This window comes from Mytilus trossulus, chromosome 4 (genome assembly GCF_036588685.1).
Source record: "Mytilus trossulus isolate FHL-02 chromosome 4, PNRI_Mtr1.1.1.hap1, whole genome shotgun sequence".
Lineage (NCBI taxonomy): Eukaryota > Metazoa > Mollusca > Bivalvia > Mytilida > Mytilidae > Mytilus > Mytilus trossulus.
The window spans coordinates 66,040,494-66,184,672 of record NC_086376.1 but is presented as its reverse complement, the minus strand read 5'-3'; the positions used below and the strand labels follow the sequence as shown (position 1 = coordinate 66,184,672).

General features: G+C 31.7%; 3 protein-coding genes across 7 annotated transcripts; 2 read left to right on the top strand and 1 right to left on the bottom strand.

The window, feature by feature from the left end:
* The first annotated feature begins 21,040 nt into the window (after positions 1–21,040).
* On the top strand, positions 21,041–28,993 carry LOC134714117 (carbohydrate sulfotransferase 15-like). Of its 2 annotated transcripts, none has more exons than XM_063575364.1 (7): positions 21,041–21,375; positions 21,804–22,044; positions 22,677–22,793; positions 23,736–23,892; positions 27,247–27,409; positions 27,841–27,988; positions 28,766–28,993. In XM_063575364.1, the coding sequence occupies exons 1-7, from the start codon at positions 21,091–21,093 to the stop codon at positions 28,951–28,953; spliced, it is 1,299 nt and encodes a 432-aa protein (XP_063431434.1). In that variant the 5' UTR covers positions 21,041–21,090; the 3' UTR covers positions 28,954–28,993. The 2 variants fall into 2 exon arrangements, with proteins under 2 accessions (XP_063431434.1, XP_063431433.1); XM_063575363.1 differs by having other exon boundaries at positions 21,804–22,083.
* Positions 28,994–69,508: 40,515 nt separating this feature from the next.
* On the top strand, positions 69,509–75,094 carry LOC134716750 (carbohydrate sulfotransferase 15-like). Its single transcript, XM_063579756.1, has 7 exons — positions 69,509–69,843; positions 70,299–70,539; positions 71,205–71,321; positions 72,242–72,398; positions 73,365–73,527; positions 73,957–74,104; positions 74,887–75,094. Exons 1-7 carry the CDS (start codon positions 69,559–69,561, stop codon positions 75,072–75,074), a joined length of 1,299 nt encoding a protein of 432 aa, XP_063435826.1. The 5' UTR covers positions 69,509–69,558; the 3' UTR covers positions 75,075–75,094.
* Positions 75,095–77,850: 2,756 nt separating this feature from the next.
* On the bottom strand, positions 77,851–136,736 carry LOC134715782 (centlein-like). Of its 4 annotated transcripts, none has more exons than XM_063578222.1 (39): positions 136,662–136,736; positions 134,831–134,931; positions 132,387–132,454; positions 131,802–131,890; positions 130,606–130,734; positions 129,146–129,227; positions 115,160–115,186; positions 110,611–110,692; positions 110,281–110,384; positions 109,279–109,335; positions 108,460–108,557; positions 107,375–107,484; positions 105,502–105,554; positions 104,781–104,864; positions 99,595–99,711; positions 98,757–98,854; positions 98,156–98,420; positions 97,377–97,501; positions 96,417–96,542; positions 96,046–96,146; positions 95,613–95,698; positions 95,141–95,229; positions 94,818–94,904; positions 93,429–93,597; positions 92,778–92,801; positions 90,685–90,782; positions 89,840–89,930; positions 88,381–88,507; positions 87,614–87,774; positions 86,589–86,720; positions 85,987–86,115; positions 84,712–84,809; positions 83,910–84,018; positions 83,124–83,183; positions 82,551–82,646; positions 82,071–82,256; positions 81,563–81,769; positions 80,678–80,749; positions 77,851–79,126 (listed from the first exon to the last, which is right to left on the bottom strand). In XM_063578222.1, exons 2-39 carry the CDS (start codon positions 134,850–134,852, stop codon positions 79,043–79,045), a joined length of 3,942 nt encoding a protein of 1,313 aa, XP_063434292.1. In that variant the 5' UTR covers positions 134,853–134,931; positions 136,662–136,736; the 3' UTR covers positions 77,851–79,042. The 4 variants fall into 4 exon arrangements, with proteins under 4 accessions (XP_063434292.1, XP_063434293.1, XP_063434296.1 ...); XM_063578223.1 differs by lacking the exon at positions 115,160–115,186 and adding an exon at positions 112,740–112,751; XM_063578226.1 differs by lacking the exon at positions 115,160–115,186.
* Positions 136,737–144,179: the final 7,443 nt, after the last annotated feature.

Genomic DNA, 144,179 nt, shown 5'->3' with positions numbered 1-144,179 from the left:
AAAAAAAAAATTAGTAATAAATTTTACGTTAGTGTTGTGTATTTACCACCTGAATTTTCTGCACGTTCAACAAATGCTTATGAATTTTTTGATACACTTATGTCTCAAATATACTCTATTCCGAATGGATGTCCGTTTTATATTTGTGGGGATTTTAATAGCAGGATTGGAGATATGGAGGATTATATTCCAGGGGTAGATAATTTGCCTGAACGTGAAGTAATTGATTTTAAGGCAAATAGCTATGGAGAAATTTTCTGTGAATTTTTATCAAATGTTAATTGTTGTGTTCTGAATGGTCGTAATCACATAAGTAACGATTACACATATGTATCTACAAGAGGATCTTCAGTAGTTGATTTTTGTATTACCCAATTTGAAAATATAAATAGTTTAAAAAAATTTGAAGTCATTCGTGCAAGTGACCTGGCAAATAAAAGTTTAACAACAGGATCAATAGAGCCAAAATATATCACGGATCATTCAGTTTTATGCTGGGAATTTGAAAGTGCAGTATGTGAAAATACCAATAAGCAAAGTGTAAATAGTCATGATAATAGAAGTAATCATATTGTTTATAATGTGAAAAATATTCCTGATACTTGGATGAATGATGAAAATAGTATTAATCTTATTAATTCATGTATTGCAAATATATAATGAATTTATTAATGTTATACATACTGAGATGAATGATAAATTAGACAAAAAGATAAAAAATTATGAACAGTGTAAATAACAAAAAGCGCTGCTTTAAAAAACGATGGTGGACCGATGAACTAACTGTAAAATGGAATCAGGTATGCCTAGCAGAAAAACAGTATTTACATTGTACCCAAGTTAACAGTAACACACATTTACGACAAATTTATGTTAGTAAGCGAAAAGAATTTGATAAACTAGTTCAACAAAGTAAACGACAATATTGGCACAGTTGTCAAGAGGAACTTGTAAATTTAAACAAAAGTGATCCAAGACAATTTTGGCGTAAACAAGGCAATATTGGTATTGGTAATGACAGACAATCGAAAAATCCAAATGAGGTGTTGCGAAGTGATGGATCCGTTACAAATAACATGGACGATGTTTTACAAAAATGGAAAGACAGTTTTCATGGTTTGTTGAATTCCGATCCAGATAACAACAATAATTTTGGTGTTGAAAATTTAATTGTAAAGAATGATATTGTTTGTAATGATTTAGATGATTATATATCTTTTGATGAAGTTTATAAGGTAGCAATGGCAGCCAAAAATGGGAAATGCCCAGGTGTAGATTGTATTCAGGCAGAATTATGCAAAATTATGCAGTTATAAACTAAATTGTTAATATTTGTTTTAAATTTGGTAAAGTTCCAAATATGTGGAACAAAGGTATTATTACTCCTATACCTACATGTTCAACTACAGATCCTAGAGATCCATTATCATATAGAGGTATTACCTTAGCACCTTGTGCATATAAGCTTTATTGTGGCGTTTTAAATAAAATGTTAACTGAGTGGTTAGACAATAGGGATATAATAAAGGATGAACAAAATGGGTTTATTAAAGGTAGAAGTACAATAGATCATATCAGTACATTAACATCTGTTATTGAAACTAGAAAAAATGTAAGCTGTCAACTTTTGTATCTTTCATTGATTTTAAGAAAGCTTATGATTCTATTGATAGAGTTTTGTTATTTAATAAATTAGGAAAACTGGGTGTAAGTACAAAATTTATGTATGCTTTAAAGGCTATTTATTCTAATATAGAATGCAGTGTCAGATTAAATGGTAACATGACTGAATGGTTCAATGTAAATACTGGTTTAAAACAAGGCTGTGTATTGTCAACAGTAATGTTTAATATATTTATTAATGATTTAATTGATGATATAAAGTTGTTAGACATTGGTATTGATATTGATGGTGAAAAATTATCTATCTTGCTGTATGCCGATGACATAGTTTTATTAGCAGAAAATGCTGAGGATTTACAAAAATTATTAGATGTTTTAAATGTATAGTGTAATCATAATAGTTTAAAAGTAAATTTGAGAAAATCAAATGTTATACATTTTAGAAATCCTTCTGTAGCCAGATCAGATTTTCATTTTAGTTTAAATGATGAAAATATTGAGTATACTTCAAATAACCAATACTTAGGTTTATTGTTAACAGAGTTTTTAGACTACCAATTGATGGCAAAAGCTGTAGCCAGGTCAGCAAGTAGAGCATTAGGTTTACTTATTGTTAAATGTAAAGCACATGGTGGTTTTCAGCACAATATCTACACAAAGCTATTTGATACGATGGTTTGGTAAGTCATAAATTATGGCTCGTCAATTTGGGGCACAAGAGATTTTTCATGCATCACTGCAGTACAGAATCGCGCCATGCGTTTCTACATGGGTGTGGGTAAATATATCCCAAACGATGCTGTGTCAGGTGACATTGGCTGGAAACCACCATGTGTTAAACAGTTGACAAATATTTTTAGACACTGGTCCAAATGTACAAAAATGGACAATAATAGAATTAATTATAAAGTTTTTAAATGGTCAGTGATGAAAGGTAGTTGTAAATTAAAGAATTGGTGCTACAAAGCTGTGGAGATGTTGAAATCCGTTGATTTTGAAAGATATTGTAAAATAAATGTAAATTTTCTTGATAGTTTTAGTATATCTCAGTAAGAAGAGAAAATGTTTGATAAATATAAAAAAAAATGGTGTACCAGAATTTTTTCATATAGTACCGGTTGTAAATTGAGAACATATGAACTTTTTAAACATACTTATAACACTGAGCAACATTTGCTACAAAAAATGCCACAGCGCCATCGTAGTGCCTTTTCAAAGTTTAGATGTGGTGTAGCACCATTAAAAATTGAAACTGGTCGATATGAAAGAAAAAATCTAGACGAAAGAGTCTGTTTTAACTGCAATATTTTAGAGGATGAAAAACATGTACTTTTGAATTGTCCCTTGTATGAAGATCTAAGACATGCTCTTTTTATTGATATATTGTGTCATAATGATATGTTTTTAAACTTGTCTGATGAAGAAAAATTTATATATATGTTTAAAATACCAATATTTGTAATATTGTTGCCAAAACCTGCAATAACATTTTAACAAGGAGAAACAGTATTTTATATCATTAACTACTGTATTTGTAGTATTTTATATCATTAACTACTGTATTTGTAGTATTTTAAAAAATGAATAAGTATTATTTGTATTTTAATAGTCTCTCATAATTCTTTTAAGAATGGCACATACATGTATTTAATTGTTTTAACTATGTTTACTGTATAATTAATTTTATAATTGTATCTTGTTTTAATCATGTTGTATGTGGTGAGACTTTAATAAACTATTGAATCTGAATCTGAATCTACAAACGTTGATAAAAACCACAAAGGACCTTTAATTGACCAAATGCGGATAAGAAATCACAGCTTGTAATGTATTACATATTTACTGAATTTAATAACAGTGCAAATTCATTATCAATTTATTTATTTCAATCTTTTTGATAACCGTGTGTCAAGTTAATTTTTTTATTCTAAATTATGCAATTGTCTAATTCATCTTATGAATAGCAAACGGTAAATCAATCCTTAGATTTGTTTTATTCCTTAAAAGAAATTCAATATAACGTAGGGTTCAAACAAACAATGCGTGATTGCTTTATACGAGATTTCCCGCCTGGAATTATTCCATCATCATCAACAAATTTATCCAAGACGTGTTCAATGACTGACTTGTTGTGTTGACGCATTCAGTCAAAAAATTAACATCAAAAGCTTCAATCAGGCTATCATTGGCAGTCGTCTGCGGAAGTTAAACCATCGTTAATCAATGAGCCATTAGTGGGCTCTCATTATCTAGCTTAACAATTAAAAGTCAATTTTGACGTTATCCTCTTGTCTTGACGTAAATCAAAACAAATGAAACGGTGACAAAGTCATCCATCCTCTCATGTCTAAGCATGCGCTGTGCTTTGCTACCTGTAAAATAATGTTTTATGAACTGTGTGCTTGCATAATACAACTTTATTTCTTAATGTTATTTAAAATATCTAAAAAGCGTTAAAGAATCCATACGTCTTACATCTTGCAGAAATCATACATTCATTTTCTTTTGTTCACATATTACTTTTTAATGTGTAAAACCAAAGACAGATAATATTGTAAAAAAATGTTGATGCACAGACGGATGCCTGTTTAACTTCAAGTGGCAAGTTAAATGCATATATTATTTAAAACGATTACAGGTACTGTATTAGTATGTAATGATGGCAGTATTATATTATAATACCTCCGTGATATAATTTATTGCAAATCTTTTATGGGTATTAATATAAAAAAATATAAGAACAGTTGACAAGTGTTGAAAAGGTTCCCACATATCAAAAGGAAATCTCCATCGAATATGATCTCCCTCCGTATCTTTAGTTCAGATTTTACTGTTTTGAACAGCAGAGAATTTGAAATGCCATTTTAATCGAAAGAAGCATTGACTATTCATGTATTAGCCATATGAGGATGAAAACAATCGGGATGTTTTTCGAAATTGTAATTTTTGAAAGTGTTTATGTAAATCATTTTTACTATGATTTTCCATATTTTTTCAAAGTTGCATAAACTAACCAAATTATTAGTTTTATCGAGCCAACTATAAACTTTGCAACATATTATGGGGTTTGAAAGGCCGCTTTTATAAGGTATACCGACTTTAAAGATATCTTATTTGCAAAGATAGATTAATTGGTTAAGAAGTTCTGTATCAGTTTTACATATACGTAAAAGACAAAAATATTATGTTGGAAACCCTTCAGCTTAAAAGCTTCTTTAATTATTATTACTACAAAATGAAAAAGAACTTAAAAAGTAGGGAATTTAATTGTTTGCTGTCAAACATCTTTAAAATTCAAGATATTGCTTGTCGCGCCTCGCCACTACTGATATTAAAAACAATTGTATACCGATGTTATTCGCATAGATATGTAACCCTTCCCAATATGAGTATTGAAATTTGATTTTTGTTTTGTTCTATGTCAATAAGATTTATTGTTTTGGAAATAAAGTATGCAATTTAATGATTTTGACTAAGAATGTTCTTTGAATTATATCCAGCCAATGACTTTTGAAATTGAAATCTCTCAGTAGAAAGACCCGAATATTGTCAAATAAATTTGGTGAAAGCAGGCTTTTAGTAGAATTCTAAATAATAGATGGACATTTTCAACCCAAATTCCTTAAAAGGATCAGTTTTTACATAAATGAATAATATGTTGGTAAAAATGTCGCCGCTAATAGACAAAAGGTTATTGTTTATATGTCACTGTATTGTGTATAAACAAAATCCAAAATGGAAGCAAACAATATATTATATTTTAAGTATGCATGCTAATTTGCATCATGTATTCTGAGCCATCCAACGTACTCGCATATCTCTTAGAATGACGGAAGTTTAAGGAACACTACAAAGTAAATGCTTGTGTACACTTTGATTTGTACATTGTGTCTTTTGTCGCTTTAATATTTGTTAAGTGCTTAGTGTCGATCGATTTGATGAGCAAAGCCTATTTCAAAACAATTTTTCGGTTTTTGCTTATGTAAATACACTTCGCGGCTGTCCTAGGAAATGGAAAATCTTGAGCACTCACAACTTGTCTTTATGTGCCCTAACTTGGCCAGGAACTGTAAATACGTTATTTATACTGATATAACACAATAACAATCAAAACCAAGGAGTAAACAAAGAATCACATAAGAGGGTCTAGATTGTGAGTCTTTTTTTGTTGGTATTCTATGTGTTTTCAGGGCAATTTTTATCTAGTTGTTATACTTTTTTACCATTATTCTCAATTCTTTATTTTTTAAAAGCTCGTTATTTTTTACTCTATTTATTGTAATCCATTATTCCCTATTCTGTAAAACCCATTCACATCCTCATATATATACGCTTCCATACAAAAGACGTTTGATATTCGTTTTACTAAAAGCATTTGACAAAACGATGTATTAAAAAATGATAGATTTCTACTTCAAACGTTTTTTATCAGAGTTTCCCGAAACATTACCATATTTTTTATCTGGTTGGTCGTATTCGAATGATTATTTGTGCATTTGTTTTACATCGAGAACCGAACTTTTTTCTGGAATAAGTGGTATTTATATTCAATGAAATCATTACAATAAAGTTATACATGATGAAACATTTGAAATCACAGGCTTGATTACTGCCTTACTACTGTTTTGATTAAGAGTGCAATTGGGGAATCTTGTATTATTCTTGTATATAGAAGAAATGCGAGTCTAATGTTAGGTATCTTTAATGAATTATCTCATCGGTTATCGACTTTATCCAATAATTCAAAGCTAATTTACGGGAGGGAGCATGTCGTCTAATAATCAATATGTTTTGCAAATGTTAAAAATATTTGTATTTGTTCTTGTTATATTGTTTTATTTTATTCATTTGAGTTGGTATTTAGTAGCAAAGCGATTATTTGGATTTTATACTAATGAAATATCATTTTTTTTATTTTCAATAAAACTATTACCTTATTATTTCGACTGTCAAACTTGTTATTATTTATATTCTCTGTCAGAATTCCTCCTTCTGAATATTTTGAATGATCTGGTGATAAAATAGTATGTTTCATGAAATTTTCAATAACACAGTTCTGAAAAGATTGAAATATAAAAAAAATTGATATGATTAACAGGCACTTGTAAGGAAAATTTATTATTCTATGATAAAATCATAGCACAAAAAAACCTTTCGCCAAGATGAAAGAAAATAGGGGTAGTATAGTGTTAAAAAACGAAAATATTCGTAAAACATTTTTGCAATGTACCAGTTGTATTCCATATTTTATTTCTTGAATTTACACAAACTAGATGAAAATGATCAGCAATTCCTGTATCTAAAAAGGTTAGCGTTGTATAACAGCCAAAATAATATATACGTTCATGCGATAAACTCCGAATGCTGTGAAAGTTTCGCTTAATAAAAAAAAACAATTGTTTTAATGGCTTCTACGTATAAAAATCCTACATATTTTCTATACTTTGTAAAATATTGATTTGATTTTCCGGATTTCTATATAGATTAACTTTCAATTAAAAATCTAATCCTGTATTAATACCGAATCAGAAGTCCATTTGATTCTATAACCAGGACTATCTTGTAAAATATACACAAATAATTGTGCCATATATATAGCACCCAAGAAGTTGTTCTTAAAATGTTATGTTGGCCAAAGAACATTCATCCATTTTAGTTTTGTGAAACAATGTTGAACGCATTACCGAACTTGCAAAATAAAATATGATAGAAAAAAAAGACAACATACATTTGAAATTATGATTATGATAATATTTACAACATATCTTGAATGAAAGATGACTTGACCAATTATTTTTATTTTTATTTTTAGGACCACGTTACAGTTTTGTTACATCGCATGGGTATATTCAAACCATGCCAACATTTTGAAATTTTGATATAACATTATATGAAAAAATGTTGGGATTTTTTTTTTAAAATGTGACAGTCACTACATTAACTAGTACTCGTCACTTTACAACTGCTAAGGGTTCTTGTATAAGACAAAGATTGGAACACTTCTCAAGTATCTCATAATTATTTTATACATCATTTTGAGAGCTGTTTTTTTTTATTCTGTTCAGTTAGTTCTTTTATGTTTGAAATGAAACATTTATACCATATAATTATTAACCATAAAACAGTTTATTAGATACCTTGAATTACTAATTCTAGCAAGAAAGGGTATACAAACTAATATTAAGCCGTGGGCAAATAAAACTAGGAAGCAGGGTGAATATGCATAAAACCAAGTAAGTTTTAAATCGTAATACTAGTTCATCGAAGGATAATTAGAAAAATCCTTCCGTTCGGAACAAGTCTTAACTATGAATACGGGCCCAGTACTTTAAACTGAAACATGAATCTGATGTTTAACATTTGTTAGAGCTTGGATACTCGGCAACATGTGAGTGATCAAAATTTCACAATTATTTTTTTTCATTTATGTTTGCTTATTTGTACATTTGTTTCTAATTTTATATATAGGGCAAAAACATTTAGCAAGTATTTTCCATATATAAATTGTCTACTGCAGAATTTCTTTCTTCGAAATTCATATTCTTACTACAAGTATATGTATGTTTTTTTATTATTTCTATTAGACACATGTCTATGTCTGATATAATTTTTGTTTTTGTCTTTAAAGCATTGAAGACAAAAGCTGGATACATAGTAAACCAGAATGAATTCCAAAAAACATAAACGTTGTTGCACATCGTTGACTTTAAATCTAATTTGGAAAGTATTTAAAATTTCTACCATATTATATGATAAGAATTTCTATGTTGTCGATAGTATATTTTTAATGTTTTAACTATGTACTACTTTCCAGTATGGTCTTTTTTACCGTGTCCTATTTGCCTGTGATACATCTTTCAAAGACTATTCAAATCACCTTACAAAACTTACACTCAACCCGGTGCTAGTGATGTATTTTACTTGCAGTGAGATGAGAGTTTGTTTACTCCGTGTTTAAGGCACCACTTTAATTTTGAGATGCATTGATTTAAGGTGCATTTTGCTGTGCATGTAACGCTTTTGGATGGATTTTGTGTAATGGATCTTATATCTTACGCAATTTTCTTAGAGTATGTATTACTTAAACGCATCTCCCTCGATCTGTGAAAGTACTGTTAACACAATGCTAGCATCTGCATTAAGTATGGCTGTGCCCTCCCTTTATGATAGTTTTATAATTGGGCTGATTTAATCTGTTTTTGAGTACTGAAATCATTTCCGCATGCTTTGGTCCATTCAAATTATCTGGATTGTTTTAGTAAATTAGTGTAAAAGTATTGCAATATCACCGAACTCCCATATAAAGATATTCTGCAATAAGAACTTAATTCCAGGCAATTGATTACCTATTTTAGCGTTTGAAGAGTTGGGCAACAGGATATGGCTTAAATTTTGTACTGTTCAGTCCCAATATCTTCGTTATTTACTTAGTGGCATAAAAGTTGACTTTCTTTTGAGAAAAAATGACATTATTTAGGACAAAGTACTAGTACTTTTATTCTTTGAAATACAAGTCTTCTAAAGAGTTACAAAAACACTGATGTCGTCTAGATAAACTAGGTAGAACTTCAGAGTTAGCTCCTATTCGTTTGGTAAAATTTGAACCTATTAGATCCTTTGCATTTCTTGAATTTCTTTTTTCGATTTCTGACTTCATAGAAAATGGTAACCGATTGATAGGTTTTGCATTATCAGTATATATTTGTTGTTTTTAAATGTTATTTTTCTTATGTTTGTAGATGTTTTTAAGTATATTTTGTATAATACAATAGTATTTTTATTTTATATTTATGCTTTTTAAAAAGAAGGAAAGTAGTTTTCTCAATTAACTTTGGTAACATAACCATATTTTTTTTATATTTATCATTGCACTTGATTTTTGTACAAAATGTGATTGGAAAATTCTTCTGTTTCACAAGTCGCAGCAAATGTTATGTTTGAGGGGTGAAAAAACTGTTTAAGCTCAATAACCAATTACCAAGCCCAAACTCATCATAATTTTTAACTTTGAAATAACGTTTTTGGTTTCGTTCAAGGAAATTGATTAACATTTATATTATAATACACACATAATCAGTGTTAACAAGTGATGCACCATGATAAAGCATGACTACGTTCGGTATGGTTACAACTAATATTTACAAACATTTGTTGACCCGAAGCTGATGACGGGTTTGTTATTTTGATGAACACTTGCTTGACTGTTTTTGAATTATTTTTGGTTTTTTTTGTTTGTTATTTTACTTTTAATATCAAGTTGGGATGAAGCTCATTCTAATATCGAATTCAAATCTGATGTGCATGGATTCCAAAATTTTAAAAATCTTCTCCACACTCTTTAATTGTTCTATTCTATTCAGTCCCTAGGCTTGATAAACATATTCACTGCATCGTCTTCTTCAATAGAGCTTTTTATAAAATAATACGAAACGTAGATATACATTCCTGTTTTGTGTTGAGACAAATCTTACTCCAACCACAAGTACACCGAACATGATAAACCAGTATTCAAAATCCTAAACCTTTTTTTAATTGACAACATAATTATGTGTAGAGTTTGGTGGATTGATATTTTCAGACAGTATTCCATCCAGAACCTTCTCAAATTAAACAGAAAAGCAACATGCAAACCTCCATCATTTCAATTACAGTTATATTGATAATTTCCTGTCAATCATAGAACCAATATTTTAATGAATTTGTTCATCTCATAAACCCATGTGAACTAGAGAAAGTTCATCCCAAAGAATGCAGCCTGCTTTAAATAATATTTTTCCCTCGATATTGACACAGAAAGACGGCTTCAATCTAGAATGTACGACAATTGTGATGATATCAACTTTCCAATTGTCACTTCCATTTCTTAGCCGCATTTAGACAATACATGTCTCTTCAGTGATGCTCGTGTCAAAAATATTTGAAATCCAAAGCTTATATAAAAGATGAAGAGCTATAATCCAAAAGGTCCAAAAAGTATAGCCAAATCCGTAAAAGAAATCAGAGCTTTGCATGAGGGAGATACATTCCTTAATTTATAATAACATTTTGTAACAGCAAATAACACAAAAAATCCGTATTTTCATGCCAGTACCGAAGCACTGGCTACCATATCGTCTTCTCAATTGTATGGTGTTCACACTTCTCAGTTAATGCATAAAGCTCGTGCAAATTACACAATAATGACTTCATAGACAGGGTTGTGGTTCAACAGTGAATTAGGGTACTAAAATCGGCAATATTAGACAATTACATTGTAACGAATTGGTTGACATAAAATTTCAAATAACTAAACTACTGATGGTTTCTATTGTAACAAAAGCGAAAAAGAAACCGCGATAGAAAATATTGATTTTGCGTTGTCTTTTTAGTTTCCGTGTTAAACTATCAATATTGCACCTTTTAAAACACAAAGTGAGAACAACAACTGGGCCTCATACCTCTTTCACAGTATTCTCATATAAACATCAACACGTACACATTGCGTTGGTTTTTATGTTTACATAATACAAACCCATGTTTATTCCTCTGCATTTATTTCTTAATCTTGTGTGCAAAACATTTAAATAGCTATCGCCGACTCATGCATCTGCACCGGTATTATGATCATATAATATCTCTGTTTAAATTTGAATTTCAAATACATTTAGAGGGAGTTCTTGTGTAAAAACTACACTATTACTAGATTATCGATATTAGAAAAAGAGCTAGGCGTTTTGTTTTTAATATCACATTTACTGTGAATATTGTTCTAGGCTGTTCTAATATAATAGATATAAAAGAAAAAATTGTAAATATAAGTACTTTTTTATTTCCTCGTCCAATCTTCAAACATTTTCCGTCAAGTTTCTAAACATATGTACTCAGCTATACAAGTCACTAGAAGGACCTAATACTCTTTTACTGTTTATCGCTTGTAAAAAGTCGATTAGGTCTTACGTTTAATTATGTGTGCACCTTATAGACAAACATATGAAGATGTGGTATGAGTGCCAATGAGACAACTCTCCATCCAAGTTTTATTACACAAATCTTTGATCCAAGTCACAATTTACAAAAGTAATTCATTATATTTCAAGGTACGGTCTGCACCACGTAGCCTTTGCTCCCATCGAACAGCAAGCTATAAAGTGCCCCAAACAATACTAGTGTAAAACCATTCAAACTGGAAAACCTATCTTTATAAAAAAAAAAATGGGAAACGAGAAACACTTATTAGCCACATCAACAAGTGACAACTACTGAACATCAGATTCCTGATATAGGACAATTGCAAATAATTGCAGCGGGATTAAAAATTTGAATGGTACAAAACCTTCTTCCTTATCTGAAACAATAGTTTAACATCACAACATAGAAAGACACACTATTAAATATCAATTGTGGAATGGCTTAACTCAACCAAAAACAAAAAAACTTAGTCACACAAATGAACATACACTGACAAATTAATTTGATCTATGATACAATGTAAATACAAAGTTAATAAAAATGAGGGATGAACAATTAAAGTTAAAGGAGTATACCGCGGTGAACTGCTAAAAAGTTTCAGAAAAACATCAACTTTGAAAATAAAATACGCCACGGTTAGGTACACAGGTAAATGAAAATAATTTTGTTTTTAAGTTTACTTCTTCTTTTTTCTGTCAACTTTTATAAATACCAAGAAATTTCTTGTATATCAATAAAACTATACTAAAACTTGGTACCTGTGGTGGTGAATATCAACAATACAACTATAAAATTGGGTCTTGATCAAACTTTGCGTTCTTCACGTACAGGTGCCGGAAGCGTGATGTATATACAGTATACAAGGAGAAAGGAAATACATTTGATGTTCATAGTACGAAGGAGTGAAAATGTACAGTAATTTCAAACAATTGAAGCTGGTATATAGACCAGATACAAGTTAACATTTCAAAGAAAGCATTACAAATAGTATCAACAGGTAAAATTAACAAGAAAGTACGATTCTAGAGTACTCGCAGTAAACGCACGTCTGACGTAAATATAAAATTGTAGTCCTGGCTATCGTTTCACAAAGATTCGCATGACTTACGTTTACGATTAAACTTACGTTAAGCGTAAGATTTTACCTGCGAGTGTTTCACAAAGGTGATCGCAAACGTAACGTAAACGTAACGTAGACTTACGATAATAATGAAAAAGGGGTGCTCTCTTTGACAGCCGCGTTCATGTCTATAAAAAGAATCGTTCTTTCAAAACCAGGAAGAACATTCATACCATCGTATTTTGAAATAATTATCAGTTTTTTTTGTTAGTATAGTAATGAGGTTTAGTGAGGTAAGCATGATAAGTGTCCAATCTAGTTTTGTGAATTTTTTTGCTTTGATTTTATTAGAAAATTGACTGGCGGAGGTTGTTTTTTTTCATGCACGGTCTGTTTTTGCTATTGTTGAAGAATGATGAAGTCATACACAAAAAAACCAGTTACATTCATTGGGACTTTTTTACTAGAAATTATAAGTATCTTTGAATGTTATTTATGAACAGGTATAAAATGTGTTAAGCATTGTGAAAGTTTCTTGTGCGTGTCTAGGTTGTTTTTTTGTCAAGGAGAAACCCACTGGCAAAACAACAATCAATTATGGAAATGTAAAAAGTATATGCATATTTTTATTTCATATTTTATAACGCTATGCGGTGCATTTGTTATTGTATCATCCAAAAAATAGTCATCAGGACATTAGGAAAGCATAAAATAGATAAAAGATATGGTGTGATTGCCAATGAGACAACTCTCCATAAGAGACCAAAAATAACAAAGAAATTAACAGTTATAGGTCACCGTACGTCCTTCAGCAATAAGCAAAGCCCATACCGCATAGTCATCTATAAAAGGCCCCAAAATGACAATGTAAAACATTTCAAACGAGAAAACTAACGACCTGATGTATGTAAAAATTGAACAAAAAACAAATATGCAACGACAACCCCTGAATTACAGGCCGACATGGGACAGGCACAAACATACATTTGGCAGGTTTAAGCATGAAAGCGGGATCCCCCCTTTTTAACCTGGGACAGTGTCAAACATAACAACATATGAACGAACTATAAAAATCAGTTGAAAAAGGCTTAACTCATCAGATGGACTAAAATTAATCAGATGGACTAAAATACAAGTGGACGTGGACGGGTACTTTTATTATATTTATTAGTATTATTTGAGCCTGGAAGCAATTTTTAAGCAAGAACAACTTAAGCTGAGATTGCTGTTCGGGGTGAGCCAAGGCTCCGTCTTGAAGGCCGTACTTTGACCTATAATTATTAACATTAAATACATTTAATAAAGTGACCGCTGATTTTTTTCTCAATAAAATCAGTGGCTAAAAATTACCCGTTTTCCTTCGATTTCCTTACTTAAAGAAATATCAGTATTGCTGGATCCTGGAAGCAATTTTTATGCAAACAATTATTTTCTGTATTTAAAATATTTTTTGTTAGAAATCAAACTGGTAAGTTAAAAAATACATATCGTAAAGCAAGATCATAGAACGCAAGATTTTTTTTTATCGAGGACCTTGAATTTCAATATTATTGAAAGCTGAACAAACATGTACATTTTGTATATAACTACAACCAGGGACTTTCTATAATAGTATATACTTAGTATAGAAAGTTCTTGCTACAACGAATGGGAGTGTTTATCTACTAACGTATTGAACATAATACTCTCGTAAGATCGGGAGACAATCACAAAAATGATCCAACAGCTGATTCAGCCGGTAACGAATTTCCGATATCATAAAAGATTCCCCAAAAAAAGGGAACTTCCTCTGCTTAATTGAGCCCCTAAATTTGAATATTGTTATATGTGTTCTCGTACAAAAACTGAATAACACTGAGACGGACGGCTACACGAAAAAAAATTAAAGAAAAATACTGACACGGTTCACTATCGATCAAAAATTCGGAAAATTACAGATATATCACGTATCATGATACAGCTGTTAAGGAAGCTGGCTTGTCAGGTTTTGGATTTTTGTCAGATTTTCAGAATCCTCTGGTTTTATCCATTTGAATGCCTTGAAAAAATTTGCCCGGTGACCCCCATTTTTCTTTTTGAAATTCTTTAACATGTATAATGATAAACCGATAATCTGTAAATTAAAGTCTTATAAAATTTTAATTACTTTTTAACAGTTTTTGAGAACTTTAACTTGTCAATGATAAAGCTATGAAAAGTCAAGAGAAAATATTTTCCCGCTAAAATTTCAATGGCTCATATCTCGAAAACAAGCACGATGACCTATATGTATATTTTTTGCTCTGTGGATTCATTTATTAAGGTCAAGTAACAGTAAATGAACGCCGTCTAGCGGATTCCGCGAAATATTGCGACGTTTTGTACGAATTACGTCCCTTTGACCAGATTTTGCAATGTTAAAATTTCAACCGGCGACTTTTCAATGGGACAACGGTAAATCTGACGGAAAGTATGTATCTTCTAGGAGAATGAACTTGTTTGCTAAAATTGAAGAAATGCTACAGGATTTTGAAAATGAATATGAAAACAGTCATGAAGACGACCTTCAAAACGAAAATCAGGTGTCTGAGTTTGGATATCTGCCGACCAGTTAAAACAAGTGTGAAAACTGTTGATCACTGTTGCTCACCACTATTTCTACATAATTGTGATGAGGAAAAACAGTGCGGTCTCGACAGTATATTGAACTCTGACACAAAATAGTACTTTTTATGTCATTGTTTACTTAAACTAACCAACAAATATGCAGAAATGAAACTTCTGGTGAAAGGGAAATATATTTAGACCATTTTGAGTCAAAATTCACTTGTCTATGAGTTTGCGTTAAAAATTCAGGATTAATGCGCTTCATAGTACACTAATTTAAGATTTCCAGAAAACAGGGAGTTATTTTGGTAGTACCTGTGTTTTCAAGATCAGAAATTTCATATAAGACTTTAAACATTGGTTGAAAATTGGCATGTAGAAAGGTGATACATGTACAATTCAGGATATACCTGGTTTCCTTGAAGTTAAACTTAAGGTAAAATATTTAGATAGCTGTGAAAATTGCAAGATTCGGTTGAACTGATAGGGATTTTTAATTGGTGGTTTGACACCTTTATTTTCGTTTTCCTCCCAAAATAACACAAACTGAATAATCATAAGAAAAGATGTCAAATGCGACTATACCTATATAGAACACAGGGGCATGATGATTAATTCATTGTAGAAGGAAGAGAAGCGACACACAAAATTAGGTCTTCTCGTTTATTAGTATAGATACTCTAACTTTTCTTTTACAGTACTTTGTATATCCCCATCCCTGTTTCACTTGAATTATTGTCAGCTTATTCGAATATGAGCATGTTTTCTGGAACGTTTGAAATAAATGCAATTCATCTAATGTTTGAATGTAAATTTACACAATCATGTAATTATAAACATTTAGCATGTTTTAAAAACAAGAAGAAAGGTTTATAAGTGCAACACACGGTATTTTTGGACAAGAAATCAAATTTTCTTACACTTTTAAAACAAGAAATCAATCTGGTTGACGCAACAATGACAATCTGTTACACAGAATAATAGTAACAAGAAATCAATCTGGTTGACGCAACAATGACAATCTGTTACACAGAATAATAGTGGTGCATTTCTTTCCAGTGGGTCTCAATCAACACTGATTTACAGAAATCTTGGTAAGAATTTAGTCTTAGATGCTTGATTTTTTTATTATATGTTATTGGCTTTGAACAAGCTGTCAGTAACTGCGTGTAGTGGCGGATACAGAGGGGGGCATGAGGGCGTACGCCCCCCTTTTTGCTTGGACTTAGACTATACTTCGTAAACTTTGCCATTTCCCGTGTATTTAATTTTTATGAGACATTTCTTTTCATATACAGATTTTTTTTTCGCCAGTATTTACTGATTATTTCAAAAGTAAAACTACAAAATACTGAACTCCGAGGAAAGTTCAAAACGGAAAGTCCCTAATCAAATGGCAAATTCAAATGATAAAACACATCAAACGAATGGACAACAACTGTCATATTCCTGACTTGGTACAGGCATTTTCAAATGTAGAAAATGATGGATTGAACCTGGTTTTATAGTGCTAAACCTCTAACTTATATGGCAGTCGCATCACAGTAGAGTGATTCGGTATGGTTGAGTTGACCAGTTCGTCGAAAAAACGTCACTCAGTCATTTTGAAATTCAAATTACAGGAACACATTTGCAATTCTGAGCATGAAAAATCATAACACCTTCAAAGCGACAAAGGAGTGAGCAAGAACTTATTGACTTCTATTTCACAATTCAACCAAAAAAAGTTATACTCTATTATAATCTCATGAAAAAAGTTCCACATTAATATTATTTACCTACGAAATTATGTTTAACCCCAAACGCCCGCGCCTATCTTAAAATAACATAGCTGAATAATTATCCCCAGTCAGTATAAGCTCTGGATAGATTTAAAGTGCAAGGTTCGAGCCATTGTTTGAGGAGGCAGTCTGAGATCTGAGAGTCTGGCCGTATTTAGATTGAAAACAATAATCTTGTGCACTTTTTGGCTAATAGAAACGAAAATTTCCAACAGAATAATATAGCATTAAATGAACATAATAAATAAAAAACGGGCGTACTTTTTTTCGGGACGGGGGTTTGCATGAACTGATATATCGAATACTTTTATCAAGATCAGACTGCAACCTGCTTGCTGGTGTGGCCTTTATGTCTCCATTTGTCGACCGTCATTCACAAATTCGTTGTCGTTTCAGACTCATTAATAGCCTTTGGTTCATTTTCAATTGTGTTGGGTAAAACATATCAACCAAACATTTGTATAAAAATTGCTTGTTTGTCTTTTTTAACTCGTGTCGCTCGTATTGTAAAATTCATCAAATAGCGCGGCGTGTATCTTGTTTACAACAAGAAATCTGTAAGTTTATGCTAACTTAACATACAACAAGCGAGAATTGTCCATGTCAATCAAGTTTTACTGACAAGTCCCACATCAAATATATCAGTTCATAGCTTTTGACCCATACTATAATTTTATGATAGACAATTTATGTATGGGGAGAATACAACATCAAAAATGTCCAACTCTTACACTTAACAGCAACTATTAAATATACATGCCCCACGTCAAGAACCGTTTAAAAAGTGCATTTTACACTTATTTTATGTTTTTTAGGCAAAAAAAGGTCCCAAAATTTGTTCGCCTTGTTCCGCTCGGCGAATTAAAAAAACTTCGCCCCACTTTGCAAAATCCTGGATCCGCCCCTGTATTCTAGATGTAGTATGTCAAAACTGTCCATACAAAAACCCTATATTCACTGGGAAAAGACATCGTGTAGCAGGAAATAAGCAGAATGGGGGGCACGTTTGGGACATTAATACTAAACTTAGTCTTGTACGGTCACTTTGTTTTCAACCTACGATTTTGAATGTTTCTCTGTTATCTTTCGCCCATCTTTTATTTTTTTTTAAGATTCTTAGAAATGTAAAAATCAATATGTTAAACAAAGATTAGTGAAAGGCTGTGGAGTGTAACATCTTTTGAAGACAAAGTTATAATTTATTTACACATGTTACTTTCGTATTATTAACAAAACAATATGTTACACATGTATATGTTTACAGTAAAGTGAATACAATTTTGTGTTCAGTTTTGAAAGAAAATAGTAGATATCACATGAATCGGCGTTATATGTAACGATCGATACCAAAACAAAAGGTTAGTCTTATTTTATTTTTTTAGAATATTTGAATGGTGCCTAGTTTCGGGGTCTTACTCCACTACAGTGATATTTTCTTAAATAAACAAATAAAAAGAAAACAATATTCACATGCATATTGTATTTATTTCAAGGTAAATCAATATGTGTTTTCCATCAAGCATTATATTAACGGTTGCCGTAATAATAGAGCTTTCTTACAAATTGACGAAAGGTACGTATGCTTGACGAATCATACGTGAGACTCGTTTTAAGGATCCTTTATTTTGACATTTTTAAACAATAGCCGTGGAATTTCGGACAATTATCCTACATGCAATGACACTTATTAAATTGGACTTTTCTTGAGATATTTAGAATTTCGGGACGTACGATAGGTTAAAATATGATACCACCAGGTCGGAGGAGATAGCACTACAAAATATCCTAAATACATCTAGTAGTCAGACGAATAACATGCCCCTAAAAGACTAAAGGCCGACTCCTCCCCTACTCTTCAATATTACAATGTTGCACGGTTTAAACCCAGAAAATGTCTTCGCAAATACATTGTCTTCTTCCCTTACAGAAAAATAAGAAAAAATTAAAACAAAAATATTTCCTTGATTCAAAATTTGCAACGCTCAATATAATAAAATGAAAATGAATAAAAAAGATGATCTTCATACTTTGCCATATCCTGTGCTGGTGCTCGTCTAATAACTTTTGAATTATCGCCTCTCCTCGATATTGCGATATTATTATTTTTGAAAAATAAACTTGATTTAGAAAAGAATGCTGTATTCTGGATAAAACAAGACTCTTTTAACTGTTATTGTGAAAATGAAATACGTGCTCCCTTTCCGTTCGTTCGTACCTTCCGTCAATTTGTAAGAAAGCTCAATATAATCAGCTAAAATACGGCAAGCTTTTTAGAAAAGCTATTACTTGTAATACTATTGGTATCGGTATCGGACTCGACCCGGAACTTCTTAATTATTGGCAATATTAACAAGTAATAGCTTTTCTAAACTTGATATAGAAAAGAATGCTGTATTCTGGATAAAACAAGACTCTTTTAACTGTTATTGTGAAAATGAAATACGTGCTCCCTTTCCGTTCGTTCGTACCTTCCGTCAATTTGTAAGAAAGCTCAATATAATCAGCTAAAATACGGCAAGCTTTTTAGAAAAGCTATTACTTGTAATACTATTGGTATCGGTATCGGACTCGACCCGGAACTTCTTAATTATTGGCAATATTAACAAGTAATAGCTTTTCTAAAAAGCTTGTCGTATTTTAGCTGATTATATTGAGATCAGTGGTTTGTGAGTAGTTTATTTTTATTGGATAAAATGTATTCTGTGTATATAATCAACTTGATAAAAATAGCATATAACGTAAACATACTTTTGAGGATTACTACTTGACAAAATGGACAACAGAAGGCAGTGGAGGATCCAGAGGGGGGTGTAGAGGGCGAACGCCCTATCCCCCCCTTTTTTTGCTTATTTTTAAAAAAAATGATTAATCATACTTGACTATGTTAACTTCGCCATTTCCTGTGTACTTTATTATTTAATTTTTATGCGACAATTCTTTGAATATGGTGCTTATATTCACGAGTACAGCAATGTTCGTACAGATAATTAAAGCCAAATGCTGGATCCTTAAATTTTGTGTTCGTAAAATTTAAAAATTAAATGTGATTTACATGCATGGCAGTATTTACAAAATCTATAAGTATTTTTTTCAGTATATGGGACTTCCAAACTGTTCCCATTGTTTTGAAGGTAGTGAAGTCAGCCACTGTAAATAACAAAAAAAATAATAGGTAATATGGCACCCACTATGATCCAGAGACCTTTTAATATTAGAGATGTTTTACATATGTCAACAGGACGGCAGCCGAACGATAAAAAAAAACTCTGAGGTATATTTTGTGTAAAATATATAAATACATGCTCCTATACAATAAATCTTTTTTTGATGGGATATATTTCTTGTCCTTTTATATATTTAATTGGGCCGGTTTTTGTTTTTTGTTTGGATTGTTTTACACAAGTCATTTTTGGGTAATTCATAGTTTACTTATTCAGCATTGCACCTATGCCTGCTTACTTTACCGTAAACTATGTCTTTGTTGGAAAGATGTCTTTTTTGGCACGCATACCTCATCTTCCTATTTATGTTTACAAAGCACGTTTTAGAATATTTTTTTTTAAAATGACCACATTATTGATATTCAAGTCAATACCGAAATGTTGACTTCTGGGCTGGTGATACAATCGGGGACGTTTTAATTTTGTGTCATGATCTACTACGGTATATTCTTTTTCTATCATATGAAAACGCAAATTAATATCTAAATTAAATTCACCTCTAGCTTTTCATTTGTTGTTTGACATTTGATAGCAAAATAATCACACTAGTTATGCCCCTTTATCAAACGTTGGTAAGTACAAAACTTAGCCAGTACCTTTATCAAACATTGTTAAATACATCTTTTATCGATGAACTCTGTCTTTTAAGATGTAAATTCAAGGTATGTTACACGTTTGATAAACTTTTTGTTTAGTCAATTTTGAAATGTGTGCATGTATGTGTATGACATAAAATATATGAATTCGATTATTTTGAAAAATATACGAAAAGTAAGTTCTTTTGATATGTATTGATATTATAAAGATATCATTTCAGAACAAGAAAGCACAGTGACTGCAATTGTTATAACAATAAAGATATGGAATTAGAATGAAAAGACGACAACGGAGGACTTTAATTTTCTGTTTATGTGGAATGTTTTACCTTTGTATGTTTCTGAACTTTAATATTGATTCCTTGAACAACAATAAACACACAAATGGTGCTTTTAAAAGAATACATCTACTACAAAGTGCTAAAACATCAAACATAAGTATCACAACTAACCGTATGTACAACCAAAATCCACTGTTCAGTAAACAGATATGTTCAGAGATAGGTCTTAGACCAGTTGGACAAACAAAGATCAATACACTTTTGGATTTTCGCAAAACGGTACGTACATAAAGTTTCATTTCCAAAACGGTACGTTAAACGGTATAATGTTTACAAATAGTGTAATTTCTCAAAACGATATACGTGTACAAATAGTATTAATTCGCATATGGTATGTACAAAAACCGTTTTCCAAAAGAGTATGTACAAATAGTATCATATCTCAAATCTGTACGTTAAAAAATATCATTTCTCAAACTGGTACATACAAATAGTATTAATTATCAAAACGGTATGTGCAAATAGTTTCATTTGTCAAACAGAGGACATGTTCAATAAACTCTCTTTTGGTACAGAGATTAAAATTAGAATACATGACCTGCTTTTTGTCTACCAAAAAAACATCATGAACGCTCGAATCAGAAAAAGTTGAAAACTCATTATAAAGTGCAAAGTTTGAATAGTGAGTATTATTTTATTTTTTTCAGGGTCCTTTTAGGTTTTTTAAGAATTACAAGAATCCTTGTTTTTATCGTAATGTGACATACTTGGGCGGTAAAGAATTGAAGACGCCAACGCTTGCTATACGCTGTCTCCCTTACTTCTTTATTGTTGGTATGCCGAAAAGTGGTACTACAGATGTCTGGCACGGGTTAGAGCAACACCCAGGAGTAGCCATCAGACATGGAAAAGAACCTATGTACTTTACCAGGAGGCGTTATCCAAGAGGTAGTGGACTTGGACATTTTTTCTTAATTCTCTTCAGAGGTGAGCTGAGCAAACCCATGCCCCCACACAATATGAATAGTCGGTCTACTTGGACAGATTTATTGTTTCTTTTATTGTGGAAAAGATGAATTTAACCTCAACCATATTTGTTAGAAAATAAATTAGTTGTCCGTTAAAAGGAGAACAACTGAAGTGAAATTCCATCATAATGTCAAACACTCAACTCATACAAGAAAAAAGTGAGACGAGATACAACACAAAAAAAGCAAACAATGAAGAACAAAAATGCATTACAAATTGTTATAACGGATCAAAGCTAAAAATAATAAATAATAATTAAAAAAAAATCATGCTCTGTACAGCCTTGTTTTAACGAGAAGATAAAATAAAATAAAAACTTGTGTTAAAGTAATTGTGTTAAAATTTCTTATTTTATACTTTCAGCTTATGTGTTGATAAGAACATATGTTGTACGTGTATATCATAATGACCATATGAAATGAATAACATTTATATAATGCCAATCAGATAAGATATGTGTTTTCAATTTTCCGATGTCAACTTTTCTCTTCTAATAAATAATTAATTAGTATTTGCGGTGATTATTGTTTCTATTTTTATTATTGTTACAGAAAATTGGAGTCTAGATCAGTATTTAGACCATTTCGACACTGCAACTAATATGATCAAATCAACACCATCACCAGACAAATGGACTGATGATGACTTATATTACTTTCTGATTACAGGTTCGTTCACAGGATTAGGATATTTTTAAGTGTGACAACTGTAAATGTTGTGGAATTTTTTCATTAAGGATATTTAGTATCCATGACATTTTGGACATTCGAAGCTTTCTATAGAAAACAAAAGTAAATTCTCAAAAATACTGAACTCCGAGGAAAAATTCACAACGGAAAGTTCCTAATCTCATGGCCAAATCAAAAGCTCAAACACATCAAACTAACGGATAACAACTGTAGATTCCTAACTTGGTACAGACATTTTCATACTTAGAAAATGGTGGATTGAACCTCGTTTTATAGCTAGCTAAACCTCTCACTTGTTTGACACTCGCATCAAATTCAATTATATTGAAAATAATAAAAATGTCAATAATACATTTAATTCTTGGTTGTTGCCTTTTAAAAACGGCTCGATCCTACCCTGAAGACTATCTGATAGGTCTAGATATCGCGTTGTATTGTGTGTGGCAATTGTTTGCTACCATTGCATATGACTCATATCTAATTGAATGCATATTTATGTGAATTGTACATTTCAGGGTCTCTTTGCCTTCCGAAGCATCTTGCATCCCTGTCTGATTGGAATGATCATCATCCTATTTTTAACATGTCATTTCAATTGTCGTTTAGACACATTTTATTTATTTATTTATATCCGTTTATGATAGCACACGCACAACTCCGTGTTGCCTTTAAAATATCGTAATATTGTGCTATATATTCTTTGATTCTTGAAAATTGAAATCCGTCTTTGTTATATGAAACCATAAAACCAGATTTTATTCACCCGGCATTTTCTACATAAGGAAATGCCTGTTCTCAGTCAGGAATATGACAGTTGTTTTCCATTAGTTTGTTGTGTTTGAGCTGTTTATTTTGCCAATATGAATTTTTTCTTAGTGTTTGGTATTTTTGTTATAATTATTTTGATGAAACTTATTACAGGAGAAGGAACCGTTGACGTGTCACATGATAATGACAGATGGCAGGAAATTCCTGGGAATGAAAATTGTAACGAACCTCGAATTTTAAATGCTCATTACCTTTATCATTTGAATCCGAACATGAGACTCATATTTATGATGAGGGATCCTATTAATAGGTATATATGACTAGACTGAATAGGCGGACTCAACGAACAAGATATAATTGTTAGAAACAAAAATCTACTTTATAGGTCAAGGAGATTTTATGTCCATGGATTATGAGTTTTAAACAGCGGTATACTACTGTTGCCTTTATTTATTTGACTGCCAGGACAAGAAAATAATCAGATATAGAGCGCATTTGAAATGCATACACAAAAAGGATAACAAGAAAATATTGCACTGTAAAAAAGACCTCTAAATAAAAGCAACAGAAGTATACCGCTGTTGAATAGTCACAGATCGATAAAGTGAAAACAAATCCGCGTTACAAACTAAAACCGAGGGAAACACATCGAGAGGAAATTAACGGAACAACAGCAACACTGAACAACAACAAAAAACAAAAAACAAAACCCACCAACATACACGGAAACGGACCTTTTGATGACAACTTCGTGAATTGGTACAGGACATTTAAAGAAAAAATGGTGGGTTGAACCTCCCGCTTACATTAACACCTGACACTTCTGAAGAATAAGAAAAAACTTTTACTCAACAAACATCACCCACAAAGAGACACATTATCGATATAGTGTGACTCAGTATTGGAGTTTAAACATGTTAGGATTACACCAGTTTCACTTGCATGCAAACTTTCTTTTGACTTTCTAAACTACATTTCGTAAATTTAAACACGCAATTATAACCTGCACAAGCAGAGGTGGATCCAACCATTTTAAAAGGGGGAGGGGTATAAATCGATTAAGCAGGGGGACACAATAAAATCATCACATAGTGATATATTTAATAGATACTGTTGTTCAAATCAATTTAATGGTGTTATGTTTTGAAAGCAAACCGAGAATAAAGGTGAATTTTAACGAATCAGTCTCTAATAAATGGTTTTATACTGCACTCGTTCGATTTGAGCAGTCAAAATGCGTTGACCGTATATTTCTATGTCACATACAGTCACTGACCTGATATCACTTTTCCTCATGAATATTTAAATAGAAATTGTCGAAATTATATTTTAATTCATACGACCTCTTCAACCTGTTCTTGTTTCCAATGTAAACAACGATGCGTTAAACGACTCAAACTTGTTTCTTTTACAATTTTTGGGAAAACATATTTCACTTTTTAATATTTTTTGTTTGCAACCTATAAATCATAAGGTTCTATGTTTATATTTGATATCTAAGTCTGTAAACAAACGAATTCGTTCACCATTGATTGTGGTTTTCAACAGGTAATGTAAATACAAAAATAAACAAACAAACAGACAAAAACATAAAAACAAACCAAACATATTTTCTCTATGATAAGAGATACATATTTTATATTTACATTGCGTGGAGGTGTTATTCATACAAAATTATTAATTCAAGCCATTAACAATTAGCTTTGATACTATAAAAGTTCTTAATAACATTATGTTTGCTTTAAATGAATGTTCAAATCATACATATCGCTTATTCCAGCTACACTTACAGTACTAATGTCTGTATCATTACTTTTCAAAATGAAACTAAACTTATCTTGTTCACACATATTAGCAAAAGATGGAACTATATCACTTAAATTACAAAAGAGTACATTTCTATTAATTTCTAGCGCTTTACATTGAATGAGGAAATGAGACTCATCTTCAATTCCATCCTTACAAATTGGACAAATTCTCTGTTCTAAAGGTGTTCTAGTATATCTACCAACTTCTATTGGTAATTTACTATTACTAATTCTGATTTTTACCATTTTAGAAATAACACTTTTGTTAAGGTCCAGTAGAAGATATTTTTCTAATTCAAAATTATTTTTAACTTTGCGATATGTTCTTAGTTTATTACCATGACTATTACCATTATTTGAGTCACAAAAAAGAGCTTGTTTCCAGTATTTTATGAATTCCTCTTCTAATTTCTTTTGAAATGAAAAAAGTAATTTTTTCTTTGACATAGTATTTTGATTTTCCCAGACATGTTGAAAGCCAAGTTTACTTTTAATTTACTACAAAAACCATGAGGAAAGTTTAAGTTTTCATTGTATGCTTTCTTTACCATACTCTCATTGTCCATATTAATGATATGAAGCCAGAAGTTAATTGTATTTTTAAGGGCTGACAATGAAAGCGGGAATAAACCTAATTCAGAAAGTACAGCATTATTAACAGCACCTTTATTTACACCTAATAAAAACTTAGCAAATTTGATTTGAATTTTATTTGGACTGAAGTTTGCATAGTTTGACCCGATGGTAGTATTTTGTTTCACTAAACTAATAGTAGCCCAAACTTCACTGCTATATAACAGAATAGGTTTAACGCAAGAGTCAAAAAGCTTTAAATGTGGTAATAAATTCATCTTTTCAGAAAATAATAGTTTTCTAATACAAAATATAGCTTTGCTAGCCTTTTTACATAACTGATCAATTGCTGTGGTAAAAGATCCAGATGGTTTAAAAATTATACCTAGGTACTTGTATTCATCGGTTAGCTCTAGTAATTTTCCATTATAATAGAATTTGTGCTTTTTAATAATTGTCCCTGCTTTATTGAATATTATCATTTTGGTTTTATTAAGATTAGCAGATAGATTCCGTTTTTCACAAAATATATTTAATTTATCTAAAGCATTTTGTAGGCCAGATGCAGATTCTGATATTACTACTAAATTGTGTGCATAAAGAAGACAAGACACTTGTTTATCATCAAGGCATGCCGGATCACATGTGTGGTCAAACATTTCAACCAGTTCATTTACATACAATGAAAATAATGTAGGGCTTAATATACAACCCTGTTTTAATCCTACACATGAGGGAAACGTTTGTGTTAGTCCCTCTTTTAATTTTACAGAGAAAGATACATCTTTGTACATATCTTTTAAAATATTGAAAAAAAACCCTTTTATATTATATTTTAGTAACTTATGAAAAAGCCCATCTCTATTGATTGTGTCAAACGCTTTTCTTAGATCTACAAAGCAAGTGTAGAGATGTTTAGTGTATATTTCTCCGCCTGTGTGATCACATGGTGATATGAGGCCTTTTTAAAGGAGAATTTTCCCCAATATTTAAATCAAATAAATAACATTAACACACTAAACAACAATTGAAAATGTTTTTTTAGATTGCAGTATAAAGACAATAATAGTGCATTGACTTGACATATCAACGATATAAGGATTCGGCCCGAAACGGGGAAAATGCTCGACACAGCCTCGCATTTCCCCGTTTCTAAGCCTCATCCTTATATCGTATATCGTTGATATGTCAAGTCAACGCACTATTATTGTCTATATATTTGCTTGAAATTGTGCTCATGTTGATTAGAAACATTATCCCCTTAAGTCCATATTCTTTTTCAGGGTATATTCTGACTATTTATATGAATCTCAGTTTTTCGGATATAATAAAACCGTAGCAGATTTTCATCTTGCAGTTCTTGAATCAATCACTCAACACATGGTATGCCGAAAACATTATTCAGAACGAGGCTGTGCTTACAATTCTTCATTGGAATCATTTAAGGTACCACACTTTAATGTTACATACATTATCTATATATCTTTCCTTGTACTAAAAGGGCCTTTAATTGGTTCATTGCAATTTACGATCCACGTCAACAATTTCATACATGTTCATGGAAAAAACAAATTACTAATGGTCTTGTAATAGGGGTCGACCAGGTTAAAAGGCGGAAAATCTGGAATGCCACCTGAAAATGAGGTAATATTAGATAGGGACAGGGGGAACTTTGACTTGCACTACGTACGGCCGACTTGTTATAAAAAAAAATGAAGTTTCTTAATATTGACGTCACATAGTTTTTGAATTTAAAATTCAAGAAATTCACAATAAAATAATAAAATGTGATACATTTTGGCCTTTAAAATATATTAGGCATGTTTTCTATATAGTAGATTACCAGTCAATTATCTTGTGCCAACTTTATCTTGCAGGCTCGTTTGCGGGTAGGAATGTACTATGTATTTTTAGAAGATTGGTATAGGGTATTTCCAAAAGACCAAGTGATGGTGATTAAATTTGAAGAATATATGCGAAATCGTATTGAGTACTTGAAAGAAGTGTTCAAGTTTTTGAAATTAAGTAAGTATCTATATCTATACATTGTAATAACCAATGACATCATCAATACATGTATATAAGGATGCTTGGATATGCTAAATCAGAGCTGTGAAACGATATCTGTTTGGTACAGGCATTGTCTCATGTAGAAAATGGTAGATTGAACCTGGTATTATAGGGCCAAACCTCTCACTTGTATGACAGTCGCATCAAATTCTGATATTTACAACGATGCGTGAACCAAACAGATATATTAGGTAAAATGGTCAAATTATGGTAACAGCAATTACCACTGTGTTACAATCTCAAAACAAACAAACATTTGCAAAAAAGCACAAAAAGCATCTATTAAATTCGAAAACACATTCATTGTTTCGCGTGTGTTGGCGTCGGAAAATGTAAACGTCACATAGGAAGAAATTGTCTTTCAATGTATATTCAAAACAAACATAATTATAATCTATTCCTGGGATAAGAAAATCCTTAGTTTTTCGACAAATTATTAACTTTATACATTAATGTATTTAAAATACCATTCAAAACTTTCGGCAACTGCGTTCGACTCCAATTTAAATTGACAAGATGTCCTGCCGAAGGTAAGTGGTTCTCCCCGGCTTCCCTCCGCAAATAAAAACTAACCGCAGCGAAATATAGTAGTGAAAGAGGTGTTAAACACCAATCAAACAGTTATTATTAACTTTCTTTTAAAACTTCGACTTAAAAGAATGTATATAAAAACATGTAAATAGTTTCAAGGTGTTCGTTGCAATAAAGTTATTATTTCCCCATCAATTTTAGGGCCATTATCAGTGTCTGAAGAACAGAAACAAAGGAAACGAAGCATATCAAATACAAGAAGTAAAGAAGACCGGCAGATTGGAGACATGTCGAAAAAAACTAGAATGTTATTGCAAGAATTTTATCATCCTTTTAATAAACGTTTGTCCATTTTACTAAACGATAATAAATACATGTGGGGAAGCTGACAGGAATGGTTATAATAAGGTTCAAGGGATAACGTTTTTTACTAAGACTGTATATTATTAAAGTCATGATTCATTTCATATTGAAAATTTTGATTGAATAATAAAGAATATTTATAACTTTGAACACTCATTAGTTTTAGACAATAAAATACACATCTGATGACAGTCTGTCCGAATTTCCCGAAGAAATTCGAGGTAAATGAAAGCCATTGTGTTTGGATTTTTGTGTCATTTTGCCCGTTTTATTTAACGAAATTTAAAAATTGTGCTTCTACAATGAATATCATTAAAAAACTTTGGTTTGGCTGATTGATACTTTTTAAAAAGTCAGAAAAACACGATTTATTAATTAACCATACTTTGCCGCGAGTTTAAAAACAGGCTTACAGTAACTGAGTATTTGATCTTCTTTTTTAATTGTATATTTTCATCTTCTGATGACTAATGCCGATTAAATCAACCAAGTCCTTCGCAAATAATTTTACAGTTTGTTCTTTGTCATATGGCAATAGAAGGGAGAAGATCTTGAAAACCTGCGTAACTCTAACTCAAGTCAGAAACCTGCCGTAAGTCTATCCCAGGCCAGAAACCTGTAATTTAGTTAACATTTATTCTTTGGTTGCTGTCTGTCATACTTGTTTTATATCTATTGTTTGATCGCAAATCAGGTCCTGGTTATCTAGTTTGAATGGTCCAACTTACATTTTGTAAAGTCAGGGCTTTTGATATATAAAAACTAGAAGATCTGGTAACTCTAAACAAGAGACCAAATGATGTGAGGGCACTGTCCGGCAATAGACTTTAAGGCAGTTAAGTCCATGTCTGTCAAGGGTTAACGTCAAAGCTCAAATTGACATAATGACTGAAATTTTGATTTCTGGATATATTTTGAACCATAATTCCAATGTTCACAATAAAGTAAAGAATAGAAATGATGAATTTAACTGTCAAAGGGACAACATCCCTATCAAAGCGTTCATTGGAAGAAAAAGACATCTATTGATTTGATTATCCAATAGTATTGTCAAGGTCACAGTGGTTATAATAGACTGAAAAGTTTCGTTTCCAGACAATATATTTTGAACAATTTATTAGAAGTTAATCTATCTGATGGATGTTGCGCTTCAGATGAAAGCGACCTTTTTCTATTTTGATGTTACTTGGTCGAAGATATTTGTCATAGCAGTAACTGAGAAACTGAAATATTTGGGGGACTTTTTGGATAAAATGTTTCCAATAAATATCAGCAGATGTACACTGTATTGTAGGCAGATTGGATAGTCTTCATCGCCAAAACAAACAAAAAAACAGGAAAACTACCAGACAAAAAACTGCGTCTCTACTACAAAATCCATAGAGATTGCAACTTTGCGTATGCACATATGGCACTTCTGTAACTTTGGAATAAACTGTCGCCACAGAAATATGTCTTACCTTGCGGAATTTTGATAGTAAATGCAAATGTTGAATTCAAATTGCAGTTTGTTATGTTATGATACTATAAGAAACAGTAACTATCCATTGTTTTTCTATTGAAGTCAACGAACCAATAATCAGAGTAGAAATAAGATATTCAAATAATTATAAACTGCATAATATATATACCTCTGACTAACCATAAATGATTCCCATAAATCAGACGTTTACACAAACTTAAACATGCAGCCAATGCATAAGTTTAATAGTCAACAAAACCAGAGTCAGGGCTATATATTTTTCATAAAACTAAGATTTGCAAATGCTAAGTCAACTGCATACAAAGTACTATTGATCAACTAATAGTAGTGCATCTAAAACTGACCAATCACAAACTTTCACATGCAAACCACACAGAAGTTTTGAAGTCAACGGACCAAAAGTTTAGTTTATTAATTTTGCAGTTTTATGATGCTTCTGTATCACTTACTTGGAAAGTTGAATCATGCATTTGATATCCATATGTTTTTTCACAACTTTGCACTGTGCATTCTTGCAGTAAAATGAAACTTTGGACTGGTTTACTTTAATAAATAATCTATCATATTGTATATACAATTTATAACAATTGATCACAGCTTTCTTATTTTTTTTTCAGTGTTCTGAGTTTTTTGATTTCCTCATTACTTTGACAGGAACTGGCTGTTCAAGAGGACTTTTATAATTATAAACTTAAAAAGTTATATTTCTGTAGATGTTTCAAACCTCTTTACAGTGTATTCTAGATAGCGAGGGGCTTCTGAACCCTTCCAATTCCAATATTTCTCGATTTTTAATTTCCAAACTACCAATTTAGGTTCAAATTGAACCTTAGGTCTGCAGAACAAATCAATCTTTATATTCAAATTTGTTCAGTATAACTGTGAGGTTTTGGCATCATATCCTGCTATTAACTAATATAAGAACCATTTATTATAACTTTTTGTTGAAAAAATCAAAGTATCAGCAAAACTCGGCATTCTGATGACCTAATAAAGAGTTATTCTCCTCATAAAGAACTGGAGAAATGTGTGATGATTTTTTTTAAATCTTATCGACATGTTGAAATATTTGAAATATCTGCAAACAGAAAAACTCATGACCATATCAGAAGTCAGTCTTTTTAAAGGATCCTGAGAAAAGTGTGACAAATTTTTTTTTGGGTCGAACTGACATACAAGTTGATTGCAATATAACCCAAACTTTTAGAGTGGATGTATAATATAATTAGGTTATAGCAGTATTATATCATAAAACACAAAAATAAAATACAACTTCTTATTAATGCATTTTCTCTTTTATTACATAAATAAATGATAAAAATATTTACAAATACCTCAAAATATATAGGTCCTACTTAAACTGCATCACTCATTAGTACAGTACTAATACTAATAGTATGATCTATAATTTGTACACATAAAGTCCTGTAAGTATATCTAATCCTTTTGCATACTTAATTTCTATTGTAAAAGAAAGTTAGTCAAATCTTTCCATTAAGTGTTACTGTTATATAGAGTCCATGAGCAGGCATCTAACATACTCCCTCCAAAAATAGTAGTTTAAAAAATATATCCACTAACAAATCAATGATCATTAATAAAAGAGCTGTTCCTTTGGTTTATATACATTTTCAGATTCATAAATGTGTCATGAAAAATATAATATATTGCTCCTTTGTTGTTATCAATGTAGCGGTATTTAATTTGTTTATCTGACAACCCTGCATACCATCTGGTATACACTTAAGGGAACCCTACCAGCACAATTAGTAGGAGGCATTGGTGCAGAAGCTCTTTATTTATATTGCTACTCTGTAATTTATTTATTTTGCATTGTTATTGATTCTTTAAAAAAAAGTATTTCCCCATGAAAAATAAAAACTCATTTCTACTTCTGGTATAATGAGATACATAGTATTTCATAACCGGTAGGTAAGTTAAGATTTATAAATATCAATAATGTCCTTAACATTTTTATCTATAACAAAATCGTAGCACTAGCACCTGTATTGCTATATATGTACATGCAAAAAATGCAGTAAACATTAACAGTTTTCTTTTTGCTTATCAAAATCACAACTATTGAAATTTACAAGTATCATAAATGTGTTATTACATGTAAAAAAACATTCAAGTACATGTATGTCTACTATATTTAAAGTGGACGGAATGCATAAATATCACAGTTATAACGGTGGTTATACTAATATAATATACAGAAAGACCAGCCCATGACATTTTGTTAATCAATGAGCCATTAGTGGGCTCTCATTATCTAGCTTTACAATTAAAAGTCAATTTTGACGTTATCCTCTTATCTTGACGTAAATCAAAACAAATGAAAAGGTGACAAAGTCATCCATCCTCTCATGTCTAAGCATGCGCTGTGCTTTGCTACCTGTAAAATAATAATTTATAATCTGTGTGCTTGCATAATACAACTTTATTTCTTAATGTTATTTAAAATATCTAAAAAGAGATAAAGAATCTATACGTCTTACATCTTGCAGAAATCATACATTCATTTTCTTTTGTTCAGATTTGAACAAATCACATAATATTACTTTTTAGGTGTAAAACCAAAGACATATAATATTGTAAAACAATAGGATGCACGATAGATGACTTTTTAACGTCAAGTGGCACGTTAAATGCATATTTAAATTGATTACAATTACTACAATAGTATGTAATGGTTTGAAGTATTATATCATAATACCTCCGTGGTATAATTTATTGAACATCTCTTATGGGTATTAATGTACAAAAATATAAGAACAGTTGACAAGTGTTGAAAGGTTCCCACATGTCAAAAGGAAATCTCCATCGAACATGATCTCCATCCGCATCTATAGTTTAGATTTTACTGCTTTGAACCTCAGAAAATGTGAAATGCTATTTTAATCGGAAGTAGCATTGAATATTCATGTTTTTGCAAAATAAGGATGAAAACAATGGGGATGTATTTCGAAATTGTAATTTTTGAAAGTGTTTATGTAAATCATTTTTCACGATGAATTTCCATATTTTTTCAACGTTGCATAGACTAACCAAATTATCAGTTTTATCGAGCCAACTATAAAATTTGCAACATATGATGGGGTTTGAGAAGCCGCTTTTATAAGGTATACTGACATTAAAGATATCTTATTTACAAAGATAGATGAATTGGTTAAGAAGTTATGGATCAGTTCATTTTAAAACATAGACATATACGTAAAAGAAAAAAATGCTATGTGGACAACCCTTTAGCTTTAAAGCTTCTTCAATTATTATTACTACAAAATGAAAAAGAACTCAAAACAAGTAGGGAATTTAATTGTTTGCTGTCAAACATCTTTAAAATTCAAGATATTGCTTATCGCGCCTCGCCACTACTGATCTTAAAAACAATTGTATACCGATGTTATTCGCATAGATATGTAACCCTTCCCTATATGAGTATTGAAATTTGATGTTTGTTTTGTTCTTTGTCAAGAAGCTTTATTGTTTTGGATATAAAATATGCAATTTAATGATTTTGACTAAGAATGTTCTTTGAATTATATCCAGCCCATGACATTTTGAAATTGAAATCTTTAAGTAGAAAGACCCGAATATTGTCAGATAAATTCGGGGAAAGCAGGCTTTTAGTAGAATTATTAATAATAGATGTATATTTTCAAACCAAATTCCTTAAAAGGATCAGTTTTCACATAAATGAATAATATTTTGGTCAATTTGTCGCCGCTAATAGACAAAAGGTTATTGTTTATATGTCACTGTATTGTGTATCCAAAAAATGCAAAATGGACGCACACAATATATATTTCAAGTATGCATGCTCATTTGCGTCATGTGTTCTGAGCCATCTAACGTGCTCAAATATCTTTAAGTGCTAAGTGTAGATCGATATGATGAGCCAAGCCCATTTAAACTCACTTTTTTCTGTTTTTGCTTATGTAAATACAATTCGCGGCTGTCCTAGGAAAGGGAAGCAACTTTTCTCTATGTGCCATAACTTGGCCAGGAACTGTAATAAGTTATTGGCATTTGCCACATCTTAGATAATTAATTATGTATACAGATATAACACAATAACAAACAAAACCAATGAGTAAACAAAGACTCACATAAGAGGGTCTGGATGGAGGGTCTTTTTTTTTTTGTATTCTATGTTTTTGCACAATAATTTTTATATAGTTGTTATACTTTTTTACCATTTTTCTCAATTCTTTATATTTTAAAAGCTCGTTATACTTTATTCTATATATTTTTGTCCATTATTCCTTATTCTGTGAAAACCCATTCACATCCTCATATATATACGATTCCATACAAAAGACGTTTGATATTCGTTTTACTAAAAGCATTTGACAAAACGATGTATTAAAAAATGATAGATTTCTACTTCAAATGTTTTTTATCAGAGTTTCCCGAAACATTACCATACTTTTTATCTGCTTGGTCGTATTCGAATGATTATTTGTGCATTTGTTTGACATCGAGAACCGAACTTTTTTCGGGGATAAGTGGTATTTTTATTCAATAAAATCATTACAATAAAGTTATATATGATGAAACATTTGAAATCAACGGCTTGATTACTGCTTTGCTACTGTTTTGATTAAGAGTGCAATTGGGGAATCTTGTATTATTCTTGTATATAGAAGAAATGCGAGTCTAATGTTTGGTATCTTTAATGAATTATCTCATCGGTTATCGACTTTATCCAATAATTCAAAGCTAATTTACGGGAGGGAGCATGTCGTCTAATAATCAATATGTTTTGCAAATGTTAAAAATATTTGTATTTGTTCTTGTTATATTGTTTTATTTTATTCATTTGAGTTGGTATTTAATAGCAAAGCGATTTTTGGATTTTATACTAATGAAATATCATTTTTTTTATTTTCAATAAAACTATTACCTTATTATTTCGATTGTCAAACTTGTTATTATTTATATTCTCTGTCAGAATTCCTCCTTCTGAATATTTTGAATGATCTGGTGATAAAATAGTATGTTTCATGACATTTGCAATAACACACTTCTGAAAAGATTGAAATATAAAAAAAATTGATATGATTAACAGGCACTTGTAAGGAAAATTTATTATTCTATGATAAAATCATAGCACAAAAAAACATTTCGCCAAGAAGAAAGAAAATAGGGGTAGTATAGTGTTAAAAAACGAAAATATTCGTAAAACATTTTTGCAATGTACCAGTTGTATTCCATATTTTATTTCTTAAATATACACAAACTAGATGAAAATGATCAGCAATTCCTGTATCTAAAAAGGTTAGCGTTGTATAACAGCCAAAATAATATATACGTTCATGCGATAAACTCCGAATGCTGTGAAAGTTTCGCTTAATATAAAAAAAACAATTGTTTTAATGGCTTCTACGTATAAAAATCCTACATATTTTCTATACTTTGTAAAATATTGATTTGATTTTCCGGATTTCTATATAGATTAACTTTCAATTAAAAATCTAATCCTGTATTAATACCGAATCAGAAGTCTATTTGATTCTATAACCAGGACTATCTTGTAAAATATACACAAATAATTGTGCCATATATATAGCACCCAAGAAGTTGTTCTTAAAATGTTATGTTGGCCAAAGAACATTCATCCCATTCATAGTTTTGTGAAACAATGTTGAACGCATTACCGAACTTGCAAAATAAAATATGATAGAAAAAAAAGACAACATACATTTGAAATTATGATTATGATAATATTTACAACATATCTTGAATGAACGATGACTTGACCAATTATTTTTATTTTTATTTTTAGGACCACGTTACAGTTTTGTTACATCGCATGGGTATATTCAAACCATGCCAACATTTTGAAATTTTGATATACCATTATATGAAAAAATGTTGGGATTTTTTGAAAAAAATGTGACAGTCACTACATTAACTAGTACTCGTCACTTTACAACTGCTAAGGGTTCTTGTATAAGACAAAGATTGGAACACTTCTCAAGTATCTCATAATTATTTTATACATCATTTTGAGAGCTGGTTTTTTTTTATTCTGTTCAGTTAGTTCTTTTATGTTTGAAATGAAACATTTATACCATATAATTGTTAACCATAAAACAGTTTATTAGATACCTTGAATTACTAATTCTAGCAAGAAAGGCTATACAAACTAATATTAAGCCGTGGGCAAATAAAACTAGGAAGCAGGGTGAATATGCATAAAACCAAGTAAGTTTTAAATCGTAATACTAGTTCATCGAAGGATAATTAGAAAAATCCTTCCGTTCGGAACAAGTCTTAACTATGAATACGGGCCCAGTACTGTAAACTGAAACATGAATCTGATGTTTAACATTTGTTAGAGCTTGGATACTCGGCAACATGTGAGTGATCAAAATTTCACAATTATTTTTTTCATTTATGTTTGCTTATTTGTACATTTGTTTCTAATTTCATATATAGGGCAAAAACATTTTGCAAGTATTTTCAATATATAAATTGTCTACTGCAGAATTTCTTTCTTCGAAATTCATATTCTTACTACAAGTATATGTATGTTTTTTATTATTTCTATTAGACACATGTCTATGTCTGATATAATTTTTGTTTTTGTCTTTAAAGCATTGAAGACAAAAGCTGGATACATAGTAAACCAGAATGAGTTCCAAAAAACATAAACGTTGCTGCACATCGTTGACTTTAAATCTAATTTTGAAAGTATTTAAAATTTCTACCATATTATATGATAAGAATTTCTATGTTGTCGATAGTAGATTTTTAATGTTTTAACTATGTACTACTTTCCAGTATGGTCTTTTTTACCGTGTCCTATTTGGCTGTGTTACATCTTTCAAAGACTATTCAAATCACCTTACAAAACTTACACTCAACCCGGTGCTAGTGATGTATTTTACTTGCAGTGAGATGAGAGTTTGTTTACTCCGTGTTTAAGGCACCACTTTAATTTTGAGATGCCTTGATTTAAGGTGCATTTTGCTGTGCATGTAACGCTTTTGGATGGATTTTGTGAAATGGATCTTATATCTTACGCAATTTTCTTAGAGTATGTATTACTTAAACGCATCTCCCTCGATCTGTGAAAGTACTGTTAACACAATGCTAGCATCTGCACTAAGTATGGATGTGCCCTCCCTTTATGATAGTTTTATAAATGGGCTGATTTAATCTGTTTTTGAGTACTAAAAGCATTTCCGCATGCTTTGGTCCATTCAAATTATCTGGATTGTTTTAGTAAATTAGTGTAAAAGTATTGCAATATCACCGAACTCCCATATATAGATATTCTGCAATAAGAACTTAATTCCAGGCATTTGATTACCTGTTTTAGCGTTTGAAGAGTTGGGCAACAGGATATGGCTTAAATTTTGTACTGTTCAGTCCCAATATCTTCGTTATTTACTTAGTGGCATAAAAGTTGACTTTCTTTTGAGAAAAAATGACATTATTTAGGACAAAGTACTAGTACTTTAATTCTTTGAAATACAAGTCTTCTAAAGAGTTACAAAAACACTGATGTCGTCTAGATAAACTAGGTAGAACTTCAGAGTTAGCTCCTATTCGTTTGGTAAAATTTGAACCTATTAGATCCTTTGCATTTCTTGAATTTCTTTTTTCGATTTCTTGACTTCATAGAAAATGGTAACCGATTGATAGGTTTTGCATTATCAGTATATATTTGTTGTTTTTAAATGTTATTTTTCTTATGTTTGTAGATGTTTTTAAGTATATTTTGTATAATACAATAGTATTTTTATTTTATATTTATGCTTTTTAAAAAGAAGGAAAGTAGTTTTCTCAATTAACTTTGGTAAAATAACCATATTTTTTTTATATTTATCATTGCACTTGATTTTTGTACAAAATGTGATTGGAAAATTCTTCTGTTTCACAAGTCGCAGCAAATGTTATGTTTGAGGGGTGAAAAAACTGTTTAAGCTCAATAACCAATTACCAAGCCCAAACTCTTCATAATTTTTAACTTTGAAATAACGTTTTTGGTTTCGTTCAAGGAAATTGATTAACATTTATATTATAATACTGTAACAACTGGACAAATATAACATTTAATATTTATTTACAACCTGGAATTTACTATGCCAACAGAAGAAATAAGTCAACTACAGATGAATGAAAACTTTATTGGATGATGGCCTGCAACAGAAATATTATTGACTTTATGAACATTTATTTGATCATACTGTTATATTTGCAACTTTTTAACTTTATGCATTTTGTTTGGCAAGTGCCCCTTCCACTTGTTTACCAAACTCGTTTTACTGTATAACATATTTTGTATAGATTGTAAGGTGTCTGGCACAAATATTATTATACCTGAAATTATATTTCAACCCATTATAAGTCCTGAAAGTGTCTCAGTAAGGAAATGTTTAAGTTTTACTATCGGTCCAAACCATTTTTGTTGTTTCTCCGTGAAGAGCCATTTTACAGGTCATGTGACCGCAGTAGGAAATATTTTTGTCGTTGTCATTATATATCTAAAATCTCTTAAGTATTCTATAAGAGTAACAAATAAGTCATCACATTAATAGTTTTAATAAGGTTCCATTATTTATATCTGTTAAAGATTAGTTACTTAGGGATTATATTGTAACCAGTTTACTGCTGGAATTTAGTATCAGTACTCCCGGCGTCTGCTAGTCCTACGCACGGCTTGAAATTGGAAACAAGTCTAGTAACGAAGTTTTAGGCTTCTTTTGCTAAATTTAAATAAAGGAAAAGTTAGGACTTTGGTCCATTTGTATTATAATTAAAGAACAGGCAATTTACTGTCCATTTTACGTGTGATTTTCAAATGTGCAGGTTTTCCTGTCAAGCCCCTATTTTATCGGACATTTTCCTGTCAGTCCTGACAGGGTTCTCATTGGCCCTCAGGGATCCCTTGCTAGATCCCTTATTTTCGATTGGCTTTCAGGGATCTCAAAAGTATATAAATAAGGTTCCACGCAGTGAAATGGCGGATAACTTGTTAGCTCAAGCCTAACTAGTAGCTTAAGTAACAACCTGAAAGTTTATCTTTACCAGACCTAGCCCAACAGAAAAGCCAAGCAGGTTAATATGCTTTAATAATATAAGATGAAGTATTTTTAAGGAAATGTAAATATAGCGGCAGTTATCCCCCACCACACTGAGTGACCTAAATGACCCGAAAACTGATTACTGATTAAGCGTCTGCATGTCTGCATTTGTCCGTGTATATATATGATATATGAACATGTAATAATAAATTTAATATACGTTCGAACTTATCGTTTATGGACTGAGTAATATGAGTGCATTGCCTGGCATCCATTCGTCTGTAGAGGTAGAAAAAGGAAAAACCCCAAGATGCAGAATGTTCCTGACGAGAGCCCCAAAACTTGTCAACAGACCCTTCCACAATTACTCGGCCTGTGGCGGCGGTTTGTTACACTGGTGTCAGAAGTGGGATGTCAATTCTTCCAGACATCCCGTGATCGTACCCATAGCCAATTGAATTCGGGATTATTTTAGCTTCGACGTGTGGTGGAATATGTAAATAATAAATTTGTAAATAACGTTTCCAGTTACTGTTTTTATCGTATTTTGCGTTGTTCCGTTATACTTGAATTTATATATTAAAATTTAGATAGAGCTTAAACGACCGTATTTTAAGCCTGTATGTAATCAGTTTTATAAATCAAACACAAAATAATGTTTGCTATCTTTTTAATAAAGCAGCAGCAGAAATGTCGGACATTGAATGTGATGATAATGAGACGCCCCAATTATTAAAACCTCGAGATGAATCTCCCGACCGAGAAATCATGTTCAGACGGAACATAGGGCCGAGTGGCAGCGGTACCGCCGGGGACGACGACGAAGCAGGTCAAGGTGACGTACCGATCAGAGACGAATACCGAGGCGTAGGCGAGAATTTTTACCGTAAAGAATACCCACTTGGACCAAACCAGAGAGATTTTCCTGACAGAAACCCAAATATCCGTGGCAACAATCCAGATTTTGACAACCAGATACCCGCAGGATTTCCAAGAGGAAATATAAGTGGAACTACCATTAAACCAGAGCCCTACAATGGAAAGGACAGTTGGGAAGAATATATTTCTCACTTTGAAAACTGTGCAGACCTTGGAAGATGGAAAGAATCTGAAAAAGTTCTTTTGCTTGCTGCTAGCCTACGGGGACCAGCTAGGACGTTCTATATAAGCCTTACCAGTACTGAGAAAAAATCCTACTGTTTACTAGTCAGAACCCTTGAGCAGAGATTTGGAAATGCCAGACATCAGAATAGATGGCTCTCAAGATTTGAAACAAGAACCAGATAACCCCAAGAGCCCATTGCAAATTTTGGAGATGACTTACGCCAAATGGCCCAAAAAGCATACAGTAACCTAGACACAAGAGCCCAAGAAGTCCTTGCCCTTAACCAATTGTATAAAAATATTTCCCTTGAAATGAAGTGTCGTTGTATAGATAAAGATTGTCGTTCAGTTACTGAAGCAGTAGACTTAATAGAGAGATATGAGGCTCTCTTGGGGGATCCTAATGATAGAAAAAGGGGGAATATAAGACAAGTTTCAGATACGACTTACCTAAACACCCAAGATACTGACATACCAGTCCAAAGCAAGGAAAATGCATCAATCCTACAGCAACTTATTGACAGAATAGATCGACTAGAACATGGTTCAAGTAGTAGCCAGACCACTCAAAGAGGCCCAAGAACTTGTTTTACCCGTAACTCTCCTTACCACTTCTACAGAAATTACCCTTTGTACAAGAGACCAGCAGGACAAAATCAAGCTTCCCCACCAAACTCAAATTGGTCGAAAAACAGGCCTAGTTACCAAGGACAAAGCAGTGGAAATAACCAACAGAACCAGGGAAACGGTTACCCGTCAGCTCACCAGACCGGAGCCAGACGGAGTTAGAAGGGTCTGACATTGATATAGAGAGTAATGCTGAATTTAATGACAGAGTAATACAAGTAGGTAAACATTTAGACCAATGGGACAATGGATTGTATACAAATGGTACAATTTCTGGATACAAGCTAGATTTTCTGATAGATACTGGTTCTACAGTATCTCTTATATCCAACCAAGTTCATAAAGATATTTTCCAGTCCAGTCCAGATGTAAATCAGGAATACCTATCAAATGGTTTCCAAACCAATAGTTTTAATTACCCCAATATTGAAAGTCCACATGATGAATACAGTCTTCAGAACGTAAATGGAACCAATTTAACTACATATGGAATGGTAACTCTTGAGTTTTCCTTAAGAAGCGCCATCTTTTGTCACCAATTTATTGTATGTGATATCACCCCTGATGCCATTTTAGGACAAGATTTCCTACTTAAGCATGTGAAAAAGATTGACTACAGATCTCATATACTCCAAACAGAAAATTCAGATATTAAATGTTGGGTAGGGGGAGAATTTAGAATGACCTGTCGTGTGTTAGCCAGAGATACTGTTGTTGTACCATCAAACTCTAGTATGACCTTACCTGTTAATGTACCAAATAAGGAACATGTTACTAGCATAGCTATAATAGAACCCTGCAATCTTTTATACGAAGAAAAAAATATCTCTGTAGTTAGTGGTATAATAAATTCGGATGACGAATACCCTTTCGTCCAAGTAGTCAATTACAGTGACTCAGATGTTAAGCTTTATCCTAACACCATGCTTGGTACTTGTGAATCTGTAGCAGCCTTCCCGGAGTTAAGACAAGACAGATGTGCAGGCGTCAACATTATTCCAAGCAGGCCAGTAGAAACTGATGAAAACGGGGTACCAGAGCACCTCCAAGACCTTTTAACAAGAAGTTGCACACATTTGACGCCTAAAGAAAAGATGACCCTGGCAGAACTCCTGAATAAATTCCAAGATGTATTCTCAAGGTCCCCAGAAGACATCGGAAGAACTAATAAAATCAAACACAGCATTGATACTGGAGATGCTCGTCCCGTTAGAGTACCACCCAGGAGACTCCCAATTGGAAGAGAGAAATAGAAAGGACAGAAGTTTCAAAAATGTTAGAACGTGGCATTATTGAGCCTTCAAACAGCCCCTGGAGTGCACCTTTAGTCTTAATAACAAAGCCAGATCTAACTACAAGAGTATGTGTGGACTTCAGATCGTTAAACCAGCTGTCCCGAGTCGATTCATACCCCGTTGGGCGAGTAGATGACTGTTTAGAGGCTTTATCCAACTCTAAATTGTATAATTTAATGGACTTAAATTCAGGATTTTGGCAGGTGGAGCTTTTGGAATCTGACAGAGAGAAAACAGCTTTTTCCACCAGTCAGGGCCTGTACCAATTCACTGTAATGCCATTTGGATTGTGTAACAGCCCAAGTACCTTTCAGCGCTTAATGGAAGATGTCCTCAGGGGCCTCCAATGGAGGGAATGTTTAGTTTATATGGACGACATCATAGTACCTGGATCAACATTTGAAGAATGTGCCAAGCGACTGGAACATGTTTTTGAACGCCTTTTAGAAGCTAATCTTAAGCTCAAGCCCTCAAAATGTAGTTTTTTTCCAAAAGAAAGCAAAATTCCTAGGTCACATTGTTTCAGAAGAAGGTATAAGCACTGATCCAGGAAAAGTAGAATCTGGCCAGTTCCCAAAACTGTCAAGCAAGTTCGCAGTTTCCTAGGCCTAGCCTCGTATTACAGACGATTTGTAGAAGGATTTGCAAAAATAGCCCGCCCATTAAACAAATTATGTGAGAAAGGGGTAAAATTGACCTGGACTGACGAGTGTAATGACTCATTTCAGACCCTGAAAGTGGCACTTACAACCTCACCCATTCTTGCTTATCCTGTACCGGGCCAAACTTTTATTTTGGATACCGATGCCAGTCAACAAGCTATTGGTGCTGTACTTTCACAAGAACGGGAAGGAAAGGAGCATGTGATAGCTTACATGAGTAAAGCTTTATCAAGGCCTGAACAATCTTACTGTGTAACTAGAAAAGAACTCCTAGCAGTCGTAGCAGCTTTAAAACATTTTCATTCATATCTATACGGTCAAAATGTACTTTTAAGAACAGACAATGCTGCAGTCAGTTGGATGAAAAATTTAAAGAAACCTACAGGTCAGACTGCAAGATGGCTCCAGGAGCTAGGTACCTATGATCTGAACGTTATTCACCGCCCTGGCCTGAAACATACCAATGCAGATGCCCTATCCAGAGTGCCCTGTACTTCCTGTCTAAACCAACAGACACAGAATGATGTGCAAAATATTGAAGAAGACAGCAAAGAGACAGCAATCCCCCAATGCACCACACTTAATCAAGTCAGAGCTGTAACCAGATCCAGACAGGTTATTCCAAGTGCAGGATTAACGAAAATTAAAGACCTAGTGATAGATGGTTGGGACGAAATCACACTAAGAAAATCACAATTGGATGACCATGAGATATTTGAAATTCTAATGAGAATAGAAGACAAGAAGCGTCCAGAGTGGAATGAAATCTCCAATCAATCTGCTGTTATAAAAACCTTATGGAGACAATGGGATCGACTGGAAATCCACCAAGGTCTTCTTTACAGGAAATGGATTGAAAATGAGACAGAAGAATTTCTGCAACTAATTGTACCAACATCAAAAAGACAGGAAGCTATCAGATATTTCCATGATATCCCAACAGGAGGTCACTTAGGCATAGATAAAACCTTAGATAGAATGCAGCAAACTTTTTATTGGCCCTCAATGAAAAACACCATTGTCGAATACATAAAACAATGTGACAGTTGTGCAGCCCAAAAACAACTACAGGCAAGAAAGGCCCCTATGGGAAAATTCCTCACTGGTGAACCTATGGAGCGAGTCGCCATGGATATACTTGGTCCTCTCCCAATGTCTAAAAACAACAATAGATTTGTACTTGTTCTATCAGATCTGTTCACTAAGTGGACAGAAGCATATCCTCTACCAGACCAAGAAGCAAAAACAGTGGCCCAAGCCCTAACCAATGAATTTATAAGCCGATTTGGAACACCTCTCCAACTATCCTCAGACCAAGGTCGGAATTTCGAGTCAACACTTTTAAAAGAAGTATGCAACCTGTTACAAATAGAAAAAACTAGAGCGACTAGTATGAGGCCACAAGCAAATGGCTCTGTTGAAAGATTCAATCGCACATTAGTTTCCATGGTTAAAATGTATTGCCAAGACAATCAAGACTGTTGGGATGAGTTTATTCCCCAGTTACTGATGGCGTACCTGTCATCAAAACATGCAAGCACCGGTGTAACACCAAATAAAATGATGTTAGGAAGGGAGATAACTCTTCCAGTCCAAGCTTTTATCCCAGAACCAGAAATAGAAAGTGAAAACCAGGTTAACCCCCATGAATATGTAGAATTACTCCAAAGTTCCCTTATCAAAGCCCATACCCATGCAAGAAAACACCTTAAAGGAAGTCAGGAATATCAGAAAAAATATTATGACCAAAGTGCCAGGAAGAGAGAGTTAATTGCAGGACAACCAGTATGGCTACATGACCCAACCAGAAAACCAGGCATTTGTTCGAAATTGTTGCCTAAATGGAAAGGACCCTTCATTGTTTTAAAGAAAATTGATGATCTTATATATATGGTGAAAAAGTCACCACGTCAACCTGCAAAAGTTTACCACATAGACCGGCTAATACCATACAAGGGCAGAAACCCACCAACCTGGTACAAGGATAAAGTAGAAAAAATAAATAATGAAAAATAATAGTTGTAGTGATTGGCAGAAGATTTGAGACATATGTATATACTGTTTATTGTTAATTTTGTATTATGAAGAGAGACAGGAAGAGTAATACTGGTGACGATGCGCACTTGCCAGTAAATGTTTTGTAATAGATCCTGTGACGTCTAGACTCATGGGATACTTGAAGATAATCCTTTAATTTTAGAGTGAAATTATGGGATTGGCCATCCTAGGAATTTCGCTAAATATTTTATGTTACCGGAAAATTTTATGCTCCTGAAGGTAGGAGAGAGATGAAGAGAAGTCCTGTACGGTCAGCGAAGAGACTGCTGATGATGTATATAATCAATTTACAATGCCATATGTAAAGATAGTCATATTGTAATCCTTGTACCAGTGTTGAAATGTGACAAAAAGAAATAAAGTTATTTCACTTGTAATTGAATTGTTTTGTGTGTATAAAATGCCTGTCCTGTCCAAGCCTCCCTTGTAGCCAGGTACTCAGTGTGGATATACTGCCAGTATCCTTTACTATAGTTATACCTTAGTGTAGGAATATTTAGATGTATAATATACACCTGTATCATTTACCATGCAGCCAGTTCCAAATGAGAAGTAGCTGAAGGGCTATATTAAACAAACAAATAAACAAACAAAACCAAAACCAGATGCTAAGCCATCCTATTACCAGGATTCCAGTTGTTCCAGCCATTTAATTTCCATGAGTTAGATTTATAATGAATATTCCAGAAAAAAAGTATACAGTTAAGGGGAGATAATTGAAAAGAAAATATTATTTAATTGTTACCTTTTACAAACCAGCCACAGAAATTACTAAGGGAGACTAGTTCCAAAATAACAAACCATGATTGCCTACGAAAAATACCCAGAACTACATGTAGCCATAACAGAGACCAGATAGGAAGATATTATGTATATACCTATAACCAAGAAATAGATATCATACTGTTCAATGCTTAAATAAAATACCATGTTAACACCCTCACTTACCATCCGGTTCAAATTGATATCTTTCAGAATGAGACCACTGAACTTAGATGAATGCTGGATTTGTCAACAGCAATTCCCTGACCAGAAGACATTAAAGAGACATCTAGCCAGTAAAGGAACGCATGGAGGCCGCCTATCAGTTGTTTGTCTGTGGTGTTTCTCATATGAGAAGAGGTTCTCCAGGATCAGTGACCTGAAGTGCCACCTGGACGAGAAACACCCAAACATATCGCCAAAATTAGAAAAAACCTTCATGTCCGAGGCCAATGGGTATTGGTTTAGCGTCTTTCCTGAGGACTATAGGAGAATTGTTACCAAAGTCACCCCAAAAGGAAGTCCTTCTGCCGTCCAGGCAAGGAGCCATGTCACCAGTTGGTTGGGGAAGTGTAAGTCAGTACGCAGATTAAGACAGAGCTGGGTGGAGGATTGGGCAAACCATCCCAGAGATACAGAGGTGGTTGGAACACCAAAACAGGGGATCAGGGAGCCATCTGTGGAGTCGGCAGTGAGTGAGTGGGAGCAAGACGTGCCCACCATCACCTTGGAGGAGGACGCACCAATGGAGGAGTATGACCCCCTGTTGCCATCAGTGCTTACACTCCACAGCATCCAGATGAACGCAGATGGACCCCTGATTGCCCTATTCACCATCAGATTGAAGGAGATGACCTGGTACAGGATTGAGATTGACCCGGTGATAAGAATGGTGGAGAAGTTTAATGCAGCTTTAGAGAGGAAGGCAAATACCATCAGGCCAACTGACATTTCTACCATGTCTCATAGGGGATCACCAGTTTACGGGGAGGAATTTTATCACAAACAACAGATGTGTGCTGACACCCTCAACATCTCACCGGCCTTAATTACCAGGATAGAAAGACGACCAGACATCTTCTCCTCAGTCTCCAAGACCAAACCCATCGTGGCTCCAACAAACTCTCCACTCGCTCCAACCAACCAGTCTCCATCTGCAACATCATCTATACCCAAGCCTCCATCATCTACACCAAAGCCATCATCATCTGTACCCAAGCCTCCATCATCTACACAAAAGCCTCCATCATCTGTTCCCAAGCCCCCATCATCTGTAACCAAGTCTCCAGTACCTGCATCCAAACCTTCAACATCTACATCCAAACCTCCATCTTCGTTAATAACCAGCCTTCCAGTGATCCAACCCCCTATAAGTTTAACAGATTTGACCATCACAGAGGAAACCCCTATCCAGAAGAAAGCCAGGGAGATATTAACCCTGGGTTCCATGCCAGCAATACCACCGGCCAGAAGGGACTGGAAAACCAAATCTATCAAGATACCAACTGGATCCACATTCCTGCAGTGGCCACCTAGAGAGTGGGAAACCTTAACCCCAGACAGCAAGCTTTTGGCCTGGGAATTCGCCGCTTCCCAGCTGGAGTATCACTCCTCTGGGAAATTTCCAAAACTGGATAGAGTTGATTTATTGGACAAGTACAACTCCTTGGCCCTTCCTGGCACAAAAGAACAAAAGATCAAAGGCAAGGAAAACCTAGTTAGGAAATGTAGGTACTACAACTATGAAATCCTTAGGACCACCATCAACAAAGACAACCCGGACTTCAATATAATCGTTAACCAGTTATATACAACAAGGGATTTGAGGGACACTTCAACCGACAAAATAATGGATCTGTGCAACCAAAGCAAAATACCGTTGCGTTTATTGTGAATTAACATACCATGTACTAACTTTACCATATATATATAAAGCAGATAGAATTTTAATCACAATGGAAGTAATATGTCTTTTAGCGTTCTAAATAATGTCTCATACATTAACTATAATATTTCTAAAATTCAGGAGAATTTCCGTTTCTAAGGAGGGGATAGTGTAACAACTGGACAAATATAACATTTAATATTTATTTACAACCTGGAATTTACTATGCCAACAGAAGAAATAAGTCAACTACAGATGAATGAAAACTTTATTGGATGATGGCCTGCAACAGAAATATTATTGACTTTATGAACATTTATTTGAACATACTGTTATATTTGCAACTTTTTAACTTTATGCATTTTGTTTGGCAAGTGCCCCTTCCACTTGTTTACCAAACTCGTTTTACTGTATAACATATTTTTCATAGATTGTAAGGTGTCTGGCACAAATATGCATATACCTGAAATTATATTTCAACCCATTATAAGTCCTGAAAGTGTCTCAGTAAGGAAATGTTTAAGTTTTACTATCGGTCCAAACCATTTTTGTTGTTTCTCCGTGAAGAGCCATTTTACAGGTCATGTGACCGCAGTAGGAAATATTTTTGTCGTTGTCATTATATATCTAAAATCTCTTAAGTATTCTATAAGAGTAACAAATAAGTCATCACATTAATAGTTTTAATAAGGTTCCATTATTCATATCTGTTAAAGATTAGTTTCTTAGGGATTATATTGTAACCAGTTTACTGCTGGAATTTAGTATCAGTACTCCCGGCGTCTGCTAGTCCTACGCACGGCTTGAAATTGGAAACAAGTCTAGTAACGAAGTTTTAGGCTTCTTTTGCTAAATTTAAATAAAGGAAAAGTTAGGACTTTGGTCCATTTGTATTATAATTAAAGAACAGGCAATTTACTGTCCATTTTACGTGTGATTTTCAAATGTGCAGGTTTTCCTGTCAAGCCCCTATTTTATCGGACATTTTCCTGTCAGTCCTGACAGGGTTCTCATTGGCCCTCAGGGATCCCTTGCTAGATCCCTTATTTTCGATTGGCTTTCAGGGATCTCAAAAGTATATAAATAAGGTTCCACGCAGTGAAATGGCGGATAACTTGTTAGCTCAAGCCTAACTAGTAGCTTAAGTAACAACCTGAAAGTTTATCTTTACCAGACCTAGCCCAACAGAAAAGCCAAGCAGGTTAATATGCTTTAATAATATAAGATGAAGTATTTTTAAGGAAATGTAAATATAGCGGCAGTTATCCCCCACCACACTGAGTGACCTAAATGACCCGAAAACTGATTACTGATTAAGCGTCTGCATGTCTGCATTTGTCCGTGTATATATATGATATATGAACATGTAATAATAAATTTAATATACGTTCGAACTTATCGTTTATGGACTGAGTAATATGAGTGCATTGCCTGGCATCCATTCGTCTGTAGAGGTAGAAAAAGGAAAAACCCCAAGATGCAGAATGTTCCTGACGAGAGCCCCAAAACTTGTCAACAGACCCTTCCACAATTACTCGGCCTGTGGCGGCGGTTTGTTACAATACACACATAATCAGTGTTAACAAGTGATGCACCATGATAAAGCATGACTACGTTCGGTATGGTTACAACTAATATTTACAAACATTTGTTGACCCGAAGCTGATGACGGGTTTGTTATTTTGATGAACACTTGCTTGACTGTTTTTGAATTATTTTTTGTTTTTTTTTGTTTGTTATTTTACTTTTAATATCAAGTTGGGATGAAGCTCATTCTAATATCGAATTCAAATTTGATGTGCATGGATTCCAAAATTTTAAAAATCTTCTCCACACTCTTTAATTGTTCTATTCTATTCAGTCCCTAGGCTTGATAAACATATTCACTGCATCGTCTTCTTCAATAGAGCTTTTTATAAAATAATACGAAACGTAGATATACATTCCTGTTTTGTGTTGAGACAAATCTTACTCCAACCACAAGTACACCGAACATGATAAACCAGTATTCAAAATCCTAAACCTTTTTTTAATTGACAACATAATTATGTGTAGAGTTTGGTGGATTGATATTTTCAGACAGTGTTCCATCCAGAACCTTCTCAAATTAAACAGAAAAGCAACATGCAAACCTCCATCATTTCAATTACAGTTATATTGATAATTTCCTGTCAATCATAGAACCAATATTTTAATGAATTTGTTCATCTCATAAACCCATGTGAACTAGAGAAAGTTCATCCCAAAGAATGCAGCCTGCTTTAAATAATATTTTTCCCTCGATATTGACACAGATGGACGGCTTCAATCTAGAATGTACGACAATTGTGATGATATCAACTTTCCAATTGTCACTTCCATTTCTTAGCCGCATTTAGACAATACATGTCTCTTTAGTGATAATCGTGTCGAAAATATTTGAAATCCAAAGCTTATATAAAAGATGAAGAGCTATAATCCAAAAGGTCCAAAAAGTATAGCCAAATCCGTAAAAGAAATCAGAGCTTTGCATGAGGGAGATACATTCCTTAATTTATAATAACATTTTGTAACAGCAAATAACACAAAAAATCCGTATTTTCATGCCAGTACCGAAGCACTGGCTACCATATCGTCTTCTCAATTGTATGGTGTTCACACTTCTCAGTTAATGCATAAAGCTCGTGCAAATTACACAATAATGACTTCATAGACAGGGTTGTGGTTCAACAGTGAATTAGGGTACTAAAATCGGCAATATTAGACAATTGCATTGTAACGAATTGGTTGACCTAAAATTTCAAATAACTAAACTACTGATGGTTTCTATTGTAAAAAAAGCGAAAAAGAAAATATTGATTTTGCGTTGTCTTTTTAGTTTCCGTGTTAAACTATCAATATTGCACCTTTTAAAACACAAAGTGAGAACAACAACTGGGCCTCATACCTCTTTCACAGTATTCTCATATAAACATCAACACGTACACATTGCGTTGGTTTTTATGTTTACATAATACAAACCCATGTTTATTCCTCTGCATTTATTTCTTAATCTTGCGTGCAAAACATTTAAATAGCTATCGCCGACTCATGCATCTGCACCGGTATTATGATCATATAATATCTCTGTTTAAATTTGAATTTCAAATACATTTAGAGGGAGTTCTTGTGTAAAAACTACACTATTACTAGATTATCGATATTAGAAAAAGAGCTAGGCGTTTTGTTTTTAATATCACATTTACTGTGAATATTGTTCTAGGCTGTTCTAATATAATAGATATAAAAGAAAAAAGTGTAAATATAAGTACTTTTTTATTTCCTCGTCCAATCTTCAAACATTTTCCGCCAAGTTTCTAAACATATGTACTCAGCTATACAAGTCACTAGAAGGACCTAATACTCTTTTACTGTATATCGCTTGTAAAAAGTCGATTAGGTCTTACGTTTAATTATGTGTGCACCTTATAGACAAACATATGAAGATGTGGTATGAGTGCCAATGAGACAACTCTCCATCCAAGTCTTATTACACAAATCTTTGATCCAAGTCACAATTTACAAAAGTAATTCATTATATTTCAAGGTACGGTCTGCACCACGTAGCCTTTGCTCCCATCGAACAGCAAGATATAAAATGCCCCAAACAATACTAGTGTAAAACCATTCAAACTGTAAAACCTATCTTTATAAAAAAAAAATGGGAAACGAGAAACACTTATTAGCCACATCAACAAGTGACAACTACTGAACATCAGATTCCTGATATAGGACAATTGCAAATAATTGCAGCGGGATTAAAAATTTTAATGGTACAAAACCTTCTTCCTTATCTGAAACAATAGTTTAACATCACAACATAGAAAGACACACTATAAAATATCAATTGTGGAATGGCTTAACTCAACCAAAAACAAAAAAACTTAGTCACACAAATGAACATACACTGACAAATTAATTTGATCTATGATACAATGTAAATACAAAGTTAATAAAAATGAGGGATGAACAATTAAAGTTAAAGGAGTATACCGCGGTGAACTGCTAAAAAATTTCAGAAAAACATCAACTTTGAAAATAAAATACGCCACGGTTAGGTACACAGGTAAATGAAAATAATTTTGTTTTTAAGTTTACTTCTTCTTTTTTCTGTCAACTTTTATAAATACCAAGAAATTTCTTGTATATCAATAAAACTATACTAAAACTTGGTACCTGTGGTGGTGAATATCAACAATACAACTATAAAATTGGGTCTTGATCAAACTTTGCGTTCTTCACGTACAGGTGCCGGAAGCGTGATGTATATACAGTATACAAGGAGAAAGGAAATACATTTGATGTTCATAGTACGAAGGAGTGAAAATGTACAGTAATTTCAAACAATTGAAGCTGGTATATAGACCAGATACAAGTTAACATTTCAAAGAAAGCATTACAAATAGTATCAACAGGTAAAATTAACAAGAAAGTACGATTCTAGAGTACTCGCAGTAAACGCACGTCTGACGTAAATATAAAATTGTAGTCCTGGCTATCGTTTCACAAAGATTCGTACGACTTACGTTTACGATTTTACCTGCGAGTGTTTCACAAAGGTGATCGCAAACGTAACGTAAACGTAACGTAGACTTACGATAATAATGGAAAAGGGGTGCTCTCTTTGACAGCCGCGTTCATGTCTATAAAAAGAATCGTTCTTTCAAAACCAGGAAGAACATTCATACCATCGTATTTTGAAATAATTATCAATTTTTTTGTTAGTATAGTAATGAGGTTTAGTGAGGTAAGCATGATAAGTGTCCAATCTAGTTTTGTGAAATTTTTTGCTTTGATTTTATTAGAAAATTGACTGGCGGAGGTTGTTTTTTTCATGCACGGTCTGTTTTTGCTATTGTTGAAGAATGATGAAGTCATACAAAAAAAAACCAGTTACATTCATTGGGACTTTTTTACTAGAAATTATAAGTATCTTTGAATGTTATTTATGAACAGGTATAAAATGTGTTAAGCATTGTGAAAGTTTCATGTGCGTGTCTATGTTGTTTTTTTGTCAAGAAGAAACCCACTGGCAAAACAACAATCAATTATGGAAATGTAAAAAGTATATGCATATTTTTATTTCATATTTTATAACGCTATGCGGTGCATTTGTTATTGTATCATCCAAAAAATAGTCATCAGGACATTAGGAAAGCATAAAATAGATAAAAGATGTGGTGTGATTGCCAATGAGACAACTCTCCATAAGAGACCAAAAAATAACAAAGAAATTAACAGTTATAGGTCACCGTACGTCCTTCAGCAATAAGCAAAGCCCATACCGCATAGTCATCTATAAAAGGCCCCAAAATGACAATGTAAAACATTTCAAACGAGAAAACTAACGACCTGATTTATGTAAAAATTGAACAAAAAACAAATATGCAACGACAACCCCTGAATTACAGGGCGACATGGGACAGGCACATACATACATTTGGCGGGTTTAAGCATGATAGCGGGATCCCCCCTTTTAACCTGGGACAGTGTCAAACATAACAACATATGAACGAACTATAAAAATCAGTTGAAAAAGGCTTAACTCATCAGATGGACTAAAATTCATCAGATGGACTAAAATACAAGTGGACGTGGACGGGTTCTATTATTATATTTATTAGTATTATTTGAGCCTGGAAGCAATTTTTAAGCAAGAACAACTAAAGCTGAGATTGCTGTTCGGGGTGAGCCAAGGCTCCGTCTTGAAGGCCGTACTTTGACCTATAATTATTAACATTAAATACATTTAATAAAGTGACCGCTGATTTTTTTCTCAATAAAATAAGTGGCTAAAAATTACCCGTTTTCCTTCGATTTCCTTACTTAAAGAAATATCAGTATTGCTGGATCCTGGAAGCAATTTTTATGCAAACAATTATTATCTGTATTTAAAAAAAAATTTGTTAGAAATCAAACTGGTAAGTTAAAAAATACATATCGTAAAGCAAGATCATAGAACGCAAGATTTTTTTTTATCGAGGACCTTGAATTTCAATATTATTGAAAGCTGAACAGACATGTACATTTTGTATATAACTACAACCAGGGACTTTCTATAATAGTATATACTTAGTATAGAAAGTTCTTGCTACAACGAATGGGAGTGTTTATCTACTAACGTATTGAACATAATACTCTCGTAAGATCGGGAGACAATCACAAAAATGATCCAACAGCTGATTCAGCCGGTAACGAATTTCCGATATCATAAAAGATTCCCCCAAAAAAGGGAACTTCCTCTGCTTAATTGCGCCCCTAAATTTGAATATTGTTATATGTGTTCTCGTACAAAAACTGAATAACACTGAGATGGACGGCTACACGAACAAAAATTAAAGAAAAATACTGACACGGTTCACTATCGATCAAAAATTCGGAAAATTACAGATATATCACGTATACAGCTGTTAAGGAAGCTGGCTTGTCAGGTTTGGGATTTTTGTCAGATTTTCAGAATCCTCTGGTTTTATCCATTTGAATGCCTTGAAAAAATTTGCCCGGTGACCCCCAATTTTCTTTTTGAAATTCTTTAACATGTATAATGATAAACCGATAATCTGTAAATTAAAGTCTTATAAAATTTTAATTACTTTTTAACAGTTTTTGAGAACTTTAACTTGTCAATGATAAAGCTATGAAAAGTCAAGAGAAAATATTTTCCCTCTAAAATTTCAATGGCTCATATCTCGAAAACAAGCACGATGACCTATATATATATTTTTTGCTCTTTGGATTCCTTTATTAAGGTCAAGTAACAGTAAATGAACGCCGTCTAGCGGATTCCGCGAAATATTGCGACGTTTTGTACGAATTACGTCCCTTTGACCAGATTTTGCAATGTTAAAATTTCAACCGGCGACTTTTCAATGGGACAACGGTAAATCTGACGGAAAGTATGTATCTTCTAGGAGAATGAACTTGTTTGCTAAAATTGAAGAAATGCTACAGGATTTTGAAAATGAATATGAAAACAGTCATCTTCAAAACGAAAATCAGGTGTCTGAGTTTGGATATCTGCCGACCAGTTAAAACAAGTGTGAAAACTGTTGATCACTGTTGCTCACCACTATTTCTACATAATTGTGATGAGGAAAAACAGTGCGGTCTCGACAGTATATTGAACTCTGACACAAAATAGTACTTTTTATGTCATTGTTTACTTAAACTAACCAACAAATATGCAGAAATGAAACTTCTGGTGAAAGGGAAATATATTTAGACCATTTTGAGTCAAAATTCACTTGTCTATGAGTTTGCGTTAAAAATTCAGGATTAATGCGCTTCATAGTACACTAATTTAAGATTTCCAGAAAACAGGGAGTTATTTTGGTAGTACCTGTGTTTTCAAGATCAGAAATTTCATATAAGACTTTAAACATTGGTTGAAAATTGGCATGTAGAAAGGTGATACATGTACAATTCAGGATATACCTGGTTTCCTTGAAGTTAAACTTAAGGTAAAATATTTAGATAGCTGTGAAAATTGCAAGATTCGGTTGAACAGATAGGGATTTTTAATTGGTGGTTTGACACCTTTATTTTCGTTTTCCTCCCAAAATAACACAAACTGAATAATCATAAGAAAAGATGACAAATGCGACTATACCTATATAGAACACAGGGGCATGATGATTAATTCATTGTAGAAGGAAGAGAAGCGACACACAAAATTAGGTCTTCTCGTTTATTAGTATAGATACTCTAACTTTTCTTTTACAGTACTTTGTATATCCCCATCCCTGTTTCACTTGAATTATTGTCAGCTTATTCGAATATGAGCATGTTTTCTGGAACGTTTGAAATAAATGCAATTCATCTAATGTTTGAATGTAAATTTACACAATCATGTAATTATAAACATTTAGCATGCTTTAAAAACAAGAAGAAAGGTTTATAAGTGCAACACACGGTATTTTTGGACAAGAAATCAATTTTTCTTACACTTTTAAAATTCAAATGAAGTAAAACAAGAAATCAATCTGGTTGACGCAACAATGACAATCTGTTACACAGAATAATAGTGGTGCATTTCTTTCCAGTGGGTCTCAATCAACACTGATTTACAGAAATCTTGGTAAGAATTTAGTCTTAGATGCTTGATTTTTTTATTATTTGTTATTGGCTTTGAACAAGCTGTCAGTAACTGCGTGTAGTGGCGGATACAGAGGGGGACATGAGGGCGTACGCCCCCCCTTTTTGCTTGGACTTAGACTATACTTCGTAAACTTTGCCATTTCCCGTGTATTTAATTTTTATGAGACATTTCTTTTCATATACAGATTTTTTTTTCGCCAGTATTTACTGATTATTTCAAAAGTAAAACTACAAAATACTGAACTCCGAGGAAAGTTCAAAACGGAAAGTCCCTAATCAAATGGCAAATTCAAATGATAAAACACATCAAACGAATGGACAACAACTGTCATATTCCTGACTTGGTACAGGCATTTTCAAATGTAGAAAATGATGGATTGAACCTGGTTTTATAGTGCCAAACCTCTAACTTATATGGCAGTCGCATCACAGTAGAGTGATTCGGTATGGTTGAGTTGACCAGTTCGTCGAAAAAACGTCACTCAGTCATTTTGAAATTCAAATTACAGGAACACATTTGCAATTCTGAGCATGAAAAATCATGACACCTTCAAAGCGACAAAGGAGTGAGCAAGAACGTATTGACTTCTATTTCACAATTCAACCCAAAAAAGTTATACTCTATTATAATCTCATGAAAAAAGTTCCACATTAATATTATTTACCTACGAAATTATGTTTAACCCCAAACGCCCGCGCCTATCTTAAAATAACATAGCTGAATAATTATCCCCAGTCAGTATAAGCTCTGGATAGATTTAAAGTGCAAGGTTCGAGCCATTGTTTGAGGAGGCAGTCTGAGATCTGAGAGTCTGGCCGTATTTAGATTGAAAACAATAATCTTGTGCACTTTTTGGCTAATAGAAACGAAAATTTCCAACAGAATAATATAGCATTAAATGAACATAATAAATAAAAAACGGGCGTACTTTTTTTCGGGACGGGGGTTTGCATGAACTGATATATCGAATACTTTTATCAAGATCAGACTGCAACCTGCCTGCTGGTGTGGTCTTTATGTCTCCATTTGTCGACCGTCATTCACAAATTCGTTGTCGTTTCAGACTCATTAATAGACTTTGGTTAATTTTCAATTGTGTTGGGTAAAACATATCAACCAAACATTTGTATAAAAATTGCTTGTTTGTCTTTTTTAACTCGTGTCGCTCGTATTGTAAAATTCATCGAATAGCGCGGCGTGTATCTTGTTTACAACAAGAAATCTGTGAGTTTATGCTAACTTAACATACAACAAGCGAGAATTGTCCATGTCAATTTTTTACTGACAAGTCCCACATCAAATATATCAGTTCATAGCTTTTGACCCATACTATAATTTTATGATAGACAATTTATGTATGGGGAGAATACAACATCAAAAATGTCCAACTCTTACACTTAACAGCAACTATTAAATATACATGCCCCACGTCAAGAACCGTTTAAAAAGTGCATTTTACACTTATTTTATGTTTTTTAGCCAAAAAAAGGTCCCAAAATTTGTTCGCCTCGCTCCGCTCGGCGAATTAAAAAAACTTCGCCCCACTTTGCAAAATCCTGGATCTGCCCCTGTATTCTAGATGTAGTATGTCAAAACTGTCCATACAAAAACCCTATATTCACTGGGAAAAGACATCGTGTAGCAGGAAATAAGCAGAATGGGGGGCAAGTTTGGGACATTAATACTAAACTTAGTCTTGTACGGTAAGACTAGATATCCCCTATTTTAAAAATTATCACACCATTCGGAACAATTAAAAATATTTTCAAAGTATCAAAAAGGAAAGGAAAGGAACCACATAAATTAATACTGGTCATAAATTATCCGCTGCTGTCAGTCAGTCATATAGATGACACTAAACTATAATACATTTAAATTTTTTAACCTTCTTTACGGTCGGAACAATAATTTAATATTCATACAACAGTTTTTAGACTATAACAAATGAAAAATAAACAAAAATGATGTTTCACGATCATTAATCCATCGCTACATTTTGTATTCTGACGTGTTTGTTTTTTTCTTATGGTGTTTTCTTTTACGTCCGCAATTTTGTTGAAAGTTTCGATGTTAAAAATAGAACACAAATCTTTTTAATAGATACATGTATAAATAGTTTATGGTTTAAAGAGTTATACATGGAATATTATCCTAATAAAAGAACATTCAGTGGATCCTTAAAAGAATTGTCTTACTAGTATTGATTCGTATAGTTGTCTCCTCAAAGGAAATTGTTCTATATAAAAATTATATATAATATATGGGTAAAAATTAACCGAATAAAAAAAAATGTACCCTGAAAGTAGCATCTCAAATATAGAATAGAACTGTTCTCAATTCTATTTCACCCATAAAACTTGAAGGTCAAAAACGAGATTATATCGATCATCTCTATATCATACTACTACTATATACCTACTAAAAAAATAGGAGGGGTCCTGATTTCGAAATCCCGGACTTTAAAAAATGAAATCCAGAGGTCCCGAATTTAAACTAATTTAAAATAAATCCCGCCATCCCGAAATTCGAAAAAAGAATTCCCAGATCCCGAAAAGATTAATTCCGAAACCCCGTATTTAAAAATACCCGATCCCGGAGTTCCGATCCCGACCCCCCCCCCCCCCTTTTCCCTCATTTGTGTGGATGAACTAAATAACAAAACAAACATTTACGAGTCATGTCATTTTATTTTTTTTGTTGTGTTTTCTTTCTTTTTTTTGGGAGGGGGGATTATTTTGGTAGGCATATTAAACATTAATTTGTACATCTGTTTTTAAGTTATATCTCAATCTCCGTAAAAAAAAATACACTCTTCATGTATGAACAAAACTTTTAACGGTCTCCACCTGTATATAAAGATTTACTTACTATAAAAATCCTTGACCGAGACAAAATGCGTAATTATCATTTTTTAAAAGAATTAATATATGGCGAAGATGTATGAGATTTTGAGACAAATATAATGAGGAAATAGTTCTCAATACAACAAAGGATATATCTCGTATTCCACAAAAGATTGTCGATATTCTTTATGATATAGTATTGATTTTGATTTATTGCTGATGTTTAACGCCACGTTTCTCTATCTTTGACATTTTTCTTCTAGTCTAGTATATTTACCACATGTATCTGCTAGCATCCGTATAATTCGAAAATGCTCAAATTATAATATAAAAACGATTGCCCAAAAGTTTGCACTTGTAATCGGGAGGGGGGGCAATGAAATGTTTTCAAAATATTTCAGCAATTCTGTATACAATGAACACACTATTTTTTACGTGGAGATGCATACTCAAGAGACAACCTACCGTGCGCTGCCTATACAATAAAAATTGTAATATTTTGACACAGGGAAAATAATTTCGCTCGAGCTCATTTCTTAAAAAGTCTTAAGAAACCTCAAATTAAAAAAAATAATGCATATGCTTTTTTTTTTATAACTGAATGGATAGTTTTCATTATGTGCATATACTTTTTTCTTAAGAAAATTCTTTAATTTGTTCATATTTAAAAGAATTTTACTTTATTTTCATTGCTTCCTTCCAGGGAGCAATTCCCCGACATATTTTCCGTATGCAAAGTGACCTCAGTGTGACCCATCTCGTAAAAATCCGGTGATCGCAATACGCATGAATGTCCTTAAAATAAACTATTATCTGATTATAATTACATTAGATGTATGTTTCATTATAATATTTTATTCTGATTGGCTAACTGCACATCACATGTTATTCCGTAAGCAGTTGCAATGCTCAATACAACTTTTCATTCATGATAGCACGTGCTCCAACAATAAAGTGCACAGGTGAATTAAATAATAAAATATATAAAATTCGCGTTTTCATGATCATAGCTACAAAATGTAATTATAAGTATTGAATGCTTCTTTTTGTAACTTTATAGGGTTGTAAAAGCGTTGACCGTGCGTACATTTTTAGAATGAAGCGCTTCCGCGCTTCATACAAAATGTACATCGGTCAACGCTTTTACACCCCAATAAATTTACAAAAAGAAGCATTCAATTCTTAAGTACATGTTAAATACATGCTCAATATTCATGCTTTTTGTTGATTGTTGACAAACAGGTGACAATCGTTTATATTTAAACTACGAACTTTAATTACCTGCCATATTTTCACAACAACACTGACCGATTGAAAAAAAAATGACGATTATACGAAATTTATGCGAAAAAAATGATAAAATCGTGCACAGAAGACTAGTAAGTTTATGACGTTTGTATGCATTAGTTCAAGAGTTGGAATAACATTATTTTTCACTCGTTTATTATGACTTTAAGATCCCAAATTCTAACTTTCAACAAGATCTTGACTTCGAGAAGAGTATATTTATCTGAAGCTGAAATGGAGTGAAGGATTTTTTGTTTGTATTTGAAAGATAGTTGAATTTATTTTCTTTCATCAAGGTGGGAACTTGAAAAATCAAAGAAATTCTAATGTTTCCTTCCATCCACTTGAATACTTAAAAATAAAAATCTCGTCACCTAAAAAAAATAAAATTAAAAATGAATTAATTAAACATATTTAGGATTGGAAAATTTAGGATTCTTACAATTTTCTTAATTTGAAAATGAAATTTGATAAGTAAATTTATAGACATAAACAATCCCATGATGGCAAAGTGAATTAAGATAGTTTTCAAACCTACATATATTAGAAAAATCCAAGCAGGTATTGAGTACGGGGTTGAAGCATACATTAGACATTAGACATTATTTTATTTTATTTTTCCAATCATGGGCCCTTGTCAGGCAAGATACAAAAACATCATAATACAATGATTATATAAACATTAGTGAAATACACAATAAGTAATACACAAATAATAAATTGATAATCTGAGCAATGTAGGATATAATTATAGTAAGAGACATTGAGTGCAATGAGGCCGATTTAATATTAAAAGGATATGATATTAAGTTTATTTTAAAATACGGAAACTAAAAAATAGCAAAAATAGAACCGAGAATATAGTATCTCAATCTGCAGTAGTTCTCCTCATGACCAGTGCACAGTAGTGAGGGACTTCATCACAACAATGCAAAGGTCATCAAGGGGGGATCCTTCAGAACTAGCTACAGATACATGAGATTACTCCAATAGTGATTCTCCTCATGACTAATGCACAATAGCAAGGGTTAACATTGCTACTGGACAATATTCACCAAGGGACGGTGCTCTAGAACTCACTATGGAGAAAATATAAAGTAGTAGAGGGAAATAAATCCCATTAAAACTTTTCATATTTCTTAATGAACATGCATAATTCTGATAATAAATTCTCATCTTCATTATTCATTAACCATATCAGTTTTTGTTTAGGGTCAAGATATTGAAAATTCTTGCAGCAATTATTTATCATTGTTATCATGTCTTTCCTTTGATCTGATAAACTATCACAGTTAAAAAGAAAATGTGTTTCATCTTCGACCTCATTACTACAACATCTCTTACATATTCTATTGTGTCGGGGAGTATTACTATATCTACCTCTCTCTATAAGTAAATGGTGAGCAGATATGCGAAATCTTATTAGACTCCGTCTATCTTCAAATTTTTTAACAATATCAAGATATTTTTCACAACCAAAATTTGCTTTAAACGTAACATATGTGCAAAGTTTTCCTTCTGAGTGAGTTTTGAGATTCTTTTCCCAATCTTTTAACATGGCAATTCTTAGTTTTCTGTTGTCAATTGGTTTAGCCATGTCTGAGGATATTTGATAATTATTAATCAGTGAAAGAAGTTTTTCAGATGACATATACCATGATGGTTTCTTTGACTCATACAATTTCTTTGATTCTATAAATGCATTATATAACAATGGAAAGTTAGTGTCTGACTTTTCTAATCTGTAATAGTATTTAGTCATTGCTTTAATCATGTTAAAATATATTGGTAGTCTTCCCAACTCAGTTAATACTGCAAAATTGGTGCTTTTTTTTGGAGCTCCAAGAATAAATTTACAGAATTTAGTATGAAGTTTTTCAGCAGGTAATTTAGAATAAATATGGTCAAATGAAAAAATTCCATTTCTATATTTAGACGACATAGGATTAAAGGCACCCCATATCTCACAGCTGTATAGCAAGATGGGTTTGATGGTATGATCAAAAACATGCATGCTTGTTTTGACTGAAGGATGCAAGGATAAAAAATCTTTAGATAACTTAAAATAGGCTTTTAGTATACATTTTATACCTAAAAAAACGCGAACCTGATAGAGGGCATGACAACTGTGTAATTAGTAAATTACATTGAAACTATGGATTGATACCAATACATTCATGTATACTTATAAATGATTGTTTTCTCAATTTTTGGACTGTTATTTGTTTTAAAATAATCGTAATATATATTCAAAAATGTCTATCAATAAAGAACATCGTCCTCCGCTGTAGTGTATAACCGCAGTACATGCATTGATAGATGGGAAAAAGGGGGTGGGGGAAGGGGTCATAACTAGGATTGTAATTTAATATCTAAGTGACTTGATATATCTATGTATTTATTGTTATCTTCATAAAGTCCGTGTAAAACATGAGTGATAAATGTTGTAGAACTAGCAAATAAGCTTTTATAATTTTCTTTTTTTGCTGAATATTTAGTACACAGTTAGTACAAGCACCGTGACACGACGTACCGATCCCTCTCTCTCCCTATCCGGGCTCCGTATATATATAGTGCTGTGCTAGCGTACTCACTTCTATGTTTTTATGGTCAAATATTTGGACTATTGAAAGTTAAGTTAAAGGAAAAAAAGTCAAATGTACTGGAAAATACGATTATTTCAGGAATTTAAATTTTCAGTTACTTATGATTGGGACAATATAACATACATACATGTATTCTAATGATCCAATTACACTTAGTTTTCACAATTTAGTACAATATTACCGTAACATTTAGAATGTGAAATATCGTTTTTAATAGGTTTTCTACATAGGTCGCATAATTGTCAACAAATTATAAAATGGTTAAAAAACAATCAAATTGTCAAAATTATATGCAATTCGTTTTCGCTTGAAGGACAAGGTACGATTCGTATATCAGAGAACAGCTTCCAATTTTCGTTCAATTCAAAAGTGACGTGTCATAAATTACAATACTAAATAATTAAATTTTAAAACCTTAAACATTGTAAACGTAAATAGTTTTGTCAATTTTCATTATTTAATTTATGTTTTGATAATGTAAAACCTTCAGATTCACAATTTGAAAAATTGCAAATTCTATAGTAAAAAGTTAAATCACAAAAATATTGAACTCCGAGGAAAGGCCTTAATCCATTGTCAAAATCAGAACCACAATTTCGTTACCTTTTGTCTACCTTCGGATTTCTCAAGTGTTATGCTTTTATCATAAATCTAAATTTAAAAGGGATTTAAAACATTATGGTGTTCGTGTGTCATCACCGTGTGCTTTCCGTTTAGTGTGAAATATGAAAATATTTTGGAAATTTCTCACCAAAGTCAACTTTTACCAACGTCAAAAGATGCCTGAAAAATTTCTCACTGGGAGTTAAGCAAATAATGATTTGATTTAATCCGAACCGTATTGCATTGTGTAACAGGACTACATATTATACATAGCATATTGAGGTGTTACCTTATTGAGGCAGGTATGTACACTATGGAATTGATTTCAAGAAATTTATAAAAAAAAATAACTTCTTTTGTTTTATTATGGATCATAGGATGAACATAAATGCATGGTAGGGTTGTTGTCTTTTTGACACATTCCCTATACTTGTTCAGTTGGAGTCACAGTCATATGTGCAGAACAATTGGAAATTAATACTCACATTCTGTGTCTCCCGTTAAGGTGAGTAAGCATGTAGTTTCCGTCTAATTATCACCATAGTTTAAACTTTTAAAATAATGAAAAAAAGTTTAAAACTATTTTAACGTTAGTTATTTTTTGTAAAAAAATATAATATTGCAATATTATGGTTTTATTTCACTAAATTTTTTGTAATTAACAAAATTTAATGGTAATAAATATAAACGAAAGCAAATAGATCTGTTCATTCTTTTAACAATTTTTATTTGATTTTTTTTATCTTGTACTTTTATTTTTTGCTATTCCAATCTACAATGTTTCTGATTTAAGTTTAGAATGTTTTAGTCGATCTAACACACTAATATAAATATTTGTTGGTAGTAAAATGAATTGTGTTTAAATCAAATATTCAAGTGTCGTCGAATTGTATTTTTCCATGTTAGCGGTTATCACTAGGATACCTAATCATTGATTAAAAAATTTCGAATGAAAGTACACATAGGCTTATTAAAAGTAAGTTAAATAAATCGACGGTGATTTTAAGTTTTTATAATACTTTTTCGCTATGATTTCATGTTTGTATGGAAATATTATTTGTCATTAAATGTTAAGAAGACAAGTGGTCATTTTTCAATTTTGTCAAGTGTCATTTTTCAAAATACAGATTTTAATGATGACTAGTTCAAACGACTATATAATTTTCTTACTGGAACCAATATATCACTAAGGTACACATATCAAGTTGTGGTGAATTATATTAAACCAACGATGTTAATCAGCATAAATTCCTAAATAGTTATCAAAAGTACCAGGATTATAATTTTATATGCCAGACGCGCGTTTCGTCTACATAAGACTCATCAGTGACGCTCAGATCGAAATAGTTAAAAAGCCAAATAAATACAAAGTTGAAGAGCATTGAGGATCCAAAATTCCAAAAAGTTGTGCCAAATACGGCTAAGGTAATCGTCCATTACAATCTTTACAATTTTACAGGAGGGGCGTAAAGGGGGTATCTGCACGAAAGAACGCGAAATAAAATTGCAATTTCACGATGAACGAACAAATCAAAAGTCTGGCACGTTGATCTGTTTACCGATTTCACGAAACACGGTGATTAACGAACCTTTTTTTTTGTTACGGCAGCACATAAAATAAAAATGGCAAAACACGTTGCACGAAAATAACCCTTTACCACCCTCTTACAGTAGTATCAAACCCTTTTAATTTTCTACACCAATCCGCATGTTTAATTAAATACCCACTGCATCGTCTCATTAAGAATGGATTTCTATAAACAAAGGAAACCTCACTACCAAATTCCTTGTTGGTTGTTCCATTGTTTTCATTTTATATTTCATGTGCTCAACCTCGGTTTTTGGTTTGCGACCATGATCTGTTTTTGCTTAATCCATTTATGACTGTTTAAAAGGGATAGACTACTACCACACTGGTTCCAACAACAAATGCACTGAAGAGTATATCCACTCAAATCTGTGAAATAACTCTTAACCTACTCTTGAACACGTCCGTTTTGGCATCACCATTTGGAACTCTTTGTTTAATAGTTTCCTTGCTAGCATATAAACTCTTCAACAAACCAAGACTGAAATGTTTATTTGCGTCAGACGCGCGTTTCTTCTACAAAAGACTCATCAGTGAGACTCGAATAACAACAAGTTAAAAAAAAAGCCAAATAAGTTACGAAGTTGAAGAGCTGTGAGAACCAAAATTTCCTTAAAGTTTTGCTAAATACACTTAAGGTAATCTTTCCTGAGGTAGAAAAGCCTTTTAAAGTATTTTTTTGTAAATATCTACGTCGACACAATGTGTCGGTTTTAATATTTACATGAAACACCCATGTTTAACCCACTGCATTTATTCCTTAATCTTGCGTGCAAAACATTAAAATATCTATCACCAACTTATGCAACTGCATAGGTAATATAGGTTTTTATCTCTGGTTAAATTTGAATTTAAAACGCATTCAAAGTGAGTTCAAGTCTAATATCTAGATTGAATATAATTTCTTGATAACAAGATAATGTGTTGGGTGTTTGGAAAATACCATTATCATCACAACTGTTTTGATGTGATAAACAAACTAGAAAATTTGGTAAAAAAGAGCAATTTTGTATTAGTTTTTCGTCTTACTTTTAATCCTCGCGCCCTGTTGGTAATATAAATATGGGGTTCTATCAGAGCTTCTTAGACTGGTGATAATATGCACTGCTTTAAACTTAAGTTGTTTAGTCTGTCACAATGTCATAGTTTGCATGATACTTAAACTACTTACTGTCATAAAGCTTAACAGATTTATTTAAAGACAAAGATATATATTTTTACCAATACATGAAAGCACTACTGTAGAGCCTATAAAAGCCATAGCGTATGATAGATACAACACACTTTTAAAAAAGCATATCATGCATTGAATACGTACTGTTGTCAAACACAACAAGTTATATATCCCTCTAACATATTTTACCCCGCCAAGTTATGTATGTATGTGCCTGTCCCATGTCAGCAGCCTGTAATTCATTGGTTGTCGTTTGCAATTGTTTATGTGTTACATATTTGATGTTCCGTTCATTTCTTTATATAAATCAGGCCGTTAAATTTCTCCTTTGAATTGTTTAACATTGTCAATTCAGAGCCTTTTATAGCTGACTATGCAGTATGGGCTTTGTTCATTGATGTAGGCTATAATTTTAAATATATGTGTCATTTTGGTCTCTTGTGAACAGTTGTCTCATTGGCAATCATACCACATCTTTTTTTTCATAGATAGCAAATGATAAGCAAATCAAAGAATATAAAAGTATAAAACATAAAATGCAGACAAACTCACACACATACAAAAAAAGTAAAATCACTTAAATACTGAACTCCGAGGTAAAGTTCATAATCAAATGGCAAAATCAAGTGATAAAAAATATAAATGAATATAAAAACACAAACTAATGGCCATCAACTGTCATATCCTGACTTAGTACAGGCATTTTCAAATTTAGAAATGGTGGGTTGTACCTGGTTTCATAGCGCTAAACCTCTCACTTGTATGACAGTCCCATCAAATTGCTTTATGTTTACAAAGATGCATGAACAAAACAGACATAATAGGTAAAATTGTCAAAATAGGGGCACAGCAGTCATATGCGGTTGGGCTTTGATCATTGTTGAAGGCCGTACGGTGACCTATAGTTGTTAATGTTTGTGCCATTTTGGTCTTTTGTGGATAGTTGTCTCATTGGCAACTAAGCTTTCATATAGTTTTTCTTTAGAAAAGTCTTTTATATTCATAAGAATCAGACATTATGTGAATTAAAACATTTCATATTCAGTAAAATATGTGTAAAATTGCAATATGTTTGTAGGAAGTTTCCATGGGGAGACAATATTTTTTTCTTTCAAAAAGTCTTTATTCAAAAGAGTAATAATTTAGGTTATCTCCCCATGGAATAGTTATCAAAGGTACCAGGATTATAATTTAATACGCCAGACGCGCGTTTCGTCTACATAAGACTCATCAGTGACGCTCAGATCAAAACAGTTAATATGCCAAACAAATACAAAGTTGAAGAGCATTGAGGACCCAAAAATTCCTAAAAGTTGTGCCAAATACGGCAAAGGTAATCTACTCCTGGACGTAAGAAAATCCTTAGTTTTTTCGAAAAATTTAAAGTTTTGTAAACAGAAAATTTATAGAAATGACCATATAATTGATATTCATGTCAACACCGAAGTGCTGACTACTGGGCTGGTGATACCCTCGGGGACGAAACGTCCACCAGCAGTGGCATCGACCCAGTGGTGTAAATAGTTATCAAAGGTACCAGGATTATAATTTAATACGCCAGACGCGCGTTTCGTCTACATAAGACTCATCAGTGACGCTCAGATCAAAACAGTTAATATGCCAAACAAATACAAAGTTGAAGAGCATTGAGGAAACTTATAAATAGCGTATTTTTATTTCACAAATATTTTCCTGAATATATGATGTTTTATCTAAAATGATATCTGGTTTTTATGAATTTAAAATACTTTTCGAAAAAACTATATGAAAGCTTAGTTTGGACATTTTTATAGCAATTCAAAATAACAAGTTCACCTTTATCATGGTAATGCCTATAATATACCTATACAAACTGATAAACTAATTTTGTCATAACATCATTAAAGTGGAGTTAAAGTCATATAGGATTGTAAGTATGTTTTATATTATCATCTTGCACTTTCACATTTAGACTGAACAAGTTGTTCAAATTCTGACCAGTTGAACAATTTGGTTTAATAAAACTAATTGCAATTTGGTCAAAATTTTGAATGAGTTGCAATTGGTGGATTGCAACACTAACAGTGAAGTCACTGTAATGTGACGAGTCTCTTGATTTTGCCATTGGATATGACAGTTTCCGTTTTGTATTTTCATTGGAGTTTGATAATTTGAATATATCTACCTAAATTAAGCCAAAAATGAGGTTCTACTAATATTCAGACTTTCAAGGTTTTAAACATATAATCAAGTTGTGAACGCCTGAAGATGATTAATTCTTGCAATTTTCTTATATTTATTTAGAAAAAGAATGAAAAAACATAGTTCACCAAAATTGTGTTTGAAGTAAAGGTTAAAATTCCTTTTTGGTTTTCGTGTCTTATTTCTATTTTGCTAGTACCGACCTCTGATACAATAATTTGCTACCTTTTTTTACTTGTAATCAGAATAAGAGAGACGAAGGATACAAAAAGAGCATTCAAACTCATAAATTGAAAATAAACAGACAAAGCTATTGTTAAAAGAAAGAAAGAAACAGACAAACAGCTTCACTCAAAATACAACATAGAGACCAAAATACCGAGCACCATGAACACAATAATATGCAGAGGTGTTTGTCATTTGACTACTTATATCTCTTCAAAACATCTATGAACCTCATAGTTTTATCTTCAAAGTTACATTTGTTGTCAAGGAATAAGTCAATATAATGTCAAAACATGTATAGTTATCAAAGGTACCAGGATTATAATTTATTACGCCAGACGAGCGTTCTGTCTACTCAAGACTCATCAGTGACGCTCATATCAGAATATTTGAAAAGTAAACAAGTACAAATCTGAAGAGCATTGAGGGTCCAAAATTACAAAAAATTGCGCAAAATACGGCTAATGTAATCTATGTCTGGGATAAGAAAATTTCAAAAAATGTAAAGTTTTTGTAAACAGGAAATTTATAAAAAAATGACCACATTAAGTTATTGATATTCAAGTCAACACCGAAATGTTGACTACTGGGCTGGTGAAACCATCGGGGACGTTTGCATGGTGGAATTTTGTGTCATGATCTACTACGGTATATTCTTTCTTTTTCTATTATATGAAAACGCAAAGTAATATCTAAATTAAATTAACCTCTAGCTTTTTATTTGTTGTTTGACATTTGATAGAAAAACAATCAAACTAGTTATGCCCTTTATCAAATGTTGGTAAGTACACAACCAAGGCAGAACCTTTTATCAAACGTTGTTAAATATATATTTACTATCGATGAACTCTGTCTTTTAAGATGTAAATTTAAGATACGTATGTTACACGTTTGATAAACTTTTTGTTTAGTCAAATTTGAAATGTGTGCATATAAGTGTATTGATAACATAAAATACATGAGTTTCGATTATTTTAAAAATGTACGAAAAGTAAGTTCTTTTATTATGTATAAATATTATAAAGATATCATTTCAGAACAAGAAAGCACAGTGAATGAAATTGTTATAACTATAAAGATATGGAATTAGAATGAAAAGACGACAACGTAGGATTTTAATTTCCTGTTTATGTGGAATATTTTTCCTTTGTATGTTTCTGAACTTTAATATTGATTCCTTGAACAACAACATACACACAAATGGTGCTTTTAAAAGAATACATATACTACAAAGTGCTAAAACATCAAACATTAGTATCACAACTAACCGTATGTACAACCGAAATCCACTGTTCAGTAAACAGATATGTTCAGAGATAGGACTTACACCAGTTGGACAAACACAGGTCAATAAACTTTTGGATTTTCGCAAAACGGTACGTACAAAAAGTTTCATTTCCAAAACGGTACGTTAATCGGTATACTGTTTCAAAATGGTATGTTCAAAATGTGTAATTTCTCAAAACGATATACGTGTACAAATAGTATTAATTCGCATAATGTATGTACAAAAACCGTTTTCCAAAAGAGTATGTACAAATAGTATCATATCTCAAAACTGTACGTTAAAAAAATATCATTTCTCAAACTGGTACATACAAATAGTATCAATTATCAAAACGGTATGTGCAAATAGTTTCATTTGTCTAACAAAGGGCATGTTCAAATAAACTCTCTATTGGTACCGAGATTAAAATTTGAATACAAGACCTGTTTTTTGTCTACAAAAAAACATCATGAACGCTCGAATTAGAAAAAGTTGAAAACGCATTATAAAGTGTGGAGTTGAAATGCAAAATGAACTTTGAATAGTGAGTATTACTTTTTTCAGGGTCCTTTTAGGTTTTTTAAGAATTACAAGAATCCTTGTTTTTATCGTAATGTGACATACTTGGGCGGTAAAGAATTGAAGACGCCAACGCTTGCTATACGCTGTCTCCCTTACTTCTTTATTGTTGGTATGCCGAAAAGTGGTACTACAGATGTCTGGCACGGGTTAGAGCAACACCCAGGAGTAGCTATCAGACATGGAAAAGAACCTATGTACTTTACCAGGAGGCGTTATCCAAGAGGTAGTGGACATTTTTTCTTAAATTTTACATTCTTGAAAACGGTAATTTTCTTCAGAGATGAGCAGAGCAAACCCATGCCCCCGCACAATATGAATAGTCGGTCTACTTGAACAGATTCATTGTTTCTTTTATTGTGGATAAGATGAAATTAAACTCAACAGTATTTGTTAGAAAATAAATTAGTTGTCCGTTAAAAGGAGAACAACTGAAGTGAAATTCCATCATAATGTCAAACACTCAACTCATACAAGAAAAAAGTGAGACGAGATACAACACAAAAAAAGCAAACAATGAAGAACAAAAATGCATTACAATTTTTTATAACGGGTCAAAGCTAAAAACAATAAATAGTAATTAAAAAAAAAATCATGCTCTGTACAGCCTTGTTTTAACGTGAAGATGTAATAAAATAAAAACTTGTGTTAAAGTAATTGTGTTAAAATTTCTTATGTTATACTTTCAGCTTATGTGTTGATAAGAACATATGCTGTACGTGTATATACGTTCGTGTATATCATAAAGACCATATGAAATTAATAACATTTATATAATGCCAATCAGATAAGATATGTGTTTTCAATTTTCCGATGTCAACTTTTCTCTTCTAATAAATAATTAATTAGTATGTGTAGTGATTATTTTTTCTATTTTTATTATTGTTACAGCAAATTGGAGTCTAGATCAGTATTTAGACCATTTCGACACTGCAACTGATATGATCAAATCAACACCATCACCAGACAAATGGACTGATGATGACTTATATTACTTTCTGATTACAGGTTCGTTCACAGGATTATGATATTTTTAAATGTGACAACTGTAAATGTTTTGGAATTTTTTCATTAAGGATATTTAGTATCCATGACATTTTGGACATTCGAAGCTTTCTATACAAAACAAAAGTAAATTCACAAAAAAAAACTCCGAGGAAAAATTCCCAACGGAAAGTTCCAAATCAAATGGCAAAATCAAAAGCTCAAACACATCAAACGAATGGATAACAACTGTAGATTCCTAACTTGGTACAGACATTTTCATACTTAGAAAATGGTGGATTGAACCTCGTTTTATAGTTAGCTTAACCTCTCACTTGTTTGACACTCGCATCAAATTCAATTATATTGAAAATAATAAAAACTGCAATAATACATTTTATTCTTGGTTGTTGCCTTTTAAAAACGGCTCGATCCGACCCTGAAGACTATCTGATAGGTCAAGATATCGCTTGTATTGTGTGTGGTAATTGTTTGCTACCACTGCATATGACTCATATATAATTGAATGCATATTTATGTGAATTGTACATTTCAGGGTCTCTTTGCCTTCCGAAGCATCTTGCATCCCTATTTGATTGGAATTATGATCGTCCTATTTTAAACATGTCATTTTAAATGTCGTTTAGACACATTTTTTTTAATTTATTTATATCCGTTTATGATAGCACACGCACAACTCCGTGTTGCCTTTAAAATGTCGTAATAGTGTGCTATATTTTCTTTGATTCTTGAAAATTGAAATCCATCTTTGTCATATGAAACCATAAAACCAGATTGTATCCAGCCGGCAATATATAACAGTTGTTTTCCATTAGTTTGTTGTGTTTGAGTCTATTTTGCCAATTGATCAGGGAATTTCCAATCTAAATTTTCCATAGTGTTTGGTATTTTTGTTATAATTATTTTGATGAAACTTATTACAGGAGAAGGAACCGTTGACGTGTCACATGATAATGACAGATGGCAGGAAATTCCTGGGAATGAAGATTGTAACGAACCTCGTATTTTAAATGCTCATTACCTTTATCATTTGAATCCGAACATGAGACTCATATTTATGATGAGGGATCCTATTAACAGGTATATATGACTAGACTGAATAGGCGGACTGAACGAACAAGATAGAATTATTAGAAACTAAAATTAATAGTTCAAGGAGATTTTATGTCACTGCCAGGACAAGAAAATTGACAGATATAGAGCGCATTTGAAATGCATACACAAAAAGGATAACACGAAATTATTGCACTGTACAAAAGACCTCTAAAAAAAGCAACAGAAGTATACCGCTGTTGTAAAGTCACAAATCGATAAAGTGAAAACAAATCCGCGTTACAAACTTAAACCGAGAAAAACACATCAAGAGGAAATCAACGGAACAACAGAAACACTGAACAACAACAAAAACCAAAACCCACCAGCATACACAGAAACGGACTTTTTGATAACAACTGCCATTTTCGTGAATTGGTACAGGGCATTTTATGAAAACAAATGGTGGGTTGAACATCCCGCTTACATCAACACCTTACACTTCTACAGAAGAAGAAAAAAAGACTTTTACTCAACAAACATTACCGAAAAACAAACACATTATCGATATAGTGTCACTCAGTATTGGAGTTTAAACATGTTGGAATTACACCAGTTTCACTTGCATGCAAACCTATCTTTTGATTATCTAAACTACATTTCGTAACGTTAAACACGCAATTATAACATGCACACGCAGAGGTGGATCCAACCATTTTTAAAAGGGAAAGGGGGTATAAATCGATTAAGCAGGGGGAAAAACTAACCCAATAAAATAAACACATAGTGATATATTTAATAGATACTGATGTTCAAATAAATTTAATGGTGTTATGTTTTGAATTGTAAAATAGATAAAAGTTTATCAAGACGAAGCTACAACGAAATATGTAAGCAAACCGAGAATAAAGATGAATTTTAACGAATCAGTCTCTAAAAAAATGGTTATATTTGCTTGAAATTGTGCACATGTTGATTAGAAACAGTTTCCCCTTAAGTCCATATTTTTTTCAGGGTATATTCTGACTATTTATATGAATCTCAGTTTTTCGGATATAATAAAACCGTAGCAGATTTTCATGTTGCAGTTCTTGAATCAATCACTCAACACATGGTATGCCGAAAACATTATTCAGAACGAGGTTGTGCTTACAATTCTTCATTGGAATCATTTAAGGTACAACACTATAATAGTTACATACATTATCTATATACCTTTCCTTGTACTGAAAGGGCCTTTAATTGGTTCGTTGTTCTTAACTATCCACGTCAAAAAAATGCATGCCTGTTCAGGGGAAAAAATTAACACTGGTCTCGTAATAGGAGTCCTACGGGATAAAAGGTATGCAATTTTGAATGCCACTGGGAATTGATGTAATATGAGGTACGGACAGAAATTTTGACTTACACTACCTGCGGCCGACATTTTATAAAAAATAAAAAGCTTTTTCTTAATATTGACGTCACATAGTTTTTGAATTTGAAATTCAAGAAATTCACAATAAAATTATAAAATTTGATACATTTTGACCTTTAAAATATATAAGGCATGTTTTGTATATAGTAGATTACTAGTCAATTATCTTGTGCCAACTTTATCTTGCAGGCTCGTTTGCGGGTAGGAATGTACTATGTATTTTTAGAAGATTGGTATAGGGTATTTCCAAAAGACCAAGTGATGGTGATTAAATTTGAGGAATATATGCGAAATCGTATTGAGTACTTGAAAGAAGTGTTCAAGTTTTTAAAATTAAGTAAGTATCTATATCTATACATTGTAATAACCAATGACATCATCAATACATGTAAATATGGATGCTCGGATATGCTAAATCAGAGCTGTGAAACGATTTATGTTTGGTACAGGCATTGTCTCATGTAGAAAATGGTAGATTGAACCTGGTATTATAGCGCCAAACCTCTCACTTGTATGACAGTCGCATCAAATTCTGTTATTTAAAACGATGCGTGAACCACACAGATATAATTGGTAAATTAGTCAAATTATGGTAACAGCAATCACCACTGTGTTACAATCTCAAAAACAAACAAACATTTACAAAAAAGCACAAAAAGCATCTATCAAATTCAAAAACACATTCATTGTTTCGCGTGTGTTGGCGTCCGAAAATGTTAACGTCACATAGGAAGAAATTGTCTTTCAATGTATATTCAAAACAATTATAATTATAAACTATTCCTGGGATAAGAAAATCCTTAGTTTTTCGAAAATTTATAAACTTTATACATTAATGTATTTAAAATACCATTCAAAACTTTCGGCAACTGCGTTCGACTCCAATTTAAATTGACAAGATGTCCTGCCGGCCGATGGTAAGTGGTTCTCCCCGGCTTCCCTCCGCAAATAAAAACTAACCGCAGCGAAATATAGTAGTGAAAGAGGTGTTAAAAACCAATCAAACAGTTATTATTAACTTTCTTTTAAAACTTCGACTTAAAAGAATGTATATAAAAACATGTAAATAGTTTCAAGGTGTTCGTTGCAATAAAGTTATTATTTCCCCATCAATTTTAGGGCCATTATCAGTGTCTGAAGAACAGAAACAAAGGAAACGAATCATATCAAATACAAGAAGTAAAGAAGACCGGCAGATTGGAGACATGTCGAAAAAAACTAGAATGTTATTGCAAGAATTTTATCATCCTTTTAATAAACATTTGTCCATTTTACTTAACGATAATAAATACATGTGGGGAAGCTGACAGGAATGGTTATAATAAGGTTCAAGGGATAACGTTTTTTACTAAGACTGTATATTATTAAAGTCATGATTCATTTCATATTGAAAATTTTGATTAAATAATAAAGAATATTTATAACTTTGAACATTCATTAGTTTTAGACGATAAAATACACATCTGATGACAGTCTGTCCGAATTTCCCGAAGAAATTCGAGGTAAATGAAAGCCATTGTGTTTGGATTTTTGTGTCATTTTGCCCATTTTATTTAACGAAATTTAAAAATTGTGCTTCTACAATGAATATCCTTTACAACTTTGGTTTGGCTGATTGATACTTTTTAAAAAGTCAGAAAAACACGATTTATTAATTAATTATACTTTGCTTTAAAAACAGGCTTACAGTAACTGTGAGTATTTGATCTTCTTTTTTAATTGTATATTTTCATCTTTTGATGACTCATGCCGATTAAATCAACCAAGTCCTTCGCAAATAATTTTACAGTTTGTTCTTTGTCATATTGCAATAGAAGGGAGAAGATCTTGAAAACCTGCGTAACTCTTAACTCAAGTCAGAAACCTGCCGTAAGTCTATCCCAGGCCAGAAACCTGTAATTTAGTTAACATTTATTCTTTGGTTGCTGTATGTCATACTTGTTTTATATCTATTGTTTGATCGCAAATCAGGTCCTGGTTATCTAGTTTGAATGGTCCAATTTACATTTTGTAAAGTCAGGGCTTTTGATATATAAAAACTAGAAGATCTGGTAACTCTAAACAAGAGACCAAAATGATGTGAGGGCACTGTCCGGCAATAGATTTGAAGGCAGTTAAGTCCATGTCTGTCAAGGATTAACGTCAAAGCTCAAATTGACATAATGACTGAAATTTTGATTTCTGGATATATTTTGAACCATAATTCCAATGTTCACAATAAAGTAAAGAATAGAAATGATGAATTTAACTGTCAAAGGGACAACATCCCTATCAAAGCGTTCATTGGAAGAAAAAGACATCTATTGATTTGATTATTCAATAGTATTGTCAAGGTCACAGTGGTTATAATAGACTGAAAAGTTTCGTTTCCAGACAATATATTTTGAACAATTTATTAGAAGTTAATCTATCTAATGGATATTGCGCCTCAGATGAAAGCGACCCTTTTCTATTTTGATATTACTTGGTCGAAGATATTTGTCATAGCAGTAACTGAGAAACTGAAATATTTGGGGGACTTTTTGGATAAAATGTTTCCAATAAATATCAGCAGATGTACACTGTATTGTAGGCAGATTGGATAGCCTTCATCGCCAAAACACAAAAAAAAACCAGGAAAACTACCAGACAAAAAACTGCGTCTCTACTACAAAATCCATAGTGATTGCAACTTTGCGTATGCACATATGGCACTTCTGTTACTTTGGAATAAACTGTCGCCACAGAAATATGTCTTACCTTGCGGAATTTTGATAGTAAATGCAAATGTTGAATTCAAATTGCAGTTTGTTATGTTATGATACTATAAGAAACATTAACTATTCATTGTTTTTCTATTGAAGTCAACGAACCAATAATCAGAGTGGAAATAAGATATTCAAATAATTATAAACTGCATAATATATATACCTCTGACTAACCATAAGTGATTCCCATAAATCAGACGTTTACACAAACTTAAACATGCAGCCCATGCACAAGTTTAATAGTCAACAAAACCAGAGTCAGGGCTATATATTTTTCATAAAACTAAGATGTGCAAATGCTAAGTCAACTGCATACAAAGTACTATTGATCAACTAATAGTAGTGCATCTAAAACTGACCAATCACAAACTTTCACATGCAAACCACACAGAAGTTTTGAAGTCAACAGACCAAAAGTTTAGTTGATTAATTTTGCAGTTTTATGATGCTTCTGTATCACTTACTTGGAAAGTTGAATCATGCATTTGATATCCATATGTTTTTTCACAACTTTGCACTGTGCATTCTTACAGTAAAATGAAACTTTGGACTGGTTTACTTTAATAAATAACCTATTATATTGTATATACAATTTATAACAATTGATCACAGCTTTCTTTTTTTTTTCAGTGTTCTGAGTTTTTGACTTCCTCATTACTTCGACAGGAACTGGCTGTTCAAGAGGACTTTTATAATTATAAACTTAAAAAGTTATATTTCTGCAGATGTTTCAAACATCTTTACAGTGTATCCTAGATAGCAAGGGGCTTCTAAACCCTTCCAATTCCAATATTTCTCGATTTTTAATTTCCAAACTACCAATTTAGGTTCAAATTGAACCTAGGTCTGCAGAACAAATCAATCTTTATATTCAAATTTGTTCAGTATAACTGTGAGATTTTGGCATCATATCCTGCTATTAACTAATATAAGAACCATTTATTATAACTTTTTGTTGAAAAAATCAAAGTATCAGCAAATAGTTAGTATCCCAGCAATCTATGAAGCACATCCCATTTAAACTCGGCATTATAATGACCTAACAAAGAGTTATTCTCCTCATAAAGAACTGGAGAAATGTGTGTTGATTTTTTTAAAATCTTATCGACATGTTGAAATATTTAAAATATCTGCTAACAGAAAAACCATGACCATATCAGAAGTCAGTCTTTTTAAAGGATCCTGAGAAAAGTGTGACAAAATTTTTTTTTGGTCGAACTGACACACAAGTTGATTGCAATATAACCCAAACTTTTAGAGTGGATGTATAATATAATTAAGACTATAGCAGTATTATATCATAAAACACAAAAATAAAATACAACTTCTTATTAATGCATTTTCTCTTTTATTACATAAATAAATGATAAAAATATTTACAAATACCTCAAAATATATAGGTCCTACTTAAACTGCATCACTCATTAGTACAGTACTAATACTAATAGTATGATCTATAATTTAAACACATAAAGTCCTGTAAGTATATCTAATCCTTTTGCATACTTAATTTCTATTGTAAAAGAAAGTTAGTCAAATCTTTCCATTAAGTGTTACTGTTATATAGAGTCCATGAGCAGGCATCTAACATACTCCCTCCCAAAATAATAGTTTAAAAAATATATCCACTAACAAATCAATGATCATTAATAAAAGAGCTGTTCCTTTGGTTTACATTTTCAGATCCATAAATGTGTCATGAAAAATATAACATATTGCTTCTTTGTTGTTTTCAATGTAGCAGTATTTAATTTGATTTTATCTGACAACCCTGCATACCATCTAGTATACACTTAAGGGAACTCGACAAGCACAAATAATAGGTGCAGAAGCTCTTTATTTATATTGCTACTTTGTAATTTATTTATTTTGCATTATTATTGATTCTTTAAAAACAATAATTTTGTGAAAAATAAATTCAATAAACTCATTTCTACTTCTGGTATAATGAGATACATAGTATTTCATTACCGGTAGGTAAGTTAAGATTTATAAATATCAATATTTTCTTTTAAAAAAATTTCTATAACAAAATCATAGCACTAGCACCTGTTTTGCTATATATATATATATATGTGAAAAATGTAGTAAACATTAACTGTTTTCTTTTTGCTTATCAAAATCACAACTATTGAAATTAACAAGTATCCTAAATTTGTTATTACATGCAAAAAAACATTTCAAGTACATGTATGTCTACTATATTCAAAGTGGACGGAATGCATAAATATCACAGTTAAAATGGTACTTGTTGGTTATACTAATATAATTTACAGAAAGACCAATTATACACCCTGATGATCAAATAATTATTCAGAATTAGAAGCCTAGATTGAAATGCTGCTTTAATCTTTAACCCTAAAAAAATGTTCACAATTTCAGAGCACTTCAGTCCAACATACAAATTGTTAAACCTCAAATATCATTGCATTATTAGTTTTGCTGGTTTCACATGAATATGAAATGGTATGATTGTTAACCTGAGTTGTGTATTACATAAATGCACACTGTCTCAACAATGTAAAATATCACGAGTACATCTGACTCAACAGGTCAACTCTTTCTTCCATCTTCTGTACGAACAGTTCTACTAATGGTATGACAAAATCATCCTGTAATAGAGAAAATATTGTATTATTAAATATTCGAATATTTAAGTATGATGCTATTCAAAGTTCCTTCTTTGTCATATAATTTTTAAATGTTACAGTTCTTATACACCACAGACTTTTAGATACTTAGCTATGAGTGTTTCTAAAATGAGATTGCAACTGCTGATAAAAAGTAAAATATGAAAAATACTAAACTCCAAGGATAATTTAAAATGGAAATTCCCTTATCAAATGGCAAAAACAAAAGCTCAAACACATCAAATTAATAGAAAACAACTATCATATAATCATATTCCTGACTTGGTACAGGCATTTTCTTCTGTAGAAAACGGTGGTTTAAACTTTTCTGATAAAAAATGTATCAAAATATTCCATCTGTGCATTAAATGCTAAATATTTGGAAGCAAGACTATATCAAGTAATACTGCTTTTCAGATCATCATTGACATCCCTAATACATGTCATAAACATTTAGAGAAATTAGAAGAAAACAAGAATGTGTCCATAGTACACGGATGCCCCACTCGCACTATCATTTTCCATGTTTAGTGGAATGTGTAATTGGGGTAAAAACTATAGTTTGGCATTAGAATTAGAAAGATCATATCATAGGGCACATGTGCACTAAGTTTCAAGTTGATTGGACTTCAACTCCATCAAAAACTACCTCGACCAAAAACTTTAACCTGAAGCAGGACAAACAGATGGATGGGTGGACGAAAGGTTTCACAGACCAGAAAACATAATGCCCCTCTACTATTGTAGGTGGGGCATAAAAGTCAGCTAAAACATTCAATTTAATCCCCCAACATTTTAGCGCCTGTCCCTATTCAGAAGCCTCTGGCCTTTGTTAGTCTTGTATTTTTTTAACTTTTAGTTTCTTGCGTACAATTTGGAGTTTAGTATGGCATTCATTATCACTGAACTAATATATATTTGTTTAGGGGCCAGATGAGGGAATTTCTCGTTGCCTTGAAGACCTGTTGGTGACCTTCTGCTCTATGGTCAGGTTGTTGTCTCTTTGGCACATTCCCCATTTCCATTCTCAATTTTAACTAATAAAACTGTTAACGAAAGAGTTTGGTAAGTACTGGAGATCTTTATAACATGCGGTAAAATCAGAGTCAGCTGACCAACTATAAATACAAATTCTGTGGAATCATTTATTTTCATGGATATCAATTTTCCATGATAGAGGAAATTGTTCATTTAATTGGTTATTGATTTCATAATATTGCTCAAGTCTGTATATAAGTCCATAGAAAACTTGTTCCTAGTAGAACTTTTTTTAAATTGTAGTGAACCTATACTCATAAAATCTAAAATAAATGGTATATCCCACAGAAAATTATGAAATCACAGTAAAAGGTAAATTTTGCATTGTATAAGCCTTACCTTACTGACAACAAGTTTTTAGCTTTGTATAAGCCTTACCTTACTGACAACAAGTTTTTAGCATTGTATAAGCCTTACCTTACTGACAACAAGTTTTTAGCATTGTATAAGCCTTACCTTACTGACAACAAGTTTTTAGCATTGTATAAGCCTTACCTTACTGACAACAAGTTTTTCACATTTTTTCAACCATCTCTTGTCTCTTCTTTTGTCATCACTCATATCATCCTATAAAAAGATATTTTGTTATAAAATATTGAGATATGTTCAAAAATATAATATAATGGTAGGTCACCCAACATTTTCTGTAGCTACAAGTTGTATCAATATGACACACATTGAATGGATTATTATAGGAAAAAACATCATTATGTGATTAAAAACTCAATTAAATAATAAATTTTTAAACTAAAATATCTTTAGAAAATGCTTTGAGAGAATCAAAAGAAAAGATTGGGTCACCATACTTCTTTTCTAGTTATAATACAAAATAGCATAACTTGATGAAGATTCCTTCTGAAAACGCACAGACATATTTCAGAGTTGCCTCCCCTTAAAATGCAAATTTTAAAAAATAAATAAAATCAGCCAAAAATAAACTTAAGCTTGTAAAAATATTTAAAGTTAAAAATAAATTTTAAATTAATTCTTTTAAATGAAAAAATATATAAGTTAAGTGCATTCCTCTTCAAATTTTGCTAATTTCAATGGATTATGAAAGTCTGTAGCTTAAGTTCTCTGCTATTTACAATCCAAGATAATGAAAGACACCAATAGTACCTGAAAGCTTTAATCTACTTTGAAATTTATGGGAAAACATTAAAAATCAAAGAATCAGGGTACCACTTGCATGATGGCAGCATCTCAATGTTCAAAACAATTTTTCAACTGTTTCTCTAACTATAACTGTTGCACGAAATAATGAGTAAGAGGCATATGTAAAACAAAATATAAAACAGACCTTTGAAGTTAATCTGCCCTAAAAATCTGAGACGAAGTAATAGCAAGGTTCTCAGTGATATCAAATTAAATACTACAAACCATTGCCATCCTCTCTGGATCTCCGTCTGCACTCATGATATCATCTATATCTGATTGGCTAAGATTAAGGATATTTTTAGCAAGACTCTGAGCCTTTTGTAAGGAGGAGTTAGCTTCACGATTGACATCTCTTTCTCTCTTGTTTAAAGATTCTCTGGCTTCAGATCTTGTTCTACTGGTCTTCTTTATTAAGTCATGGCCAAGTGACTAAAATTAAACAAAATAGGCTAAAATCATATATGCAGGTTAAGACATAATGTTTTACTTTTATTTGTTATCCACGATCAATAAAATTACTGATTTTTCAGAAAAATTACAAATAAAATTTTGGACTTTCTTTTGAAAAGGTCAGCAAACTATAAAGTCTCAAGTTTTTCTCTTTTATCCAGTCAAATCTGACTGAAAAGACTGTAGACTTTATTCCTAAAGTTGAGTCTTGAGAATTCAAGCAAAATTTTCAGATCAGAAAGTAATTGAAATGTAATAATATAAGTAAACCATTCTTTACCTTAATAAATTGCTGGTAGTTTTGAATCTGTCTATATGCATTGGTCAGTTTATCTTGTGCTGCTTCAATGGCCATTTCACTTTGTGAAGCTAGTCCTCTCAACTGTTGCTGGGCTGTGCTTTCTAGTTCACCCACTGATGACTCTAGTTCCATCTTCTTATTCTGAGTGTCTATTAACTGTTTTGTCTTAAATATCAAATACACATATGGGTTAGTGTAAAGTAATATTGAATAGTGAAGCAGTTAGGGTTTTTCTGCAGTGTGGATTGAAAGTCATTGTTTTATTCTGTTTGTCACAGTAAATTCCATCATTTTATGCTGTGTAAAATTTATTGTTCTGATTTTTTTTGGAAAATTTCTTATTCCCTTCTATAGTCAAAGTAAACAATACATAACTTTAAATGATTTAAAAAAAAACAGAACTGCCTAATGAAGGTTTAAAAATATATCATAAATTGTCTAGTAGTATATTGTTTTTACCTTTTTCTCTAACTCATTTGTTAATTTAAGGAATCTTTCCTCATAATCTCTTTTTTCCCTTGTTACTGCACTCAATCTTTTCTTCAATGAATCAGACTACAAATATATACAACTTGATTAACATTTACATAACAGTGAAAAGGTATTCAAAATCCTTAATAACAGAAAAGGAAATAATTAAGGAAAAGATAGAGAATAGAAAATTGTACACTTAAAAAAAAAAGAGGTAAAATTAAAAATTCCATCCATATTTTTTGTTGATTATGAAAATAAACACAAAAGGATTAGATTGTACGTAATTTCAGCTAGTTATGTTTCATTTAATCCATATGTAAACTATTGAAGAATTTCATCCATAAACTTCTTTGACAAACAGACAGGATAAGAGACACACAGACAGAATGAGAGAACAAAACTAATATTTTATTCCAATAAACAATAGAAGAATTTTCATCCATAAACTTCTTGACACACAAACAGAATGAAAAAAATAATTCAATATTTTTTCTTTACATAACATATGAGGGCGACACAAATGCTACTTAACAGGTCCTAAAAAAAATGATATCTTACCTGTGTCTTATTTTTATCAACCGTTTCTTGTAACAATTTGATTTTTGTCTCTAACTCTTCCTGAAAAGTAAAGATAAGCATAATATACAAATCTGATTACAAGTTTTTACTAAAGGTCTAGAAAAATAAACTGTTTTAGCTTACATAGATGAAGTTTGCAAGGATTTCTAGTTTGGATAGTTAGCTCAAATCATGTTTCAATAATATGTACCTTATATAAATGACCAGTAGACCAACACATTTCAAGCAACACTTATCAAACTAATATGTTATTGTAATTTCACCACTTACAAAGACATTTTTTTACCAAAACTACAATGGTACCAGTAGTCATATCTTTAAAGTCCTCAGAGTTTATTACTGCTCTAACATATAATCTACATTTTACTATATACAAAAACATGACAAAATGAGCTGAATAAAACTGAGAATGGAAATGGGGAATGTGTCAAAGAGACAACAACCCGACCATAGAAAAAACAACAGCAGAAGGTCACCAACAGGTCTTCAATGTAGGGAGAAATTCCCGCACCCGGAGACGTCCTTCAGCTGGCCCCTAAACAAATATATACTAGTTCAGTGAAAATGAACACCATGATAATTTCCAAATTCTACACAAGAAACTAAAATTAAAATAATACAAGACTAACTAAGGCCAGAGGCTCCTGACTTGGGACAGGTGCAAAAATGAGGCGGGGTTAACAGTAAATTGTATATTGACATTTGAAATTAATGGAATAATGCTTAAAAAAATTACAGCAAGTCGGACATTTTTTCTTTACTTACAACTGCATTAGCATCTGTTTTAGCACTTGATTGAACTTGTTTCAACTTTGACCTCTGTTCTTCTAACAGGTTTCTCTTCTGGCTTGTATCTCTTTCCAATCGATTAATTCTGTAATTTAAGGAATATTGCTGTCTGAATTAATGTCACAATAGTTATTAGCTTTTAATTTATAAAAGAACTGGAATTTGAAATTTGCATGCAGGTGAAAAGAATATGCCATTGACATGTTGAAAGGGTTTGAGAGAAATTTTTTTTTTTTAAATTTAAGGTGGTACCCAACACTTTCACTTAAATTAATTTGGCTCGTTTAATTTTCATAAAATTTGGACAATGTACTTACTTTGACCCTTTAACAAAGATATAAAAATTTCAAAAATTTTGAACCAACCGTTTTTTCAGAAAAATCACATTGGTTATATAGCAGTTTGACGAACACCAATTTTGATCATTGAGAAGCTTAATATTTCCTTTACAACACAATGTAACAAAAACGTTGCGCTGACTTTCCAGAGTTATCTCCCTGTAGTGTTAGGTACCACCTTAAGGTGTAAAATTCCATCAATAGGTTAGAAAAAGAAAAAAAAAGATTCAACTTTTATACTATGGTGTGTATTGCATCTTCAAACCTCAATATTTAGACCTTTTTCATGTGGTAAAATCATATCTATCTATATCCTGAATAATAATATGCATTTATTTTGGTATGTGTGTTGTGGGAAAAGATGGATTTGTTGAGAACATATGACTCCACACAGAAAATTTTTTTTTTCCCCCTCCTCTATTGCAATAGATGACACCAACCTGTCCTGTAGATTACGATTTTGTTCCTGTAACATATCATTATCCTGTTTCATCTGTCTCATCTGTGCAGACTGTCTACATATCTCATTTGATGAGGCCTAAAAATATAGATTTTATATAGTTGTAGAAAAATCAGACAATAAAACAAAATCTTATTAAAAATGTATTAATTGTTTCTATGAATAGTTATGTCAAACAATTCTAATGTTATCATGTCAGATAGCTGATTGTTCCATGAGGTAATTTTAGCAAATTTATCTGAGGTCAATTGAAATAACTCATTCATTAAACAAGAATGTGTCCATAGTACACGGATGCCCCACTTGCACTATCATTTTCTATGTTTAGTGGACCGTGAAATTGGAATAAATTCTCTAATTTGGCATTTAAATTAGAATGATCTTATCAAAGGGAACATGTATACTAAGTTTCAAGTTGATTGGACTTCTACTTTATCAAAAACTACCTTGACCAAAAACTTTAACCTGAAATTTGCACTATCATTTTCTATGTTCAGTGAACCGTAAAATTGGGGTAAAAACTCTAATTTGGCATTAAAATTAGAAAGATCATATCATAGGGCACATGTTTACTAAGTTTCAAGTTGATTGGACTTCAAATACATCAAAAACTACCTTAACCCAAAACTTTAACCTGAAGCGGGACAGACAGACGAACGAAAGGACGGACGGACGGATGGATGGACGGATGGATGGACAGACAGACTAACAAACAGACAGACGAACGGACGCACAGACCAGAAAACATAATACCTCTCTACTATCGTAGGTAGGGCATAAAAAAACAAAAAAACTAAACATTGGTGTATAAATGCTACATGTAACACCTAGTATTAAGTGTTCACCAGTTTGAATTTATCACATGCATAAACAAGAAAATAATTGGCCGAAAAACTTAACCATGAATCAAGGTAAAAACATTGTGTTTTTAAACTTTAAAAAAAAAAACAATGTTACCAAATAATAAGTGTAAAATTAGTTTTAACTACCAATAAGTCTAAAATGCTATAATAACAAGTAATATAATAGATCAATTGTATTTAACAATTCACTTGGATTCTCTTCAAAATATATAAAATGCAGGCTCGTAGCCAGGAATTTCCAAGGGGGGTTCGTTGGACTCACAAACTCGACTTCAACAGTCACAATTCGAACAGAACATTGACTTTAACAGTGCTTATTTGTTTTCAAGGGGGGAGGGGTTCGGACGAACCCCCTGGCTACGGGTATAAAATGGTTGACATTTTCTCCTTACCTTAAGTCTAGTTTCTAATAACTTCCAATCTTGTTCTGAATGTTTATCAGTTGCAGTGTCTTTAGAAGCCAGTAATACTTCCAGCTGTCCTTTCTCATGCTGTACTTTCTCTACATCAGTTGTAAGTTTCTACATAAAAATAGAAATTATAGACATAAAAATACTGTCAAAATATTTCAAATGACAATCAGAAGTCAAATGGTTCGATTTTCACTTGTCCTTCGAATTATTTGCGTCTCTTATTTTCTCTTTTACATGATTCCCAGTTAAAACATAAGAAATAATGCAAGAAAGGTTTGACTGCAGTGAATTCATTTATTTTTTTGGCTACCAATTTTTGTGGATTGTTGAAAAATTGTATTTTCATAGATATTAAAATTTGTGTTTTACCCAAGTTTGTGTAATAAATCTATAGAAATGTGTACTTTGTTGAACATTTAAGTTTGTGGTTCACCTATTCCCACAATTTCTACGAAAATTAGCATCCCACAACTTCAATGATCCACAGTAATAATAAATCTGAATATCGTTTAGTATTATAGTGTTAAAGTAGACTTAAGAAACCATGTTTTGCCCTTTGTTTTATATATGTGAAAAGTTACCTGTATAGTTTGTTTAGCCATCTGTAATCTTTTATTAGCTTGAGACAGATCTGTCTGTAACTGTGTACTCGTATCCTTGTTATCCTCCAAAGATTTCTTTGCTACAGATTTAGCTTCTCTTAGCGTTGTAACCTGAAATTTGTATTCCTACATTCAAAACTCTTTTAAACTATATAAACATATTCTCAGTATTGAAAAATGCACTGAGCACTGTAAAAATAAAACTAGTTTTCCAATGCCATTTGTTAGTTATTGAAATCAACATTGCTTAGGTAAAATGTCAGATTTTTAAAAATATTTACCTTAGTTACCTTCAGTGAAATTTTGGATTGAACTCTTGAAATCACAAAATTGAATTTACAATTTGCAATTACAGAATTATTTAATTTTGAATGTAATGCTTCTTCTGATGGCTGACGTTATTTTGTTATGAGCCCATATACATAATTTAGTCATGTGACCGTGAAGTCATCAACTTTTTTTCATGGTTTTCTACAATTAAAACAGAATTTAGAATTAAGTTATAAGAAATGACTGTAACGAGAGGGGGTAGGAGGAGTCCCTTTCCCAAAATCCCGGGCTTAAAAACACGAGATCCTGAAAACCCGGACTTAAAAACACCTGATCCCGGAGTCCCAATAAAGGTCCTATCCCCCCTCTGTAATATTTTTTCTGTCTATTGGAAATAACATAAAAAATGTGTTGCACACTGTTAAATAACCCGCTACGCGCGTTATTTAGTGTGCACCAAATTTTTTATGCTATTTCTTCATGGACAGAAAAAATAGTACAGTCATTCCTTAGATATTTCATACAAATATATCAGAATTTAAATATTAAGTGTTTATTTTCCTTCTATTTTAAGGATGAAATTCTGATACATTTCTCTTTCTCTTTTGAATATTTGGCAATCAGTACAACAGTAAAACAGTACCTAAATAAAAATGTCCCCCTCTTTTAGAAGTGTATAGATACATTTTCTACCTTTCTGAGTTACCCCACTATAAATGAATTTGTAACCATACCTGTTGTTGAAGCTGTACAACTCTCTGTTTCAATTGTTTCAGTTGTCGTAGGAGTTGATTATGGGTAGATTTCTGTTCACTACTCCTAGGAGAGGGTGAGGCTTTCAAAACACCCCTTACTGGAGAGGCCATTGGTGAGGTGGCTGTCTCTCTTAGCACCACTAGAAATATTCACAAAGAAATAATGTCAATACAAAATAAATACAAATGTCCTCACTTATGCAAAATGTGTCTATTAATTATTTTTTATTGTGTTTTTTTGAGAGAAAAAAATCAAAAGACACTTTCTTAAAAATGAATGTTGAAAGAGTGTTTTCAACTGATAAACGTAAAAAGAAGATAAGGATGTATTAATGGTAATTTGATGTCCAGTGGCAAATTAAATTCATGTTCAGGAAGAAAATATGTTATGCTGAATAAATATGAACCCTGTTTTGTACTGGACCAACACAGTGAGCAAGAAATTCAATGTGCTAGTTCACATGGTAACAGTCCCACAACTTTCTGCACTAGAGGCTAGCAGGCGGCTACAAGTACACAACCAAGAGAATGAGAAAAATCTATACTCATCTTAAACATCAATACAATTGAAACAATAAAACTTAAGATTGCCTCAGTTCAATTAAATTCTGTTTTAGAGATTAAGAATTAAATTATCAGAATAAGGTAAACCTGTTGGAAGGCTTCATTTGTTAGTTAATTTTTTTCCTTTCAAAGTTTCACGTATAACAGTCATTAGTTAAACAGAATAATAGAAACAATCTTACCAGTTCTAGTATTTGTACCACTACTACTAGAATATGCCCCATTATTCTTTCCATTAGTTCTGCCTCCTCTCTGGTTTCTCAGAGAAACTCTGTTGATTCTATGTATTGGTCTACCAGATCGTTTCCCCTATAACAATACAGAAGTTTGAGTTAATTAACAGATATAGCTTGTTCTTTGCGAAAAATACCAGACTTCAGAATGAATTTCTCTCGACTGGTATTTTTCGCAAATACCCCTCCTTAACATGATATACTAGTAGCTGTTTAATATTACATGGTTTCAAAAGTAATTTTTATCAAGATGCAAATTTGAATTATATTTCGTTTACATAAGATACTTATAAAATATTCTTATATTATACATTAGCAGACCTGTTTACCCATTCTGATGTCTATCAGTAGAATTGCCAGTAGTTTTGCAATGTTGTCAGTAGTCCTCTCGATGAGTGCCGCGCAGCGGCACGAACCTTCTAGGGGGGTTTGGGGGCATGCCCCCCAACGAAAATTTTGAAAAATAAGATGCAATTTCCTGCATTCTGACAGTATCTGCAGTCTTATTCAGACATGTTTAGAACAAAGATTTTGACCAAGATTATATCCTATAATTTGCATGATTTGACCAAAAAAATTCTGAAAAAGTCCAACTTTCATAAAAAATTTGGGCAGCACGGCTCCTAGAAAATCAACATTTTAAATTTTTTTTAAAACAAATTAAGGCCTTGAAAGATTGGGCAATTGAGGAATAGCTTGCACTAAGAAGGAGAGCAGTTCCCCTTATCCTAAAGGAACATCTTCTTAGCACAGTGAATAGACTTTACAAAAAATAAATTACTTACCAGCATTTAGCAGTTGCATTAAAGCAGTAAACAAATGTTGGGCCCTTCTTCGAAACCCCCAAAGAAGGGAAAGTTTCCCTGTAACAATCTATGAATTTTTGGCATGATTTCTTTGTCGATGTTGGTCCGGTTGTAGTATTATTATTATTGTCAGCAGTGGTTCTTGGACATGCTATCAATTTACCTTGTCTTATATGCGCTTTAAAGCATTGATATTCTAATTAATTCAATCGTTAAACTGATCAAGATCAAAATTTAACGGATTTTGAAACGAAACGATTCAAAATTTAACGGATTTTGAAACGAAACAAATTTTTTCAAACCCGTAGTTTTTGCTATGACAATCGTAGTCCGTATTTTTTCACTGAAATCCGTAGAAACTACGACAAATTCGTAGATGTAAACACCTCTGTTAATGTATTCAATAGTTATAAAAATAAATTGTACAATACTAAAAGACAGAAGTGATGAAATTTCAATAGCTCAAGATTAATAACCTGGATGCAAAAATTAAAGACAAGATATAATTGAGCAAGGACTAAGTGAGATTCAAATTATATAATTTAAAAATTATTTACCCTGTTCCCAGGAGAAATAATGTGTTAGAACTATATTATATTTACCCTATAACCAGGAGGACTATCATCATTTGTAGATCTGGACAAAGACACAATAGCCTGTCCTAATGTATCACTCTCTGTCTCTTCACTAAGTCTGAAAATATAAACTAGGTTTTACTGTCTCAAATATAACCTAGGTTTTAGTGTCTCAAATATAACCTAGGTTTTAGTGTCTCAAATATAACCTAGGTTTTAGTGTCTCAAATATAAACCTCAAATATAAACTCTGTTTTACTGTCTCAAATATAAACTATGTTTACTGTCTCAAATACAAACTATGTTTTACTGTCTCAAATATACACTACGTTTTACTGTCTCAAATATACACTATGTTTTACTGTCTCAAATATACACTATGTTTTACTGTCTCAAATATACACTATGTTTAACTGTCTCAAATATACACTATGTTTTACTGTCTCAAATATACACTATGTTTTACTGTCTCAAATATACACTATGTTTTACTGTCTCAAATATAAACTCTGTTTTACTGTCTCAAATAAACAAGATATTCGATTCAAATATAAAGTAAGTTTTACTGTCACAAACTGAGATTGCCCCAGTTAGGTTTTTGTTGCTCAATTTTAAGTTAGTTTCAATGTTGTGTTTTGTAAACAGGATGTTGGCGGTACTGTTATTTGTCTTTCGATAGATTTTCGTTTTTTGCCATAGCATTGTCAGTTTGTTTTGACTTATGGGTTTAAATATCTTTGGCTTCTTTTTATCATAGAACCTTTAATATATTTTCTGTTTCTATATTCTGTAAGCTTGGGCCTTTTGTTTTTGATAAACCTGTCTGTCAACATATCAAAAATATTTGACATACAATAAATAAATGTTCTTACTCTTCCACATCTTCAGATATCTCTTCCCATCCTTCATCTTCAAAGTTTCTAAACACTCTCTTCATCTTATCAATACTTTTGTTTAGTGATCTCTGGTACTATAAAAACATAAATAATACTGTTAAGTTATCAATTTTCAATAGCTTCAGTTTAGGTGACTTGTTAGTATCAACAGTCAGTTGTCATTTGCCTTTCACAAGGTTGTAACAATAATATAACATGTATTTTCTACTTTTTCTTTTTCTTTTATAAATGCACTTTATCAAAAGCACTTTATATTGTATTTATGTATGTGCACCTAAAAATTGTAAACATTGATCATTTACTAAAGAATAATCGATACTTACTATCATGTAAAAAGGCAAGCAACACATTTGAGACCCAAAGAAATAAAAAGAAAAGCACCAAAAAAGTTCACTTAAAAGCTTGTAAGACTTTTTTAAATTGTACCTTAAACTATTCGGAGGTACTCAAACTGATACAATTCAAATTAATCATTACTGAATCCTGACAACAAATGTCTATTGAGGCAAAGGGTATGTCAACAATTAGAAAGCTTACTAAATCTTTGGACAAAGCAAAATCTTTAGTCCTATGATTCCCGTATTATCAGCAATATTTTTTTCTAAAAATTACTAAAAGATAAGAAGTACAAATCTGTTATTGACTTAAAATGAAAATAGTTAAAACATTCTAATGGGGCTTAAATCATTTTGATAGTAGTAAACAAAATATCCCTAAGATGTGCATTGTATATAAAGATGTTCTTCATCTTCATTATGATATACAAACACTTAAACAAAACTTTAGACATTGTTTTTAGGAAATTTGAACATTTTTTGATAAATGCTAATTTCCCAAAATACCCTCTGAATGTCTTTCTGTTGTTTATTATGTTGCAAGGTTGAGTTTGTATTGGTGTTAACCCCATATATCCCATTTTATCAATACTATATGTAAAAAAGTCAATTATTGTGTTGATCAGTATCAGTGATAAATATTCATGTTTCTTTATACCATGCATAATACTTGTGAATTAATTTGGCATTTTTTTTTACATGAGCAATTTTTCACCTTGTAAAAAAAAGTTACATTACATGGATGTTAATGATTGATCGCCGATGACAGCGGAGATGTTTTAGTCCAGATGGGCAGAATGGTTTTTAGATGAAAATATTTATGATGACAGACAGTATACAAAGTTATTAAATGGACTAAAATGAGGGCAAAACATTGTTTTCAATGGGAACTTTGGTCCAAGATGAGCTAAACAAAATTTGGGATAAAGCTGTAGTATTTGTCTTAGAATAAAAAATAAAATCGAAAAGCACTCCTAGTTGAATATTTTTAGCTTTTTCGTCTTCGAATAAATAGAAAAGCGTGAAATCCACATTTAGTTTAATATGTCTTGCCGCAATTGGTAGATGAATTAAAAGTAGAGAGCAAAACACTTCTAATTTAATTGTTTGTGCTCTTTGGTCTTTTAATAAAAAATTAAAAGATAAATATTTGAATAATGAATAAAAAGTCAAAAATCAAAACCACTTCTAGTTGAATATTTTCGCATTTTGGTCTTTGAATAAAAAGTAAAGATTGAAAAACACTAATAGTTGAATCTGTCCTACTGCAATGGGTAGATGAATGATATTTAAGAGTGTAAATGGAGAAATTATCCTCTTCCATGATAGCAAACTCTTTAACAAATTAAAGTGAAAGCTCTGTAAAATGCTCCGATAAATATTGCACAGCACACATTTATATAATTATATCAACATGCACCACCATCATTCACCATGTCACACAATGAATGATTTTAGATTTGGGATGGATAACTGGTTCCCTGTTACGTTTTATATCCCCCTCCCCCATAAAGTATCATTGCAGGTACATGTAATATGTGTAATGGTGAATAAATTGGATATTTTCTTGAAACACAAGTAGAATTTACATTTCAAAACCCAAAATCACAGTTAAAAATATTTAACAGTTTTGTGTGTATGTTCAGGGAACCAGTCAGTCTGATGTGCTATCCTATCTCCTTGACAACATCATCACATGATCAGAGTATATATGTTTATACAACATAGACCTACCTGTTGACCTTGTAGGTTTAAATTCTACAAAATTTCATCATATACAATGAATTATTCAAAATTAAAGAATGAAATGGACTTTTACATCTAAAATTGAAAAATTGACATCTAACTTTAATTAACAAAAATATTGTAAAAAGACCACAAAGCCTATGAAAATATATTATGAGAGCCCCACAACAATGTTTCATATTTTGATATCAAATAACACTGAAGCATTTTAGGATTATGAGAAAAATAACATTTTTGAAGACCTTGAGATTAGTCCTCCAATATTTGGTACAAACATGATGAAGAAATATTTACAGAAATTTATTCTTCTTCTTATTCTTATATGTTATTTCACATTTTCTATTATATCTCAAATATTTTAATTATTGACAAGTAGGTTTTTAAATTTGAGAAATTTAAGCACTTGGAATAAGGAAATATTGCAAAATCAAAAACTGTCTTTTTATACCAATGATATACAATAAGAGATCCAATAAATATCAAAATCCTAATGAAAAAGGACACATTTCATTTGTTTGGCAATCACATTACTGCAAAACATTGTTGTGAAGAACTTTATTCTAACTGGCAACATATTTGACTGTTCAATCATAATATTTTAAGCAATGATTTTTTTTTATTTCAGCCAAAACTGTATACCTGTTTGGCCACCTGGCTTCTGCTCCTTGGATCCTTCTTCTTCCCCTTTAATCCTGACTTAGTAGACATGACATACTTCTGTCCCATCTCAATTTTATGACCCAGTTCTATATTGTCACGCTCAAGCTTTTCTTTGACATGCTTCTCATCTTCAACAGATCTTTCCAGTCTATAAAAGTCAATAAGATATTTATTTTTTTGTCATGCCGACCATGCAAGGGCTGTATAGCCAGTCGAGGACATTAAAAACTTCCATTGTCATTTATTGTTCTACATGAGGAAAAGTTTAAATACAATAGTTGTCCTTTACGGCAAAAAGCTTAAAATACTGTTTGTTGTGTTTTGTGTCTTTTGACTAATTATGATTTTTTTTTGTACTTCATGCCAATTTGATGCGTCAAGCCATTTCCAACATTTACAATTTGTTATTATGTTGTGTTGCTACGCAACTGTACCAGGTTAGGTGCTCACATGTTAAATATCACACCATTCTACATATGCCTGTCCCACGTCATAGTCCTGCAATTCACTGTAAGTATTGCTTATTGTTCAAGTAAATAGGGTGACCTATAGATGATTAATTTAGCTTTATATGGAATCTGTTGAATAGCTGTCATTGGCAATCATTTCACATCCCCTGATTTTATATTAAAAGGCTAATTTTTCACCAAGGTTAGTTACTCTACTAACACATATTGTTTATTATCACCATATGGGTTCAGTTTACAAAATACTTTTACTTACTGTTGATTCCTAAATTATTGCGATGTTTCAATTATTGCAATAATGCAACAGGGATATAATCCCAATAATTGAAAATTGCATTTTGATTTTTTTTATTATATGTATAAAACAGGATTATTTTCAATATCGAAATAAATTAGATCACAATGTAGTATAAAATGACAAATTCTCAATAAAAAATGCATGCAATAATTTCTTTAACAGTATTTTTGCCATGATTTGTTGATAATTTATGTATTTTACACTTATTATATTATACAAATGCAATAAAATAGAACCTGGAATCTCCAGAAAACTTACAATATATGTGTCAGATGGTGAAAATTCTGTGAAATGTAAATAAACAAGGATGGGAGATAACCCTGATAATACTTTGAATTCCTGTTACAATTTCTAAAGCGATGATTTATAAATCTAACAATTGTTTCATTTAGAACAATTTTTTTTTATAGAAATTCAGTATAAAAGAATTTTTAATATTAAACTATTTTGTACATTATCATGTGCCTTATAATTTGTTTGACCTAAAAATCTACTAATCTGTAAAATGACATATTCTCTTAAAAATTTTCTTTGAATTTATTATAACATATGTTTTCAAAAGTATTATTAATTCAATATTTACCATCATGTAAAATTACAAACCTGCTAATCTCCCTTTTAAGATCAGCTACTTCCATTCTATGTTGTGCAGCCTGTTGTTTTAACTCTAATGACTCTGACTTCAACATTCTATTAAAATATAAATCAAAATTCAGTACTTCGTATCCTTCCTACATACATAAATGCAAAAGAGCTTTTAAAAAACGATAAAATATATTGTAAATTTAAAAGTTAGTCAGGATTTCATCAAAATAAAAAATGTGCAAATTAGTCTCTATCCAAAATTGAGTTTCCTGAAAAATGGAATAAGATGTCAATATTATAAAAGTCTAGTTCCACCTAGAACATTGATGATTATATGCTACCTCTTTTCTCCTTGTAGTTGATCTCTATTTTCTCTGACATCCCTCAATTCCCTTTCTAAACTGTTAAGAGATATAGTCTTGCTCTGCATCTGAAATGTAAATATCACCTGTGCATTATTCATAGCTTATGTGTGGTGACTTATATAAATACTTATTCATAGGATAAGGTGAAGTAAGGACAAGGATTTATGTGTGTTTTTGTTTTGTTAATCACAGCTCTTGAAAGACATTTAACACAAGCTTTGTTTACTTTAAGTTTGTTGGTTATGAGAGGGTTTTTGGTTTTGTCATTTGCATAGAGAGTTTTTGGTTTTATTGTTTGTATGAAGAGTTTTGTGGCATGTCCATTGCATGAGTTGTATTGTGTTTTGGCTGTTGCATGAGGAGATTTTGGGTTTGTCCATAGCATGAAGAGTTTGGAGTATTGGATGATTAAAACATACATACAAAGTATATAAATTTAATGTTTTACCTCCGATCTTAACAAAGTGAGTTCAGACTGTGAATCAGTTCTGTCCTGAAGTCTTTGGTCAGTCCTCCTTCTATCATGCCTCCTTTCTGAAATGAGAGGTAAAATAGATATAAAATAGATATACAATTCAACAAATATATCTTGAAGTGGTGTAATAATAACTTTTTGATGATGGCAGAGATTTATAATTACACAATAAGCCACAATTCTGTTTTCATATTCTTTTAAAAAAATCATCTGTATGAGATATTGTTTTCTCATTAAAAATTGTTTAATTTTTCATGTCAGGGTCATTTATATGCATATGGTATGGTGTTTTAATATTCACTTTATTTGAACTCTGATGGACAGTTGTCCAATTGGAAATCATACTACATTTCATTACTTTTATGAGAAGATATAAAATTCTACCCAAAATTAAAAGAATAATGACCTTCTTTTTCTTGTTCAAAAGCTATTCTAAGTTCATGTATAGAAGCAGCATCCTGACTGGCCTTAACTTTCATAGAGTCTATGTCTTCTTCCATAGCCATTCTACAAAATAATGTAAGATTACAGAAATAGTCAGAGAAAAAAATTGGTTTAGATTCAAAATGTAGAAAAAAGAAGGAAAAATAAGTTCTCCATCAAACCTTCACTAAAATTTCTCAAAGAAAAAAGCCAACTGACTACTCTTTACTGTCTGATATCTGTATATAGAAGATCACAATGACATTTTAAACATTTAATAGCATATAATATTTTACGACAAAGACCTACTGTAAATACAGGTATATTTTTCTTAATTCTTATTACAACAAGTACCTTTCAACAACAAGGTTTCTGTTCTCATTTTTAAAGTAGGCCAGTTCATTCCATACAGCTTTACTGTCTTCATGGCGTAGGTCTTTAGGATCACTTCTTTTCTTCTTCTGTCCTTTTGATTTAGAACTGGAATGTATAACATAATGTCTGGAATGTATAACATAATGTCAACAAAGGGTTATTTCTCACAGTAATCATTTAATCATATTAAATGAACTGATGATATTAATAACAATAACGGTACCAATTTTCCTGCACCAGATGAGCATTTTCACAATACATGTCTCCTCAGTAATGCCTGTGGCTAAAATATTTGAAATCCAAAGCTTATATAAAAGATGAAGAGCTATAATCCAAAAGGTCCAAAAAGTTTAGCCAAATTCGTTAAAGTTATGTGCTTCTAAGATGAAGAAGTTTGATTTTAACAAGAACAACTTCTTTCATAGCTTTTGAAAAAGGTCATAATTAAGTGACCTGTTGATAGAATAAAAGAATTTCAGATAAAATCTTTACTGAATAAAAGAATTATTTCAACCCCTCCACATTTTGTCAGCTATCTGGACCATGCATTTTGTATTGTATGATGTCTTTGCTTGTGCATTTATAGAGGGTAGCTGTTTGTGTGGTATGATATACTGACTGTCATACAAGTGAGAGGTTTAGCTAGCTATAAAACCAGGTTCAATCCACCATTTTCTACATTAGAAAATGCCTGTACCAAGTCAGGAATATGACAGTTGTTATCCATTCGTTTGATGTGTTTGGACTTTTGATTTTGCCTTTTGATTTTGGACTTTCCCTTTTGAATTTTCCTCGGACTTCAGTATTTTTGTGTTTTTACTTTATACTAACTAATATTTTTTTGTGATTTCTGATACCCCTTTTTTTATGTATGATCATTAAAACATTAAAATCTTTAATTTCCTTTCTATTTTTATTTGAAACTTAAACCATTATTACCTTAATCTATCTGCCGATTCTAGAGCTCTGAGTTGATCTTTAACAATCTTATAATCTGCCTGGACATTCTTTAGTCTTTCTAATCTCTTGGCATGGGCTGTCTTTAGTTCTTCTAATTCTCTGTTCTGTAGAATAATTGAAAAATATCATCAAAATAGTGGTATCAGGTAAGCAAAGAAATTTATTGCTTATACATTTGCTTGATATCATTACCATTACGAGATAAGCTCTTTTTCTTTATGCTGATTTTTGAAATTTATGAACAAACTGGATCTCTGCATCATTGAACTGACTTAAAGACTTTTCTCTCAGCATCAATATGACAATCGTTATGGTTAAGATATTTACCCCTCATTCCAATGTATTGGTGTTAATTTACAGACCAACAAACCCACAAATGATGTTATTCAAAGTTGCTAACCAAATACTTTCATGGATAGATGCCCTGGATTACATGAAATTACATTTGCAACTTTGTAGGTCTTCCTTTTTATTAATCAACCATTCATTGTACAAATAGTGTTTAACTAGTACTGATCAATCATTAACCTATATATTTCAGAAACTTTGGAATACTGTAGGTTCATTTATTTTTTTGGGACCAATTTTTTTGAGGATTGACAAAAAAATGCTTATGTATAAAAATTTGAATTCATTGAGCACAGAAGCCTATAGAAAATGTATACTTTATTAAACATTTAAATTTGTGGATAAACTATACACTCAAAATTTAGAACTCCCAAAATAATAAATAATCATAATGCACTGTAATTACAAACCTTCAGCTTAAGCATATTTTTATAATCTTCAACCCTTCTCTCAGCTTGTATGACCTGGTATTTCGATCCCTTGGGATTTCTGACAGGTGACATTGACCTTGCCCTTGAATTAACTGTGGTGTCCTTCATTGGACTTGTTGCTATGCTACGATAGTCCTTCAGACCTCTGGATGGTGTAGAGTGAGTACGTTCATGGTGATTTAAGTGACTAACATCAAACTCTATCACCGAATGATCTCTCTTTCTTTCTAATCTATCAATATATCTTATAGGAGAAAAATAAAAGTTTTGTTATGAATTCTGGAATTTTTACTAAATCGTACTTATCTATTACTATTTGGTAGAATAAAGATATAAGTAAGTTTGACAATTTCAGTAAATCAACTCAAAGTGTTCTATATAAATAATTGTTATCTCCCTTAGAATGCATTGTAAAATATTTCTCAATGGATAACCATCAATTATCACCTCTAAATTATGCGATCATCCTGGTTAATAAAAAATGTCATATCAAAACTACAAATAATTGTTTAAAGATTATGAAAAGAATTGTTTCAAAAGAATTGAAAAATTTTGAACTTTAGTAAAATATATTTCCTACCTTTCTTTCTCATTCAATTTGTCTCTTAGAAGACAAACTTCTCTGTCCAGACGTTTAATCTTGTATTCAAAGTCCATAAAAGGCTCATCATTATTTACCTGAACAATAAAACAAGAATTGAATAATTTCAAAATAACTTTGAACACTCAAAAACGATTGGAAATCATTCAAAGTTCCTTTGTTAAAGTAAATTTAGGTATTTTTAAGTATTTCTTTAAACTTCTGCATGATGACAAACTTGTGTAGCATAAAAATGAATTAAAAAAAATATCTAATGTTTTCTTTAATTATTATCATAAAAACAGATTAAAATCAATTTCAATCAAACAGGTTATAATTGTCAATATCGTAAGGGTCAAGAGTCATCTTCATTCTAGATATTTCACAATATAACTTGATTTATGCAATCTGACATCATTTGTCTATCAAGGCTACCTTTTCATGTCATAAAAATGGGAATTGCATCTATGGATGATTTCTTTTACATTACTTTTTTATACAAGGAATGACTACAATATTTGTTGAACCTATGTAGAAATAACATGAAAATGTGGTTCACACTGAATAACCCTTGTAGCAGGTTATTTAAAATAGTGCAACACATTTTTGAGGTTGTTTTAAATAGACCACAAAAATATTGCAGGCATTTCTTACAATTTTATTCTAAATTTCAATCATGAAAAACATTGATGACAAAATTAAGTATTTATAAATTATTATATGGGGGAAAAATTGTACAGCTTGTCATAAGCCAAGGAGACTGGGGGTGAATAACAAAATAATGTTGACCCCCAGTAATCAGGAACTACTTTATATACGTATAAAGAAATATTATTACCAGTTTATCCGATATAAAACTTCCATCCAGTGCTGACGCCCCTCTGGAATGAAGTTTGGAGAAGGAATCCACTCTACTTTGTAATTGGGCCACCACATCATCTTTATCCAGAAGATCCTGTAATATATGAATTGTGAAATGAGGAAAACTGAGTGAATAAAGCCACATTTATTAAAGTTTATTTCTTAAATAGGTGGATGACAATCCTGTGGATAACAATCCTGTGGATAAACATCCTGTGGATTCATTTATATTAAAAGTGGGATACCAACTTTTGTGGATTTTGTGGCTAAACGTGAATGTGGGGAAAAAAACATAAATTTGTGTTAAAAATGTATCCAATTTTTTTTGGCAAAAACATAATAAAATATCTATTAATCTACAGCATTTAGAAATAGGCCCCTCCCCCCCCCCCCCCCCCTAACCCTTAAACTGACAGTATAATGTGTTGGAATCTAGACCGGATTCAGAACAGATGCAGAATAGCATCTGACCTTCTCTGCTCGGAATGCAGTCTAGAAACCAGTGAATCCAGTTGGGTACTAGTAAAACAAACACATGTTTGGGAAAAGAACCACAGTTTAATGCTTAGTTTTTCATATTAATAAAACAACAAACAACAGTACAGTTTTCAAACAATACACAAATTAATTAATGAACAATCTGTGGTATTCCATATAAAAGCTAACATATTATACAAAACTGTGTGTTCTTGTAAGTCAAACTACTCTAAACATATTTATATACACAAAATAAATTGACAAAATAATAATAAACCAATATTATGCCTTTTAAAGGGTGGGTGAGGATGGGATTTAAAATTTTCTAACTGCAAAAATATAATGCTTCTGCTTCATGCAACTGAATTAGCTTGAATGCCTATAAAGACGCGCAATTGTTAGAACAAAGACCCAACATTAATTAATGAACTATCTGATTGGACATTTTTTAAATGAGCGCTCTATTTAGATTGGTTCTCTTACTAAATCTCACTAAACAATTAGGGAACGAGATTTCAACCGCAGCAACTAAGAAACCCCATCTTCTCATTGGTCTAAAAGTTTGCATTAACATACAGAGCTAGGGGTACACTCATTTCCATAAATGACCGTATCCTGATATATATAAAGTAACTTAATATGTTGTAGATAAACGGCAATGCAATCTCAAGGATGAATTACATTTCACTATACTGTGTATTAATACTCAATTTTTATTTAACAAAAATACCACATGAAACTACAAATTTTCTCAATCCACAAAAATAAATGAATACACAGAAACAGAAAGTAGAGAATATAATTAAAAGTTTCCAGATATATTGAAAAGGAGTGGAAGCCAAATAATGATGCATTTGTATAAATGATGAAGTGTGTGATCAAGTGGTATTTTCTATTAAAATGTTAAGTTGACAATTTAGTAGTGAAAAAAGGTTGTTTTCTTAAATAATAACACTAGCATGGAAAACGACAGTAAATGAAAAATACATCTGGTGTGGCCTTAGATTGGCTCTCTGCATATTTTCAAAATAATTTCATGAAAATTTTGTCAAAATTTCACTTCCATAGTTTTTTGGGTTGGTCATCAATTGCTTTCTCTGTCATTATTCAAAATGCATTGAAAACAAAATAATCTGAAAAAAGAAAGTTTCTATTCCAAAATTAATTTCAAATGACAATGACATGACCGAAAATTTTACTGTAATAACACGATTCTTCAGATTTGACTATCCTAAAACAAGATCAAATGAATGTTTTTGTTAAAACCTAATTAAGTCTTCAATCCTACTCCATGTCACATCTAAACCATACATGCTTTTCAAGATTAATTATCCAAATCAAGTAAAAATGACACAAAATAAGTACATATTACTTTTAAAAGAAGATCACACCAAAATAAATTGTCTGCGTTCTTGTTTTACAAGACAGAACATCACAAATATTGAATTTCAAGCTCCTATGGGACAATGATTTATTGTCCTTAACATGTTTGTCTACAAACCAACTAGTAAATCATTGGTGTTAATTTAATTGTTGTCAAATTCCCAAAACAATTTCAATCTCAGGACTAATACCTGGTGCCATCCTTGCCATTTTCATTACCTAAATTAGATTTTTATTTTGTGCCAATATCCTTGTCATATTTCGTCAATTGACGATATGTGTGGAATGTTACACCTTTATATAGGTAATAAACTTGTCCATCCAAATTTAACCATAACAAGAATTGACGTGTTGTGATGTTTTGCGGAAAAAAGTTGCAATGAAGTAGCAATAAGAGGACTATGCTTTGACACATATTTGCAAAGAACAACACTTACGAAATAATGAGACAATTCTGAATTTACAAACCTACAACAACCAACAAATCAAATGATGACAGGGAAGAAAATGAAATTTGGTTGACGCGACAGCAAATGAATACTATATGAATAAGTTAATTTGTAAGTCATGGCTTAAATCACACCTTGGGGAACGAATTATTTGTATCATTAATGATATTACTACCCATGACAATCATAACAAAACGTCATAAATACGCAAAAGGTGACAAGAATTGACGGTCTTTCTAAATTACTTTGTTACGGCTTACACTTACTGTTAACCTCCTTTTACAGACAAATTAAAATATATGTTTTTCAATTAATATCTATTTGAGAATGGCCATTAACCTAAGAATAAAGTAGGACAGAGTAGTTCTCATTTGACATGAAATGGATAAGTTCATCAATAGTTTGAAACATTTGTAAAAATTACCATGGAAATGTCTTTGCTGATCTATATTTTCTACATCTGGTCAGTTTAATTCAATCAAGAGTTCAAAAAAAAACTTAAAGCCTACAGTAGGACAGAATAGTTCTCATGTGACATGAAATAAATAATTTCATTGATAGTTTGTAGCATTTTGTAAAATTTATTGTGAAAAAGTCTTCACCTGATTTTTACATCTGGTCAGTTTAATTTGATCAAGAGTTGTTTTTTTTTTTAACTTTCAACCTATAAAAATCAAAGTTCCCCAAATGGTACAGTTTTACTAGTTTTAAAATTTTAATCTAAAAAGGCAATTTCGATATGATCCAATCTTCAGACATTGAGCAATAAATTAGGAATCAACTTTCCAATATCTTGTTGTGGTCAAAATCTTCTGTTGCAGTCAACTAAGATTGTTTAAATCTATTTTAAGAATGTGTAGTAGCTTTGATTAATCTGTACACAAAACAAATTATTAATTTTGTTAAAAACTACGAAATAAGTATAAGTACAACAATAATACAAAATATAAGATTTGAAATCATATTTTATTTAAAAAGTTCATATTAATAAGGATAACAGATTTTTCATTAGTTAATAATTTTGAAACAGTTATATGGGACCTAAACAGGAACTAAAAATCAAATTGAAAATTTTCTGTTTCATGCCTGTAAATCTTCCAGTAACTATTTTCTGCATAAATATTTTTTTTCTATCAAAATTAGAAAAAAAGAATTAACAACTTCTTTTCTCAACTACTCATTATTATATTCCCTGTGACAATTTGCAAGTATAATTGCAACTTTAATACAAAATATAAGATTTGAAAACATATTTTATTTTAAATTTCATATCATGTTATTCACATTTTTTTTTAAAGTTTGTTTACTGGATAAATTTTCTATCAAAATTGGATATAAAAAGAATTAACAAATTCTTTTCTCAACTTCTCATTCTTATATTCCCTGTGACAATTTGCAAGAGTTGTTTTTACCAAGTGACTTACTCCACTAATACAAGTATTGAGTAGATATTCCTTAGAGAACAAAGGAACCATACTATAGTGTAATATAATATAGTTAATGTAGTTGTATTGTAGTTATTACATATCTGTATCGTTAATATCCAAAAAAAAATTATAGAAAGGATATTAGTTTGACTGATTGTTCAGTGCTTAATGTCCAGTGTAGAATATAAGAAGGGAAATGGGAATAACTTTTGGATCACTTTTAAAACACAGCTTTTGATGAACTTCTATTATCTTCCCCCATGCATTCCTCGATCCCAAAAGAATCAATCCCAAAATCCAGAGCTTAAAACTTGATCCCACAGTAATTAATTTTTACGATGTCCGGTACTGAAATTAGTTTACCTGTCACCTGAACAGGTATAGTTTTCAGCTGTCCAACAACTAATTAGCCTTGATTAAAATTAGAAAGTATTGAAGTAAGGGTTGTTTTGATAGTAATTAATCAACATGTCACTTTTATGACCGGAAATGTATGGCTGTTAAAGGCAAAATGTTGGGTCAAAAAGATCGTGAATTATATTAAAATGACCGAAAAAGCCTTGAAAACTAAAAAGTATATGACCGTTTCATGCTTTTCCCAGCCGGTCTTTTACCGGACATTATACAAATGACCGGAATATATGACCGTTTTGGAAGCCCTGCGGCACAGTTCCAGTTTTGCTGTTACAAAATATTAGAAATTATTATAAATTAAGGAATGTATCTCCCTCATGCAAAGCTCTGATTCCTTTCACGGATTTGGCTATACTTTTTGGACCTTTTGGATTATAGCTCTTCATCTTTTATATAAGCTTTGGATTTCAAATATTTTGGCCACGAGCAGCACTGAAGAGACATGTATTGTCGAAATGCACATCTGGTGCAAGAAATTGGTACCGTTAATTTTATTCCAAAAAAGGTCCTGCCTCCCTCAGTACTGAGGTCTATATGCACTACCATTTTGGATGTTCAATGGAATGTGAAATTGTGGTATAAAATTAGAAAGAACATATCATAGGGAAGTTTCCAGAACATGTGTACTAAGTTTCAAGATGATTAGACTTTGACCAACTTCATCAAATACTACCATGACCAAACACTTTAACCTGAAGAAGGACAGAAGGACTGAAGAACAGACCCACAGACCAAAAAACATAATACCCCTATTTGGGGAATAAAAACAGGAAAAGTATTGATGACCAACTCAAATAACAGGGTTCTGCTGAAAATTATTAACAATGCTATATCATGAGGCTTTACTGCTCCCCTTAATATTTACAAGTAACATGTGACCTTCCTCAAATTGGACTGCATTTTTTGTTCATCTCACTGGAAATCATGGAGAAACTTAATCAGTTTTCTGTCAATTTCAAAGGTTATTTTTTCCAAATATATATCAAATATCCAACTCCAGTGCATTGCCTTACCTTCCTAACAGAATGTAGCTGAGCTCTCAGGTCTGCTTCTGTCCTCTTTGCCTTCTCATATCTGTCGGACAGTTCACTATACATCTGTAAATATATTGTATATTCTTTACATATATTGAATATTCTATGCATATATTGAATATTCTATGCATATATTGTATATTCTATGAAAGTTGACTTAGTAACCACTAAACTGACTTGTATCTACTGTCTGATGATATTTTATGAAATATTATTGAAAAAGTCTCTAGGCAATCATATTGATGAAGTGCCGAGATTTAAAATTTTAGTACTATTTTTAGCTTAAAATGATTTCTGTTAATAGATCATAATATACATTTCTCCCTCTGTTGTTGGTAAACTATCATATGGTTGCTGTCTGACCGAACCTCCTGGGTTTTTGAATTATTGTGAATGGTGGAATGTGAGACAAAGAATCACATACTAATCATGAAAATCTCAGACACCCTTTGGCATGATCTATTTCATCATAATAAACTCTAGCAAAAAAGGTTTCCCCCACATTTCAGGAAGTTCTGGTTTGTAGTTCCTAGGACAAGTACACTGAAATTTCATTGGAAGTTAAGACGAACAGATGTAAACCCCTCTCTCGCCCAGACAAAATAAAAACAATAATATACTTAAAATAATAAAATATTATTCATTTTTCATGCGTAACACATTAAATATTTTAGCCATTACTGAGTCACTAAATACTTACATCTTGTATAGAGACAGCTTCCATGGAGTAAGCATCTTCCTGGCTCTTTAACACTGCAAAATAAAATCTTTATCAATTAACAATGTCAATGACTATTTGCCAAATTCTAAGCTCAACCTCCCCGAACTTTTAACAAGCAACAATGGTTTGTATTTTCAAAACCCAACCTTTGAACTGCACTATTTCTGTAAAATATGCAGTCATAGTTTTCATATTAATATGAAGAATATGGCTGAACTTAATATTAACCTATTGAGTTTAATAGTAACTTTAGGTCTGTGACTTGAAATTTTTCTTTTATGGTACTTAAAAATACAGGAAAATGCATTTATTCACATAACACGGCATCAACAGCAATTTAACTGGATGTTATTGTATGGGTATTAACAAGAGGCTCTCAAGAGCCTGAATCGCTCACCTTAATTTTTTTGGTTAAATCTCTCATCAATGATTATTTTGGCTTTTCAATTTATTTAAATGTTCTTTGAATCATCCTATTTTCTTCAAAAGCCAAAAAAAAATCATTTTCTCCTATGTTCTATTTTAGCCATAGGAGCTATGTTTCTTGACATACAAGGAAATGAAATATAAAATTTATACTAGATACTCTGAAACTCTTTTAGCCTAAGTTTGGCTGAAATTGATACAGCAGTTTCAAAGGAGAAGATTTTTTAAAGTAAGTCAACATGATGTACAAATTGTGAAAAAAGTCTTTAAAGGGCAATAACTCCTTAAGGGGTCAATTGACAATTTTGGTCAAATTGACTTATTTGTAGATCTTACTTTGCTTACATTTTTGCTATTAACAGTTTATCTGTATCTATAATAATATTCAAGATAATAACCAAAAACTGCAAAAAAAAAATAAAATCATCAATTCAGGGGCATTATACCTGGAAAACCAGTTACCTGATTCGGCAGGACAGGTAGAATTTGACCTAATAAATACTTTAACTTGCTCTAAATGCTGGAGTTTTTGTGATATAAGCCAAAAACTGCATTTTACCCTGTGTTCTATTTTTAGCCATGACGGCCATGTTTTTTGACGAAATAAACAATAAAGCAAAAAGTTTATTTTATACACCCTACTAATCATTCAGTTGAAGTTTGGTTGAATTTGGTTGAGTAGTTTTAGAGGAGAAGATTTTTAAAAGTTAGCAAATGTGATGAACAAATTGTGAAAAACTGTCATTAAAAGACAATAACCCCTTAAGGGGTCAATTGACAATTTTGGTCATATTAACTTATTTGTAGATCTTATTTGCTGATCATTTTTGCTGTTTGCAGTTTATCTTTATCTATAATAATATTCAAGATAATGACCAAAAACTGCAAAATTTCCTTAAAATTACCAATTAAGTGGCAGCAACCCAACAATGGGTTGTTTGATTCATCTGAAAATTTCAGGGCTGATAGATCTTGACCTAATGAACATTTTTACCCCATCTCAGATTTGCTCTAATTGCTTTCGTTTTTGATATATAAGCCAAAAACTGCATTTGACCCCTATGTTCTATTTTAAGTAATGGCTGCCATGTTTTTTGACGGATCAAAAATCGAAGCACACACTTTGTGCAGGATAATCTAAGGAACAATCATGCTAAGTTTCATTCAAATTCATTCAGTAGTTTCAGAGGAGAAGATGTTTGAAAAATTGTTAACGACAGACGGCGACAACGACGACGGACGCCAAGTGATGAGAAAAGCTCACATGGCCTTTTAGGCTAGGTGAGCTAATAAAAATGTTCCTTTAGAAGAGGGTTATCACACAAAAAGTCAGTTACTATTTGTGTTGCATAGTTAACTATAGAACAAAATATAAATAAAAAATAGGACAAACGTGTTGAATTCACTGCTGCAACAGACAACTTACTTTTCTGAGTATCTTGTTGTAAGGATTGTAGCTGTCTGATTAGGTCAGCCTGCTGGCTAGAATGTTCTGTAAGTTGATTGTGACTGCTCCATAACTCTGACAATTCTCGTCTGCAAAAAAAAAACCAAGAGGATTCAGTAAATCATTTTTTATTTCATCTCAACTTTAAGGTGGCTCAGCCCTATTGAAAGTTTCTTATTCAGAAGTGCCGTAATTTTTGTTATTTTATTTTTTACAGAAATTAATTCAAATTGGTCGGAAAAAAAAAGGGGGTCACGGACCATTCAAGCTCAAAATTTTACCTTTGAACAGGTATATAAAAGGGACCATTTTTCAATGAAATGATAGGGAAAATAGAGGTGTTGACATAATTTTATCGGATTATAAAAAAAAACGTTCTATGACACTTGGTCCAAAACTGTAATATAAAAAAGCTGAAATATAGCTTCAAAGAATGAGCAAATAAAAAAAATAGGTCACCATTAAGGAAAAAAAATATTTTTGCCTTAAAACCCAAGTTTTGGCGGGAAAATGGTGAAAATGGGTGAAATGTCATTTTGACCCTTTAACAAATACTGATTATTATGAAAATATTCTATTATTCACATAACTACAATGATTTAACATTTCTAATCAATCAAAATATTTTTTCAAAAAATCATATCGAATTTACGACAAATACTTTTGTAATTTATGCGTGAAATTGTGAGCAATCGAATAGTCCCGAGCCACCTTAAAGAGAATAAAATTTAAACAATAAAGAAGATGTTCTGTTGTATCATAAACATTTTCATATTGATTGATTGTTGTTTGCCAAACTTTTAGACCTGCAACAGGCCACTTGCAGATCCCTCAAAGAGTTTGTACAATGGTTCTTAATGTTCGAAAACTCTACCTGAGGCTTCAGAAGAAATGTCCTCATTCTGATAATAAATGGTAATATCGTACACACCACACAAGTAAAAGGACACCTATCTTAAGCAAATTTTTTTAACCACTGGTCAGATGAAGACATTTCTGTTTCCCAGTCAACCTTTGGGTGCTTAAAAAAAAATTCTTATAAACTCTAGTTTTACAATCCTTACCTAACATTTTCCAACTCATGGTTTTTGTATGTGACATCTCTGTGTGTTTTGTTCATCTGACTCTCATACTGCTGAAGTAATTTCTTTGCTTCATCAAGCTGAAAATGTATTAAAACAATGATATTTTGTTTACAATAGGTAACATTTTGAGGGAAATATATAGGAAAGCAGATAAATTTTAATACCCTTTAATGATGGCATTGCCACCTAAGTTTTCAGCCTTTTAATTGAATTTCAATTGCAATACTGTGGATTCATTATCAATTGTGGAATACCAATTCGTGAATATAGTGGTTACAGGAAAACTACTCTAAATTTTATGCAGCTTTGTAATCAAACATTTGCCAAACTATGAAAACTGAAATCCATCAAAATAATCGATCCTCAATCCACAAAATATGTATGCACAAAACTAAAGTGAACACTGATTGGTTTAATGTTACTTTCAATAAATGTTGACAGTTATGCATTTATACAAACTAAAATATCTGAAAAAAATGCATATTGTTTCATAATTTTTTCTACTATTCAGGTTAAAGATATACTATGTAATATATATGTAGAATGATGAGTGAGACCATCTAAAGAGTTTCCTGGTCTGAAAGCTTCATCACATAATGCAATCTTTTTTTTTAAGATTCTACAAGTGTGGACACAGATTAGTGTTGTCTGATAGGAAAACTTTGATAGTATGCAGGATTCCTCTAAAGTAGGTGCCAGCTGGCACATATGCCACTCTTAAATTATAACATTCTGGTGGTAAAGGATCTACAAAACTAATTCAAATCTTCTAAAAATTAGATTTAACTACATAATTACCTCTGAAATCATTCCTTCAAACTTTCTTACTTTATCTGTCACATCTCTTTCCAATAGCTGAAATGTTTACAACAAATAATCAAACATCTTGTCTTAAAATTTAAAAAAGAAAACTATACTCAGAAAAAAATAACACAAAAAGAATTTATCTTAATGTGTAGCAGGTGCTAATAACATATTTGAAAGATGTATATATGTAAAGTAGCATAGACTACAATACCATAAAATTGGTGTTTATAGATATAGCTACATTGAAGACCTGTTGGTGACCTTCTGCTGTTGTTTTTTATTTGGTCGGGTTGTTTCCCCATTTCCATTCTCAATTTTATAGAAAGATGTGCCAATGAGATCACTCTCCATCCAAGTAACCCTTTATAAAAGTATATCCATTATAGGTCAAGGTACAGCTTTCAACACAGAGCTTTGGCTCACACAGAACAGTAAGCTATAAAAGGCCTCAAAATTACTAGTGTATAACCATTCAAATAGGAAAACCAACGATCTGATCTATATAAAATGTATCTTTGAAACTTAAGCTTACTTGGCCTAAAAATAAGCCAGGTAGACATATACTAAGGAATAAGAAAATACCTGCAATTTTTAAAGTTGTTGACCCAAGAAAAGAAATTCCTGGTTAGCCTCATTCAATTTTTATCAGATGTAAGACACTAACCAGCAACAATATAAAGAAACATGAACATGCAGAAATTATTTCTTTTAAAAAAACTAGTAAAAGAGGGACGAAAGATAACAAAGGGACATTCAAATTCATAAATCTAAAACAAACTGACAATGCCATGGCTAAAAATGAAAAAAGACAAACAATAGTACACATGACACAACATAGAAAATTAAGAATAAAGAACACAAACCCCACCAAAAACTAGGGGTGATCTCAGGTGTTCCAGAATGGTAAGCAGATCCTGCCCCACATGTGGCACCTGTCATGTTGCTTATGTGTAGTAAACTGCTATTTACATAAAAAAAACATATATAACAAACCATGACTTGATTTTCTAGAGTCATCCTATTAGCCTCACTTTCAGCTCTATTTGACCTTTCACTGTCTATTTTCTGTTTCAGCTCTTGGACCGTCTGCTCCAAATCTGTAGATATAAGAAATGAAAATCAAATTTCAATAACTTGACAATCCAGACTTGTTAGCAATAAATACACAACTAGAATAATCCTTGGATCATGAAATTGCAGTTTTCCTTTTAATGTTATCAGTGCAAAATAACTATAACAATGGTCTGAAATAAGGTAAAATGCAATCTTAAAAAATTAAAGAGTAACAAAAATAAACCTTTATTCAATGTTACATCTCCTTACCCATTCGATCCCTCTCTGAATTCTCAATTGTTCCTCTGCGGACATCATCTAATGTTCTTTCTCTGTTTTCAAAACTTCTTAACTGCAAAAGAAAAATGAATTTACATGTAAAAGAGTATATCAAAATTACCAAACTTCATGGCAAATTCAAAAATTTCAATCAACAAAGTGAAAAACAAATGCAATATTCCTTTCTTGATATAGGCTTTTTGGAATGAAAATGGTGGGTTAAACGCAGTTTAACATGTACAGCTAGTTGCATCTCAAATTGTATGGCAGTTGTTTGTAGTACAAAATCATTTAAACGAATATATTTTGTTTTTCATACTGAGGTACTGAAATCTAAAATATATCTGGTGTTTCATGTTCTTATTCTGAGTAATAAATTTCTGTACTCTAATTTCTATAATTAAACGTGTGTGGAACTGAGAAATTGAACAATTTTGTACTGTTGAAAACTGTATGTTAACCTTAAAATGTGTTTTTGTGGTTCTGTTGTTGCTACCTTATTGGAACATAACCCACATTGCTCTACAAACAAATTGCTAAACAGCTTGTTCCATTATAGTATGTGTAAATTTAGCTGAACAAGTTTCACAAGGCAACAGAGTGTTCATTTTAACTGTTTTACCTGTGCATTTTTAAAAATTGTATGTCTCTCTAGTAATGTGTAATAGTATCTCTATAGCTAGCTCTTTTGTAATATTATAAATCCAGAGCAAAATTTTTAACACTGGCAAAAATATAAAATCTAATTACAATTATTCAATTTCAAAAATTTTACAAAGGAAAATCCCTACAGAAATCGTGAATGCAAGTTTTTATCATTGTAAACTTGATCTTGTTACATTTTCCCTTCATAATTTCTGAAATTACAGCACATAACTTAAGGAAGATCAAAGAAAATGTTTTTGAAAAAACATTCCCTAACCCTTAACAGAAGTAATTTTGTTCACGATTTTCTTAATTTTTTATGACCAAAAAACTGCTATATACCACAGTGTAACTGTGTACCGTTTTACTTCATCTATAATCTATCTTAATACCAACAGACAACAGTGATACAATTTCGTGACATAAGCATGTGATTTTAACAAAAATGTGATCATGCAGAAAAATTATCTGTGGAAAAAACCAACATGCAAATAAAAACCGCTCCAATAAATCATCATAAAATTTCAATTCAATTCAAGTTTTATGGAGAAGTTAAATGTTTTATCAGATAAGTTTTTTTTTTTTTAATTTTGGAAAAAGCATTAAATATATATCATATCAAAAATCATATTTGACATTTTATTAAAAAGAAATATACGTCCATACCCCTCTAGCAGCTAGAACCTAAACATCTTATATGCATTTTGTTTGTTATTTTTTTTCTGCTGCTTTTCCCCCCAGATCACACTTTTTTTACGCCTATATCCCACATCCCCGAAGAGTGTCATCACCCTATTCACATCCTACAAGGCTACAAATGCTTTCTTTTAAATTTTATAACAGCCATGTTTACTTTTTTTTCTAATCCACCTTCATATGCAATAGCTTAAACATGAACAGTTATACTTTGAAATAGATATATTTCCTTATACCAATATAAGTAAATAGAGATATTATTCATATATACTTTGCTACATTCTTGTTTCAACAATGATTACGCATATTCTTGACAACAAAAATTAAGATACCATTAATATTTACTTTGTAATAAAATCTTAAGATTCAATAAATTATTATATATACTAGTGAAGGAGTTCAAATTTAATGAAACTTATATGATTTGGGAGGGGGGCAAACATATTTGTACTGGATTGTATATATATATATAAATGTAAAGCTGGGACAGATAAGATAAACATGAACTGAGAACCAGTATAAAACAATAAATAAATACATTTTTTTCTGAGGAAATATGTTAGTAAGGAGATAACAGTAATTTGTAAGTAACGACTATTTCAAAATAAGTATACTGTTGATATAGAACCAATGTTGTGTCGTTCGTTCAAATTAAGGATAGTAATAACTTAGAAATTAAAAATTAAAAAGAAATGAATATTTATGCTCAAACATATAAAACTACATTGCAATGTTAAATATCGTGATTATGTACAAGTTTTTAGTATAAAAAGTCTCACCGATACGTTCGCCTGTTAGAAATACATAAAAATTACATAATAAAACAATAATTGGACAAAATTATATTTTGAATTGTCTGAAGAGAACTCAAAGGGCTCTTGCATAGTACTTCACAAAACATATCAATCACAATGGTCCTCAAACAATGGTATTCTCAGTATCCTAGCTGCACATGAAATTTATTTTTTATTGAAGTTCAAAATTATAAAACTGCTATAACATTGTTTTTAACAAGTTTAAAGACATAAAATCTTAAATTGGCTTTAAAAACAAAGCAACACAATTTGGTTAAGTACTGCAGATTTTATAGACTTTAAGGAAATGTCATTTCTTATCTGTACACAGATGTTGATGCAACAGTTGAATTAAGAACACAAATCGCATCACATACATTTTTTATCACCGATTTCTGTTTATTAATGGGTTACTACATAACCGTGTTGAATCATGGGAACACCCTTTGTATGACCACTTTACAGCCTCCTCATGGGTTTTTTTATTAAGGGATTACTTGGCCCTTGTTATAGTGATAACTTGATTATCAGACCAAATATTTCATAATTATTTGAAAATCTAGGACTGTATTTTTTATCATTTGATTATCGCATTTAAAAAAATATTAATGATTTTGTGATTATATTGGCAAAAAAATTGAGAGAATGTGATTACTTGGATAACTACATAAGGGGGCACTTTTGAATTGACAAATCATCAACTGCAGGGGTGATATGGACTCTACAACATTATGAAGCTTACAACTTTTCCCATGTTGAACCTGACTTGAAACAAAATCTAACTGATTTTGAAGGATATCGTCAGTAAAACCAGGCCCACATAAGACAAGTTGAAAAAAGAACAAAGTTCACACTTCAATTAAAGGTACTCAATTTATTTCTTTCATGAGTCAGTTTACAAAAAAAAGAACAAAGTTCACACTTCAAGTCTGGTTCTCAACTCATTTCTTTTAAAAGTCGATGTATGACATGAATAATGAATAAATAAAATCCCTATTATACAATTTATAACACAGGACATTAAAAGACATACGATAAAGTTTTACAGATTCCCATGCATAAATTTGATATGATTCATAAATTCATAATCAATTGAATGACACCATAAATAAGAAAAGTCATCACACACAAGAATAAATTCACCGTAATCAAGAAATGATAAAATGTCATGTATTACAAAGTCAATATTTCCCGTCGCAATAGGATGACAACAATATTCTAAACTGATCATAATACAAATTTGATCTTCTCTGAGCCTTAAATCAAGTACTGTTTGTCATGTGCAATGATGCCTCCCTAATTAAGTTTCGTCTTTTTCTAATTCTCTTCTCATCAGTCTTGGGCAAAAAATTGTCACAATAATTTCTCCTCCAATTACATTTTTCTACAACTAAATGACCAATGTCTGGTTTCTTGTTTCTTTTTCATTTCTCAAAATTCAAAACTTAAGACGCCATTGGCAGAAACCTCTGACCTGAAAAGCCATACTTTATTGACACTGATCTATTTGATGACATTTATATCAGAGAATTACCACATGATTTTTTCCTAGACTTTCAGTCCAGATCTACAACTTATTATAGGAAAACAGCTTAAAATAACAAATGTTGTTTTTTAAAACTAGAATTCAATAAAAATTGTATTTCCTGCTTGATTTTATTACTTAATGTTCAGTAGACAACTTTAAACTTCAGATAGCATAGTTATGTTATATATATAAGAAACATTTTGTAACTAGTGCAGAAAACCTTTGACTTGCAGTGGTTTCTTTTTCTAAATTGGAAATTTCTGTACTAAAAAACAATGCCATGGGCACATTGAAAAAACATATAAGTTAAGAAAAAAGATAACTTCATGTTTTAAAGAAAAAAAACAAATGAGATTGATCAACAAGTTCTCAAAACTCAAACAGAGAACTCGAATGAGTGACCAACTTGAACCTGATCCAAAACTTGAATGTATCTGAGTTGCTCCAGAAGGTTGATAAGTTTCCCCTCCAGAAAAGTACAGGATCTTAAAAGCACCATTGCAACTGACATATTGAAAATTGTTTTTGATTTCTTTTTTTTGGCACGTCTCTTAAACTATTCTTCATTTAAATATAAACGTACCACTTCATTTAATGTTTAATAAAGGTTTATATGAAAGTGTTTTATATTTGAATGACTTTGATCAAAGACAAAAATGATATAAGAAACAAATGTGCTACAAAACAATTGCCTTGTTTCATTTTGTAGCTTGAATGTTCATCTACATTTGTAGCTGTATGTCTTATTATAACAACATTAAAACAAAAACAAAAAAAGAAAACCCAACAAATTGAATTGACAAAGTTTAATTAAATTCAACAAAAAAAGTATATATATCATCCAAAAAAATACCACAACATAATAAAAACAATTTACCTTCTTATGCCATCCCCATAATATTAGCTAAAAAACAATTTCAAAATTTGATTAAAAAAGGTCTGACGACAGTTTTAGAATCTCATGGGATGCCGTCAGTGACGTTCTAAAACAAATACAGCATCAAACTGTTTAACGGTTTGTCAAACGGTAATCAGCCGTTATCCTAGTTGTCACAACTTCATCCTCATAACAAAATTACAGAAAAAATATGTCACTTTTTTCGTGACACTTTCTTCAACCTTTTGAAACCTTTCGGCATATGTTATTTACTAGTAATCTTGGACGCACGGAATGTTGTCATATTTGGAATGACAGCTTCAACACTTGATCTTCAATGGTCTGATAGAATTTCAGATGACAGTGGAAAAGATTATTGGACACTTAATTACCATACCAACTTCAAAATGTCAGCCGTTCAAATGTCTATTGCAGAAATTGACAATTATCTTATGGTCGATTATTTCTAAAGTGCAAAAAATATGATACTATTAATTTCTTCATGAAAAATACATTGACAGTGTTCTTAAAATAATACTTGATTGTACTCTATCAATAATTTAGGGTGGATCTTGAATTCACTCCATCTTTCTCTGTCAAATCTTTCGTTGCATATTCTGACAATTTTTAGGAATAATAAAACGCAGAAAAGGATATTGCACAAACTTCATCTAATCAAAGTGCTGGATAGCACCTGTGGAAAGTTTGCAACGGTAGATTGTAGTATTTCAAATAGATTGTGTGTAGATTGCATGGTTAACTTTTTTTCCTACTTAAAAAAGAAAAAACTTGATCAAGAAATAATTGTAACAGGATGCTGCTACGAAGTCTCCCAAACAAAACTCTCAAAATTAGTCATTCCCACGGTCGCCTGACATTAAGCAAAGTCCAATACAAATTGGTCTGGTCTAGTAAAGTGATATTCATGATTTGGGGGTGGGGATCTAGACAGTTTACAAGTTCTCAAACAGGCAGGAGGTAGGGTAAGAGTGGCCCTAGGGGACTAGCCTTTTATTTCATCTGATTTGTTTTATTATTCTGTACAAGAATATATGTTGTTTCAGTTTGGGGATTTCAACAGATTTCAAGTTTTCGAAAAGGGGGTGGATCTTGACTGTTTACAAGTTCTCAAAACAGGATGGGGTGGGTTAAACCGAGGGACTTTCTTATATTTCACTTTATTCGTTTTGTTGTCCAATACAAGAATATTTATGATTAAGGGTTGGGGATCTCAACCGTTTACAAGTTCTTAAACATGAGGGGTTGGGGATGACTCAGAGGTACTCCCCCTATATTTCATTGGTTTTGTTTTGTTGCCCCATAAAAGAATATATATGGTTTAGGAGTGATCATCTCGACCGTATAAGTTTTCAAAAAGAAGTTGGTGGGGTCACCCCTGTGGACTTCTATATTTCATTTTGATTTATTTTATTTTCTCATAAAAAAATATATATGGTTTGTGGGTGGGGATCTCAACCGTTTACAAGTTCTCAAATAACAAGTGGGAGTGACCCCTAGGAACTCGCCTTCTTTTGAATTTGATTTGTTTTATTGTCCACTACAAGAATATATATGGTTAAGGGGTGAGGATCTTGACCATTTCCAAGTTGTCAAACAACAGGGGGTGGGGCTGACCCAAATGGACTTCCACTTTATTTCATTGAATTTGTTTTGATGCCCTATACAAAAATATATATGGTTTAGGGGTGGGGATCTCGACGGTTTACATGTTCTCAGACATGAGGGGTGGGGCTGATCCAGAGGGACACCCACTTTATTTCATTTGATTTGTTTTGTTGCCACATACAAAAATATATATGGTTTAGGGGTGGGGATCTCAACCGTTTACAAGTTTTCGAAAAGAAAGGGGTGGGATGACTGACCCCTCTGGAGTTCCTATATATTTCATTTGATTTATTTCATTGTCCCATACAATAATATAAATGGTATATGGGTGGAGATCTCAACTGTTAATAAGTTCTAAAAAAAAAAAACAGGGGGTGAGAGTGACCCAAGGGGACTCGCCTTTTATTTCATTTGATTTGTTTTATTGTAACGTATAAGAACCAAGGTTGGCAAAAAAGCGGTCAATACTAGTATTGACCATGCCAGTGGTAAATACAGGTATTTACCGGGAAATACTGGCAAATACTGGGAAATACCGGCAAATACTGGTCGATTGAAATTTTGAGTGGTCATTACAATAAAAACCACTATCTACTTGGTCAATTATAATTACAATTAATAACTAATTTATATAGAAAGTGTTCAAATCAGTTTTAATGCTTTCATTTCTAATTCTTTGTAAATTCAAACAGGGATCTACATTGATTATGTGTACATAATAGTATAGTAAAAGATAAAAACTTTTTGTCCCTACTTCAAATTTCCTTTTCCAGCATGAAATATTTTTTTATCTCAACGTTAAATAGCTATAGACAGGAAATAATTCATTGTTTAAAGGAGTCTTCATATATCAATTTTATTACTTTCAACCCATGTATTGTCAACTTTTATTGGGGGCTGTTGTTTTAGTAATTAAATTTTCACACCTAGCAATGCCAGGTGATAGGTAAAAAGACCCATGGAACTTCATTTACAATGTACCTGTAGTTTTATTTACCTTTAATTTTAATTACCTGTAAAATTATACATTTTGAATAAAAATTTATTGATTAAAACATGATGAAATAAAATATGAATTTGTCTTAGGTATGCAATTTCATAATTCATAAAAACTAAATTTTAAATCAGTAAGAATAAGTGTTATAAATGAATAAAACATATCAAATTTATTAATTTTATAAGCTGACACATTATATTTGACTTTTTATCAAGATTTTACTTCAATTAATAGTAGAAACAACCATGAAAATTTCAATTGACCAGTATTTGCCAGTATTGACCACTTGGGGAGTATTGTCCGGGGCGGTAAATACCGGTAAATACCACTGGTAAATACCGGGGGTGGTATTTACCGCCCAACCTTGATAAGAACATATAATGTTTAGGAGTGGGGATCTGACTGTTTTTAAGTATTCAAACATGAGGGGTTGGGTGAGGTGACACCATGGACTCCTAAATTTAATTAATTTGATTTGTTTTATTGTCCTGTGATCATTACTGAAAACCATGTGTGCATGTCACTTACTGTTTTCTTCAAGTTTATAATTTATTATTGTTATTGAAAATTTAAAAAAAAATCCCTTAGGGTTCTATCGGAAATTCCTCCCTTCTGTTGGCCCCTCAAAATACAACTAAATAGACCCCAAGAAGAAAAATAATAAGAACTGAGCAAAAACTTTGTTTAGGAGTCTTAATAGCAATTAGTATAATTACGATTTTTGTTATAGTCCGATTTCTAATGCCGAATATATAAAAGGCCGTGTTTATTATAGTCCGAGTTTGTTGTGGGCCGAGATTAGATGAGATACCATTATACTTCCGATACTCTCGGGCTTTTACATATTGAATACAAATTTGTAAAAATCGTAGTAAGCGACGAAAAATGTTCATTCATGAAATATTTTAAACACGCTATAAATTTTCTCTTCAACCGGAGGAAGGTATGAAACCTTTGAAACCGGGATTGTAGTACTCCCGTTTGGTGGCACACATATATGGATCCGACGCATGTCTGAAGAATACCGATAAAATCATACCACGTAGAAACTGCTGTCTCGTGTGTGTATTGATTTTACTTTCCGCGTAGCGCAGATCCGCGAAGTAGTTTGTTCGTCTTTCAAATGAAGTTGAATTGTTTGATTTATCGATGAAATTTCAGTACATTTTTATTCAAGCTGTATGCTATTAAAATAGAAGAGCTCAAAATTTCAAAAGCATCTTTCAATTATTAGTTTTCAAACACCAGTACTACATAATCTAGAAGTAGGACACACTTCCTAAAGTAAGTTAGTCTGTCTCTTTTCGGGTTAGGTCGATGCCTTAAGAAAGTTTATTGCTATAGCAAGCTATAGCAAACTTTCCAAAAACAATTTGAAAGGGTTTTCACAGGTTTATGACATTTTCATAATTTATCAATCATGCATCTACATTCAAAAGGTGAGATGAAAAAAATATGTTTTCTATGTCACGCTTACACTATAAATTTCTTATTTTAGTGAACTGTGAAAACTAGGTCAAAATCCTAATTCCGCACATATTAAGTTCACATGTACTGGATAATACCAGAAAGACATATATGAACTGGCTTAATTTATAGCAGAAAGTTTCCAGCTGATGTGATGCAACTTCATGGTAATGCAATAAATGTAATTCAAGTGACAAAACTTGCGATGTTTTTCTTGCAAAATGCCAAAAAACTCTACAATAATGAGACAAATGAATAACAAAGTCTATACTAGCGTGAGATTAGCAAGTCACCAAACACATAGACTGGTCCCTTTTTTTACCTTTTCTAAAATTTAGCTCAATGGACAGAAATGCATTTTGATGTAACAGAGATACCTGCCTACACAAAATCTTCTATGGTTTGTAAAATGATATATTTCTGTCTACTTAACATGTCGCCAGGTTAGTTCCTTGTAACGACATTTAGAATTTGATTTAATGTATTATGTAAAGCTAACTAGTTACTTTTCTTATTTGGTAATTTTACGTAATAGACATTTCCCTGTAAAGCTTGATTGACAGAAATGACAATTGTTTTAAGTTAATCTTTAAATGATAGAGTTAAGTAGAACATCTTAAATAAAACGGTTCATTTTCATGTCATTCTTCAGTTTCATTAGCGGTAAGATCTACCGAATTTACATATTTATTTGAAAGAATGCTTTTCGTAGGCCCATATAAACGGTCGAGTGAAATGTTTATCTCCAGTAAAGAAACAATTCAATTGTATTTTATTTGTCACAAGTGTACACTTTACTGATGAAATAAAATGTGACAGCGGAAAAATAACAGAACATTGCTTCGACAAGAAGCAAAAGTCTATTAACTTGATTCGTCACCAGAGATTCGACTATTGCATGTTTGTCTTTTCTCTATTTAATGTCCTCTGTGGGACATTATATAGATTTTTACGACTCACTTTCAAATCAACAAGACCGAAGCTAAAGTAAGGATAAGCTTTCAATGCTTGATCATTTTGTCAAAGTTTTATGACTCAGTTAGGAACGTTTGGCTTTTTAGAATTTAGCACTTCACTGTCCTTTTTATCTCTTTTTTAATGTGTCAATGGTAAAATTGATTGAACACTCACTGGGGAAAGCCATGTGGATATCTATAATAGTTTGTATAACGACACAGTCGGGCCATTAGTTTCAATTTGTATTTGCCTATCTTTGCAGTCCTTGCTTTGAGAGTTTATGTCTTGTTTGTAATCAAATTTATTCCATTTCATGTGACGTCAAGTTTATATGTAATGACATTCGATGAATTCGCTAGATTTGGCTTCATGTACTGTGTAATTTTTCTGAATCCCATATCCAAGTTTCGAATTCATTTAGTCATTTGGGTCGTCTGAATGTTTTTGTTTAAAAGGAAAGATCTAACGGAACGAAGACAAAATTAAAGATCTTTATTTTGATGAATGATATTATAAATTGCATTTTGTCGCTTGACTGTGGCTTTGTGTAATCACAAAGGGACAGATGAATTTGTGATCGTTCTATGATACGACTCTCCACAGCTGAGATATAACTTGAGTAATGTAATAAAAATGTTATATTTTGTACCATTTCATAGCTCAATTATAATAACAATTTTAGCTAAAATTAATGATTCCTTTGACAGAATTTGATATGTATTTCTATATATTAAGAGGTGAAAGGCACTTTCAAATGCAAGGAAAATTAATACTTTACTGCTGCATCTAGGTCATGATTTCCTGCCACCAACATGTGCAGTTTCAAATTCATAACTGAATTCATTTGTAAAATTCCAAAAGTTGAATTCCTGATGTTTTAACTTTGGCTTTGAAAATCAATGAAACGTTGTTTCAATGCAAAAAATTGTAAGATCTTGTCATAACTTATTGGTCATATAGAACTCAAAAGATTCTTAGTGCTGTTCCATAACTAAATGCATCAGTGGGTGTGGGAGCATAGGAGGCACTTTTTAAAAACCAACCATAAAATCAAACTTGTTATACAATTATGATTCTTAGAAAAGCAAAATTCAACCAACCATTTTAAAATAATTTGTGTGCCTCCAATAACAAATGAGATTGTTTGGAACAACCCTATCTGATTCAAGAGGTTCAGGAAAAGGAGTTTTTTTTTTAAAATAATTCTTGTAGCATTCTGAATATTTTATAACTATAAAGATTTTTTTCTATATAAACTAGAATTCAGCATATGTATAGAAGTAAACAAACCATGTGGTGACTTCTAATTACATGTAATTTGTTAAGGTAGGTATATGATGCTTTCTGTCACAAAGTACTACCTACTTAATATACAAGTAAAGATGTGCAAAACAAATCTGATGACTAATGACAAGAAGTACTAACTGTCCTCAGTATGTGACAACAAATAGATCTAATACTGTCTACCAAATTATGATAAAAGTAGCTACTATAAGGTCGCTCACCAGGAGAGAATTACCAACAAGCATGACATCAAAGTGCATCTAATGACACACTTATCTGCACACATTCTATTCTCTGCTTGACTAGAAATGACAAAAACACAATTCCTCTATCTTCTTGACAAACATTGAGGTTCTATAACAGGGTCAAAAGAATGGCAGTGTGTGGTTTTTTTTTAACTGCACTGTTGTAATTACATTTAAATTAAAATTCTGATATTTTATAATAGCTTCATTCTGAAAAAAAATGTCACAAAATTTGTGTTCAGATTCAACTTCAGATGAAAAAATATTCTGATCCATGCATTTTCACATATTTAAAAAAAAACCATCAATAAATTAAATAACAAGTAACTTTCAAAGTTTTGATACACTTATTTTTTAAAGAAAATCAAATTTGAAGAGAAATAGAAAAATATCAATTCAATAATATTGACTTAAAATGAAAAAGAAGCTAAAAAAAAGATAATTTCTAATAATTTATTTTTTCACAACTACTATTTTTCTGCAGTTGTTGATTAAAAATACCTACATTATGCATAATCATTGTCAACCTAACAAGTACCCCATGTGTATTTTTTGTCAACACAAACCCTACAAGTACCCCTATAAATCTACAGCAGCAACATGACATCAGATATAGTCATCCTAGTATGTGTCACTGGATTCCAAAGTCGTTCTGTCAAACACATACCTATGGATACTATAACATAGTACTTGGTAATACTCTATTATAGATATTTACGTGACAAAACATGTTACTTATTACCTCCGTCACAATGACAAGAATGTTCTGTAAACAAGAAAACAAACACGGAACAAGATGACATCAAACATCTCGTCAGTTGGTTCTATTTTAGCTAAAGGTTATAAGATGAATTTGATAAATTCTTTGGCCAGATGTAGCAGGTATTTTGTGACTTCAATACTGAGAAGACAATTCTATAAAGTAATAAAATAACTTATCAAAGATACTAGGCTTGAAAGTATGCTTTCAGTCATTATGGTATACTTTTCAACTTCTTTCATAAAAATGATGTTATTATGTGATTTGCAGCAATTTTATTAGTCACCAAATATGACAAATGCTACAAATTATTTATAAAAAAAAGGGGGGGCAAACTTCTGAAAGTGACGGGCATAAAAATAATGAATAAACTCTAGTCTTATACAGCAGGACTTTTCCAGTATCGTCTTTCATTTTCTTTTTTTTTGCAATTTTTTTTTGCAGAAAAGAAGAGGGAGGGACAATTCCCATAAATGGACATTGAGATCCTAGTACATGCTTTTGTAAATATCAGTCCAAATCCAAGGAGTCAACCCTTGTAGAGGAATAGAAGTTAAGGTTCATAATTTCCAAAGCAATATTTTCAACTACCAGTGAGTCACTGCAAATTGCTTTTACTTATGACAGCTAGCATTACAGTACTAAGCAACTATGCAGGTGACACAAAAAATAACATAAGTACTGAATTATGACACAAGACAGTCAAAATAACATACATACACACGTAGATTTATAAATTAGATAATTGAACATGATTCATTTCCTTTTAAAATATTATTGGGCAAAATTTTCATAAAATGACAACTGTTTGGAATCTCATGAAAATTCCAAAGTTTAACACACTTTTTCATTCTAGTAATATCATACCCAACTTGCTATCCTTAACTATCATGCAATATCAATAAGTGGCAACTATTGAGCGAGGATCAATTTTGAGGGATTTTTTTTTTAAATTGCCATTTTAATGGTTTTTGATATTTTGGCCAAATGCCAGTGCTTTATATATTTGTCTATATGATGTTCAATTATTATCAAGGTTAGAAATTAAACTTTTGGAAATGTTTTAAGATAAAGCAGGTGACAAAATGAAAATTATATTTGGGACTTTTATAAAGTGAAGCTAAAAGGGGAATTTATCTATGCTGTCTAATTTTCCCTTAATGCACCACAAAAATTTCAAGCTGTTGGATTCTCTAAGTAAAGAAAGATTAAAATGGTGGCTTTTGGCTGTCGTCTGCTCTTTGGTCAGGTTGTTGTCTCTTTGACACATTCCCCATTTCCATCCAAGTCCATTGATGATGATATGGTGACCTCAAGTTTCCTAATTTGATCAACTTGTGTTGCTGGGTTACTACATTCTATAATATCCTTAAAAGACTTCTACATATAGTTTTCTACGAATCAGAATATGATCTTCTGTTAAAAATTTCAGACATATTTTTCGATAAATAATTAAACCTACATCATAGCATAGGTATTAGACCATTAAATTAAGTTAAATGGAAATGATTCCATCTCCAGCACATCTATATGCATAGATAGACTCCCAGCCTTCCGGAAGTTTTTACAACTTTACTATGCATCATATAGACTCCCAACCTACATGAAATTATAACTTAACAAAGTTGTGAAATTACTGTCGTGAAATTATTGGTTATTCTATCAATAACCATATGCACTGAAAACCCTCAATACAAACTTAAATCAAAAGCAATAAACGTAGTTTATAGATGCTAAAAACAACTACAGATGATTAATATAATTATAAAGCTTTATATAACATCTTGTATCGACAATTCTAATCTGTTTTATAACTTGTTGTTTTGATTACAGAGACAATTACGAATGTAACCATGCATTCTAACCATATTCACAAAAATGACAATGTCTAATATAGCAATTAGGATAGCATCACATGCTTGGCGATATTCAATCGCTACATTTAACTACAAATCGTCCATTGTCAAAGCATTTGTCGCTTCATTGACTCCTCCATATTAGGAATCCCATTCTGCCGAAGAATTACCGTTTCACGTTTTATATGGCAATAAATCATATTTGGAGAAAAGAGGAAAAGGAAAAGTGGACATCCATTACGTCTGTATTATTGTCATTGTCAATTTCAAAAAGTGTCTCTTAATGCAAATAATTATTGGATCATTTTTTGGGTAGTTTAATCTCAATCACAAAATTACTTTGTGACATTTTTTCTAACGACTTTTCTCAAATATCCTTTTATTCCATATTAACTGTCTCTATTTCTATGACAAGATAAATGCTATTTTTTTTGGCTTATGACATTGGTCTTTTCAAATAGCAGCTTATACTTTACTTGACAAAATTAGACTTGATTTTCATATAGAGGATCAAAGCTATTATATAATTGTATTTGATAGATTAAATACATATTTTTCTGACTGGTTGGAATAACGGAAAGATAATCTGGTTTATTATACATCTCTATAATGACGCTACTTTTCTAAAGGTTATAAGGTCACTTGGCCTGAGGTCCCTTCTTTATGAGAAAGAAATAATGTTATTAATACAATGAAATGAAGATTTCAATAATCTGAATTCACTATTATTCATTGGATACCAATTTTTGTAAAATTTCTTGGTTACAGTTGAACCACAAATTAAAATGATCAACAAATTACAAATTATCTATAAATTTGTAGGCAGACTTTGACAAAACTACAAAGTTTAATATCCAAGAAAATTTATTTTTTATCATCCACAACTGTTAGTACCCACAATAAACTGTTGACACAGAAAAATGTAATGCCTTTTTGTTATCTTGATAGTAATATGCAAATGTTGAAATTACAATAATATTAGAAGTTATGCAAAATACACAAATTCAATGAACCATGTCTGAAAGTACAGGGCCAGACAATTTCAAGGCAAATGAGATGTGACAATTCTTATACAACTGCATACCAAATACCATTGACCTTCACTAGTGATTCCCCATAAACTGACCTAATCACTAACTAATATATTGTTGATGATGCCGCTGCCACCACCACAGGAAACTGCATACCTATACCTTACTTTAGGTTGCTGAGACAAAACACTTACTTAGCATGTAGAAAATTAGGATTTTATTCACATTCGTGTATGCTTAAGGCCATTTATTTAATTTAGCCTCTAAATCTTTTGATTTATTGGATTTAAACAAACACAAAATGCTACCATTGAATTCTAAGATATAAGTTATGTACAATAATGATTTTAAAATTCACTTAGTTATTTTATTGATTAAATAAATTACAGTTGATATATTTATGATAAAAAAAAAATATCAGTATTAACAAAGTAATCAGAGGAATACCTACTTTAACCAGAATAAAGACCTACTCAATCAGGGTAAAATGCTTTATGTTTTATTGTATTTAGGATAAGTTGGGATCTAAATTTAAACCAAAATCAGGCAAATTCAACATGAATGGTGACTTACTTCGTAAAGCACATCCAAAACTAAATAGATTTTAGATTGATCATATCTGAATTCAAACTATGAACTTTGGCAGAAAACTTTAAAAAGGACACTTCGATCCAGTAACATGAAAGTAGGTAAAACTCATCTTCTTTGCCTCTCGTGAGACCTCTACTCACTAGAGTGCAAGTGCCTACCAGAAAAGATTATCATATGTTTAACAGAAGCTAAGATATAAACTCTGACTTAACCTCATTACCTTAAGGTTCAGAAATTTTCTTCCAGCAAGATATTTTTGATTTGATTAAATATGGAATATTATACATTCATGATGATCTTCTCTCATAATTGCTGATATGAGTGGGATGTTTTGAGCCATTTGCAAATTCTATCATGGAATTTGATGTGACTGTCATACAAGTGAGATGTTTAATTAGCTATGAAACTAGGTTTAATCCTCCATTTTGTAAATAAGAAATTACCTGTTTCAAGTCAGGAATATGACAGTTGCTGTTCATTTGTTTGAAATTTTATTTTGCCATTTGATTAGGAACTGTCCAATTTGAATTTTCCTTGGGTTAAGCATTTTTACGATTTCACTTTTTACTTTAACAAACATGTATAAAAAAAACCAACATGAAAGCCTCTTTGAGGCCTACAATTTTCTTTTGACAAAAACAAGACCAAAAATGCACATTTTAATCAGCTGCAAAAAAGAAAAAGACATTATTCTTCCTTAACTAAACAAAATTCATACTGAAACGGGTTTGTATAAGACGTGTGTCTATGTAAACATTGACTGACTGATGAAATCAATGCTTTAACAAGTTATTTAATTACTTCTTGTTTAAGTGCCTACTCAAAAATTTGGTGTGTCATAAAAGGGACAAATCTACTGGTTAATTTACACTTTATTACTACTAAATTAATGAAAAGAAAAAATAAAGCCTTCTATATTGAGTTGACAAATGAGACAAATACAATTATGCAATAAAACAAACTTTATGTTTTAGACGAAAATTACATCAGAAAGTATTCATATTTTCATTTCTAATGCACTTAAAAGGTTATAAAATCACAACTTTCTGTCAACTTGAGACTCCACATTATTCGAAGATATAGAATTTCAAAATTCAATTACAGAACGAGTAATTTCAATTGTCTCAGAACAGATATAGAAACTAATAAGAACAGTAAGATATGCCTTCTCAATAATGCAAATACATGAAATATTGCAATCATTAAAACTTTGTTATGTATTTGTCGGGTATTTCTATGACACTTAATTTGTCAGCGGACGAAATACAAGCAAAACTGATTTTTTTACGACAGTCAAACTGATTAGCTGGCTAGTTAGTCAATTTGTGCTGTGGTTTAAGATTGTATCATTGAGTAGGACATAGTGTCATCCCTGATCTTACAGTTACAAACAAAATATTTCTGACAAATTAGTTTTCTGACAGTTTTAATGATTTACGCGAGCTAGATTTATTGGACTGCTTCTAGATTTTATGACTTATTGCACAAGGAACGACTTCCGTGATTAATGTCCTATTAGATGTCCTTTTGTCCTTTTTGGTAGATAAAATTAATTAGCTACGTTCTTTTTTAATGCCAATGATTTGCATAAGTTTTTTATTTGTTGACAATGCCAATAGAGTCTGATAGCATGTTCATGTATCTTCCAGAATCAATTTCTCTCACTAAGAAACTTGTTTACACAAAAATACATTTCCCTAAATTAGAAAAATTGTCTTTATGATGAAAAACCAAATAAACTTAAAAGCTAAATAATAAACTTGTTACTAATACTTCATTATCTACAATGTAAACAGCATTAAAAAGGTTCTTAAATCAAATGTAAATGCCACTACATACATGTAAGATACATGTAGTAAAACTATAGTGCACAAGTCAGCTTGTGCATTCAGGTATACAAAAAAGTTTTTAAAAAAGTTTAAAAGTTTAAAAAACTTTAGATTTAGACACAATAACAAATTTTATAATCTTACTTATAAACTAAGCAACCTTATCTAACTATAATGGGGATTCATTAATTTTTGTTATTAAAATATGTACCATTTTTTAACATTGATTAAATTAAATTTGTTTAATCAAGAATATTTGTTTTTCATGGTTTTCCAAAATCTAAATATAGACCCCATCAAATTTCATTGCCTTTTTAAACATTTTTTTCTTTTAAAGATTTCCAATTGTAATGGTGTCTGTTTTGACCATAAAGTCCTTTGTGAGGAAACAAAGGTAGAGTTTGCAAGCAGACTTGACTAGTTTTATTTGCAACTCAATGTGGGGTTTTTTCCAAGCATATCCCAGAAACTACTTTACTATTCCCCATTTCAAAATCAAATGCATTGTGGCTAAAATTCTAAAAGCTTATATCAAAAGATGTGATTGGTCAAAAAAGATCTTAAGCATTGCAAATTCGTCCAATGAAATGGTTATTTCATTTGGGGTATGAACTATGAAATAACCTTTAAGCCTTTACATTCTTACACAGCCATAGCTTGTCTAAATAACACATCTCTAGACAGCTTGTTCCATGGCTTTGTTGCTTCTCGATCATAAGTATATGTCGAAAGTAAGCAACTTTTCCTTCATCAAATATGTCAAACAAGCCTTGAAATGAAGTCTTTTTAATTTAAACATATTAATTCATAGTGGATTGGGAAACAAGTTTTGCAACTTATATTAATCCCTTTCTACTTTGCGGGTACGAGTGCTGCCTTGTAGCGGCATTAGCCTACTCTTTTTTCAAAATCTACAAAGGTGTCTTTAACGTGCAAGAGATATGGCTCTCTCTAAACACGGGTCAGCCATTTATCGTCCCCTTCCGACGGACTACCATCGTTTCCTCAAGACCATTCTCGCAAATGATGTCAAGGGAGAGCCGAAAATTGAGTTCCTGAAATTTTCATCCTGAACAGGAATCGAACCAGGAACCTTTGTGTTAGTAGTCCAATGCACTAACCACTACACCACAGCTCTCTAAAAGTCTTTTTAAAAATATAAGATCTAACAGACTAATATAGACCTACTTTTAATCCATCTCAAGGTCATACAAGGTGAAATGTTTGTGCGTCTTATACATTTTACAAACCAGTCGTACAATAATGTACATAATTGAACAGCTTAGTTACTACATGCAGAAAATGATCATAACTTTTAAATCTGATGGAAATTTGTAAGTTACCTGTAGCTCTAAGTTGGCATTTTTCTCTCTCAGTCTATCAACCTCATTTTGAAACTTGTTTAAATCTTCATTTACATTTGATCTAAAAAAAACAAAAACAAAAATATGAATCCATATCTGCCAAGTTTTCAAAATGCCCATGGGTGGGGGTTTTAAGTGCAAGATGGCCGCCATACTCCTAAAAAAGGGGGCCTCCAAGTGTAATGTTGTTTTTTGGCCTCTTCATACTTTAATAAGCCTCAATTTATTGTACAATTAATTGTTTTGTTAAAATTGCGAACATAATTGCTCTTTAAAAATTTCAATTTGGGAGCCTCCATGGGGGAAATCCCCCTCAAATAGTGACAGTTGGCATGTATGTGAATCTATGATATAGATGGTAATGAAATGGTTTAATAAAACAAACTTTTTCTTTTTTTTTTGAAAAAGACAAAATTTTAACCCACTATTTAAATCATTATAAATCACCATGCCAAATAATAAAGATAAAGCGAGACTCTGGTTTCATATGTTCGATAACACTAGGCAAATCGTGGTTTCACAGCAGAAAATCTACTAAAGAGCAATAGATCTTTAACATTTATTGATAAATTGAAACAACTTATTGGACATTTCATTTTCAGTTTAATCGGATTTAATTAGGAATTTTATAATGTTGCAAGTAAGATAATCTGGTTGATTAAAAGTATACTTTATATTTACTAAATATATTCAATACTTGAATTGTATTAGCTAATTTAGTAATATATATATTTAAACAGTGACTAATAATTACTTGTCTGTTTCAGCAAAAATCATCTTTTTATTAAATATCTTGCATTACGAAAATGAACTTCAAGATGTATTAAATTCCGCATAATCACCAAAATACAAATTTTTCGTTTCTTGTGGTTGATCAATTCACATAAACAATTAAAAAAAAAAGTCAATGGAAAAAATTATTGCATCAATAATGCCAATAAGTAAATATTTTGTTTGCCCTCACTAACAATATCCATAAATATTTTATTGTTTTTCTATTTAAGCATTTTGAAATATTCAGAACAACAGTTCTTTTTGGCTATTAGCTTGGGGATAAAAGTTAGAAGAACTTACCAACCTTTTTTCAGTGTGACAATCGAAATATGTACATGTACTACATAGTACAAAGATTATATTTTAAATATACTGTAAATCTGCTATTTTTAGCAATCAATATATTTACACAAACTTTGCGAAAAGAAAAATACCTGAAAATAAATAACATGAAAATGCCTTCTTATATGAATATGTCAACAAAATAGGAAAGTAGCTTACATTCACTTCAGCATAGTCAGCTTAAAAGGGCTAAATGGAAAAAAATGTGTGCAGGTTTTATCTACCCTTAATTTAATCATTTTGAAATCTTCAGTATATCATTTCTTATATAACAACTTTAAAACATGATAAAAAGTACATGGTAAACACAAAGCTTAACATACCTGATAGCTAGTTCTGCAACCTCTCTAGACTTCTGTGTAAGAGCATGTTGTAGTTCTTCAATTCGCTCATCCTTGATTTGAAGAACTTCCAAAACTTTTCTGTCTTTTATTTCACTCTTTTCTTTCTCTCTGAAATAAAGTTGAAACATAAAAAAAAATGATCATGGATCGTCAAAATACAGACACTAGGCATATATGGTTAATTATTCTAAAGATGAAAGGACTGAAATGTTTAGCTTCTTGTAATTATTGAAATTGATTAGTGTTGCAATGTATTATGAAACTGATGTCAAGGTCAAATGAAACTTTTGAACATGGAATGAATATACATGCTTTATATTTTCAATCAATATAGGATCAATGGCATATTAAAAATCAAACAACACTCCTCAGCAAATCAGGCTAAATAGAAATTTTAAGCTCACTTCCATAAACCCCTGTTTGAACAAAACACAATAAAATGAAAATGAGCTTGTATTTTTTTCAGCGTCTTCTTATGTTGCACTGTTACACCACTGTCGAAGGTAAGGGGAGGGTTGGGTGCCAGCAAACATCAGTAACTGTTCTAAGTTAGGAACCTGTTATTCAGTGTTTGTAATTTGTTGCTGTATATAAGATTTGTTTTTTGTTTTATATTTATGTATATAAATCAGACTGTCAGTTTTCTTGTATGAACTGTTTTATATTTGTCATTTCAGGGTCTTTATTGCTTACTTTGTGGTATTGGTTTTGCTCATTGTGATCTGTAATTATCTACCTCTACATCATTCAGTATCTAGTGAAGAGTTGTCTTCTTATTTTTTTCTAAAGGAGTCTACAAACTGGTCTAACAGGCAAATCAGAGACATACCATAATACAAGCAATAAGTGTGCTTTTAAATGATGGTAATACATGACATTGGTGACAATAATGACATTATCACAAAGACAATGGTGACAATGATGACAGTCACACAAGACAATGGTGACAATGATGACAGTCATACATGACAATGGAGACAATGATGACAGTCACACAAGACAATGGTGACAATGATGACAGTCACACAAGACAATGGTGACAATGATGACAGTCACACAAGACAATGGTGACAATGACGACAGTCACACATGACAATGGGGACAATGATGACAGTCATACATGACAATGGGGACAATGATGACAGTAATACATTACAATGGTGACAATAACTTACCTCTGAAGGACTAAGCTAATGGCCTGTGTTATGTCTGGATTAGCAACTTGTAATTTCTTCCATAATGACCAAACAAAATCTTTGTCAGCCTACAAATAGTTCATGGACAATTACTAGCATAAAAAATAACGTACTTGATGGATAATAAAATTCACCCCTAAATAAGGTGCAGGGCTGTTTTCTAGGGAAAGAAGTGTTTTTTTCCTCACATAAAACACACCTGAATATAAAGCGCACCCTAATGAAAAAATTCTACTGACCTTAGCGTAATGAATGTTCATTCCATCTTGTAACTTATTCCATAACATGTTTCATTTTTATTTTCAGATTGTTGAGCAAGTTGAAGGCATTTTATATATATTTATTATTTTGAGCTATTATTTTTATTGCTCCATTGATGCATATCACACATTCATTATACATACCACTTATTCAATTGTATAACTTTTTTAAAATTTAACGATGATGTCTGAATTTAACCAAGAAAATTAAAGATTGAAAACATTTATGTGAATGATGCTTACTTCAATTCCTAAAATTCAATAAATAAGACTACCCTCTTATGACTTTTGCAAGTTGTATTACCTGACATTGTTTTAAATCATCTGCCAAAGCTTTTATTTCTGCTTTCAGACTACCAACATCATCAATACCTACAATGTAAAATACATATTATTAAAAATAAATACAAAAAAATCATTACAGTTTAAAGTCATAATAAACGAGTGACCGGTGAAAAATAATGTTATTCTAATTCTTGAACCCGTGCATACAAACATCAAAAACTTAGTCTTATGTGCATGATTTTATCATTTTTTTTGCCTAAATTTCGTATATTCCTCAAAAAAAAATTTCAGTCAGTCACTGTTGTTGTGAAAATATGGCAGGTAATTAAAGTTCAAATTTTGAAGCCGAAGTTTTACGATTGTCACCTGTTTGTCAACAATAAACAAAAAAGGTATGGATATTGAGCATGTGTTTAACATGTAAAATCAGATAATAGTTTATTTTAAGGACATCCATGCGTATTGCGATCACTGGATTTTTACGAGATGGGTCACACTGAGGTCACTCTGCATACGGAAAATATCAGGGTTGGCAAAGTATTACCCGCCCGGGAATTCCCGGGTGGGAAAACCCTGGTTTTCCTGGGCTGGGCAATACTCCAAGAAATGGGGTATACTGGGCAATATGATTTTTTAAGCTTATTTTAATATAAAATAGTAAAGTATTGGTGTAGTTTCATAGTATAACAGCTAAATATATACTTTTTTTAACAGATAACCATTGACAGTCATTTCTAAAAGAATGAAAAATTCAATTTCATTCCCTTCTATGTAGCCGTAATACAAGATTTGCACCTTTAAGGAAACCTTGTTAATTACCAAGCATTGTTTCAATAATCAATACTTTGAAAAAAAATTATTGCAATGTTTTAAGTAAATTTTTAATTTAATTGATATACAATCATATGTCATATTTGCTAAATAAACACCCTAAGGGGTCATGCCATTAACACTTATAAAATTGAAAGGGCTGATTATTGTTACATAAACAAATCTGCATTCTAATCAGAATAATTACTTACTAATTAATGACAGTACATACATACATTATTTAAAGGTAATTTTTCTTACATGTTATTGTTAATTCTTAATAGGAGTTATATTTATTTAAAAACAAGTTTTTTGCTTTATGATTTACAGTTTTACCAATCCAGACAAACAAAAAAGGTTGTATATATCTTAAATGTATAAAATTTGTGTTTGATCACTGAATCCTCTATAAAATTCAGACTTGTATTTTATATTACCCAGTATTGCCCACTAAAACCCAGTAAAACCCGGGTTTTCCCAGTATTTCCCACTGGGCTGGGCAATACTCATAAAACCCGGGTTTTTGCCAACCCTAGAAAATATGTCTGGAAATTGCTTCCTCCAAGGAAGCAATCATAATAAAGTAAACTTCTTCTAAATATGGACATATTAAAGATTTTTCTTCAGAAAAAAGTATATGTACATATTAATTTAAATTTAGAAATTAATGCGAGGTTTTTATTAGTGCGAAAATGCGACTGAGTTGTAAACGCAATAATTTAAACTCGCATTTTGAAATATCTTATATGAATTAAACAGGATTTTTCTCAAAAACGTAAAAATTAAAATTGCATTTTAGTCTCAAATGACAAAATCGCAATAATAAATGCACGCAATAATTTCTGAATTGACAGTAGTTTTATAATGAAAAACATTTCATTGAGTTATAAAAAAACATATGCATTATTTTTTTAAATTGAGTTTTCTTATGACTTTAATTCTGATATGATTAATATAGAACTGGTAAACATTTCAAAATCGAGGGCTCATCTTTATGTGACAAGGTTAAATTAGTTATTTTTATGTCCATGTAGTGCCAAACATATGATCTGATGGAAGTGCAAGAGTTGAACTATGGTGACCCCTTCATTAGTAAAGTATCATTAATTGCTCAATTTAATAATATTTTTTTCTGATATTTTGATAGTTTTGTAACTGCAAGTATTTTTGTGTTGTGTAACTGTGAGTCATAAAGTCATGATTTTTACATTTTTTTTAATTTACAATATATATATATTAAGTCTCATTTTTTAGTTTTATATTTAGATTTAAACAAAATGACAATGTAGTGTTAACGTAAACAGCGCAAAGAATGAATATACAGAAATGTGGAAATCCTCTTGCTTCTAGGGTAAATTATGAACTTAACATTATCTTCTCATTTGTTGCAAATAAAACACTATTGGAGCAAACTTTTAACTAAAAATCTTTTTCGAGAAAAGACCTTGTTACTAGAAAAAATAATACCAATATGTCTTTTTAATCGTTCTTTGAAACTTCCTACACCTCTCCTGTATAATATTTAAATGATAGTACAAACATGGATTTAGAAAATTGCTTTTCTTTTTACAATTTGAGAACTATTTGTTACATGTATTTATGAAATAAAGTTCAGTGGAATTACAACATGTAAAGAACTCAAGAAGATCATACCATAATCATACATTCCAGCCATTTCTTTGGCCTTTTTCAGCCCATTTGTTCTTTAGTGAAAGATTCCTTTTTTCAAGAAGTTCTTCATAGTATAACAAAGACTGGAAAATAAAATAAAGTTTTAATACATGATAAAATGATAAAAAAAAAGTACAACATATCTTTAATATTCTACAATTTTCCTGTATTTTATTTCACAATGTAGAAAATATTTGATATTATATATAAAATGTTCATATTACACTTGACTTTCAGGGTTATATTCTTAACCATCTTTGACTCTTTGTACAATGACAGTATTATTATTTTCATGTATTATATTGATGAGACATACATTTTTTAAAAGTGGTTTTCTAGTTGAAATGAGCTGTTCTCTGAAGCTATCAATGGTACACCACAGAGAGTTGGTTCCACTGTGGTATTGTGTACCAAACTGAATATCTGTAGGAATCTTTAGATGTATGCCACTATGAATATGCTTATGTGAGAATGGATGTGTTTTAAATGGGAAGAAGTCCCTTATAACAGTAGAAAATTCAATCCAAAAAATCCAAAAATAAAATTGGAAAATGTTCTGAATTTTTCATAATATTGTACTAATGAACTCAAAATCATTCAAAAAATTTTTGTCACGTTTTTAATTTCCAGATCTGCGCAGAAATCTACTTCCTTTTCTGGTCTTTTATACATGAAATTTTAAATAAAATGTGTGTTTTTCAGTCTGAGAAAGGAGCTCAATACTAATTCATTTTAAAAAATTGGTTGTTATAATAAAAAAAACATGTGACCTGATGACAGCGTTCTTTTGTTTACATTGATATACCGTCATAACTTTAATAATGTCACAACTAAAACTTAAATCCCTAACAACAGAACCAAAATCGGAAACACTACGGTATTTCTGTTTCTCTTTTTCACGTTTGATATTAGTTCTTGAGTCTGCTTTGATGAACAGGAGAGATAGAATAGCAACAAGATGGTATGATATTTTGAACATCATTACCAATTATTAAACACTACTGCCTTACTGGTATTATGGTACTTATTGCAAACATACGTTGTACAAAGCAGATAAATTTTGGATACCTATTGGGTTTTGTGAAAGTCTAAAACAGAACAACAATATTCATTTTTGAAAAATGAAGTAATGCTATGTGTTCTCCTTCACTGTATGATGTCAATAGCTCAAATGCTGCAAATTCTCCAACTAAGTGTTGCAGATTCCAAACGTGCGTCTGGCGTACTAAATTATAATCCTGGTACCTGTGATAACTACAAAATGTATTCCCTAATACAAATGTAATCACAAATGTACATGTATAGTGAGAAGGAAACAACCAAACATGGATTAGTTTGTTAGTCTGTGCACAACATGAATATGTCATCATCTGAAGGGTTTTAATGTTAGTTAGAGCGTATTGTATTTGTAACATTAGAATTTTCATTGAAAAAGCATGCATACTTGTAGTTCAAATTCATATTATGTACAGTAGTACTAAAACATATAATGATCAGGCCATTCTTAATTTGTACTGAACAGTCATTGAAGAAGATAAATACTTGCAATACGACATTTTTTTTCTCCAATAACGATGGAAGCAAATGTTAGTGTATTTAAATTGACAATAATTTGAAAATAGTGTCAAATAAGATTTCTCAAATCAAGATCGGACATGATTTTGAAGAAAGTTTTAAAAAGGCATATCACTTGTTTGCTAACATTTTCTTCCATATCACTTACAACGCCTGGAGTATAATGATTTAGTTTAACATTTTGTTTTGTAAATGGTGGGAAATATCAAAGTCAAATGCTTAAAAAGTTGTTGTTTACCTTTTGAAAAAATCAAATATTAAACCGGAAGTTTGGAAACCCGCTGCCAAACAACTGCCGTAATCTAGATTGTTGTCGTAATTTAAAGGTATTGAAATTATTTTCCTTTAAACCGCCAATGTGAGTTTTTTTTGGCTTATAATGTGGAATTGAAAGCTTTCATTCGTGTTTTTCTTTTAATATATCCAGTATTTATTATTTTTTACAAATTACGACAATCCTCTTTAAATATTTCCCGCCAAAATGTCACTTGTAAATATATTTTATGCAGTTCTATTTTGCAATAAATGTAGATTGTGTTCAAGGTTTCAGCACAGGAATCGGAAGTTCTATCAATAAAATTCTTCTGGAGAAGATCTATTGATAGTCGACTATTATTTACCGAATTTTATTGATAGAACTTCCGATTCCTGTGGTTTCAGATCCTGCTTACTATTGTTTGCCCTTTATTGTTCGATTTGTCTTATGACCCTTGTTCTCATAGTCACAGTTCAGGTGGTAACCAACACTTTCACTTAAATCAATTTGGCTCGTTTAATTTTCGACTCATTATCGATTTGTATCGAAGGCACTTAATTTAATTTTGAAAGAGCAATTTTGTACACAATTTAAACAAACAAAATGTTTATAGTGGATTGGGAAACAAGTTTTGCAACTTATATTAATCCCTCTCCACTTTGTGGGTGCAAGTGATGCCTTGTAGCAGCATTAGCCTACCCTTTTTTCGAAATCTTCATACTCACAAATGGGGTCAAGGGAGATCCGAAAATTGAGTTCCTAAAATCTTCATCCCGAACAGGAATCGAACCAGAAACCTTTGTGTTAGTAGTCTGATGCACTAACCACTACACCATGGCTCTCACTGTAGGCTTAAAAAAGTATGAAGAAGCCAAAAAACAACATTAAAATGTATATGCAGGCCCCTTGAAGGTTTTTTAGATCTATGGCCGCCATCTTGCACGCAAAACCCCCATGGGCATTTTGAAAAGATGGCAGGTATGTGGGAGAAATTCAGTTGATTTTTTTATCTTTGAAAAGAAAGTGTACATTTTATCCTCATGCATACCTGCCAACTTTTGAAAATGCCCATGGGGGTTTTAGCGTGCGACAACAATTTAAAAGGTTACAATTCTTTGCGACGACTTCTTTGCGCGTGCTGTTTTGTAGTTTAGAAAAAGTGTCATATTTGTAAGATGAGCTTACATGCCTTTTTCTTAAGTTTAATTGCATGATTCTAGTTTAATATTATATCAGCAGAAAATATGAACATGTAGCTGTAAGACCAGGAATTATTTTCATGTGTAAGGATACTAAATAGTTGTTGACCTTTCCAATTTAAAATTATACACAAAGAAGGAAGTTTATCAGGTTGGGAACAACAACTATAGGGATCCCCCCTCAATGTTCGGACATTAAAAAACACTTTTTAAGTACAAATGAGCACACATTCATATTATTTGAAGAAACTTTTCCCAAAGAACTATACATCTTATGATCTATCTGGTATTATATGGTCAACACCTGTCCAAGAATTTTGATATGTCCTTGGCCTTATATCTTCTTTATTATTCAAAATAATATGACTCTTCATTTAGAAAAGCTGTTCCAAATACAATGTCAGCATTTCCCATTCTTAAGTTAATAAATCTACATTTTTCTATTTATTTTTTACAAGAGTGACCCCTTGACTAAGGGTAGTCCCTCATATAAGGGATTCCTCATGTTGATGTGGGTGGGGGGCCATGTGAAAAATAATGAATAGTACATCATACTTTAAATAATCATGATGATTGAATGCATAAATAAAATTATGTTACAGCAAGTGTACATGTAATGTCAATAAATTAGTGAATAAACTACTATTTATTATATTCATGGTAATACTGCATCATTGAAGTTTGTCAATCAGCCATGCTTTTATTCTTATTCTGTGTAAGAACCTCCTTGCAGATGAAAAATCATTTGCCATGTTCACGTTTTTACAACAAACAGAGGAATACAACACAAGTTCAATATCTAGCATGTTAAAATAATCTTGAGAGAAAACTTTTTTGATTGGCTGATTAATTTGATCATGAGAAACACACAATTTCATTGGCTGAACACGATTTTCCTCCAGTTCAAAATCGGGAACAACATTATTTTTCGTGTAGATTTTCACCAAATCGTGTTTTAGAGGGTTTTTCAAGAACACGATCGTGCAATCGTGACAAAGGGTCAAAATCGTGTAGTACACGCCTAAATCGTGAAAGTTGGCAGGTATGCTCATGAACTAAATATTACTGTTAATGTCATTTGGCAAGAATTTTTACCGTTATATGTCATGACTACAACCAGGGACGTATATATAAGTCCTTGCTACAACTTACTTATATACGTTCTTGTTACCATGTGACAATTTGGGGTCATTAGTAGGGTGTTAATTTACCCTTTCAGCACACCTTGTCTTTTTCAGTTTGATATTCCTGTCATTTCCACAATTTTTAACCATCCATATACATGTATGTCTGTCTTATATTATAAATATTAATTTTCAATCTGTTTAGATCACCTGGACTAAAAGGCTTTGCCATCACCTGGAGTCCATCTCTCTCATCCATTGTATTTTTTAAAAATAATTCTTTTTAAAAACAAAATATTACCAAACTTTAAATCAAAGTTCCGTATATATATAGGATATCTTGTTTAATTTTTTTTTTTATCCAGGGATTAGATCCACAAAGATACATGGCCACTGTTGCTCAACATAGTACATAAGGTAAAATACATTTTGGCCTTATATCTCAGAATTCAAAGCAGTTAGAGAAAATCTGTTTGAGTGAAACTTGCCAGCAGGATAAGGGTTTTCTCATGCAAAAGTTTTGGAAAGATTGGACAACCACCCATTTTGGAGTTATAGCCCTTTAAATGTAAATTTTGAGTATATCATAAAAAACTTTTTTGAAATGAGAAAATAAATATCAGTCATACAGCAGGTGAGGAATTCAGGCTCCTGGGAGCCTCTTCTTGTATTTCCTTTTTTACATTTATTAACCTTTCATTTTAAACTTTTATACAACTAAATCTTACAGTATGAAACAGAAATTTTATCTAATAGCTTTAAGCATAGTACTACTCTGACATCTCAAATGAAACATGCTGAGAAACTTTATATGTGCCAATATCAAAATTTGACTACAGTGAAATAATCCATTATGTAACAATTTAAGATAAGATGATATGTCCATGCTTTTTAATATAATGCCATGATGACATTGATCAAAGAATTCTGTTCTTAACAGATGTACTTAGTTTACAAAATAACTAAATTTTTCATCACTGATTTTTTTCTTTCTTCAATATAAAAGGTAAAAGCGGACAAGATTTTTGACTGGAAATTTTTATCTTGCAATTGAAGAATAATACAATGTACTTCATTTGAACAAGTCAAAACGAAACAAAACTTCAATTTAAAAAAAAGGCAAACTAATTGTTTTAACCCCATACATTCATGTACCATCCTACTACCACACCCTGCTGATTTTGATGTCACTATATGTACATTGAAGGTCAAGTTCAGTTACTAGAAATTGCCTGAAATTTGTGTATAAACGTCATTTCCAAATGATAATATTATCAGAGAGATCACATCCATTCTTGGATATTTTTCCTTATCACATAATAAAAATCATGACTGGAGAAAAATCTCAATTTATTTTTATGTCACAATGGCCAAGGTAGATGAGTGGTCTCAGGATTCAGAGAGGGGGTTCCGGGGGGTGGAACCCCCTTTTTTTTCGACGATCAATGCATTTGAATAGGGACATGTAGTTGGAAACCCCCCCCCCCCCTTTTTAAAATGGCTGGATCCGCCCCTGGGTTTCTTGATAAAAAATGAAGTAAAACTTATTGGAATGTTACCATTCTAAGTTGTATGGTCACATGAAAAGAGAAGATCCCTCTTGATTTCAAGGTCATGATGCCCAATGTCAATGTCTTAGTTTCTAAAAATAGACTGAAATTTATGTAGAAAAGGGGTTTCAAGATGATTAATATATAATAATCAAGATAAATTAAAACTCAACTAATTGCAATCTTACTTGGATGTTTAATCACATATAATGAGAGGAAGGTCCTTACTGAATAATTAAGTCACTATCGATCATGAGAAGATTGTTATAAAATAAGCGTACATATATAATATATTTCAGAATGCTGATGGGCTGGAATGAATATACAATAGATATTAGGTAGAATGAAAGATAAAGTAGGACTGAACAGATGGTTAAAAACGTGTCCTGGAAAATATATTCGGTAATTTTTACACCTCTTATTTAGTTAGACATATAAGAAGATGTGGTATGAGTGCCAATGAGACAACTCTCTATGCTAGTCACAATTTGTAACAGTAAACCATTTAAGGTCAAAGTATGGTCTTTAACAGGGAGCCTTGGTCCACACCAAACAGCAAGCTATAAATGGCTATTGTATGTAAAATAATTCAAACGGGAAAAACAATGGTCTTATCTATATAAAAAACGAGAAACATTTATGAACTACAACCATTGAACATCAGATTCCAGACTTAGGACAGGTGCAAACTATTGCAATGGGTTTAAACGTTTTAATAGGAACCAACCTTCACCCTTACCTGAAACAAAAGTGTATCATCACAACATTAAAAAAAAAAGACACACTATAAAATATCAATTGAAATGGTTTAACTCAATCAAGAGAATTATGAACACAAACAAGGATAGGAGTGAAAAATTAAAGTCATACCAAACAATTATCAAAGCTGTAATATATTAAAAATAGAGAGACAAGATGTAAAAAAACTTTCAATAAGTAAACATAAAATGACAAGAAAGCATTACAAATTGTATCAACAGGTCTAATAAACTGGAAAGTACAATTTTAGAGTACTCACAGTTACTGAAAGCAAGTTAAAAGCCAAATCATGCATCAGAGACTAAAATCAAATAAAACACATCCCAGGAATTTCATATTTTAGCGTCATGAACAGTCAAAAGTAAAAACATAATACTGAACTCCGAGGAAAATTCAAAAAGGAAAGTCCAAAATCAAAAGACAAAATCAAAAGTCCAAATACATTAAACAAATGGATAACAACTGTCATATCCCTGACTTGGTACAGGCATTTTCTAATGTAGAAAATAGTGGATTGAACCTGGTTTCATAGCTAGCTAGACCTCTCACTTGTATGACAGTCACATCAAATTCCATTACATTGTCAACGATGCATGAACAAAACAAGCATACTCAAAGAGTAAAAATCTCAAAAACAGGGATACATCAGTCAATACTGTGTTATCATCTTAATCACTTATCAAAGAAGACATGACTTGTGCAATGTCAAAAATAAAAATATCTACGTTTGCCTTATTTTGAAGGATGAAATATAAAAGCATTGTGAAAAGTGACTGGTATACCATGAAGGTATGTTTTAAAAATGTTTTAATGCAGTGATTTATCTCTCCATGTTTCAATATAACTAATTGAGGTTTTGCACTATTTTATTTATCAAAATGCACATGACCATTTTTGGGGCTTGGATTTTGAAATAAGGTATCTAACATAGGCATCAATAAGAATTGATCCAGTAAAAGTACAAATAGAATGACATATTTGCCATTGGACCTTTAGAAAACAATTTACCTTTCAATTTCGGCATCACTTTTACAGTTCTCGAGTGACTATGTCTCTTTTCAAATAGATAAATCTGAGACATTCTTAGTTTATTTTATGTTATCTTTAAAACTATAACAGAAAGAGATAATTTTAAACAGTAAAAATTACCAAAAACAGTAATATATACAAATAAGTTAATGCAAAAGAAATGGTCAAATGACACTGGATAAAGGCTTCTGGGAACAGTATATCTGATATATGGTCCGAGTACACAGTTATTTCGTAGTGCATTTCTTTTAGACAATAAATGAAAATTAAAAAAATCCCACCTGCGCTTTCTCAATAATATTTTTACAGTGTGTTGTACTACTTTTGGGACACATTATATCAAAATTATAGAAAACTTCATCAGCTCGAACTCAAAATATGGACAATTTTATGTTAAGGGGGTCTTGAAATCTTTTGACAGCTTCCGAAGTGCTAATTTTTGACCTTTTTCAGCTGGACCTTATCACTACTTTACATTAATATTTACAAGGATTTGTATAGTTAGTCTAACTATACAAATCCTTGATATTTATATTTATCTACAAATAAGGCAATATGGACAAATCTACATTTGACATTAAATTTTAGTTATTGACCTTGAATTGTGATTTTACCAATACTGCATAAACGATTATAGTAAGAGAAAAATGGGAAATAGTGAAGATGTTAAGCCCAATAAGATCTACAAATAAGTCAACATGGTTGAAATTTTCAATTGACTATTTTGAGGAGTTGTTGACCCTGAATGACTGTTTCCCCCTTATTTTATAATTTTTGGTAGATAGAAAGAAATATAATATGTCGCTATAAATTTTTATTAGCAAAATAAGATATGCATTAAAAAAAAAAGGAAAATTGTTAAGGTGGTATTTAATTTTAGCACTACAGGGAGATAACTCTGTATAAATCAGCTGAATGTATTGTTAAGGAAATATTAAGCTTCTCAATGATCAAAATAAGTGTTTTTATGGCCCACCTACGATAGTAGAGGGGCATTATGTTTTCTGGTCTGTGCCTCCGTTCATTCGTCCGTTCGTTCGTCCAACTTCAGGTTAAAGTTTTGGGTCAAGGTAGTTTTTGATGAAGTTGAAGTCCAATCCAATTGAAACTTAGTACACATGTTCCCCATGATATGATCTTTCTAATTTTAATGCCAAAGTATAGTTTTGACCCCAATTTCATGGTCAACTGAACATAGAAAATGAAAGTGTGAAGTTCAGGTTAAAGTTTTTGGTCAAGGTAGTTTTTGATGAAGTTAAAGTCACACCTACTTGAAACTTAGTACACATGTTCCCTTTGATATGATCTTTATGATTTTAATTCCAAATTAAAGTTTTGACCCCAATTTCACGGTCCACTGAACATGGAAAATTATAGTGCGAGTGGGGAATCCGTGTACTATGGACATTCTTGTTAAAACTGCTTTATATCCAACTAATTTTTCAAATAAGGTGTTGGGTCAAGATTTTTTCATAATAAATATTTTTTTTCCAAATTTTATGAAAATTTAAAGAGCCAAATTGATTTTAGTCAAGGTGATTGGTACCACCTTAAAAAGCGAGAAGACAGAGTTAGCTCCCTTTCATATCATGTGTACAACAGTTTTCTCAAAATTTTAACTCATTTAAGAGTTACAGCAACATTTAAGTACCTAATGAATCTTAAGTTTTGAATAAGCAACTTACAAAAAGTAATAATACTAGTAATAGAAGTACCTGGTATTCTTCTCCAAGTCAAACTTTTACTATGCATGTGTGATAATATTAAAATTATCCACACTTCAGATGAAACATAGTAAATCCTATGAATTGGATGGTAAATATATGTTCCTTACCATGC

Coding starts and splice junctions, on each gene's coding strand:
- LOC134716750 (XM_063579756.1), top strand. CDS start 69,559: ATGAAAAGACGACAACGTAGGATTTTAATTTCCTGTTTATGTGGAATA. Junction 70,540..71,204: donor CAGGAGGCGTTATCCAAGAG/GTAGTGGACATT, acceptor TTATTGTTACAG/CAAATTGGAGTCTAGATCAG. Junction 71,322..72,241: donor ATATTACTTTCTGATTACAG/GTTCGTTCACAG, acceptor AACTTATTACAG/GAGAAGGAACCGTTGACGTG.
- LOC134714117 (XM_063575363.1), top strand. CDS start 21,091: ATGAAAAGACGACAACGGAGGACTTTAATTTTCTGTTTATGTGGAATG. Junction 21,376..21,803: donor TTTTGGATTTTCGCAAAACG/GTACGTACATAA, acceptor TATTTTTTTCAG/GGTCCTTTTAGGTTTTTTAA. Junction 22,794..23,735: donor ATATTACTTTCTGATTACAG/GTTCGTTCACAG, acceptor AACTTATTACAG/GAGAAGGAACCGTTGACGTG.
- LOC134715782 (XM_063578222.1), bottom strand. CDS start 134,852: ATGGCTGGAATGTATGATTATG. Junction 96,147..96,416: donor AGAAACCTTGTTGTTGAAAG/GTACTTGTTGTA, acceptor ATTATTTTGTAG/AATGGCTATGGAAGAAGACA. Junction 83,184..83,909: donor AAACAGATGCTAATGCAGTT/GTAAGTAAAGAA, acceptor TTTACTTTTCAG/GAAGAGTTAGAGACAAAAAT.